The sequence below is a fragment of the Henckelia pumila genome, chromosome 2, assembly GCF_033568475.1.
Source record: "Henckelia pumila isolate YLH828 chromosome 2, ASM3356847v2, whole genome shotgun sequence".
Classification (NCBI taxonomy): domain Eukaryota; kingdom Viridiplantae; phylum Streptophyta; class Magnoliopsida; order Lamiales; family Gesneriaceae; genus Henckelia; species Henckelia pumila.
This window is the reverse complement of record NC_133121.1, coordinates 100,150,807-100,294,459: the sequence shown is the minus strand read 5'-3', so window position 1 is coordinate 100,294,459 and position 143,653 is coordinate 100,150,807. Positions and strand designations below refer to the sequence as shown.

Genomic DNA, 143,653 nt, shown 5'->3' with positions numbered 1-143,653 from the left:
TTTCTAGTGCTTTCTCCTCCCTTTTGTAAAGTAGAGTGCATCGATCATCATCATTTTCTTGATTGAGATTTACCAAGCGGCGGGTATCGCCTGCTGGGAAACTCCAACTTGATTTGATCTTCCTCATCTCCTCTCTGGTGTAATTCATGATGGTTAACATCATTTTACTCGCCTCTAGCATGCGTCTCATGGTGTTCAACATGATTTCCATCATCTTCAGTTCCTTAGGGCTGATGGAATCGAGATGAACTGAATAGATCCTCGCGCTTTCTGATCCATAATGTTCTGGTGGTTCCTCGGACTCTTCTTCTTGTGTAAAAAAACCATCACCACCTTCTTTAATGCTTTCTTTGGTCTTCGACGTCATTGGTCCCACTGGGCGTGCCAAAATTATGTTTGCACATAAAAATTGGCGAATTTTGTGTGTTGCGCAGGCGTGCCAGGCACGTGAGTGCCGAAATAAAATAAAAATGAAAAATAAAATCTAACTTCTAAAATCAAGCGAATGTGAGCCCCGGTTTCATCGTCGGTCTCAATTCCACCGGTTAAACGTCAAAGAACATAAGAAATTGTGAAGAAAAATTCTTAATAGCCATAGAAAGTCTAACTATGCTACTGAAAATTCAAAATGATAATGTTTTGCCATAAAAAAAACATAAAAACATGGTGCTGGAATGTTCGAGGAACTCGGCAATATGAACTAAAATGTACATTGGAAATTTTTGAAAACATGAAACAAAGATGAAAATATGAAAATCTGCAGAAAAAGTACTGTAAAATCGAGAGCAAATTTTGGAGTTGTTTTGGATTTGTGTGATTGATTGGTTGTGTCTCTAAAATGTTCAGCCGATTGCTTTTTGTCTCCAATTTTCCATAACTTCCCACTCCATCACCTTTCATAATGGGCCACGTTCACCACTTCCTATTCCCAAGATTGATTTTGACTTAGTCTTGATTTTGAATGTAACTCCCAATTTCAATTCTTGTCGCTGGAATTTTGGTTCTTGGGCTTCATTTCTGATGAGCCGAAATGGTTGGGCTGCATGATCTTCAGGAACTAGGCCAAAGAACTCATTATATTTTGGGCTGAAAAATAATTTTATTTTTTGGGCTAAACAAGTCCTTTAGTTCCTCCGAGTCAATCAACATAGGAAAAAAAGATGAGTTATGTTGTTTCAAATGTTTGAATCAGATTTACTCCATACCCCTTATTTGAATGAAGTTTATTTTATTAGAAATTTGACTGGCTTAATCTTATTATATTTTTTATCGTTTAAAATAAAATAAATTTAATATTCCACCTTTAGATTAAAATATTTGGAGGAAATGTTATATCGTTGCATGTATTGCTTGATTAACTCTGAAATTTGGATTAAGCTCGTGAATAAATTGGAACTCCCCTTTATTTCAATTCATTTAACAATTATAGGTGATAGAATACATGTTTTCAAAACTGAAACTGATCGACCGGTTCGATTGAAAACCAGTCACAGGTCTGATTTGGAACACCTCAAAAACGCTTTTTAATGGTTAACCGATCAAGAACCAGAAAACTGGTTCAACTAGTTTTTTGAATTTTTTGAATTTTTTTTTTTCGAAAAATTAATTTTGTTTATTTTTAAAACTTTAAATTTAATATATATTTTATATATATATACACGATTATTTAGAATTTGTACTTCATTAAAAATATTATTTTAGTAATACTAGATTTTTTAAATTAATTAATTTATTATTTAAAAAATATCTAACTATAATTAATATTTTGAATATATTTATATATTTATTTAGTTTCAAGCCACGATAAATATATTTTATTGTTTATTATGTGCATCTTTTGGGTTTTTAAAATTCAAAATATATTATTAATTATATTGCATTATATAAACTGTTTTTTTGTTCGATCGTTCGATTTAAATGAACCGATTAGTTGTACCGTTTTTATAAGGTAGACCGATTCGATCACCAATTCAATTATGAAAACATTGGATATAATTTACCATTCATTTTAAATAGTATATTTAGTGTTTGAACTATTGTTGTAGAGTCTAATTTTTTAAATGGGTTTACTTACAAAAACTATGAAACAATGTTTACTATTAATAAGAATTAAAACAAAATTATTTGATTATACTTGTCTACGAAATTGAGAAATATCCATAGTGCAACAAAGTTTGTTATCTACTAACAATACACGCGTTTTCTGCTAATTTCTTTAAAAATATAATATAAGGGCTTAGATAATGTACATTTTTTTACTACAATCTTAATGCACCCGAAACCTTATACATTTTAATAAAATTATTTAAAGATGAATTTTAAATTTGTGGGAGTGACTTTATGTGAAAATTAAATGGTAAATTGCCCTTAAATGTCCGAACCTAAATTTGGATTTGGGGTCAGCTGTGTCTAGAAAAAAAAAATGTTTTTTGTATTTTTTGATCCATAAAAATAGTTCACCGCACTCTCTGGTTTGTATGCCTTTTGTGAGATAGATAAATTAATATATCACTGTTTAATTAAAAATCTACTCCTTTACTAACTAATAGTTTCCAATTTAATTTGCTGAAACTTTAATTACTCTTTTTTTAAAAATATTTTCATTTTCTTTTTAAAATCCTCAATCTTATTTTTCTATATCTTAAAATTGTACAATATCTTTAATTATATTTTAAATTTTTTAGATAATTTATTTTTTTAAAAAAAAAATCATTAATTTACAAATAACAAAAAAATATCCTACAAGAAAATAAAATACCAGTGTATACTATAAAGAAGAATTTACCAAAATTGAACTTGGTCGGAGGATAATGTTTCACTTTACTGAAATCAGATGGGGTCCAATTCCTTCCCATTCCTCAATCCATTCCCTATTCCAGCTTCCACCAATTATCTCCGACCAATCTCGGTGAACAATCTCATTCTTTGGCGCTGTTTTTCCGGCGGCCGGAGCGGCGGTTCACGGTGGAATTTGGACGCAAATGTAAATCTCAACCAACGGTCCAGGCTTAGTGACGCATATTTGACAGATGACTGTGATGATGAGGGTGAGTTCGGGTTTCAGAACGCCGCGAAGAAGAGGGTTTGGTGGTCTGATGATTTTGATGATGATGAAGAGGAAGTAGTCGAAGAGGTAGATGTAGGGTTTGGGCTTCAAGAAGCTTCCATCAGCTTTAAATGGATTTGGAAGGTACTGTCTCTGCTTTTTCAATAGTTTTGGAATGAAAATTTGCGAGATAAGTTGTCAGATTCTTTCTAGGGTTCTTAATGGGAGTTCTTTACATTTCCGTTGATGTTTGATATTTTTTGTTCTTGATGACTTATAAGCCTACATTCACCATCGGAATTCGATTGGATTTTTTAATTTTCCAAAGAACACCACCTTCAATGTTTCCGCCTTAATTTGGTGCAAGTTGTACTTTACATTGGTGAATCCAAGACTTGTGGGAAACTTGTAAAGGTTTACAAAAGTTTGCTTGATAGAGGGCAGAACTTGGATATTTTGAAGAGCAACAATAAGATTACCATATCCTGAAATTAAACCAATTTGTTCAAATAACGAAATCAGGTGTTGCGATCTTTTGGGTGGATGATACCAGCAGTAATCACTTCCCTTGTGCTAGGAACCGAAACAGATTCAATCTTCGTGGCGTTGGCTCTACCGATTGCTCAGTCAGTGTTTTCTTTAATAACTGAGACATTGTGGAAAAAGTCCTCTGATGTCTCAAGAACCAAGTCCAAGAGCAAGAAAAGAACCCGTGCAAGAGCTACAAGTAATACAGGGCCAAGAAAGACAAAAGGAACGACTACTCGTGCCCGTCCTCAGAAGAGAGCAGCGGGGGATTACAGATCGTGGCTGGCTTCAAGTAATGTCTCGGCCAAAACCGGGAAGATAAATTCTCAAGATTTTGGCGGCTGGGACGAGTTGGATGATCAGGCCAAGGGTAGATAAAGTATCAAACACGATGCCATAAGGCTAGTTTAACATGGATACCGAGTTGGAACGACAATGGAGAAGAACCGCGGAAACCCCTCTATTGATGACCGAAGGTATTGATGATTGAAGGTTAAGTTCATACGATGCTCGGTCTGGAGTCCACAACAAAGCTGCTACTCATCTATGAACGAGATGGGATGTAATTATACACTTTATTAATGGTCAACACACATTCATTGTGTGAGCCAGGTTCTCATACTCTCGCGATTAGGGGGGAGGGGGGGGGGGGGGGAAATCTCATGTAACATTTCTTGTTACCTTCCCAATTGATTGTTAATGGTATGACAATTTTTTAAATATGTATAAATATAAAAACAATTGCAATTTGATACATGTAACATGGTTTTTTGCATGAATTGTTGATGAATTTTTCATGTGAATTTTTGCTCTCACCTGCCCTGTATTTAATGAATTTGAAACAAACGTCCCTTCTAATTTGTAATTAGGCACTTGCACCCCTTTGTCAAATAAAATGTTAAGTTTTCCATTAAAAAAGTACACGATTTACTTGAATACCCTTAGTAATAGCATATACACACACGTACATAGATAAAAGTTTTGTCATTTGTATATATACACGCATCGAAGTCATGTTCAAATTCTAAATTGTTTCATACAAATTATTTTTACATCTTTTTTAACAATAATTGAGATAAAATCAACAATTTTAATTTGTTCTACAAACGTTCAATTTATATAAAAAAAAATTATTTACATATTAATCATATTCAATAAATTATACATTAATATTTGAAGTAAAATATATCACCACTCAATTGACATTTACTGTACCAATAATGATTTTAAATCATGGTAACTAACATATAATGCTCTACAAAGTTGTTGATGGATATTTTTTCACAATCATATATAAATTTAGTATATTATATAGGGTATTTAAATAATTTGTGTTATATTGGATAAAAAACATAACTTTTTATTTGACGTAAGGAGTGTATGTTAAAAAGGAGGTTTCTCCCAATTTATTAAGTATAAGGGAGGTGAGTGCAAAAATCACTTTTTTCGTGTGATTAGGCAAGGTAATTTTTTTGTAAACATTATATATTAGAGTTGTCAAAATGCTGATATGGGACGGTTTCGGATCAACCCGTTCAATATAATTAAAAAATAGTTAGGTTTTTTTGGATTAATCATCTTATCTCGTTAAATGGTGAATTGTGCATCGGTTTGTTCCACCAGCTTGTTTCGTAGATCGACTTGTCCGACTAGTTCGTTTTGAAGACTATATTAATTTATTATAAACACATGGATGCATCTCTTGAAAATTAATCGTCGATTTGTGACAATAGTTTTGTCTTGAAAAACAAAAAAAAATGTTGACATATTATTATTTATTATAACCATTAACTAACCTACCATTTACAACTGAGCCACTACAGGCCCAACCATATATTTGGACACACTCTTTTGTTAAATCAGGGCCCAAATGTTCCGAGCCCAATCCAAAAAGGCAAATTCTCTATTTTTTACTTGATTTTTCCGCCAGGATGCAGGCGAAACAGATCTCCGGCATGAATCCTCCGCCGCCGCCAACGGCCCTTCCTCCGCCTCCGCCGCCGCCGCCGCCGCACGCCCCCTCTCATGGCCGCAACCCAAAACCCTCCCTGTCCGCAGCTCTCTCCACACTCACATCCCTCATCGACCTCTCCACAACTACCCTCCACTCTGTCCCCGCCACGCCCGCCTCCACCGGAACCCTCCTCCCTTGCCCATTCAATCCCACACACCGCGTCCCCTCTTCATCCCTCTTCTCCCACTACCTCCGCTGCCCTTCCTCAGTCTCTCTTCCGCGCGCCCTCCGCTACCCCGGCACTCTTAACGCACCGCCCTCCTCTGAGTTTCATTTCCCTAGCAATTCCTCCGAACTCTGCTTCTCACTTGAAAGCTATTTCGATCATAATAGCCCTGTCAACAATTTTTTTTACCAGAGCTGCCCTGGCCCCGTTGTCCTAGTTAACAATGACCATTCCATTCCGCCGCCTCCATCGCTTACTTTGCCTAGGGTTTTGTATATCGAGTGTGCTAACTTCAATGAAGATGGCAAGGATGCTCTAGCAGTTGGTTTTTCGGTAGATAACATTAGGTTTCTTCCGTCTGAGATATGTGCAATTCAGAATGAACTGCAAGGGTGGGGTGGTGGGCTTTTTCCGTCTACATACTCTTTTAGAGTTTTGCGTGCCATTCTGAGGTTGCAAGGTTGTATGTTGTTGCGTTTGCGTGAGTGGGTTGTTGTAAACTCTCCTAAATACGGCGTGATCATTGATATTTCCATGCGAGATCATATGATTTGGTTGGTTGAGTTTTGTTTGAAGGCGATCATGAGGGAAGCTTTTAGGTTGGCAGGGTTTCTGTTTAGCGATGTAGATATTATATCTGAGGATAAGTGGTTGGATAACCGGAGATTTGAGTGCCCGGTTTTGTTTAATGTGTTAATGTGGTTAGCTTCACAGTTTGGTATATTGTATGGTGAAGGAAGTGGGAAAATTTTCACCCTTGATGTGTTCAAAGAATGTATAATGGAGTCTGCCTCAAATGCTTCATTATTTCCTTTTGAGGGACAAGATGCTGACTCTGACGACTTGGACAGAGTTGAGGTTGAAATGGAAGAGCAAACTCGAAATAATGTGCCAATGGATAACGGGAAGAGAAGTGAGAGAGATTGCATCGGTCACACTGTTGGCAACAGTATGATTTTTATCTCACAGGTTGCAGCAGCTGTGGCTGCATTGCATGAGCGCTCCATGGTTGAGGGCAACATTAGGGCATTACGCTGTTCACAACCATTATCTATATACCAACGGTATACATCATGTTGTACTCATTTATGTGCCTTATTGAAAATTTAGATAGCCCTGCTGTTTTCTCATCTATAGAAAGAATTCATCATTATTAGATGCAGTGGATTTATGTACTATCTTGTAGTGTGCAGGAGATCCAATTTCTCCCTCATTCTCAATAGGAGTTTCAGTTTCTCCCACATTCCCAATTATAGGATTCAGATTCTTTGCGTTGAATTTGCTCGTCGAATTTTGCTTATTTTCTTTTAGGAGTTTATAGTGTTCAAATTACAAACATCTTAGTTACCTATTCCCTTTGCAGCAACATGGAACATGCATATGTCTCCAAGATAGCCGATGAAGAACGGCAAAAACGAGTGGACTACAGACCTATAATTGAGCACGACAGTTTTCTTTGGCAGCAGTCACGCAATCAGGTGCCTAATTGTTTTTATAGAAACAGTGATGAGCATTAAAGATGTTATTAATACAGTACTGATTTTGATGTTATGGTATGATTAAGAATGTTGATGTATGAAACGTAGTAGGAAGTCAAGAGAGGGCATATTGCCTAAAACAACAAGGATTTGAGTGGACATCTGTAGAAAAACCACTTATTATTCTCTTTGGGAAACTCTTGTTTTAATGTGAGATGACCAGATCTATGGTTAGTTACAAAAGTTTTCAGGGGTTCTTTGTTTTTGTGCGTGTATATTTTTATCCTATGTAATGGGGGTATGTTGGTTGATATCAGATTGATGATTGTAATATTTATGATACTGTTTGCAGGATTTGCAACTTGCAAGACATTTGTATTTTTGATAAATAGTGATAAGATTTATTTATTTATGTTCTCTTATATGTTCACTACATCCTATGATATTTTAGGATGCAAATAAGGTCAAGACAAGGGAGGAGTTATTAGCTGAGGAAAGAGATTACAAACGCAGAAGGATGTCTTATCGCGGCAAGAAACTAAAACGAAATACTACAGAGGTATGGAGTTTTATGTTTCGTTTTCTTTGTTATTCATGAAATCTTACTCCTCTCCTCTTGTTCATTGTGCTTTTTTAATGTGGCATGGACTTTTGCATGACAGTATGAGAGTTGGGATAGTGAATTTGGTATCCACGTTTTTGTCCTCAACATGGTGAAAAAAATCCATCTTGACAAATTGGCTTGGCTGAATGCTTTGGAACCGTGCAATGCCAGAACTACATCTACATGAGATACTAAAATCACACCATGTAGGCATGTACATTATTACCTTTTTCTGGGGAGTGGTGGGAGAGGGAAAGGCGACTGCTGTTTCTCCCTAATTTTTTTATGTCAGCGATTTATTTATTTTTACTATGATTGCACCTGGTATTTTAACTCGCTTGAGTTTATATTTCCTTTCCATTTGATTTTCTGATCAATAAATCACTGTATCTAGAACAGCTTGAACTAACATTTTATACTCCCTCCCTCGTGTTGGCCTAAAGGTCCTAAGGGATATTATAGAGGAATATATGGTGGAAATCAAGCAAGCTGGGGGGATTGGTAGCGTGTCAAAGACAGCTGAAGAGGCAGATGTATCTGCATCTGAATATTCATATAGGCATGAAAGTGCTACTGTTGTTTCTGGATCAAGAAATTATCAGGTGACAAAATATTATGAAGGTCAGTCACGTGATAACAGAAACGAGTTTAATTCTCACTATGATTCAGAGGACTTCACGGATGGTGTTCTGTCTCAAAGAAGACAAGATTCCAGTTGGCATAGCAGCTTACCAGATTTCAATGGAAATACTGAGAGGGTTGGACGTGTTAGAGATGATAACTCAAGAAGCCGGGAGGAAAGACATGCTAGGAGTCAGTCACGAGAACAGATGGATAGTGGAAGGAGTGATAATGTGGAAGTCTTTGAAGAAGGTTATTCCACAAGATCACGCCGAAGTAGAACGCCACATGAACGAAACAGTCGTAACAAAGAAAGAGGTGAGGGCGACCAAAACATTCGTAAGAGAGACAGATATGAAGAAAATAGGGATTACAGGGATAGAGGGAAAAGCACAACAAGCAGAGATCGTAGAGATAGAGAAGAAGACAGAGATGAGTATCGGGACAGAGGGAGAAGCAAAAGAAACCAAGACGTAGAGATAGTGAGGAAGACAACAGGAGGCATTGGGACAGAGGGAGAAGTAACGTAAACAGGTATCTCAGAGATGGAAATGAAGATCAATATGAGCATAGGAATAGATGGAGAAGCAGAACAGACAAGAATATCGAGTTAGAGGACAGATATGATCCTGTGCAGAGTTATGATGATGCATGATCTTCGCTGTATGTTATAAGTGAAACTGGTTGGTCGAGTCGGTGATGTCATCTCCATTTATGAAAATTTTCATTGATGTTCGCACTCTGACTGGTGCAGCCATATTAAGTGTATTTGTTTCCCAGGTAAAGTTTCTTGCGATGTTTTCCAAATTGCTCTACTTCTTTGTGATCAATATTAAGTAAGTTTCCCTTTTAATTTTGCCATCATCAAGTGAGCCAGCAAGCAGTCGCGAAGGTGTCACAATTTATCCACCACCTGTATCCTTCTCTGTATCCTTCTTGAATTATTCTCGAATTTTTGGCTTAACTTTCTCGTTTGAGTTGTTCACCTCTCTTTCAATGTGGTCTCTGCTGTTTCACCGGAAAAACAACCTTTATATAACTAACTATTTGCATGTACTTTTCTTCCTCATAGTTAGTGTGTTGAACAAGCTTGAATGCTGAGCATGAACTTTAGGAATACTAAATCACGTTGTGTGAAATAAAATTTTGATGGCATTTTGTTTCATGATTCCCAAGTGGGGAACTCAAGGCATCCTTAACAAGGACTATACATAATGTTGAACTGTGATTATTTATTTCATCATCGCATGTCATTATGCTGAGCATGGTAACTTTAATTCTATGTGGAGTCACCTGCTTGAAGGCCCTCCCTTTTAGCTGTTTAGATGCCCAATCTAAGGGTCTGGTTTTCTGTATGCTCTTATTTTTACTTTGGCCTTTTCAAAGGGAATTTGGCTGTTTCTCAGTTGCCGACTTGAGTTTTGAGGTTGATTATTGCTTCCCTTTGGATTGTCTGCGGAGTACTGAAGTTCGAATGAGACCACTTAATGTTCTGCAGTTAACAGAGTTTCAAGTTTGATCCTCTCAATATTTATTTATATTTTTCATTTCTGTTTTTGGTGTTTTGTTGTGTCCTTTTATCTCTCGTGTTCGCAAACATGAAAACAGAGCTAATATCTGTCGTCTATTTTTTGGTTTCATTTGAGAATTTTATTATGTTTGTTTTACAATTTTTGTAAAGGCATTGTTTTTACAATGTTTGTTTTACAATTTTATTATGGGTCTCACGGTATTTATGCTGGAAGTAATATCATGTCACATACATTTTAGTTATTATTATTATTATTATTATTTGGACAGCTTTAGTTATTTTAATTTTGTTAATAGTGTGTGAGATATTTTAAAAAGATCGTGGAGAATGAAAAATTATATTAGAAAATGGAACTTTTCTTTTTTCTTTGATTTTGTCTAAGAAAAACGGAAATAACCAACCTTGTCCGCTCGCAAAGTGGCGTGATTTTAGATTTAATCCGGGTTTATTTGATTTGTATCTATATTAAAAAGTAATATTTTTAAAATAAAAGTTAATATTTTTTTGAGAGTCAAGTCGAGAATCAGTTTAATAAAATTGATATGTGAGAAGTTTTATATTAATTTTTGTGTATGTTTTATGTTTGGGTGTTCAAAGGTGACACTGACAATGTAATGTATTGAGTTGTATTATTATAAAATTACACAGTTATGTTTTGGAGGGAGAAAATTTGATCTAATCTAAAATTGTAATTGCATAGAAAATCTAAAAGTGAAACAAAAAATTTAATTCCGGAAAAGAATTAAAAATAGAATAAAAATGTTATGTTCGGATATTTCTAATTTATTGGAGAATAAATTATTTTCTAGAAATATAAAGAGTCATGTTTGGTAAAAAAACTTAAGAGATATATAAAATATTTTCAAGAAATATAATCAGTCATGTTTGGTCAAAAACTTTATATATCTCTAAGGTAGTGTTTGAGAGAGCTTTTTAAAAGTACTTTTCAGCTTTTTATTAATAAAATTTCACAAAATTTTAAACTTTTGTTAACGAACAAGCTGATAAGCGCTTCTAAGAAGCTCTCCCAAACACTACCTAAATGTCGTAACTTTTAACTAGACACACACAGAGAAACCTTCATGGATGTAATTTAAGTTAATGTTCATATAGTTGTATAAAGTGGGTGTTCATGGTATCAAAACTCTTAAATTGTGTTAGGATTGATGAAATTCAAATTCATAGATTTCAAATGTATTTTTGTTGTTTCGAAAAATAAACAAAAAAACTTAAAAATTACCCCTTGATTTTTATATAGTATTTCATGTTAATATGATGAATTCAAATCCAACCAATAATGATGTCATTTGAAATACATTCTACTTAGGATCAGTGTTCTAAAAGACGGCGTCTAGGCGTTAGGCGGTTGCCCACCACCGCCTCGATTTTCAGACAGTTGAATTTTCTGGGAGTTATTACATTAATCGGCCGTCTAGACTGTCTAATCGCTGCCTAGACGTCTCAGAATCCGCCTAGGCGACCGCTTAGATTAACATATATTTTTATATTTTTTAATTTCAATTTTTTTTAAAAAAAGATTATTTGACATATTTGTCCATCAATTTGTTCGGATGAAAACGAGAGAAATGTCATATATTTCGAGTTGAATTCGATAACGATGAATTATTGGAGAAATAGGTAAATTAGATAAAGAAAAATTATTAGAGAAATACTAAGATGGATCGGACTAGAATAATTAGATATTTAGGCTAAAAAAAAAAACCGTCTAAGCCCCGCCTAGACGACTAGGCGCTAGGCGGTGGGTGACTTGGGCGCCTATCATTTTTTAGAACATTGCTTTGGATTACTAATGTGTAAATAAAAAAGATGTCATTTTAATATTTTATAAATCATTTCATTTTAAGAATAAAATTATAATCAAAATTCATAGATGCAAACGAAACTCCGTAGGTTATATATCTCTTGGATTGATTATATTATATCTGATGCAAAATAAGAACTTGACCACTGACTGGGTGCCTCAACAATCAACATAGACCAACCGTTTACGTCAAAAAAATAAAAAAAACATAGACCAACCGCAGCGTACGTTATATCTGTCCAAAACCATCTTTGGGAACATCATTCCATGAATTTTCTTGAACTAAACACACACTTATTTTCTCCATTCACTCATGTTCGCATTAATTAACAGAGGCTTTGCGCCAAGTTCGAGGGCATCCATGAACTTAGTCGGGTTTTCATTAATTAGTACATTCAAGCCCAAGAAAAGTTTGATTGTATCCGGGGTGACAATTACAAAGCAAGAAAATAATAGATAAGATTATCCAACTTCGATTCTAATGAGGAAAATGTATTGTATAAATGTGTATCCGTTGCATTTTGCTGCCAAAAAAAAAAAAAAAGATACTGGTTTCGAAAAGGCGGCAACAAACATTGAACTTCTGGCCTGTTAAATCAGATTAGTAACAAGGAAAATGAAAGAGAGATTTCTGAGATTTAATCTTCTTTTTGTTATGGTCACAACTCTCTGTTATGTTCAAAGTTTTTCATTGTCCAATCCAGGTTTATAATGTTTTCTCTTTTTTGTTATCTTTTTCACTTTCAATGATTTTTTTTTGGTGTCATTCATGTACTTCAAGCTGAAGGGCTTCCGCAATTTGCTCATTGTCACAAGAAATTTATAATAATCTAATGAAACAACCATTTTCAAGAATCAGAAGTACTTTCCTTCAATGTTCTTGATCATATGCACTTGTGTCATGCAGTTTGTGGGTTGAATTTCTCTGCATTCCCTTACCAACCAATCGGAGGATGCACTCGAGTTCAAGAACAACTCCAAGACTGGAATGGGCTCTTTCCCAAATCAACCTGCTGTCAAAACGCCCTTCTTGTTTTTCTGCACGCCTTAGCCCTTCAAGCCCTTAAAAGTCCAACAGGATATGTCTTCATCGCTGAAGATCGCTGGAACGACTGCTCTGGACCGTTTACTCTACAGCCAAACGTGTCGGCTCACACTTGTGGATTTGATCACTTCTACAGAGGAAGCGGCCAATGCTCTACACTTCAGTTGTCAAATATTAAAACAGATGTCACAGGAAAATGTTCCCTTTTCAGCTCTTCCTCATTTGATTATGCTTGTGGCAACTGCACCTCTGCAATATCGAAAGAAACCGATTCTCTGTTAGATTACTTGAAGGTTGATAAAAATGATCATGGAGAAAAGGCCACCTGTCTAGTTGCTGTTATTGCCTCAGTGATAGCTGAGAAAATGAATGGTTCCTCTGAGAATGGTGATTTCAGTAGATGCTTGCCGGATTTGGTCGAACCAGGTGAAACGAGCATCATGTTTCAGGACTCTTGAATCTTAACCAATAACTATTTGTTTTCTGATTTCATTATCAAGCATATGTGTATTTTCATCAAGGGATAGAACTAGAAATTCAGGGGCGACTTCTGTTTTGTAGTGTGGCAATCCCCTAGTTGCTGATCTGACATTTTCCTCATTTGTTTGTGTGCAGAACAAGTGAATTACATCAGACTCAACTGTAAGTCGAACTTCGTTTCATAGTCACCACTTGGCTCTTGCTGCAGTAAAAGATATGCACATTTAAGTTTATTTAAAACTAATCTTAACCCTTCCTTATAATGTCATCAGATAATCTGGCAGAAGCTCTCTTAGCAATAATATTAGCGACCGGGGGGCTAACAATCATCATCACATTGATAAAATACATGTTAAAAAATCGAAAAAAAGAAAACAAACATCTCAAGGACAATGGCCTCACTGCCTCTTGCTCAGCCCTCTACAGATTCTCAAAAATGGAGATTGATAATGCGATTAACTTTTTCCCCGAAAAGAAGTACCTAGGTAGAGGCAGTGCAGGGCAAGTTTACAAGGGCATGATACCAAGCGGACAACCAGTGGCAATCAAGCAGTTATATCAAACAAACACCTCGGATTCTTTCGTTAGAGAAATCGAAGGCCTTTCGAGAGTCAGGCATGCGAACCTTGTCTGTCTCTTCGGTTGCTGCTTTGAAGATGGGAAACAGTATCTTGTCTATGAATATTGCTCCAAAGGAAATCTTGCTGAACATCTCTTGAGTATGTATATTACTTTGAATATTTCTTACGAAGTTCTGTGGAAAATACAGATGCATGATCATTTCTATGTGATTAGCAGGCAAAGATGGTGTACTAACATGGGCATTAAGAGTCAAAATCTTGAGAGATTGTGCATTTGCTCTTAAATATCTGCATCACCATGTAGATGGTTGCATTGTTCACAGAGACATCAAGGTAATGAACAAGATGTTTCGAAATCTGAGCACAGGATTCCAAGTCTATCAAGAAAATGTGTCTCAGTTGTTCTGTGCTCCAGATGTCCTTGGTTTTTCTTTACCTAATTCTTCTCAATATTTTTAATTTTTTTCCGCCGTTCGCAGCTAACAAACATTCTTCTGACTCAAAAAATGGAATCAAAGCTTTCGGATTTTGGATTGGCAAGAATGCTTGGAATGGAAGAAAGTAAAGTATATACAGACGTTCGGGGAACCATAGGTTATATGGATCCTGAATACATGAGTAATGCCAAGCTGACTTGTGCTAGTGATATATATAGTTTTGGTATAGTCATGCTTCAACTTTTATCCGGGCAACGAGTAATAGAGCTAGACCTGAATGCAAGAGATCAACTGATTAGAAAGGTAGCTTTTATCAACACTCAGCTATTTGCACATCAGTGAACCTGCACACACAAGTTTTGACTTTTTGACGATTCATCAAATGCCTAGTGGCAAATGCCCAGGCCCAAGTCCCTTCCTCTAGCAAGAAAATTTAATTATGCCTCTGTTGTTTCCTATTATGTTCTCCATCTGTCCCATTAACACATTCCACAGCCCGATGTTGGGTGAGGTATTCTGCATACACAATAAAAAAGTTCGCTTATATACGGTTCATGCATCTTTCACAATGTGTGTACTAAGAAGCTTATAAAGGCAATGATTCTCAAAAACATTTTCCAGGCCAAGGACGTGAACATGACAAGGCGACCATTGACAGATTTTCAGGATCCATGCATGAATGGAGATATTATCACCATAGACTTCGAATCCATACTGCAGATAGCAGTGCTCTGTGTAGCCAGTTCTGCCTCTGGCCGTCCCACGATCGTTGTGGTTTGTGAAGAGTTGGACAAAGCTTACAAAAACACCATGGCTGAAATGGTTGGTGCAATCCTAACATATTGCATTTTCCAGTTTCGCGCACATACATGCATTTCAAATCTTAATAACTAGACTGTTATTATATGCCTGATTCACTTGCAGGCAGCCAGAAGGGAGAAGAACTTGCTAGAAGCCACACCCTCAAAATCTCCTAAAGTGATGGAAGTGTGATTGGTTGCAAATATAGGAATTTATTGGTTTTCTTTTAAACATAGTTCTTACAAATATGGTCTTGGAGTGGACATCTGATACACATCCAAGGAGTGCAAGGAAATAAAGAAAAGACTAGGGAATGTAAGTTGAATATTGATACAAGGGAGGAAGAGGCCAAAAGTAATCAGGGCCAAAGAAACAGAAGAATTAGAGGATTATATCATTACTTGTAAATAGACAATAATCAATAAATAAAAGATAGCCGGCATAAGATGTCGGTTGAGAGAAATTAGAAAGATTTCTCTTGTATTTTCATACTTTTTTCTTGAATAAAGTTATCAGATTTCTATTCATCTCCTGTTCTCTTTTTCATCTCCATTCAGTATTCTTAGGACTTGAATGCCAGTCTCGAATTGGCTCCCTAACATCATCTGCTGAAAGTCCTGTAAAATTTAGGGTTAAAGGACCTGATCATGATGTTATTAGCACTACCAATGGATTTAATCAGGATCCTAGCTTTAGTAAATATTTGGAGAATCCAAAATTTGTTGCAAATATTCTGTTCTAAGGATAAAATGCTTGAACCTTTACGCAGTGTTTGGTTCAATTGATAGGATTATTGAATGATTATTAAATGAATGATAAAAGGTATGATAAATAAGAATTGATAACTTGTGTTGAAAATACTATTATGTTTGGTTTGATTTTTAAGATTAAGATTAAGCGAGAGTTTAAAAGTTATATACCAAAAATATCCATTTATATTTTTTAATAATTAACTTAATACCTATTTTTTTAGTTCAAGAATTAAGTGGAAAGTTGTGTTGAAAATACCTATTTGTTTAAATTAGTACCTATATTTTTTAATAATTAAATTAATACCCTTTAATAATTAAATTAAAATTTATATTTTGAAAATACCTATTTGTTTAAAGTCACGTGAAGTTGTACTCGTAGCTTGGAAAATTGTTCAAAAATCCAATGGAAAAGTATTATTCCAAAAGCCCCTTTTATTTTATTTCCAATACATATACGTAGGAAAATATAAATTTTTCTTCTTCTTTTTGTGCATTTTGCAGTATTTGTGTGTATAATCAAATTGTTTTTCAATAGGTCTTGAACAAAACAGAACAGTGCATATGCAAGACCATATCTCATCTCCTGCAACCCAAATACGTCAAAATTTGTCACTTGTTAGTTGGCATTATATTATATACATATGCACATTTTCCAAAATCCCGATCTTGTTTGGTGGCTCTTGTGATCAATTATACAAACGAATAAAATCCATTGGATCTCAAAGTGGAATATTAATACGTACATTATCACGTCATTTCCAATATTGATCAGTTTAGAATTGTTTCATGTACATTGCACTCTATCCAAATTGAAATAATCAGTTTAATGGCAGCATAAATTCAGTTTGAACAAAATAACTGGATTGAAAACGTCTAATATCAAAGACGAAGTGTTGCATCAAAAGACATGGTAAGTTGCAAATGCAAATAAGAAGTTCAGTGCTTCAAAAAGCAATCGTGATCACAACTTTATATCATCCCAAAAATGCTGCATGAAAAGGTATTTCTTCAATTTTTTCTTAGCAATCGTCTTGCTAAGCTCAATCTTCCAGCATGGCCGTAACGTAAGAACAATGATAATTTGGCATGGATTTAAAGTTGTGTTTATGGATTTAAAGGGGAGATGTCTGTGCAAAATGAAAACAATTGGCATGCATATGTGTGGGAAAGGAATGTCATTATCATTCATGTAGAATACTCGAACACAATAATTTATTGATGTTATAACACTAAATTTTCATAATTAAATACAAACAAAAACATGACAGAAATTTAAAAATATATAGATTTTTCAAACACTATAGGACATGGTAAGAAATGTGATACAACTCAAATGAAACAAAAAGATAAAAACAAGGAGTAGAAAAAGCACTTTAATGCAAAGAATCAACACATGCAATTATGTATGATTAATATGTATTTTAGGGATACTAATGACCGTCATAGCACAGGAGGCAGAGTTGATGGTCAACATTAAAGAGCATTTCCTTGTTCATGAGCATCAACTTCTCATGCCTGAAGAAAATAAGACTCTGCTCGAAACATTGGGTTATCCAGAACCTAAGTTTCATCATGATTCCAACATCTTTATCTAGAATCTAAGTTTCATCGTGCTTCCAACGTCATTTACAACAATGAATTCCACTAATTTCATAAATTAATCAGAGATTTACATCCTCTATGACGGAATTAAAAAGTTTTTCAATCAGAAGCAAACCAAATACCAAATACCATCAAAAAATTCCATTCAATATGATGAAATACCAAATACCTAATACAAAATACATCATCTCTGACGAATTCCAACCAAAAGCAAACCAAATATCAGCAAAATTAAAAACCGAGGGCCAAACCAGCCCTCAATTTTCAATCTTCAACAAAATTATAAAATGAATGTCGTGAACAAAGATTTCAAGAGATTTACCACACAGCGAGTTTCCTCCGTCTTTTGGAATTTCTCAACCGAGATAATAAAATAAAGCGTCAGATTGGAGGGAAAAGGGTCTGCGTAGGCGGGAATGCAATCTCAATGGTGTTTAGGGTGGAGGAAAAAGGGTATCAGGGTAATTGATGGGTATGATAAAAGCAAGGATAATTTATACTAGGGTGGTGGAAGGGTTTATTTAACCCACTATAATATCACTTTATCCTTTCTACAAGAGATTAGGTAGTTTTAATTAAAATCCTACCAAACAAATGATTATAATAAAATTCACACACAAACCTACCTAATCCCTTGTAGATAGAAATATCATATGATATTCATACCTCAAAATTAGGTAGTTTCTCAATTTGTTTGTTTATGTACACGATTACATCATAGATAGAAATATCATATGATATTCATACCTCAAAATTATTTTGAAATAACTATTAATTAGTTCTTTAAAAATAAATAAATTTGGAATACAAACTTTTGCTTGTATTTATCTGCACCTGTTTGTGTAGAATCACAAAAAAAAATTAATTTCTCTAAAACACAAGATTTAATATTGAATCAATAAAAGAGCACAAACTAAATGAAATTAAAAATATATATATCAAATTAGAGATGGCTGACTAAATTCAGCAACATAAACAGATTTAAATACAGCTTTCCTATTCAATTCAGGAAACTAAAAAATGACAAATATAAGATATATACATGAATACGCATTGCATGTGTAGGAGCATATCAGTGCTTGTATCTAGCACGTTGAACATTGTACCAGCACGACTCCTTCGCGTCAGTATATCTTATTCACCTTTTTCTTCTTCTTTTTTCCCCCAAAAATATCTCAACTTTCTATCCTGTTCACGGGATTATCATCTTCGCCGGCTGAGCTTCCTCCTGAGATGATATTCAATATCGTTTTTGTGGCTTGGCTGACAGCACGAGACGTTTTCTTTGCAGCACCAGAAACCACCGGTTGCAGTGAGATGATTGGCAGGCTAGCCCTCTCCTGGATCATAGCTTTTCCAAAAAAAAAAAGAGAGCAGTCATTCGATCCATTTGGAGGAAAAAACTAAAAATATAAACTGAAAATGAATATAGCTTACACATTGTCTGTTGGTGGGCAATTGAACCTATTTTTCGAACTCCGGCTTCTGCTGCTTGAACAGCTTGAGTAGATTTTTTCACTCCATCTGCTATTTCTTCGCTGGAATAAGAAAGAACATAATACATTATCTTGGCATATCAAGCTTTTCTTTTTTTTGAAAATGATGCTACCGTTAATAAACTCAGACACTGAAAAGGAAATTTTCCAGTTGCAAGATCAATAAAAAATTTTGCAGTTGCAGGATTGATTTTGCCATTCTAATAAGCATGCCTTTTTTACATAAAGATCTGAAATCCACAATATCAAATAGAATTCCCTGAAAAATCCCAGGTAGTAAATCCAAATTTATGCTAGCTTTTAACTCTCCGTTTTTGGTATTAGTTCTTAAGAAAATTTTATAATAGCTACTTGATTGTCTACGAGAACCAGAGGCTTGGATGTAAAAGTAGAGGAAAAAGCTTATATACCTCATATCACTTAATTCTAGAATGAGATTACTAATTTCCATGCTGGCTTTTAACTCTTCGTTTTTGGTATTAGTTCTTAAGAAAACTTTATAATAGCTACTTGATTGTCTACGAGAACCAGAGGTTTGGATGTAAAAGTAGAGGAAAAAGCTTATATACCTCATATCACTTAATTCTAGAATGAGATCACTAATTTCCATGCCAGACAGTCTGATCGCAGCCATTGTACTGGGGAGCTCCTCACGAGCAGTATCGGCTAGTTTTGAAAGAGATATCGCTGCCCTTCGCATCGCCTACAAAAGTAAAGACGAACATTTATCCCTGATCCAATGTCTAAGATTCTTTAATGTGGGGACAACCATTATGAAACGAAAAATAAAAGAAGAAAGGAAAAATAAAAATGATAAATTCACATTGGTTCATTCAAGATAAGCTATTTTCATTTAGGATCTCTTAGGTTGCATCAAGATGGAAGGATTTGAAATTTAATCATTTGAAAATTTCAAATCCTTCCAAAACACGACTGAAAATGAATTGACAAAAGGAGGAATTTGAAATACCTACTTCAATTTTTTTAACCAAACATAAATGATGGATTTGAAATCACTTATTTCAAATACTTCAATCCAAACACGACCTTATGGTAGTTGTTTGATGGATTCACTATTTTTCTTATTAGATTTAAGCATCTCAAAGCCACAATGTCATCTATGGATTACCTTCAATGCTCAAGCACCTCGATGGCATTGGTACCCCATGAAAACCCAAAAAAGCACGTAACCTCCTCTATGAAATTAAAGATATTTCAAATACCTAATTTTTAAAGACATGGGGTTTTATGATAACTTTGATTATACGTAGGGGGTTTATGCTTTTTGATATTCCACAGTTGCATTTGCCCTCACAATGCAGTTAAATTATGGCTTATGACATGATTGTTTATTGCAACAGAGTCGCAAATTCTAATGAGAAAAGCTGCAGGACACAATCACGAGGTGGGTTAGTTGCGTGAAAGAGTCTTTCACCAAGAATGTTGGAGAGCAGAAACCAAAATTGAGGTGTCTATCTTCCATCTTATCCAGAGTTTCGTACTGGCATCCGGAGAAGGTATTACATAAGCCAGAGATTTTGACATTTAGGTTGCATTTGGATTTAACAACATGAGTTCACATGGATCTCAAATGACTCCAACTCATCATTGTGACTAAAACATAAGTATAACAAGTAGGAAGGATTTGAAATTAAACAAATCCAAAGATATCCAAACATATATAAAGGATGAATCTTGGATTTAAAATGTTTTGATTTGAGATCCATTCGTTCAAACACAACCTTAAAACTTAAAATGCCCCGAAAGAAAACATATTTTAATACTCAATAGATGCTAAAATTCGAAGGCAATGGTAAGGTAACACAGCCGTTTCCACTTAACATCAGCGGCCATTTTCAACGGATGAAAGTAACAAGTAATAGGCGTATATGTTGTGCCATAAGCTCCAGAAAATAGCTCGCACAAAAAGCCTAAGCGACCCTAACTAAAAAAATGCAATCCAAATCGTATTCCAAAAGAAAGGTTATGGTATTGTTGCATCACTTACAAATAAAGTTGGTACAGCTGCAACAACAAGGCTCGCGAAGGCAGCACAACTCTGCAAATAAAATGCTTTCAGGTTCGCATCACACCATGCAGAAATCATTGATTAAATTACAATACAGAAAATAGTAACTTAATTACCGTGGAAGCAATGAAGACGAGGAGAAAGAAAACTTGGTCACCGAAGCTCAATTTAGGTGGCGGAATCAGATTAGCTAAAAAACCGGGGTTTCTCACTTCAACCTTCAGCAAACCATCTCCAGGCTGAGAATCCGGCAATACTGTGAGGTCTTCGGTAGATTCATGCGACGCCGTCTTGGAATCGGTGTTCCCCAATGAGCACGAAACTCTGAGGCAGAACCGCCGTACTCCGGCTGGTTTGAACCTGAGCGTAAGGCTGAAAAGGCATCGCGAGCTTTTGGAATAAATTATCGTTTGAGCGTTGAAGCGGACAGCCGGCGGCGAACTGGCGGTGAGCAGCGCCGCCGGGGTTTTCATCTTCGACACTGAGTTACAGTAAACAAAGCTTTGAAAACTCAGACCAAATATAATTATTTATATGCAGATTGAGAACTATTTTTGTTGCACGATGTACAACATTGGTCTTCAATATCTAGTATGGTAAAATTTGACATACCACAAAGTTTTGTGGTATGAGTTTCATTAAAACATTTAGTGTTTTGTGGTATCTAGTGTATTGTATGAGTTTCATTAAAAAATTTAGGAGATACTCGGGATTAAACAAAAAAATCTTTGTATGTTCCTTATACTCGCAAACGTGAAACAATATAATTGGAACATAAGAAAATTTGAATTTTTTTTTGACACGAGAATCGCAACCGCTACCATTTGGTATGTATTGGATAAACATTGGGCTATCAAGGTAGTCTGCAAACTAGAGTAATTACGTAAATCCGCTATCATTTGATGCGCACTGGATAAACACTGAGCTAACGAAGTAGCCTGCAAACAATACTAACTAGATAAAGTGCAATGAACAAACTCTATACGAGAGACTCGTTCGATACAATATTGATAAGAAGAATCGAAGTTCCGACCCTATAAAAAAAATTGATATTTGGTTTTATTACATGTCATTAATTCGATACATTCTTCCATTTTTTTTAAAAAAAAATGTCATCATAAAATCAGCCAAGATACATTGTATTTTCCAACCACAAAAACTTATATGACCTCGTTTCAAAACTCAATTTTGAGATATATCTCTTGCTTAACTCGTTACATGAAAAAATATTATTTTTTAAGTTAAAAGAACAACTTTTTTAATTCAGGTATAGACCAGGTTGACTCATAGACATACTCTTTTATGTGAGTAAGTTTGTTTGTGAGATTGTTAGATCAATATTCATAAAATAGATCGACTCAATCTATTTTTATAGTAAAAATTAACGTCTTTGACATAAAGAATAATACTTTTATGGTCGAGTCAAATCGAAAACCATGAGAAATGTCACATGAATTTTTGTGTTTTATTTAGAGTAGGTTTCCTGTGAGACGGTCTCACAAATGAGACGGGTCAATCCTACTCATATTTGCAATAAAAAGTAATACTTTTAGCATAAAAAATAATACTTTTTCACGGGTTACCCAAAGAAGAGACCCGTCTTACAAAAATGACCAATAAGACCGTTTTATAGGAGTTTTTGCCTTTTATTATTTATTATCCCAATGTTTTAATTTATGAAATGTTTTCGCGCATCAATTATGTGTAGTGTGTACCCTTGTTTGTATATATTATCCTCGGTGGACAGATACCAAACAATGGTCGTGCTGGCACGTGGATGATATTTTATGCATTTTCCAAATCTTGCCGAGCAAAGAAATCATCTCTAAAAAAATAATATAATGAATAATAACAACTGGAGACAAGGAGCAACAATAGGAGGAAAGAACGATTCATATGATATAGGTAGATGAATGAGAACTCCGCCCACTCTTCTCTCACTAACCATTGACTCTGCACTTCACAATTTCGCCCATATATCCGATATCTCCTTCCTTCCTCAGCACATTCTTCTCGAGCTCTTCCTGGTATGGACCCTTCAAACTCCGTCTCGATTTTTCTTTTCTTGGTTGTATTTTGTGTGCAAGATTGTTTCTTGCTTCAACTTTTGCGTGTCACTGCCATTTGAACTGTTGTGAAATGGGTTTGTCTTGGTTTTTGTGATTGGCTTGTGTTTTGATGTGATCCGCCTGGTCTTCTGAGTTTTAGGGCTTTTATAGTGGTCGTTTTTTGTTGAATGATTTTGATCGGAGATTGGATCCTGGGGGATTATCGCACTGTGATCGGGCCTAGTTCTGTGAATTTACGGATCAGAACTTTACGTTTTATGACCGCCCTGTTGCTCTGGCCATATCTATTATGTTTGTCTTTGCTGAAGTGTTTGCCACAGTGATTGTTGATGTCAATTCTAACGAATAAAAAAAAGGGATAAAAAAAACTATTTCCTTTAGAGTCAGTGGCTTTATTCGAAAATTGAAATTCTAAGATTAATGGAGGATCGATGTTATTACTTTAGTTGATGCCATAAATGTCGAGTTTCTGGTAAAAGGCAATTTCACCCCACAGTGTTAGAATAAATCTTAGATTGCGCTTGGATTTGTTGATTTGATCCGTGGAAGAATTCTACCACAATTGCTATAACGTGTTGATATAAGTGGAATCCACTTGAATTTGTGCATCAAAACACAATGTTATTGAATTTGCCTTGTTTGTTGAATATTGGTTTTGTAACTTCTGTCACATTGTACATGTTGAAGTTTTCTCATTTTGTTTAGTTCTATTGATTGAATGATAAGCATATCTTGTGTAATAGATTCTCCTCAACTTCGTTTGAACTTCATTTTCGATCATCTTGTCACATATATATATGCAAACTTTTTAAGTGGTTGTCTTATAGCCTCAGAATAGAAGAAATTTGACTTCTAAAAAAGATAGAAGGAAGCAGATTTTTTGTCTGGTCCCTGTTTTATTGGTTCGATGACTGAAATAACTTATGCTCATTGTTGCTTATTTGCATTTATTTTCCATGCATATTCATGTGCAAACTTCTTTTATTGTTAGAGAACATTGAAAGCTGGGAAACTGAATGAGAAGATATTGAAGTTGTTTGTGGCAACTGGAAAAGAAGAAATTCTTTCTGTCATTGATGCTCTTAATATTCAACATATTCGTGTCCCTGTTCTTCCTACCCGTAAGTCATTTTGCGATTATTGTTTTTCCTGAGTTTTAACTTGATCTCCCTTTTGACTTTCAAATTCATGACAGGCTGCTCTGAGAAATTTTGATACTGTTGACATCGAGTCGTTGTGCAGCAATAAGTGCAAGCCAAACGCTAGCTCTTATTAGGAGAACAAATCTGCTCTCATTTGGATTTCTCTTGGTTAGAATTTGAAACAATGTCCCAAATTAGCATTACAGATGACGAGGTGGATATTGTGGTAGGCGCCCTTCAGCCAGATCTTACATCATTCATGGAAGAGTGGAGCCCAATTTTCTCCCGCTTCCACCTTATAATTGTCAAAGATCCTGAACTTAAAGAGGACCTTAAAATTCCAAATGGATTTAACATGGATCTCTATACAAAGTCCGACATAGATCGTGTCGTGGGATCTTCATCAAGTGCAATTTCTTTTTCTGGATACTCTTGTCGGTATTTTGGCTATCTTATCTCTCGTAAAAAGTATGTGATCTGTATTGATGATGACTGTATCCCTGTCAGAGATAGCAATGGGTATATAATTGATGCTGTCTCCCAGCATATTACTAACCTCGCTGCCCCTGCTACTCCATTTTTCTTCAACACTCTCTATGACCCTTTCCGTGAGGGAACTGATTTTGTTCGAGGCTACCCGTTTAGCTTAAGAAACGGGGTGGACTGCGGCCTTTCCTGTGGGTTGTGGCTCAATCTAGCAGACTATGATGCTCCTACCCAAGCGCTCAAGCCAGATCTGAGAAATGTGAGGTATGTTGACGCGGTTCTTACCATACCATCAAGAACCATGATGCCTGTTAGTGGAATCAACATTGGTGTCAATAGTGAATTGGTGGGACCGGCTATGCTTCCATCTTTTCGACTGGTGAAGGAAGGAAATGTGAGGTGGGAAACAGTGGAAGATATATGGAGTGGGATGTGTGTTAAGGTAGTTTGTGATCACTTGAGGCTCGGCGTGAAAAGTGGGCTTCCCTATGTGTGGAGAAAAGAAAGAGGTGATGCTATTGAAAGTTTGAGAAAAGAGTGGGATGGAGTTAAGCTGATGGAAGATGTGGTTCCATTCTTTCAATCGGTAAGATTGTCTCAAGAGGCTGTCACAGCAGAAGATTGTGTAGCTGAGATTGCTGCATCTGTAAAAGAAAAACTGGGTCCGGTTCATCCTGTATTCGCTCGTGCTGCTGATACCATGGTCGAGTGGATCAAGATTTGGAAACGAGTGCGCGGACCTGGTAGAGTGCAAACTCAATAGGCTCGCGACACCCAGTGGCTGGTGCCTGGTGTTGATGCATAGGTTATTCATGTGTCTTTCAAACTTCTGTTTCTTGCGAGGGTTTTACTAACTTTAAAACACTTGAAACTTGAAAGTTTTCCTTTCTATAATTGATTTCTCGACGAGGCATTTTGAAAGGGGGTGGGAAAATAATATACATGACATTTAGGTAGTGTTTGGGAGAGCTTCTTAGAAGCACTTATCAGCTTTTTAGTTAACAAAAATTTGAAATTTTGTAAAATTTTGTTAACGAAAAGCTGAGAAGTGCTTTCTAAAAGCACTCCCAAACACTATCTTAATCTCGTGGAGTTTCAAATGTTATTTTAGAGATTTTGAAGCGCATCGGCTTTTGTGTTATTCTCGTTTTTAACATTTGGATCTGCAAGCCTTCGTTGAGATGGAAGAATTCTGAAGGACCCCAAAAGTTCACTATTTATTTGGAAATAAAAAATTTGAAATTTTCGCCATTTCAATTGTGACATAAAATAGATAATCGAAAATCAGAAATATGAAGTACTTTATTATTACACATCAAACATGTGAAGTTGCACTTGTATATTTTGTTACTACTGCAGTTGTTTCTTTTCTCCCATACTAGCAACTATGACAAAACTTACGTGTAGATGATGGAAGCAACTTTAAGGCAAAAAACTCAAAATCTCGAACAACCAAAGCAGCGTTTTATGGAAAACATGCCAGAAGAAGGACGTGGCTTTTCTGGCTCTGATTTTCTGAGGCTACTCAATGGGAAATGCCTGTAGAAAGCTTGCACGGCCCCTGTAACCCCGTCCTCGTTTTCCATAGCCCTCCCCAAATTTACTGCTGTTTGTTTCACCTGCGTTATGAAGCATGCAGGGATCAGTGTTTTTTTTCAAGTAATGGACACCATTCGTTGTTTATATTACGATCTTGAGGTGTTACGCTAAGCATTACGCCAGAGTTTCTGACTCGAGAGAGTGAGCCTCCAATTGTTCTATATTTTCATGTGTAAGGCTAGAGGCTAGGGAGCAGAGTCCTGGAATTTAAATATCCAAGACTTGTAACAGGGAAACAGTGTTTAACCATATTTCATAATCCACAGCTTAAGCAGTGTTTGTGAAAGAAAAGCTCAAAAGTGCTCACAGAGCAATCCAAAACACTATCTTAGGCAAGAGTAGTTTAATCTTAGAATAAAAAAGTTGTGTTGCATACCTGAGGATTGAGCATGAACTGAATCGCATCAACCAATTTCTCGAGTGAAAATTCCTTGACCGGAATAGGCACCGGACCAACGCCCCGAGCATGCACCTGTGCTCCCCAAAAGGGTTGATCTCCAAAGAAAGGAACCACCGTCGTCGGACACTAAGAAACAGTAAATTGGGAAATAAATCAGCAATAAATTACTTGAAACCATAAATTTTGAAATAATTTATATGAGAAGTGGCTGCTTACTGCAGCTTTAAGACCAGCAGCAGTTGTTCCAGCACCCCCATGGTGTACCTAAATGCAGCAAATGACATGTCAAAACTTCATGATGAAAACATCAGATAAGAACAGCCAATATAATTAAAGTGCAACTTCAAATTGAGGTAACGAGAGTTGCAACATACGAAATCAACCTACTGGATGATTTCCCGATCATGGTGGACGAAAACATGAAAGCTATTTACTTCTTTGTCAATACATTTGAACATATAAAAAAGGAGGGGATTTACCACAGCAGCGCATCTTGTGAAAAGCCAATCATGGGGACAGTTGTCCAGAAGGTAGACAAAGTCCTTTGGCTCTGCCACTGCAAACAGAAAATATAGATTATTTTTTAATGTCCATCAGTCTATTCACATTGACAAAAGAAATCAACAACTGATAAATTAAAAAGGCGTTGATAGCAGAAACATGAAGAAGCATACGGTTTCCCAGGCCACCCCAGCCTTTGTTGATGATGCCCCGTTGTCCTGTAATTTCAAGAGCTCGAACAATTGTTTCAGTCATCTTTTCAGGCTCCTCAACTGGCTGGAAAGACGCAAAAACCAGAATGAAACACAACATATTAATTCTCCAATTATCCAAAACTTCTGTTTTGGTTGTTTCTCTCATCTTGACAAATCATTCTATCTGATCAGAATATAGTAGAAAATCACTTGATGATGATATTTAAATGCTCATTATTCTTCGTTGTGAAATATTTTCAGGTAAGTTACAAAGACACCAGGAACTTACAAGGCTTCCAAAACCAATGTAAATAGGCTTCTCTTTATCTTCAAGCCACTTCAAAAGTGATTCTGGAGGTTCATACTCAGAGGCAAGGTCCAAGAAACAAAATCCCACTACGTCGATATTAGGTCCCCAATCTGCAGGCAGATAAAAAAATTTGATGCATCATTAACATTATGTGAGAGTCCATTGGTCTTGGCAAAGAAATGCAATTGACCGTTCAATATTTACTCAAAACTTGCTTTCCCCATGTTCAAGGACTCGGTATCTCTTATGGCAGTACAAACATTTTATTATAAGACAGGAGACCGTATACCAAAAAATGCACAAGCAATAGCATCTCAGAGTCGAAACAATATTAATCCACGAGGATATTCATCCGTCAAAACAAAATCATGCATGAAACTTGGAATATGGTTGAAGCTATAATTGAACTCAATAAATTTAATCCATCAAATTCAAATGTCCAAAGAACTAACCTTTTGGTTTAGGAACAAGGTGGGGACTCCAAATATATCCATAAGGCACAGCTGAAGAAGAGTTATAGGAACCACTCAAATAGGTCATGGGCCTTAGTTTTAATGTTTTCTTTCTGAATTCATTTATCATGTCGCGTATTCCCAGCCAGATTAATGCATCAACAATTTGATATGATAACTGTGATAGATAGCCAACTTCTTAGAAATCAGATTCTAAAATGACATTTTCCAAAAATTTCAGTCAAGCCACAGTTATATAAGCTTTATTATATGCTCACTCGATAACCAACTGGTTGCCTGACACGAGAAAGAGGATGCGGAAACTCACTGGTTGGCCTGCAAGTTGGACATCAGAAGAAATTTTTTTAAAAAAAGATCTCAAGGTTTACAGGGATGTGGGAAATTCAGATTTTAATGCATTTTCACAAAATTGACACGCATCAACAAAGTTATTTGCAAAATCCTGAAAACTACATTATTATGGAAGAAATGGAATGGAATGAAGGGTAACACTAACGTCCAAGGCATCGTAAAAAATATGTGCAGTGGTACTTTGAGTGCCTCGGCAACATGCGTATGTCCTGAACAAGGGGTCCAACAATAAGATGATATCAATAGCAAAAGCTTCATAAAATTTTTTGTTCAAACGAAAATAGAAATGAAAACTAGAACAAAATAAATATCTTACCATACGCAGGTGGATTGGCAATTATGGCATCTGCCTTGAATGGGATATCTGTATCGCGATCGGGCTCAGTACATGCAGGAAGTAGGGTTAAGATGATCTCTTTAATTTGGATCCGTTGGAGATGTATTTCAGAAGGTTCAGAAGGTAAGAATCCTTTGTTCTTAACCATATCTACAACAAGCAAACACATGAAGGTCGCAGCCATTCCTCGAATAACATAACTAACTCTTATGATGTTGTATGCAAATGTGAACAATTAAAAATAGCATCAGTTTTAACAAATTTGACACTGCACTAAAGCGCAGATATCAAAGCTATTCAGTGGACTTGGGAATCATTTTTGTGACACCACACGTCAGAAACGACAGATCTCTTTAATTTTGTTACAGGGTAGATGTATTTCACAAGGTCCAGATGGTAAGTGGCCTTTATTCTTGACCATATATCCATATCCACAAAAAACACACCAATGAATGCCACAGCCATTCTTCGAATTTAAAAACTGACTCGTATGACCTTGAATGCAAAGTTGACAGGCAACAATATCAAATGCATTAACAAATAAGACAATGTGATAGATCACATATGGTGTAAGTTATTCTGCAGACTTGGGAGTGATTTTTGTAACACCCCATTTCAGAGATAATTTCTGAAACATGGGATGAATTGAAGTATGATTTAGGCCATTTGATTTAATAAAACTACATCACAACGTGATTAGCACAAAACTACTCCTCTAGTGTCAAGTGCATTACTTGATGGAAGCGTTCACCATAAGATAAGAAGCAGACATATTGATTCATTCTAAAACTAAAGACTAATGGGCGAAGACACAAAGTTGAAAATGTTCTGAGAGAAATGGGAAATTTTGATCCAGAACTCACATGCAGCGAGCACTTTTGGGTCTCCACCTAGAGGGTAAAATTCCAATCCAGCAGCCATAACAAATTCTTTAAAATTTGAGTGAGTGGCTAGTCTCACCCTGTGGCCGTCTTCCTGTCAAAAAGATTCCAGTATGAACTAGTCAAGAATCAAGCCCTAGCAGCAAATTCCCTTCACAAAAGTCAGAATCTCAAATATTAATCAAAGTAAAAATATTAACCAGACACAATTCACGTAAAATTCAAAACATCTACAATCACTCTAATCAATAGCGAAAATGGCCTAAGACCAAAGTAAAAATTGGGTAAAGGAATATTAGAAGGCAGAGGGATGAATATGTGGGAGCATGCGTAATAACACCAAAGTCTTCTTACTTGTAAGCGTTTTCCAATGGCTATAAATGGTTGTACATCTCCCCTTGTTCCAACAATTAACATCACAATTTGAAGTGGAGGCAATAATTCTGCATCTTCAGTGATCACAACATTACCATCATCTATTATTTCAGTACCAGAATTAGAACTCTGTGGTTCAATAGTTTCTCCAACGTCAAATTGTACAGTTCCATCATCTTGAATGGCGGCTAATCGCTTTACTAGTTTAAGCTGTCAAAAGCCGCCCAAATATATTAGCTTAGAGACAGTTTTGTGATTTAGAATTATTTTCCAAATAAACATTACACAGAAATACTAAAGAATACTAATTCAGCGATCAAACAGGCACGCAAGCACATTATCTCACAGCCGACCTTCTTCTTTGGGGGGAAATTTTCGTTTAAAAACTTTCTTGGCAACACATTGCGAGAGTGATTTATTTTTTTCCTCTCAACCACAGTAAGCTGACTTGAGGTAGGATCCGACAGGTCTTCTGGTGATTGCTCCATAAATTTGAAATTCTCTCCAGCACAGTTCCTGTCAACAGATTCTAAGCAGCACGGATCAGACTTATGCAGCATAAAACATAATCACATAACTGATATCCTGAAACTAAAATAGCATTTTCTCTAAAAGGAAGAAATGAAAAACGACATCTTATACAAAATTCAATATCTAGACTACTAAACCATCAGAGGCTGCCAGAAATTCAAAGACCCATGTTTTCTACAAATTTTATCAGACGATTGAGAATAAGGAAAAAATAGATTGACTGAAACTTTCCCTTTGTGTTTACAGTTTTAATCACTATTTAAAGTGACTAATCAGCTACTGAAAAAATCTAAGCATGTGTTAAATATAGGTTTTGAAAATCAGCAGCAACTTGGATAGCATGAAACTTTTTTATTCAAATTATATTATAAAAACTATGAAGTTTTTATCAGTCATCGGGATTCTTGATCACAACGGAGATTTTTAAACTTGTAAAGTCCAATTGCACGCATTGTCGATGTGGCATTATTCAGTTTAACTGCACAAGGACAAGATGCAGTCTATTCATTTTATGCGTACTCATCAAATTTACCGACATCAACATGAGTGTACTCGACAACTATCTTGCCCGTGAACATAAAAATGGCCAGTTAGCTCGTTCAATGGTTTTCTTGGAAATGAACTAAAATACATTCATTAGAAATGTACTCGGGGCCAGGCCACTAAACTAGCAATAGGTCGGTCATCGAATTATAAAAAAAAAAAAGAAGAAGAAAACTTTAAGGTGTCATTATTATAGAAATGTGTTTCTCCCCCTGCCCAAAACTGGAGTAAACCGGCCCTGGTTGTACCCTAGGCTTCAATAGTGTGTAGCAGCCATACAAAAGTCTGTTCCAAACTACATTCAGAAGACTACCACCCCTATACTTCTCAATGAAGAGAGAAAGCACAAGTACCGGTAGGGGCCTGTTCAATTGAAAATAATAAAAATTCCAAGTTTGTTACATTAAAGTCTAAACTCTGTCAAAACAAAAACAAAAGAGTCTCGTTTCTGTCCTAAAACAGACCAAACGCTAAAACGCGTGCTAGAAGATGATTACCTGCGGGGCCGGAACCGGGATCATCACGAGAAATCCCATTTACCCCCTCGCTAGTTCTTGATTCTTCTACACTACCCTTACCATCACCGCTTTCTCGTTCAACCTCGACCTCAAAATCTATAGGAACCTCTGCCATCACACCTATGGAATCAAATAAAGAAACCCGAGTGACAAGAATGATTTTTTTTTTCAACCGTTCCCCGTTGATGGATTCACTTTTTTTTTTCACCTTGATTAGAAGGTGAGAAATCCAGGCTAGAAGAATTAAAAATTACACTCATGCATGCAAGCCCGGCGCTTCATCTGAAAGCAAACAAAAACAAGAAGATGAAGAACAAGAATCCAGTGGTGTGTTGTCTATGGTGTCAAGAAAATCAAATTCTCGAGACACGGGGGCGAAGAATTTTAAGGTGTTTGATGGGAGCAAGTTTGATTTTGATTCTGTGAGTTAACTTTTAGCGAAAAAGTGGAAGACTGGAAGGTGAAAAGTGCGCACGTCGTTAGGGGAATCTGTGAAATGTGGGCATCTGCCAACTGCCTTCACCAGCCACCTGCTTCCATTCCAAATTTCTCGTAATTCTTTTTAAAATATAAAACCATATTTTATTTATTGTTATTAACTTATTATTAATTTTTTTTAGAAAAGTAAAAATTGGATGAACCATCGATTTCATCTAGATTAGGGGTTGGATTAGATCGGGATCCGTCCGTAACCCCTTTATCTGATTCTCATCCTAATAAAAATTTAGATTTTTTTTCTTCCACGATGTCGTATTCAAAAAGTGTCGGGATCCCGTCGGGTATGGAGAGGAAATTTCCGAAAAACATTTTTTTTAAAAAAAATTTATGAATTTTTTTTAAAAAAATTATTAAGAAACTCAAACAATTTCGTAGTGCATTACAAATAAAGTAAATTTTTTTTTGTATATAACCATTAAAAACTAAAACATCTGTTTAGTACATTATAAATAAAAACAACTACTTGATTAATACAATAAAAACATATATTTATTCAGAATAATAAAAAACAAAATGAAAATTATAACTCAACATTAATATTAAAACAAATAAATATAAATATTATAAATATTTTAGAGATAATTATAAAATATTAATATTAAACAGAATTATAAAAATATTTCTATTTTTTAATTAAAAATATTATTAATATTTTCGGGTCGGGTTGGAAATCTCGTCGGGTAGGGTTGTTGATCCCGATCTCAATCCCGAAATTGATCGGGTCGAAAAAAATTCGAGACGGGAATGAGTTGAGAATCGGGAAGATCGGAAATTTTGTCAATTTTGCTAACCCTAATCTAGACCTATCGAAACTACATCCCATCAAAACCTTGCCCCCATCCAGTCTTTGTGACTGAAAAATTATCAACTCAATTTATTTGTTTGATGTGATGAATAGTCTATCAATCAATTTTTATTTATATTTGAAAAGGTTGAGACTGGTTGACACACAATCCACCACAACTTACGATTTGATGTGGGTGAATCGGTTCTTCATTTTGATAGTCTAAAACTTATCAACTCATCTTATTTATTTGACAATAGACAGGTAAACCCAACACGATCAACCAATTTTGACATCTTTAGTTTGATCTCGTTGCAACTTTTCAGTTACACATATTGGCCCTCATTTACATTCAATTAATAAATAATCGATTTTATTTTAATTGTAAATCAAATTAATTTAATTAATTAGCAAGCCATTAACCAATTTGTTTCCCCATTTTATGCCCAAACTAATATCCCACTTTTATATTTGTAATCCAAAGTGTTTTTGGTATATAAAACTTAGCATCCCTTCAAAGGTTACCATAACTTTTGAAGTGGATGTGTGGTTTTCCTGTACCGTGTGTGTTGTTTATAAAAAAAAAAAAAAAAAAACCCAAAGTGTTTTTAAATATGCATAGAATATTATAAAATAAATATATAAAAAAAACAAAATTGTTAATTCACAATTTAAAAATTTTCTCCTTTAATTAATATATTTTTAGGTAGATAATAATTAGATATCTAAAAATATATTGCTTTTTTTTAGTAGGGACTCCTTTTTTATTTTGATATATAGTGTATAATAGCATTTTTTTTAACCATCTTAAATACTGAGTATGTTTGGTTTGGGGACTATACTTTTATTTTAATTTACTATATGATAATTGGTTATTTTTAATTAATTTAGATGGAGTTTGGCTAAACTTATTAAATATAGCTTATAAGCTTCTAGAGTTTAAAAGTTATTTTAAGAGTTTAGTGTAACCGACGCCTTCATGCGCATTCCGGATATTTCTAAAGTATGATCCATTGTAGAGGTTGTATAAATTCTAGAACATGTTTGAAGCATCTAGACTTTTGTAGATGCAAAAATCTTTCAGAGAGTTAATCTCCATCTTCGGATCAAAATGATCTTATTCATTCATTGTAGGAAACCACTATTATAAAAGAGTGAAGCCCTCATTTGCAAATGACCAACTTGAAGGCAATACAAAAACATTCTCAAAGCTCTCTTGTGTCCTCACTTAAACCCTTCCGCTACAAAGGCTGCTTTGCTAGTACTCACAAGGAATGAAGTTAAGGAGCAAAGGTCGGACATGATCTTAAAAGAGCTAAGTCCGTGACATTAGCCTAAGCTTATCAAAATAGATAAATTATAAGCTTATAGAGATTGAAAGTTGATTTAGGTGTTTATAAGTTGTCAATAGGGGTAGAACCCCGAACCCGACATATTGAAAGTCGGGCTGGTTTCGTGTATTTTTCTTGTACACAATTGAGTATTCAGTACCTGAAATTTTATATATATATATATACTATTCTATAAAGGTCGAGTGTCTTATAGTAACTACTTTTTGGTATGTCATGACATACCAAAAATCATATTTCAATTCTACCTTTTTTTGTCCACGTTTTTCTTAACTTCTTTTTCCCACTAACATCTTCTATATTTAATTTTTTCAACCAATTTGTATCATTTTTCCTTGAGTTATTATATAATTTCAAACGTATATATCTCAAATATCAATTTGATTATATTAGCATTTTAATTTTATATTATCTTCTCAATAATTAATTTTTAACTACTAAATAATACATTATTTCATAAATAAAAACTCATAAAATATTCATGTATTATATTGCACACATAACTGTGTGTGCTTCTATCGCTAGTATATATAATATTTGGTGAGTTTTTACTTTTGAGTCCACTGTCCAGATATTCCCACGAAATCCAGCCCAATATAAAAATAGACAACCCAACTCATTAATATTTGATGGGTTTTGAGTCTTTAGATCAAATATAAATAAATTTTTTTTTATAAAAAAAATACAAACTTCAATTTTGGGTACTTGATATTTTCGGATCATATTCGGGTGGCTAAATTTGCTACCCGACATATTGGGTACCCGACCCGACGTCCACCCCTAGTTTTCATGACTTATTTTTAAAATAAGATATTAAAACGTTTGTATAAATTTATTTTAAAAACTTAAAGATATTGAACTAAGTTGGTTTCTGATTCTTGGAGAAGAATAGATAGTCTAACATCATTGATCTCCGGGTGATTCAAGCAGATAGAGGACAGATACACACGAGACGAAAGAGGAGCAAGAGAAGGTGATACGAACAAAGTCTCAGCCACGATTATAAATTTACTTTTTGCTTGAGTAACATTCAATGTGATGAATCTAAAGAATTAATAAATGATTGTTGTTTCTCCGTGGATGTAAATTCCCAAAAGAGAATCGAAACACGTATTTTTTGGTGTCTTTCTTTTTATTTCTTGCCATTGAATGTGCATAGTTCCTATCGATTTATGCCATGTTGTTAAAAGAATCTATTTTGAACCAACAAATCTATATTAAAAAAATAAAACTATTTTATATTTTAATTTATAAAAAATTATGTTATTTTGAATTTTTTAAAAATTATATTAAATAAGTGGAGGATATGATGAAGATTTATGAAAATATGTAAGAATATTTTAGATAAATAAAATGTTAACATAATATATTTTTAAGAAAGTAAATCACATTTATTTTTTTTAAAAAAAAAATTATAAGCTATCAAACAACTTATTTTTACGATAAATAAATTTTAACAGCTTATAAGTCTAAAACATATTATCCATTATTTATTTTCTTTATTTCTAAATTTTGAACATATTATCCATTTATTTTCTTTCTTAATTTTGAAACAATTATTATGGCAAAAAATTATATAAACTAGCTACAGTGGCACACGTTATGCGTGTGTAACTAATAAAATATTATAGTATCAATTGTAGAAAAAAAATTAGATAGATGATAAGAAATCAAAGAAATTCACTATAATAAAGCATAAAAATTTGACTGAGATATGAAAGAGAAAAAAAAAAAACAGTAGCAACACACCCTTGCATTGGAGAAGAAACTTCCTATTTTTACTTGATATTTTGGCTATCAAAATTGGACAATTGAATTATTTTTTACTTAGTGGAAAAAAGCTGTTATGAAGACATGAGAAGGTGAGAAAGAGAATGAAATAGGAAGATGGAGGTAAAACGTGAGAAAAGAGTTAAAGTGAGGCTAAAATGGGAAAAAAAATATGGTGTCATCTTGTCATACCAAATACGGTTATTATATACCCATAAAGTATTATAATATAGTATAGATTAAGTACTTTTAAACATATAAAAACATTTTGGTGAATATGGGCCCGCTATTACATTAGGAGGAAGTGAAAATATTAATGTTGGGTGGCTTCTTTGAAATTTTGGGCTTATGACTTGGCAGCAGAGGATGCTAATAATAACGAAGCCGTAGAACAAGGCCCAATTTATTTCAAAAAACAAAAAACAAAACAAAACAAAGCCCAATTTGCTTGACCCACTACGGCCAAAATAATTACGGTTAAATTTTTTTTTTGACGGTATAATTACGGTTACTTTTAAAACAAACAAACCCGGAGGGTTGATCCAATGGCTATAATGTGGTCACACGCATCTTTTTCATGTGATACTCTTGAAAAACACGCGGTCCTTTTGCCCGGAATATTTCATGTTATGTACAAAGTCATTATCTCCATGATAGATTTTTATAAGAGTGAACATTTATTAATACATGTGGAGTCCACTAAAAATAGTGGACCCCACATATATTGATAAATGTCAATCTTTAAATGTATGTCAAGACAATGCCCTTACAGGTAGCATCTAACGAGCCTTACTTTTACCATCATTGGATGAATAATTTAATTATTTGAGCTTGAATAAATCATTGATCGTACGGTAGTGTTTGTAATTTCTGATAACTATATAACATATATATGATTATTCTCATCAGGCCCGAACCTGTAGTATGAATTTTGAGGCAAGTGCCTCGGGTTCCAAAATTTTGGGTGTGGCAAAATTTTAAAAAATTACTAGTATAGTATATAATTAATTCATGATCTCATCCCATGAATAATAATTAATGAGTAGTAGCCTGTGATGAAGACTTTACTTGAAGTCCCACTTTCCATTTATCTTTTTATCTCTCGTTTATAAACATTCAACAAGAATCAATAATCAATCCGAAATGTATATCTAGCAAGTTCCCGCTAAAAACCAAATCCCCACTATTCTATGATAATCAAGCTCGCTATCAATCGATCTCTATTTATCGATTCGTTTCAGGATATTTTTCAATACTTGACTGCATAATTTTTGTGATTCATTGTATTTACCCAAAGAGGGTTTTTCAATTTGAAGTTGTGCGAAACTCGTCTTCGATCAACCATGTTATATGAAAGATAAATAACTTGGCTATGCTCAATCAAGAAAAGAAGTGTTTGAAAACACTTATTATGCAAAATTAATCAATATTTTCGCTTCGAAAACTGAGAGACGATCAATATTCAAGTGAATATATATTGTTTCAAATTAAAACATGAATTTCACATTTCATTTGGATGATCTTTGCTTTATTAATATTTGTTTCCGGCACTAAAACTCATTTCTATGTAAACCATGGGCTCAGATCAAACGCTGTGAGCGATTTTTTTTAAAGAACAAACCGTAATTTATGTGCATAATTAATTATATAATATTGGGTATATTAAATTATAATGCGATATCTCAGAATTCTAACGTGGCAACTCTTAGATTTAATATGCCAATGTATTTGAACCAACAAGTAGTTCAGACACATGCACACAGTTTCAAGCATTGAATTTATTGCACACTAGCTATATACCTGAAGACATTAGCTCACAGCCAGAACCCTGCAATCAATGCCATAATAAGGCCATTTTGGTACTAGGGACAGATAACTCAATAAACACCACACACTAGTACGGGACTTGTTCTATAATACTTCCCGGTGGTGCAGTTTATACAATATATTTGTGTGAACATCTTAATTCAAAACAAGCAATATGAACCGCACATGAGTTTGAACTCAACTCAAAAGATTCGTCGAGCTTCATGAGTCCTGGTCAGGACGCAAAGTCGCAAACTATATAAAGGGAAACCTCGCATGCGTGGTCTCTTGTTGTTGCCAATTAATTCACACTTAAACATGCATGTTGATTTGAATGTAGGTTGAGATGAATGCGAGTTCGAGTTTTTTTGTCGAATAAATCTCGATCCTTTACATATTTATCATTTATCAATACTTGCTAGTTATTTACTCGAAATTAACAAATTCACTTCATGATCTCAAATTGCAACCTTTACATCAAATACATACAATAATAATTAAATTATGGATTTAACAAATTAATTCAAACCTAAATTAACACTTTATTTTTTAAAATGAAAAAAAAAAAAAAAAACTTTAAAAAACATACGAACTTTACTCTACTCCATACACCCAAACCAAGAAGGACATGCTGAGAATAGGGAAAATTTTATAAGAGGAAATATATGTCATGTCAAGACAATAGACAAATCAATCTCAGATCTCTGTCCTCTGAAAATGTTGTAAGATAGTCATAGTGATTATACCTTATTATACCCTACCCCCCAACCCCACCCAATACTGCACGTACGTACACCAATAATTATTTACTTTGTAATTTCACTTCTTCTTTATTCCAACCAAAAAAATATGAACCCAATCAAGAACAAGAAACAAACAAAACACACACAACTGCGTGAGTTTCAGTAGCTTTTCTTGGCTATAGCCCCCTACCCATGTCCCTTAAATTTTTCTCCCCGTTCCCATAGCCTCTGGTTTTGGGGAACATTCCTCTGTCTCTATCTCAACCTATATATATAATATAATATGCATGATTATATAATATATGAAATATATGTTGATGAAATATTAGGGTCTTCCTTTTCTTCCGCGGAGAATTCTTTACACCATCTTTACATATATATATATGCATATATTTGTGTTCACTTACTGTGAATATTATTATTATTAATTTATTATCTGTGAGCGAAAAGATTGCACCAATTCAAGAAGACCCTTTTGCATGACTCTTTGAAAAGGTCACGAAATATATTATTATTCGGAGGGTAAAAAGAGTCGACTAAATCATTGGACAGGATAAGTACAATGAAAAAAGTTGGCAGAATCATCGATGCTAATTCTTTCTGTCTTTTGGACAGGAAAAATTAAAGGGATATAAATAAATAAATCAAAGAGGGTTCATCAAAAGAGATAGCTGGGAAAAAGGCAAGATCCAAACTTGGTTTCATCTTTTGCTAGCTTTGTCAAACCAGAAATAAAAAAGATATTGTGATGTAAGACTTCAGAAATCGAGGTACCTTAAAATATCATTAAACTAAAGTATGTATTCTCACACAATTAATTTGTTCTTTTTGTTCTTGTTATTATTTATTTTAAATTTTTGGTCTGTGATTACTATTATTATTATTATTAATTCGAAAATAGAGAACAGCTGGCTCTCTCAAAAGTCTCGTTTTCACTGGTAAGTGAAGTAATCTTTCCTTCTTCTCTCCACAGATTTTCTGAAATATTTGTCACTCAGTAACATGAATGAAAGAAAGAATGAATTCTAAGCAAGGGGCAAATGAAAATCTCAATTACTTTCACGAGATCCAATTCAAATCCCTTTAATATTTAAATGGAAGAAATACTCTAAAAAAAATATTATAACAAAAAGGCACTGATTTTTTTACTTAATTTTCACTCCCACTCCAGATTTCTTGCTTAAAATACATCAAACAAATACAATGGAGGGTGAAATCAGTTCTCTCATATCACAACAGTCAATCTATCTCATATTATATAAAAATTTATATTACTGAAATATCAAAATTTTCTCTTTATATTATATATAAGAGAAACAATTAAGAAAAAACTAGTAGGGTTTGTTTCCATGATTATTTGAGGTGTCGAAAATCTTGAAATGTAATACGATTTGTCTGTGTGTTTAACAGCTCATGACTTCATTCTCATCCTCCTCATGACTGTTTCACAGCTAATCCCCAAAACTCGAAAATATTCTCATACAAATAAGCCATCTCCATTTTCTCACACAAGAATTTTCTCAAACAGATTTGACAGGTATATGTATATGACATCCATTTTCCTGATTTAGTCAGATTCGTTTCTTTTCCCTGTAATTTTGTTGATCTTCATTCATTGAATCATCTTTATGGCTGATTGTTTCTCTAAAGTTGCAAACTTTTCTATGATTTCTTCTGGGTAAAAATTGTTTTTAGTTACCTGATGTTTTCTTGGTTTTCACTGCAGATTCATACAGTTGAAATCTGATGAGCTTTGATTCGGAGATAATCTAGTCGATATCTCATGTTGATGGCTTCTTCTTCTTCTTCTTCATCGCACTCGCCATGTGCCGCATGCAAGTTCCTCCGCCGGAAATGCCTGCCGGAGTGCGTTTTCGCGCCATACTTTCCGCCGGACCAGCAGCAGAAATTCACCAGCGTCCACAAAGTCTTCGGCGCCAGCAACGTCACCAAGCTGCTGAACGAGCTCCACCCGCAGCAGAGGGAAGACGCCGTCAATTCGCTGGCGTACGAGGCGGACATGCGGCTGAGGGACCCCGTCTACGGCTGCGTCGGGGTGATCTCCGTCCTCCAGCACCAGCTCCGCCAGCTGCAAGTCGATCTCACCTTCGCCAAATCTGAGCTCTCCAAGTACCAGGACCCACTCAACAGCGCCTTCATCCATCACCACCACCAGCCCATCAGCCTCCTCGGCGGCGGAATGGCGGCGGCGAAGGATTTCCATCAACCGTTCTTTCCGCAGCAACAGGCCGCGGGGACTAGTACTGGGTATGATGCGAGCAGCAGCTATCTCGCCATGAACATGTCGGCCGGTGCCGGACAGTTGAGCGGGTTTCAGCAGGCGCGGGCTGCCGGGACGGCGGCGGACGGGCGGCGGACGCCTGCCGAGAAGTCCTAGGGTTTTTTTTTGTGTCTGCTATTTATATTATTATTATTATTATTATTATTATTATTATTATTTAGTTAATTAAAAGGTAAAAACTACATTAATTTACATGGGTGATGTATTTGTGATGAATACTTGCAACCTAAATTCTTATTATTATTGTCTCATTATTTCTTTTATCAAAGATATCCTTTTTTTTTCATCCACCTTTTTATTTGGGAAAAAAATCCGTTTTTCGTTGTTAATTAGATTAATAACTGTTTTTTGCTAGTGGATTAATTAGATCTGTATTTATATAAAGAGATCTAATTATGATTTATGATTGTCTTCGCTCTAGAAATTATAATTGACAGTAATCGTACGTGGATTTCAAATTCAACGTTAATTACAACTTTAGATCGAACATACGTAATATCGTTTCTTTTAATCTCCATAGTTTGAAAGCAATTAATTCATCACCTCTTATTTTTTAATTCGCCTCGTTTTGGAAAAAAAAAACCGTTTTTACGTTGTTAGTTAGAATAGTAGTTGTTTTCCAATGTCAGTTAGATTTATATAGATCTAATTATGCTTGATTATCCTCGCTCCAAAAATAATAATCGACAGTAATCATATACGGATTTCAAATTCAACGTAATTAAAATTTTAGATCGATCCTACGTAATAGCTTTTCTTTTCTCATAGATTAATCTCCATAGTTTGAAAGCAATTAATTAATCACCTCTTATTTTTTCATTCGCCTCGTTTTGGGGAAAAAAATCCGTTTTTACGTTGTTAGTTAGAATAATAGCCGTTTCCCAATGTTAGTTAGATTTATGTAGATATAATTATGATTGATTATACTCGCTCCAAAAATTATAATCGACAGTAATCATATACGGATTTTAAATTCAACGTAATTAAAATTTTAGATCGATCCTACGTAATAGCTTTTCTTTTCTCATAGATTAATCTCCATAGTTTGAAATCAATTAATTAATCACCTCTTATTTTTTCATTCGCCTCGTTTTGGGGAAAAATCCGTTTTTACGTTGTTAGTTAGAATAGTAGCCGTTTCCCAATGTAAGTTAGATTTATGTAGATCTACTTATGCATGATTGTCCTCGCTCCAAAAATTATAATCGACAGTAATCATATACGGATTTCAAATTCAACGTAATTAAAATTTTAGATCGATCCTACGTAATAGCTTTTCTTTTCTCATAGATTAATCTCCATAGTTTGAAATCAATTAATTAATCACCTCTTATTTTTTCATTCGCCTCGTTTTGGGGAAAAATCCGTTTTTACGTTGTTAGTTAGAATAGTAGCTGTTTCCCAATGTTAGTTAGATTTATGTAGATCTACTTATGCATGATTGTCCTCGCTCCAAAAATTATAATCGACAGTAATCATATACGGATTTCAAATTCAACGTAATTAAAATTTTAGATCGATCCTACGTAATAGCTTTTCTTTTCTCATAGATTAATCTCCATAGTTTGAAAGCAATTAATTAATCACCTCATATTTTTTCATTCGCCTTGTTTTGGGAAAAAAATCCATTTTTACGTTGTTAGTTAGAATAGTAGCCGTTTCCCAATGTTAGTTACATTTATGTAGATCTAATTATGCATGATTGTCCTCGCTCCAAAAATTATAATCGACAGTAATCATATACGAATTTCAAATTCAACGTAATTAAAATTTTAGATCGATCCTACGTAATAGATTTTCTTTTCTCATAGATTAATCTCCATAGTTTGAAAGCAATTAATTAATCACCTCTTATTTTTTCATTCGCCTCGTTTTGGGGAAAAAAAATCTGTTTTTACGTTGTTAGTTAGATTAGTAGCCGTTTCCCAATGTTAGTTAGATTTATGTAGATCTAATTACGCATAATTTTTCTCGCTCCAAAAATTATAATTGGCAGTAATCATATACGGATTTCAAATTCTACGTAATTAAAATATTAGATCGATCCTACGTAATATCTTTTCTTTTCTCACAGATTAATCTCCATATTTTGAAAGCATTAATTCATCACTGTTATTTTTTCATTCGCCTCGCTTTTAGAAAAATTTCGTTTTTACGTTGTTAATTAGATTAGTAGCATTTTCTCAATGTTAGTTAGATTTATGTAGATCTTAATTATGCATGATTGTCCTCGCTCCAAAAATTATAATTGACAGTAATCGTACGTGGATTTCAAATTCAACGTTAATTACAACTTTAGATCGATCCTACGTATTGTTTATTTTGTCACATTAACTTCCATATATAGTTTGAAAGCAATTAATTCATAACCTCTTATTTTTTCATTCGCCTCGTTTTGGGAAAAAATATCCGTTTTTACGCTGTTAGTTAGATTAGTAGTCGTTTTCCAATGTTAGTTAGATTTATGTAGATCTAATTATGCATGATTGTTCTCGCTCCAAAAATTATAATTGACGGTAATCATATACGGATTTCAAATTCAACGTAATTAAAATTTTAGATCGATCCTACGTAATATCTTTTCTTTTCTCAAAGATTAATCTCCATATTTTGAAAGAATTAATTCATATACGTAATATCTTTTCTTTTCTCACAGATTAATCTCCTTATTTTGAAAGCATTAATTCATCACTGTTATTTTTTCATTCGCCTCGCTTTGGAAAAAAATTTGTTTTTACGTTGTTAATTAGATTAGCAGCATTTTCTCAATGTTAGTTAGAATATTTATGTAGAACTTAATTATGCATGATTGTCCTCGCTCCAAAAATTATAATTGACAGTAATCGTACGTGGATTTCAAATTCAACGTTAATTACAACTTTAGATCGATCCTACGTATTGTTTATTTTGTCACATTAATCTCCATATATAGTTTGAAAGCAATTAATTCATCACCTCTTATTTTTTCATTCGCCTCATTTTGGGAAAAAATATCCATTTTTACGTTGTTAGTTAGATTAGTAGTCGATCGTTTCCTAATGTTAATTAAATTTATGTAGATATAATTATGCATGGTTGTCCTCGCTCCAAAAATTATAATTGACGGTAATCATATACGGATTTCAAATTCTACGTAATTAAAATTTTAGATCGATCCTACGTAATATCTTTTCTTTTCTCAAAGATTAATCTCCATATTTTGAAAGAATTAATTCATATACGTAATATCTTTTCTTTTCTCACAAATTAATCTCCATATTTTGAAAGCATTAATTCATCACTGTTATTTTTTCATTCGCCTCGTTTTGAAAAAAACTTCGTTTTTACGTTGTTAATTAGATTAGTAGCATTTTCTCAATGTTAGTTAGATTTATGTAGATCTTAATTATGAATGATTGTCCTCGCTCCAAAAACTATAATCGACAGTAATCGTACGTGGATTTCAAATTCAACGTTAATTACAACTTTAGATCGATCATACGTATTGTTTATTTTGTCACATTAATCTCCATATATATAGTTTGAAAGCAATTAATTCATCACCTCTTATTTTTTCATTCGCCATGTTTTGGGAAAAAATATCCGTTTTTACGTTGTTAGTTAGATTAGTAGTCGATCGTTTCCCAATGTTAGTTAGATTTATGTAGATATAATTATGCATGATTGTCCTCGCTCCAAAAATTATAATTGACGGTAATCAAATACGGATTTCAAATTCTACGTAATTAAAATTTTAGATCGATCCTACGTAATATCTTTTATTTTCTCAAAGATTAATCTTCATATTTTGAAAGCATTAATTCATATACATAATATCTTTTCTTTTCTCACAGATTAATCTCCATATTTTGAAAGCTTTAATTCATCACTGTTATTTTTTCATTCGCCTCGTTTTGGGAAAAAAAAAATTTTTACGTTGTTAATTAGATTAGTAGCCTTTTTCTCAATGTTAGTTAGATTTATGTAGATCTTAATTATGAATGATTGTCCTCGCTCCAAAAATTATAATTGAAAGTAATCGTATGTGGATTTCAAATTCAACGTTAATTACAACTTTAGATCGATCCTACGTATTGTTTATTTTGTCACATTAATCTCCATATATATTTTGAAAGCAATTAATTTATCACCTCTTATTTTTTCATTCGCCTCGTTTTGGGAAAAAATATTCGTTTTTACGTTGTTAGTTATATTAGTAATCGTTTTCCAATGTTAGTTAGATTTATGTAGATCTAATTATGCATGATTGTCCTCACTCCAAAAATTATAAATGACGGTAATCATATACGGATTTCAAATTCTACGTAATTAAAATTTTAGATCGATCCTACGTAATATCTTTTCTTTTCTCAAAGATTAATCTTCATATTTTGAAAGCATTAATTCATATACGTAATATATTTTATTTCCTCACAGATTACTCTCCATATTTTGAAAGCATTAATTCATCACTGTTATTTTTTTATTCGCCTCGTTTTGAAAAAAATTTCGTTTTTACGTTGTTAATTAGATTAGTAGTCTTTCTCAATTTTAGTTAGATTTATGTAGATCTTAATTATGCATGATTGTCCTCGCTCCAAAAATTATAATTGACAGTAATCGTACGTGGATTTCAAATTCAACGTTAATTACAACTTTAGATCGATCCTATGTATTGTTTATTTTGTCACATTAATCTCCACATATAGTTTGAAAGCAATTAATTCATCACCTCTTATTTTTTCATTCGCCTCGTTTTGGAAAAAAATATCCGTTTTTACGTTGTTAGTTAGATTAGTAGTCGTTTCCCAATGTTAGTTAGATTTATGTAGGTCTAATTGTGCATGATTGTCCTCTCTCCAAAAATTATAATTGACGGTAATCATATACGAATTTCAAATTCTACATAATTAAAATTTTAGATCGATCCTACGTAATATCTTTTCTTTTCTCAAAGATTAATCTTCATATTTTGAAAGCCTTAATTCATATACGTAATATCTTTTATTTTCTCACAGATTAATCTCCATATTTTGAAAGCATTAATTCATCGGTGTTATTTTTTCATTCGCCTCGTTTTGGGAAAAATTTCGTTTTTACGTTGTTAATTAGATTAGTAGTCTTTTCTCAATGTTAGTTAGATTTATATAGATCTTAATTATGCATGATTGTCCTCGCTCCAAAAATTATAATTGACAGTAATCATACGTGGATTTCAAATTCAACGTTAATTACAACTTTAGATCGATCCTACGTAATATTTATTTTGTCACATTAATCTCCATATATAGTTTGAAAGCAATTAATTCATCACCTCTTATTTTTTCATTCGCCTCGTTTTGAGAAAAAATATCCATTTTTACGTTGTTAGTTAGATTAGTAGTCGTTTTCCAATGTTAGTTAGATTTATGTAGATCTAATTATGCATGATTGTCCTCTCTCCAGAAATTATAATTGACGGTAATCATATACGGATTTCAAATTCTACGCGCGTAATTAAAATTTTAGATCGATCCTACGTAATATCTTTTCTTTTCTCAAAGATTAATCTCCATATTTTGAAAGCATTAATTCATCACCTCTTATTTTTTCATTCGCCTCGTTTTGGGAAAAATTCCGTTTTTACGTTGTTAATTAGATTAGTAGCCTTTTCCCAACTAGATTAGTAGTCTTTTCCCAACGTTAGTTAGATTTATGTAGATCTAATTATGCATGATTGTCTTCGGTCTAAAAATTACAACTGACAGTAATCATATACGGATTTCAAATTCAACGTTAATCCCAATTTTATATCGATTGTGTATAATATCATTTATTTTCTCACAAATTAATCTCCATATTTTGAAAGCAATTGATTCACCACATCTTATTTTTTTTCATTTGCCTCATTTGGGGAAAAAAATATGTTTTTCGTTGATTAGATTAGTAGCAATTTTATATTAATAATATTTATATAAATCTAATTATGCATGATTGTCCTCGTTCTATAAATTATAATTGTCACTTCAAAAAATATATAATTGATAGTAATCGTACGTATACGTGGATTTCAAATTCAACGTTAATTATAGCTTTACGTCGATCCTACATAATATCATTTCTTTTTAAAAACTGATCTCCATGTTTTGAAAGCAACTAATTCATCACCTTTTATTTTTTCATTCGCCACATTTTGGGAAAAAATCGTTTTTGGTTGTTAATTAGATTAGTACTCGTTTCCCAATGTTATTAGTTAGATTTATATAGATTTAATTATGCATAATTATCAGCGCTCCAAAAATTATCATTGACAATAATTATATATAGATTTAAAATTAAATGTTAATTATAACTTTATATTGAAGGTATATAATATATTTCCCTTCGTAAAAAATTAATCTCCATATTTTGATTTAATTAGATTTATATAGATTAATTATGCATGATTATCAGCGTACCAAAAATTATCATTGACAATAATTATATATAGATTTCAAATTAAACGTTAATTATAACTTTATATTGAAGGTATATTATATATTTTCCTTCGTAAAAAATTAATCTCCATATTTTGAAATCAACTAATTCATCACTTTTTTTTTTTCATTTGCCTCATTTCAGGGAAAAATAATAATTTTTCCGTTGTTAATTAAATTACTAAGCCATTTTTTGTTAATAATATTTATATAGATCTAATAATGCATGATTTTCATCGTTCTAGAAGTTATATATAATTGATAGTAATAATTAAATTACAAGACATTTTTTGTTAATAGTATTTATATAGATCTAATAATGCATGATTATCATCGTTCTAGAAGTTTTAATTGATAGTAATCGTATGTGGATTTCAAATTCAACATTAATTACAACTTTAAATCGATCGTACATAAAAATTATTTCTTATAAAATATTAATCGTAATACTTAGAAAGTAATTAGTTCATCACCACTTATTTTTCCATTCCCCTAATTTGCAGAAATATTAGTTTTCGGGAAAATATTTTTTTTTGTTCATTAACTTGTATATTTTTTGGTTTTGGTCCATTAACTTTTCAAAATTTTGTTTTGATACACTAACTTTTAGTTTTTGGTTATTTAATTTGGTTCAACTACTGATGTGACAACGAAAAATGCTAACTTGACATCGAAAAATGCTGACTTGACATCGAAAAATGCTGACGTGTCTAGTTTGGAGATTATATAATAATGTTTTGTGTTAGAGATGTTTAAAATTTCAAAATATAGAAAAAGATGAGTTATTAAAATATGCTTTTATAATATTATGTCTAGATATTATACATTAATTGTTTTTTGATATATGAATATTTAAATTTTAAAATATCGATAAAGATAAATTATAAAAGGATAATGTTATTTATTTACTTTTCAAAAAGTGTTAATAACACTCCACCTTATCAATATAATTTTTTTATGGACAAGATTATCCTCTAATTAATTATTTTCCAATAAAATAAAATTTATATTTACCTTAAAAAAACCCAAATCCAATCCTTGTATTTTTTACAACTAAAATTTTAATATCTCAAAAAAATGATAATTTTTTTATATGCAAATAAATTATAAAACTACAAAAAAAACTTTTCTTATTCTTAAAGGTTAATATTATTCACATTATATCTCAATATTTTGTACATTATACAAAATGTTATTAGATATTTTTTATATAATGCACAAACCTAACGGATTACAAAATTTAATTTTATTTATCTAAAAGTTAAAGTGTTTGAGATAATATTTAAATTTACATATATATTTTTTAAAATATACATTTTTATTGGTAGCCATATATCTTTCATTAGATATTTTGAATAAATTAAGTTTGATTTTTAAAGTTAAAATAAAAATTAACATAAATTATGAAAAAATAAGAATGAAATATTATATTTTTATTTTTTAAAAAAAATTTGAAATACATACAACATAATATAGTCAACTTGTAGTACAAAAATAATGAATGAAGTGTGCTTAACAAAAATTATAGTGTAAATAACACTCATCTTATTAAAATATGTTTTTTTTCATAATATTATATATAGAAATTATGCAGTATTTTTTTTTTTATGAATTGTCTTGTGATTCGGGTCTATACAATTCATATTTGCAATAAAAAGTAATATTTTTTATATAAAAATAATATTTTTTTCATGAATTGATTCAATTTAGAGATCATTTCATAAAATTAACTCGTAAGACGATCTTATGAAAATTTTCGTGTTTTAATATTATAAAGATGTTTAAAACTTTAAAAGTATAAATAAAGATAAATTACCAAAATATGTTTTTATAAATACTTTTTAATTAAATGAAAACATAAAAAATTGCATTGCGAAAATAGTATACCCTCATATTATAATGATTAGTGTGTGTGTGTCTATATATATATATATTAGCTCTTGTGTGCACATGTTGCGTGTATGTCTAATCTATTTATTTTTTAAATAAATATTATAATTATAGATAAAATTTTAAAATTTTAAATTTTAAAAAGTTATTTAGATTTCTACTTGCACAAGTTTAATTTTTAGGGGAAAAAAAAAAGGGGTCTTTAAAAAAAAGAAGAAGAGATATTTTATAGGTTTTAAAAATTCCATCAAAACACTATTATGTCTCTATCATGACTTAAAAATGATATATAACTGTTTGATAGGTATGATGATATAAATAATACATAAATAAGTAATATAATGTAATAAAAACTAAATAAAAAATGATAGTGAATCTCTACTATTATATAATACTTGAGCATGTTAGAAAAACTATTTTTTAAGAACACCATCTTTTCTGTCCTATTTTACGTTGTTAGTTAGAATATTAGTCGTTTCCCAATGTTAGTTAGATTTATGTAGATCTAATTATGCATGATTGTCCTCGCTCCAAAAATTATAATCGACAGTAATCATATACGGATTTCAAATTCAACGTAATTAAAATTTTAGATCGATCCTACGTAATAGATTTTCTTTTCTCATAGATTAATCTCCATAGTTTGAAAGCAATTAATTCATCACCTCTTATTTTTTCATTCGCCTCGTTTTGGGGAAAAAATTCGTTTTTACGTTGTTAGTTAGAATAGTAGCTGTTTCCCAATGTTAGTTAGATTTATGTAGATCTAATTATGCAAGATTGTCCTCGCTCCAAAAATTATAATCGACAGTAATCATATACGGATTTTAAATTCAACGTAATTAAAATTTTAGATAAATCCTACGTAATAGATTTTCTTTTCTCATAGATTAATCTCCATAGTTTGAAAGCAATTAATTCATCACCTCTTATTTTTTCATTCGCCTCATTTTGGGGGAAAAAAATTCCGTTTTTACGTTGTTAGTTAGATTAGTAGTCGTTTTCCAATGTTAGTTAGATTTATGTAGATCTAATTACACATAATTGTCATCGCTCCAAAAATTATAATTGAAGTAATCATATACGGATTTCAAATTCTACGTAATTAAAATTTTAGATCGATCATACGTAATATCTTTTCTTTTCTCACAGATTAATTTCCATATTTTGAAAGCATTAATTCATCACTGTTATTTTTTCATTCGCCTCGTTTTTGGAAAAATTTCGTTTTTACGTTGTTAATTAGATTAGTAGCATTTTCTCAATGTTAGTTAGATTTATGTAGATCTTAATTATGCATGATTTTCCTTGCTCCAAAAATTATAATTGACAGTAATCGTACGTGGATTTCAAATTCAACGTTAATTACAACTTTAGATCGATCCTACGTATTGTTTATTTTGTCACATTAACTTCCATATATAGTTTGAAAGAAATTAATTCATCACCTCTTATTTTTTTTCATTCGCTTCGTTTTGGGAAAAATATCCGTTTTTACGTTGTTAGTTAGATTAGTAGTCATTTTCCAATATTAGTTAGATTTATGTAGATCTAATTATGCATGATTGTCCTCGCTCCAAAAATTATAATTGACGGTAATCATATACGGATTTCAAATTCTACGTAATTAAAATTTTAGATCGATCCTACGTAATATCTTTTTTTTTCTCAAAGGTTAATCTCCATATTTTGAATGAATTAATTCATATACGTAATATATTTTCTTTTCTCACAGATTAATCTCCTTATTTTGAAAGCATTAATTCATCACTGTTATTTTTTCATTCGCCTCGTTTTGGGAAAAATTTTGTTTTTACGATGTTAATTAGATTAGTAGCCTTTTCTCAATGTTAGTTAGAATATTTATGTAGATCTTAATTATGCATGATTGTCCTCGCTCCAAAAATTATAATTGACAGTAATCGTACGTGGATTTCAAATTCAACGTTAATTACAACTTTAGATCGATCCTACGTATTGTTTGTTTTGTCACATTAATCTCCATATACAGTTTGAAAGCAATTAATTCATCACCTCTTATTTTTTCATTCGCTTCGTTTTGGAAAAAAATATCCGTTTTTATGTTGTTAGTTAGATTAGTAGTCGATCGTTTCCCAATGTTAGTTAGATTTATGTAGATCTAATTATGCATGATTGTCCTCGCTCCAAAAATTATAATTGACGGTAATCTTATACGGATTTCAAATTCTACGTAATTAAAATTTTAGATCGATCCTACGTAATATCTTTTCTTTTCTCAAAGATTAATCTCCATATTTTGAAAGAATTAATTCATATACGTAATATCTTTTCTTTTCTCACAGATTAATCTCCATATTTTGAAAGCATTAATTCATCACTGTTATTTTTTCATTCGCCTCGTTTTGGAAAAAAATTCGTTTTTACGTTGTTAATTAGATTAGTAGCATTTTCTCAATGTTAGTTAGATTTATGTAGATCTTAATTATGCATGATTGTCCTCGCTCCAAAAATTATAATCGACAGTGAACGCACGTGGATTTCAAATTCAACGTTAATTACAACTTTAGATCGATCATACGTATTGTTTATTTTGTCACATTAATCTCCATATATAGTTTGAAAGCAATTAATTCACCACCTCTTATTTTTTCATTCGCCCCGTTTTGGGAAAAAATATCCGTTTTTACATTGTTAGTTAGATTAGTAGTCGTTTCCCAATGCTAGTTAGATTTATGTAGATCTAATTATGCATGATTGTCCTCGCTCCAAAAATTATAATTGACGGTAATCATATACGGATTTCAAATTCTACGTAATTAAAATTTTAGATCGATCCTACGCAATATATTTTCTTTTCTCAAAGATTAATCTCCATATTTTGAAAGCATTAATTCATATACATAATATCTTTTCTTTTCTCATAGATTAATCTCCATATTTTGAAAGTATTAATTCATCACTGTTATTTTTTCATTCGTCTCGTTTTGGGAAAAATTTTGTTTTTACGTTGTTAATTAGATTAGTAGCCTTTTCTCAATGTTAGTTAGATTTATGTAGATCTTAATTATGCATGATTGTCCTAGCTCCAAAAATTATAATTGAAAGTAATCGTATGTGGATTTTAAATTCAACGTTAATTATAACTTTAGATCGATCCTACGTATTGTTTATTTTGTCACATTAATCTCCATATATAGTTTGAAAGCAATTAATTCATCACCTCTTATTTTTTCATTCGCCTCGTTTTGGGAAAAAATATTCGTTTTTACGTTGTTAGTTAGATTAGTAGTCGTTTTCCAATGTTAGTTAGATTTATGTAGATCTAATTATGCAGGATTGTACTCGCTCCAAAAATTATAATTGACAGTAATCATATACGGATTTCAAATTCTACGTAATTAAAATTTTAGATCGATCCTACGTAATATCTTTTCTTTTCTCAAGGATTAATCTTCATATTTTGAAAGCATTAATTCATATACGTAATATCTTTTATTTTCTCACGGATTAATCTCCATATTTTGAAAGCTAATATTCATCACTGTTATTTTTTCATTCGCCTCGTTTTGGGAAAAAAAAAATTTTTACGTTGTTAATTAGATTAGTAGCCTTTTTCTCAATGTTAGTTAGATTTATGTAGATCTTAATTATGAATGATTGTCCTCGCTCCAAAAATTATAATTGAAAGTAATCGTATGTGGATTTCAAATTCAACGTTAATTACAACTTTAGATCGATCCTACGTATTGTTTATTTTGTCACATTAATCTCCATATATATTTTGAAAGCAATTAATTTATCACCTCTTATTTTTTCATTCGCCTCGTTTTGGGAAAAAATATTCGTTTTTACGTTGTTAGTTATATTAGTAATCGTTTTCCAATGTTAGTTAGATTTATGTAGATCTAATTATGCATGATTGTCCTCACTCCAAAAATTATAAATGACGGTAATCATATACGGATTTCAAATTCTACGTAATTAAAATTTTAGATCGATCCTACGTAATATCTTTTCTTTTCTCAAAGATTAATCTTCATATTTTGAAAGCATTAATTCATATACGTAATATATTTTATTTCCTCACAGATTACTCTCCATATTTTGAAAGCATTAATTCATCACTGTTATTTTTTTATTCGCCTCGTTTTGAAAAAAATTTCGTTTTTACGTTGTTAATTAGATTAGTAGTCTTTCTCAATTTTAGTTAGATTTATGTAGATCTTAATTATGCATGATTGTCCTCGCTCCAAAAATTATAATTGACAGTAATCGTACGTGGATTTCAAATTCAGCGTTAATTACAACTTTAGATCGATCCTATGTATTGTTTATTTTGTCACATTAATCTCCACATATAGTTTGAAAGCAATTAATTCATCACCTCTTATTTTTTCATTCGCCTCGTTTTGGAAAAAAATATCCGTTTTTACGTTGTTAGTTAGATTAGTAGTCGTTTCCCAATGTTAGTTAGATTTATGTAGGTCTAATTGTGCATGATTGTCCTCTCTCCAAAAATTATAATTGACGGTAATCATATACGAATTTCAAATTCTACATAATTAAAATTTTAGATCGATCCTACGTAATATCTTTTCTTTTCTCAAAGATTAATCTTCATATTTTGAAAGCCTTAATTCATATACGTAATATCTTTTATTTTCTCACAGATTAATCTCCATATTTTGAAAGCATTAATTCATCGGTGTTATTTTTTCATTCGCCTCGTTTTGGGAAAAATTTTGTTTTTACGTTGTTAATTAGATTAGTAGTCTTTTCTCAATGTTAGTTAGATTTATATAGATCTTAATTATGCATGATTGTCCTCGCTCCAAAAATTATAATTGACAGTAATCATACGTGGATTTCAAATTCAACGTTAATTACAACTTTAGATCGATCCTACGTAATATTTATTTTGTCACATTAATCTCCATATATAGTTTGAAAGCAATTAATTCATCACCTCTTATTTTTTCATTCGCCTCGTTTTGAGAAAAAATATCCATTTTTACGTTGTTAGTTAGATTAGTAGTCGTTTTCCAATGTTAGTTAGATTTATGTAGATCTAATTATGCATGATTGTCCTCTCTCCAGAAATTATAATTGACGGTAATCATATACGGATTTCAAATTCTACGCGCGTAATTAAAATTTTAGATCGATCCTACGTAATATCTTTTCTTTTCTCAAAGATTAATCTCCATATTTTGAAAGCATTAATTCATCACCTCTTATTTTTTCATTCGCCTCGTTTTGGGAAAAATTCCGTTTTTACGTTGTTAATTAGATTAGTAGCCTTTTCCCAACTAGATTAGTAGTCTTTTCCCAACGTTAGTTAGATTTATGTAGATCTAATTATGCATGATTGTCTTCGGTCTAAAAATTACAACTGACAGTAATCATATACGGATTTCAAATTCAACGTTAATCCCAATTTTATATCGATTGTGTATAATATCATTTATTTTCTCACAAATTAATCTCCATATTTTGAAAGCAATTGATTCACCACATCTTATTTTTTTTCATTTGCCTCATTTGGGGAAAAAAATATGTTTTTCGTTGATTAGATTAGTAGCAATTTTATATTAATAATATTTATATAAATCTAATTATGCATGATTGTCCTCGTTCTATAAATTATAATTGTCACTTCAAAAAATATATAATTGATAGTAATCGTACGTATACGTGGATTTCAAATTCAACGTTAATTATAGCTTTACGTCGATCCTACATAATATCATTTCTTTTTAAAAACTGATCTCCATGTTTTGAAAGCAACTAATTCATCACCTTTTATTTTTTCATTCGCCACATTTTGGGAAAAAATCGTTTTTGGTTGTTAATTAGATTAGTACTCGTTTCCCAATGTTATTAGTTAGATTTATATAGATTTAATTATGCATAATTATCAGCGCTCCAAAAATTATCATTGACAATAATTATATATAGATTTAAAATTAAATGTTAATTATAACTTTATATTGAAGGTATATAATATATTTCCCTTCGTAAAAAATTAATCTCCATATTTTGATTTAATTAGATTTATGTAGATTAATTATGCATGATTATCAGCGTACCAAAAATTATCATTGACAATAATTATATATAGATTTCAAATTAAACGTTAATTATAACTTTATATTGAAGGTATATTATATATTTTCCTTCGTAAAAAATTAATCTCCATATTTTGAAATCAACTAATTCATCACTTTTTTTTTTCATTTGCCTCATTTTAGGGAAAAATAATAATTTTTCCGTTGTTAATTAAATTACTAAGCCATTTTTTGTTAATAATATTTATATAGATCTAATAATGCATGATTTTCATCGTTCTAGAAGTTATATATAATTGATAGTAATAATTAAATTACAAGACATTTTTTGTTAATAGTATTTATATAGATCTAATAATGCATGATTATCATCGTTCTAGAAGTTTTAATTGATAGTAATCGTATGTGGATTTCAAATTCAACATTAATTACAACTTTAAATCGATCGTACATAAAAATTATTTCTTATAAAATATTAATCGTAATACTTAGAAAGTAATTAGTTCATCACCACTTATTTTTCCATTCCCCTAATTTGCAGAAATATTAGTTTTCGGGAAAATATTTTTTTTTGTTCATTAACTTGTATATTTTTTGGTTTTGGTCCATTAACTTTTCAAAATTTTGTTTTGATACACTAACTTTTAGTTTTTGGTTATTTAATTTGGTTCAACTACTGATGTGACAACGAAAAATGCTAACTTGACATCGAAAAATGCTGACTTGACATCGAAAAATGCTGACGTGTCTAGTTTGGAGATTATATAATAATGTTTTGTGTTAGAGATGTTTAAAATTTCAAAATATAGAAAAAGATGAGTTATTAAAATATGCTTTTATAATATTATGTCTAGATATTATACACTAATTGTTTTTTGATATATGAATATTTAAATTTTAAAATATCGATAAAGATAAATTATAAAAGGATAATGTTATTTATTTACTTTTCAAAAAGTGTTAATAACACTCCACCTTATCAATATAATTTTTTTATGGACAAGATTATCCTCTAATTAATTATTTTCCAATAAAATAAAATTTATATTTACCTTAAAAAAACCCAAATCCAATCCTTGTATTTTTTACAACTAAAATTTTAATATCTCAAAAAAATGATAATTTTTTTATATGCAAATAAATTATAAAACTACAAAAAAAACTTTTCTTATTCTTAAAGGTTAATATTATTCACATTATATCTCAATATTTTGTACATTATACAAAATGTTATTAGATATTTTTTATATAATGCACAAACCTAACGGATTACAAAATTTAATTTTATTTATCTAAAAGTTAAAGTGTTTGAGATAATATTTAAATTTACATATATATTTTTTAAAATATACATTTTTATTGGTAGCCATATATCTTTCATTAGATATTTTGAATAAATTAAGTTTGATTTTTAAAGTTAAAATAAAAATTAACATAAATTATGAAAAAATAAGAATGAAATATTATATTTTTATTTTTTAAAAAAAATTTGAAATACATACAACATAATATAGTCAACTTGTAGTACAAAAATAATGAATGAAGTGTGCTTAACAAAAATTATAGTGTAAATAACACTCATCTTATTAAAATATGTTTTTTTTCATAATATTATATATAGAAATTATGCAGTATTTTTTTTTTTATGAATTGTCTTGTGATTCGGGTCTATACAATTCATATTTGCAATAAAAAGTAATATTTTTTATATAAAAATAATATTTTTTTCATGAATTGATTCAATTTAGAGATCATTTCATAAAATTAACTCGTAAGACGATCTTATGAAAATTTTCGTGTTTTAATATTATAAAGATGTTTAAAACTTTAAAAGTATAAATAAAGATAAATTACCAAAATATGTTTTTATAAATACTTTTTAATTAAATGAAAACATAAAAAATTGCATTGCGAAAATAGTATACCCTCATATTATAATGATTAGTGTGTGTGTGTCTATATATATATATATTAGCTCTTGTGTGCACATGTTGCGTGTATGTCTAATCTATTTATTTTTTAAATAAATATTATAATTATAGATAAAATTTTAAAATTTTAAATTTTAAAAAGTTATTTAGATTTCTACTTGCACAAGTTTAATTTTTAGGGGAAAAAAAAAAGGGGTCTTTAAAAAAAAGAAGAAGAGATATTTTATAGGTTTTAAAAATTCCATCAAAACACTATTATGTCTCTATCATGACTTAAAAATGATATATAACTGTTTGATAGGTATGATGATATAAATAATACATAAATAAGTAATATAATGTAATAAAAACTAAATAAAAAATGATAGTGAATCTCTACTATTATATAATACTTGAGCATGTTAGAAAAACTATTTTTTAAGAACACCATCTTTTCTGTCCTATTTTACGTTGTTAGTTAGAATATTAGTCGTTTCCCAATGTTAGTTAGATTTATGTAGATCTAATTATGCATGATTGTCCTCGCTCCAAAAATTATAATCGACAGTAATCATATACGGATTTCAAATTCAACGTAATTAAAATTTTAGATCGATCCTACGTAATAGATTTTCTTTTCTCATAGATTAATCTCCATAGTTTGAAAGCAATTAATTCATCACCTCTTATTTTTTCATTCGCCTCGTTTTGGGGAAAAAAATTCGTTTTTACGTTGTTAGTTAGAATAGTAGCTGTTTCCCAATGTTAGTTAGATTTATGTAGATCTAATTATGCAAGATTGTCCTCGCTCCAAAAATTATAATCGACAGTAATCATATACGGATTTTAAATTCAACGTAATTAAAATTTTAGATAAATCCTACGTAATAGATTTTCTTTTCTCATAGATTAATCTCCATAGTTTGAAAGCAATTAATTCATCACCTCTTATTTTTTCATTCGCCTCATTTTGGGGGAAAAAAATTCCGTTTTTACGTTGTTAGTTAGATTAGTAGTCGTTTTCCAATGTTAGTTAGATTTATGTAGATCTAATTACACATAATTGTCATCGCTCCAAAAATTATAATTGAAGTAATCATATACGGATTTCAAATTCTACGTAATTAAAATTTTAGATCGATCATACGTAATATCTTTTCTTTTCTCACAGATTAATTTCCATATTTTGAAAGCATTAATTCATCACTGTTATTTTTTCATTCGCCTCGTTTTTGGAAAAATTTCGTTTTTACGTTGTTAATTAGATTAGTAGCATTTTCTCAATGTTAGTTAGATTTATGTAGATCTTAATTATGCATGATTTTCCTTGCTCCAAAAATTATAATTGACAGTAATCGTACGTGGATTTCAAATTCAACGTTAATTACAACTTTAGATCGATCCTACGTATTGTTTATTTTGTCACATTAACTTCCATATATAGTTTGAAAGAAATTAATTCATCACCTCTTATTTTTTTTCATTCGCTTCGTTTTGGGAAAAATATCCGTTTTTACGTTGTTAGTTAGATTAGTAGTCGTTTTCCAATATTAGTTAGATTTATGTAGATCTAATTATGCATGATTGTCCTCGCTCCAAAAATTATAATTGACGGTAATCATATACGGATTTCAAATTCTACGTAATTAAAATTTTAGATCGATCCTACGTAATATCTTTTTTTTTCTCAAAGGTTAATCTCCATATTTTGAATGAATTAATTCATATACGTAATATATTTTCTTTTCTCACAGATTAATCTCCTTATTTTGAAAGCATTAATTCATCACTGTTATTTTTTCATTCGCCTCGTTTTGGGAAAAATTTTGTTTTTACGATGTTAATTAGATTAGTAGCCTTTTCTCAATGTTAGTTAGAATATTTATGTAGATCTTAATTATGCATGATTGTCCTCGCTCCAAAAATTATAATTGACAGTAATCGTACGTGGATTTCAAATTCAACGTTAATTACAACTTTAGATCGATCCTACGTATTGTTTGTTTTGTCACATTAATCTCCATATACAGTTTGAAAGCAATTAATTCATCACCTCTTATTTTTTCATTCGCTTCGTTTTGGAAAAAAATATCCGTTTTTATGTTGTTAGTTAGATTAGTAGTCGATCGTTTCCCAATGTTAGTTAGATTTATGTAGATCTAATTATGCATGATTGTCCTCGCTCCAAAAATTATAATTGACGGTAATCTTATACGGATTTCAAATTCTACGTAATTAAAATTTTAGATCGATCCTACGTAATATCTTTTCTTTTCTCAAAGATTAATCTCCATATTTTGAAAGAATTAATTCATATACGTAATATCTTTTCTTTTCTCACAGATTAATCTCCATATTTTGAAAGCATTAATTCATCACTGTTATTTTTTCATTCGCCTCGTTTTGGAAAAAAATTCGTTTTTACGTTGTTAATTAGATTAGTAGCATTTTCTCAATGTTAGTTAGATTTATGTAGATCTTAATTATGCATGATTGTCCTCGCTCCAAAAATTATAATCGACAGTGAACGCACGTGGATTTCAAATTCAACGTTAATTACAACTTTAGATCGATCATGCGTATTGTTTATTTTGTCACATTAATCTCCATATATAGTTTGAAAGCAATTAATTCACCACCTCTTATTTTTTCATTCGCCCCGTTTTGGGAAAAAATATCCGTTTTTACATTGTTAGTTAGATTAGTAGTCGTTTCCCAATGCTAGTTAGATTTATGTAGATCTAATTATGCATGATTGTCCTCGCTCCAAAAATTATAATTGACGGTAATCATATACGGATTTCAAATTCTACGTAATTAAAATTTTAGATCGATCCTACGCAATATATTTTCTTTTCTCAAAGATTAATCTCCATATTTTGAAAGCATTAATTCATATACATAATATCTTTTCTTTTCTCATAGATTAATCTCCATATTTTGAAAGTATTAATTCATCACTGTTATTTTTTCATTCGTCTCGTTTTGGGAAAAATTTTGTTTTTACGTTGTTAATTAGATTAGTAGCCTTTTCTCAATGTTAGTTAGATTTATGTAGATCTTAATTATGCATGATTGTCCTAGCTCCAAAAATTATAATTGAAAGTAATCGTATGTGGATTTTAAATTCAACGTTAATTATAACTTTAGATCGATCCTACGTATTGTTTATTTTGTCACATTAATCTCCATATATAGTTTGAAAGCAATTAATTCATCACCTCTTATTTTTTCATTCGCCTCGTTTTGGGAAAAAATATTCGTTTTTACGTTGTTAGTTAGATTAGTAGTCGTTTTCCAATGTTAGTTAGATTTATGTAGATCTAATTATGCAGGATTGTACTCGCTCCAAAAATTATAATTGACAGTAATCATATACGGATTTCAAATTCTACGTAATTAAAATTTTAGATCGATCCTACGTAATATCTTTTCTTTTCTCAAGGATTAATCTTCATATTTTGAAAGCATTAATTCATATACGTAATATCTTTTATTTTCTCACGGATTAATCTCCATATTTTGAAAGCTAATATTCATCACTGTTATTTTTTCATTCGCCTCGTTTTGGGAAAAATTTCGTTTTTACGTTGTTAATTAGATTAGTAGTCTTTTCTCAATGTTAGTTAGATTTATATAGATCTTAATTATGCATGATTGTCCTCGCTCCAAAAATTATAATTGACAGTAATCATACGTGGATTTCAAATTCAACGTTAATTACAACTTTAGATCGATCCTACGTAATATTTATTTTGTCACATTAATCTCCATATATAGTTTGAAAGCAATTAATTCATCACCTCTTATTTTTTCATTCGCCTCGTTTTGAGAAAAAATATCCATTTTTACGTTGTTAGTTAGATTAGTAGTCGTTTTCCAATGTTAGTTAGATTTATGTAGATCTAATTATGCATGATTGTCCTCTCTCCAGAAATTATAATTGACGGTAATCATATACGGATTTCAAATTCTACGCGCGTAATTAAAATTTTAGATCGATCCTACGTAATATCTTTTCTTTTCTCAAAGATTAATCTTCATATTTTGAAAGCATTAATTCATCACCTCTTATTTTTTCATTCGCCTCGTTTTGGAAAAATTTCCGTTTTTACGTTGTTAATTAGATTAGTAGCCTTTTTCAACTAGATTAGTAGCATTTTCCCAACGTTAGTTAGATTTATGTAGATCTAATTATGCATGATTGTCTTCGGTCTAAAAATTACAACTGATAGTAATCATATATGAATTTCAAATTCAACGTTAATCACAATTTTATATCGATTGTGTATAATATCATTTCTTTTCTCACAAAATTAATCTCCATATTTTGAAAGCAATTGATTCACCACTTCTTATTTTTATTCATTTGCCTCATTTGGGGAAAAAAAATATGTTTTTCGTTAATTAGATTAGTAGCAATTTTATATTAATAATATTTATATAAATCTAATTATGCCTGATTGTCCTCGTTCTATAAATTATAATTGTCACTTCAAAAAATATATAATTGATAGTAATCGTACGTATACGTAGATTTCAAATTCAATGTTAATTATAGCTTTACGTCGAACCTACATAATATCATTTCTTTTTAAAAACTGATCTCCATGTTTTGAAAGCAACTAATTCATCACCTTTTATTTTTTCATTCGCCACATTTTGGGAAAAATTCGTTTTCGGTTGTTAATTAGATTAGTACTCGTTTCCTAATGTTATTAATTAGATTTATATAGATTTTATTATGCATGACTATCAGCGCTCCAAAAATTATCATTGACAATAATTATGTAAGGCTCTGAAAATATGAATATTAATTACGAAATTAGAGATTTAAATTTCGTATTTGAAAAATATTCAATTTGGAAATTATGGATGAAACGACCCTAACTCTCTAATAAATAAATATGCGGAATTTTTTTTTTTTATACTACTAAACAAAATATGTACATATATGCCCATACATATATGCACTGAATAAAATACTTAAAATAAATACATGACTAAATAAATAAACAATTAAATACTTAAATAAAATGCATCCTTTAAAATAATTAAACATCTGAGTCAACCCTAGAATTAAAAATATACTGCATAAATAAAATAATTAAAATGTGTGCATGCACTAAAAATATTTAATAAAATATTCCAATAAACCTCAACCACTAAAAATATTAAAAATGTATCATAACATCATGCATGGTGACTCAGAGGCTGTCACGGTCACGGGGCTACTGCAGCGCTGCTCATACGTCCTCACCACCGGTAGGAGTAACCTGCTCCTCTACGTACTCACCTGCACCATATCAGTGTAGTGAGCCTAGAGGCCCAACATGCATACTAACAAGGGTTTAAAATAATTTAAATCAATTTAATACTAATACATACATATACATGAATGAGCATGCTTAAAAATTTACATAACATAACTTACATAAATAAACATACATAACATACATAATATCATACATACATAAGTTGTTGAGCATTTATTTTCTGAACATCGAATGGTCCTATCCGTAAGTGTGACCCATAGTGCGACTGATCAGTCTAAGAAACCATCGTACGAGGCTGGTGGCGAACCACCCATACATAAATGACAGAAAACTGCCCATACATAAATGGCAGAAATTGCCCATACATAAATGGCCACACTACTTCAATTTCCACCTAAAATATTTTATTTGCTCAACCATAGAATATTAAATCATATCATAAAAATTGATTTCATGAATGCATGTACTTAAATAAATTGTGTGTCCTTCATTTATATTTAATTTATTTTCTAATATCATATAAATATTCAAATAACTTTTCATGCATAAAAATAATTAAATATAAACTCAGGACACATGCAAATTTCTCATGGTTTGATACAGCTGCTGGCCCTAGACATACAAGCCCATTAACTTAAGACTTGGCCCATAAATCAACCAAAGCCCATTAAGACTAACTTAGGCCCAATAACACTGTCCCTGGCCCAATGGGCCCAAAAGCCCAATAACAGGCCCAATAACTTTCATGGGCTCCCAAGCCCATAAAAATTTCGAGCCAACTTAAAAATTTAAATAAAATTTATTAAAAGCCCAAAAATAATTAAATTAACCCAAATAAATTAAATGTTACTAATTAAATTTTTGGGAATTTAATTAGTCCATTTAAATTCCTAATTAACTCAAAAACTTAAAAATAAAAATACCCGAGCCCCAAATAAAATAACCCGGACCCGGACCCACTTAACTTAACCCATAATATTTTAGACCCGACCCGGACCACATGACCCAACCCGGACCCACCATAAACCCTAGAACCGAACCCTAGTCTATTCCTCTCTCTCGGCCGCACGGCTGCGTGAGCAGCAGGCCTTCCCGGCCTGCTGCAGCCCAGCTCCGGCCACCGTGGCCGGAGCCCCGCCGGCAGGACCTCCCCAGGGTCCTGCCGGTTCGAACCACCCCCTGGTCCGAACCCCATGCTGCCCCCTTAGCCTACCCCGAACCCTCTTCCACCATAACCTAAGCTGCGCAGAAAAATGACCAATCATGGTTCAGTTCGAACCAGCCTGGTCCTAGCCCATTCCAGCCCTTGTCCGACCCTACCATTCGACCTTAGGGACCCCAAAGAACCCTTCTAACCGTGGACCAGCAGTCCACCTAGCCATGGACAAGAAAACGTGTGCATGAATCATCAAAGTGCCAATCGAGTGCAATAGAGAAGGAAATTCGAAAAAACTTGCTGTCAAAATAATATATTTTGATGTTACACACCCACACGCATACATACACTGATATAGGTTTGAAAAGTGGAAAGAAACATGCCTTTCACCGTAGATATGGATTTAACACGTGTAGGAAGGACTTCGGAACGACGGGACGACTTTGGCTTGCTTGAAACCTTCAAAAGGATGGCTATGGTGTTCTTGGAGATGGTCTTGGCCGAAGGAGATGAGGATTTTGTGAGAGTGGAGGCGGCTAAGGGGGTGAAGTAATCGGCTAATAGGGTTTGGGTAGATTAGGTTTTATTTTGGTGTTAATTAAATATAGGTTAAATAATTAAATATAAAAGGTTTTAAATAAATAATATACAACTTAAACTCTTAAATAAACATTTAAAAATCTGATCACCTAAATAAAATCTCGAAATAATAATTTAGGGGAATTTTAAAAATACTAAAAAGTCAATATTTTGACTAATTTTGGATAAAAATGACCCCTAAAATTAAATAAAATTAAATACCTAAAATTTTGAGATAATAAAACTCAAAATAATAATTTAAGGCTCTAAAAAGGCTCATAAAATAATTTGGCTAGAAAGTTGTCATCTCGTCCGTCCACGGTCCCGTCTACGCGATTAAATAATAAAAATACTAAAAATCATAAAAATCACTAATTATGGGTTAAATGCTTAAAAATAAATTAAATCATGCATAAATAATTCACATAATTATTTAACCCATAAATCATAAATTTAAATAATTAAATATCCTAATTATGCAGGCGGATTTATGTAATTAAAAATACCGAGTGTTACAATTCTCCCCCCCTTAAATTGAATTTCGTCCTCGAAATTAAAGTACTTACCCGAACATCTCCGGGTAGCGAGTCCTCATATCCTCCTCGGTCTCCCAAGTAGCTTCCTCCTCCGAGTGATTCAGCCACTGGACTCTGACCATCGGTATGACCCGCGTCCTAAGCCTCCGCTCCTCTCTAGCCAAAATCCGCACTGGTCTCTCCTCGTAAACAAGATCTGGTGGCAACTTTAAGGGCTCGAAATCCAACACATGCGACGGGTTGGAGACATATCTCCGAAGCATGGATACATGGAAAACGTTGTGCACTGCCGCTAGCCCTGGAGGTAGAGCTAAACGATAGGCCAACGTGCCAACTCGCTCCAAGATCTCGAATGGCCCTATGTATCTCGGATTCAGCTTGCCTCTCCGTCCAAAACGCGCAACTCCCTTCATAGGTGACACCTTCAAGAATACGTGATCACCCACCGCGAACTCCAAATCGCGTCGTCTGGCATCTGCATAACTCTTCTGCCGACTCTGCGCTGTCCTCATCCTGTCTCGAATCTGCGTCACAATGTCAGCTGTCTGCTGCACAATCTCTGGACCCAACAAAATCCGCTCACCAACCTCATCCCAATGCACCGGAGATCTGCATCTCCTCCCATAAAGTGCTGCATATGGAGCCATACCTATAGACGACTGAAAGCTGTTGTTATAGGTAAACTCCACTAATGGCAGTCTAGTCTCCTAAGATCCTCGAAAATCGATAACAGAAGCTCTCAAAAGATCCTCGAGAACCTGGATCACTCTCTCGGACTGACCATCTGTCTGGGGATGAAAAGCTGTACTGAACAAAAGTCTAGTCCCCAAAGCTGTGTGCAGACTCTTCCAAAACGCTGAGGTGAACCTCGGATCTCTGTCTGACACGATAGACACTGGTATGCCATGCAGTCTAACAATCTCTCTGATGTAAAGCTCTGCATACTGTGTCAAGGTGTAATTAGTCCTTACCGGTAAGAAATGAGCTGACTTGGTGAGTCTATCCACAATCACCCAAATCGCTGTACACCCTCTGGCACTCCTCGGTAAGCCAACTACAAAGTCCATCGTAATATTCTCCCACTTCCATTCCGGAATAGGGAGAGGTCTAAGAAGTCCTGCTGGACGCTGATGCTCTGCTTTGACTTGCTGACAAGTCAAGCACTCTGACACCACTCTCCCGATGTCACTCTTCATCCCGGGCCACCAATACAATAACTGTAAGTCTCGGTACATCTTCGTACTTCCGGGGTGAATGGAGTACGGAGATGCATGAGCCTCTGCTAGAATCTCGGCTCTCAACTGATCAACATTCGGTACCCACATCCTCCCACGGTACTGAACGATGCCGTCCTCCACTGTATACAAGAGATTACCTCTGGCCTCATCTCTCTGTCTCCATCGCTGTAGCTCCTCATCAGTGGACTGTCCCTCTCTAATCCGATCTCGCAGAACTGGCTGCACCGTCAACACTGACAAGCTCGGTGCATGGCCGCTCGGATAGCACTCCAAACCAAATATCTGAATCTCGGTCAGTAGTGGTAACTGTGCAGTCAAACATGATACCACTGACGACTTTCGACTCAAAGCATCTGCTACTACATTAGCCTTACCCGGATGGTAGCTAATGTCACAGTCGTAGTCCTTAACAAGCTCAAGCCATCTGCGCTGCCTCATGTTCAACTCCTTCTGGGTGAAGAAGTACTTGAGGCTCTTGTGGTCGGTGAAAATCTTGCACTTCTCGCCGTAAAGATAGTGCCTCCAGATTTTCAACGCAAAAACCACTGCTGCAAGCTCCAAATCATGCGTCGGATAGTTCTGCTCATGAATCTTCAACTGTCGCGATGCATATGCGATAACTCTGCCACTCTGCATAAGTACTGCGCCCAACCCAAGTTTGGACGCGTCGGTGTACACCACTAACTCCTCATGTGGCACTGTCATAGCTAATACAGGTGCTGAAGTAAGCGCATCCTTCAGCTGATCAAAGCTCCTCTGACAATCTGGACTCCAACTATACTTCGCGTTCTTCTTAGTTAAGGAAGTCAAGGGTACTGCAATAGAGGAAAAACCCTTGATGAACTTCCTATAGTATCCTGCTAAACCCAAGAAGCTACGAATCTCCGAAGCATTCTTTGGAATCCCCCAATCCCTCACTGCCTGCACCTTGGACTGATCCACTGCAATCCCATCTCTAGAAATAATGTGGCCTAGAAACGCCACCTGCTCCAACCAAAACTCACACTTACTGAACTTTGCAAACAGTCGATGCTCTCTCAAAGTCTGCAAGGCTGTATGCAAATGCTGTGTGTGCTCCTCAATGCTCCTCGAGTAGATCAATATGTCATCAATGAATACAATGACAAACTGATCTAGGTACGGCTGGAAAACACGATGCATGAGATCCATAAAAACTGCTGGAGCATTGGTCAACCCAAAGGGCATCACCAAAAACTCATAGTGTCCATACCGTGTCCTAAAGGCAGTCTTAGACACGTCTGAATCTCTGACCCTCAGCTGATGGTAACCAGATCGCAGATCGATCTTGGAGAATACCGAAGCTCCCTGCAACTGATCGAATAAATCCTCTATCCTCGGTAGTGGATACTTATTCTTCACTGTGACTCTGTTGAGCTCTCGGTAGTCAATGCACAATCTCATGCTGCCGTCCTTCTTCTTCACAAACAACACTGGAGCTCCCCATGGAGAAAAACTAGGGCGAACAAAGCCCTTCTCCAACAGCTCCTGAATCTGCTCCTTCAACTCTCTCATCTCTGTAGGAGCAAGTCGATACGGTGCCTTAGAGATAGGCACAGTATCCGGCAACAACTCAATACTGAACTCCACCTCCCTCACTGGTGGAATTCCTGCAACATCGTCAGGAAAAACATCTGGATAGTCACGTACCACCTCTATATCTGATAACGATCTGCTAGAAACATCTGAGGTAGTGACCACACTAGCAAGAAAACCCTGACATCCATGGCGCAACAGTTTCCTCGCACGAACAAGTGATATCATCTGAGGAATACTGCTAGACTGAGATGCAAAGAAAGTAAACATCTCACCTCCTGCTGGCTTCACTGACACTGTCCTACGTCGGAAATCAATCGAAGCTCCATTAACTGATAGCCAGTCCATACCCAAAATCAAGTCAAACCCAGTCAATGGAAGAACCACTAGATCTGCTCGAATGGAGTGTCCCTGCAACTCCAATTCCAGATCCCTGATGACACTAGTGGTAGTGATAATCTGTCCGGATGGCATGGTAACATCGTAACCACAGTCGACAACCTCCGGTGTAATGCCTATCCGTCTGATAAAATCTAGGGAGATAAACGAATGCGTGGCTCCTGAATCTAGCAACGCAAACGTGGAGTTGCCTCCAACTAAAATTCTCCCTGCACGCAGAAGATTCCCAACAATTCATACCACTATGCTCCCAAGGTTAAAACACTACAATCCTTAATTCTAATCACAAAGAAACAAAATTCTTATTCTAGCATGCTGATAGTTAAACTCAAGTAACAGGCATTCAGATATAATCGCAATAAACAAATGCAAAGAATTGAAAATATTCTAGGGGTTAGGTATACCGGTGATCAAGGAGGTATCTGGGTCTGCCTCCTCTGCCTGCATCACATATACTCGCCCACTGACGTTTTGCCTCTGCGGGCAGTTGGCAATCTGATGCCCTGGCTCCTTGCAACGATAGCAGACTCCTGCTCCCAATAGACACTGCCCGGAATGCATCTTCTGGCACTTCGGACACACTGGATATCTCCCTGGAGTAGGGGTCCCGCCCCTAGTCTGCTGCTGTGGCTTCCCCTGAGGCCTCTGCTGATTCGGGCCCTTAGATGGCCCTGTAGACTGTTTCTTCGCAGGTGGCTGCGAAGATGGTCGCTGATACCCTGTCTGCATAAACTGCCTCTTACCCTGCTGCTCTCTCTGTATCGCTCTCCGTCCCTCCTCGGAACGCAACGCCCTGCTGACTGCAGACTCATAGGTAAAGACGTCTGCCATACGCACGTCATGCCTGATCTCAGCCTTCAGGCCCTCAACAAACTGTCGCAGCTTCTCCTGCGGACTATCAGCAATCATGGGCACAAAATGACAGTCCCTCTCATACTGGCTCACGTACTCCACAACAGACCTGTCCCCCTGCCGGAGACTCATAAACTCCCGGATCATGTGACTGCGCACGTCCTCAGTGAAATACTTGGCGTAGAAGATACGCCTGAACTCAGCCCACGTCAGTGTAGGTAGATGGACTCCTCTAACTGCACCCTCCCACCAAAGGGCTGCATCGCCTCGCATCATGTACGTAGCACAGCTCACCCTGTCGGTGTCTGTGATCCCCATATATTCGAAAATGGACTCAAGAGAGCGAATCCATCCCTCAGCCACCAAAGGATCGGTGGTCCCCAAAAACTCCTTAGGCCCCTTCTTCTGGAACCTCTCTGCGACGTCCTCCTCGTGGGACAGTCTGGGACGGGCAGCCTGCTGCTCCAACAGAGCAGTAATACCCGCCATCATCGTGGCACTGGCCTGCTCCAGTGCTGTCATGGGGTGCTGCTGAGGTGGCGGTGGAGGTGGAGGCGGATGTGGAGGTCTCCCACGTCGATTCACCTGTCTGGGAGGCATTCTGCACCACCACATATTTATTTACGTAAATCGCCTTGCATAACTAAGTGTTTAAAATTAAGGCTAACTTAAGTTCTAGAAATTTAAATCATACTATAAACATTTAAAACTTACAGACCGGTAGCGTGGATTTCTGAGCTCGCGAAGCAGTAGTGACCCCTCCAAGGACCGTGCTTTGATACCAACTGAAACGACCCTAACTCTCTAATAAATAAATATGCGGAAATTTTTTTTTTTTTATACTACTAAACAAAATATGTACATATATGCCCATACATATATGCACTGAATAAAATACTTAAAATAAATACATGACTAAATAAATAAACAATTAAATACTTAAATAAAATGCATCCTTTAAAATAATTAAACATCTGAGTCAACCCTAGAATTAAAAATATACTGCATAAATAAAATAATTAAAATGTGTGCATGCACTAAAAATATTTAATAAAATATTCCAATAAACCTCAACCACTAAAAATATTAAAAATGTATCATAACATCATGCATGGTGACTCAGAGGCTGTCACGGTCACGGGGCTACTGCAGCGCTGCTCATACGTCCTCACCACCGGTAGGAGTAACCTGCTCCTCTACGTACTCACCTGCACCATATCAGTGTAGTGAGCCTAGAGGCCCAACATGCATACTAACAAGGGTTTAAAATAATTTAAATCAATTTAATACTAATACATACATATACATGAATGAGCATGCTTAAAAATTTACATAACATAACTTACATAAATAAACATACATAACATACATAATATCATACATACATAAGTTGTTGAGCATTTATTTTCTGAACATCGAATGGTCATATCCGTAAGTGTGACCCATAGTGCGACTGATCAGTCTAAACCATCGTACGAGGCTGGTGGCGAACCACCCATACATAAATGGCAGAAAACTGCCCATACATAAATGGCAGAAACTGCCCATACATAAATGGCCACACTACTTCAATTTCGACCTAAAATATTTTATTTGCTCAACCATAGAATATTAAATCATATCATAAAAATTGATTTCATGAATGCATGTACTTAAATAAATTGTGTGTCCTTCATTTATATTTAATTTATTTTCTAATATCATATAAATATTCAAATAACTTTTCATGCATAAAAATAATTAAATATAAACTCAGGACACATGCAAATTTCTCATGGTTTGATACAGCTGCTGGCCCTAGACATACAAGCCCATTAACTTAAGACTTGGCCCATAAATCAACCAAAGCCCATTAAGACTAACTTAGGCCCAATAACACTGTCCCTGGCCCAATGGGCCCAAAAGCCCAATAACAGGCCCAATAACTTTCATGGGCTCCCAAGCCCATAAAAATTTCTGGCCAACTTAAAAATTTAAATAAAATTTATTAAAAGCCCAAAAATAATTAAATTAACCCAAATAAATTAAATGTTACTAATTAAATTTTTGGGAATTTAATTAGTCCATTTAAATTCCTAATTAACTCAAAAACTTAAAAATAAAAATACCCGAGCCCCAAATTAAATAACCCGGACCCGGACCCACTTAACTTAACCCATAATATTTTAGACCCGACCCGGACAACATGACCCGACCCGGACCCACCATAAACCCTAGAACCGAACCCTAGTCTATTCCTCTCTCTCGGCCGCACGGCTGCGTGAGCAGCAGGCCTTCCCGGCCTGCTGCAGCCCAGCTCCGGCCACCGTGGCCGGAGCCCCGCCGGCAGGACCTCCCCAGGGTCCTGCCGGTTTGAACCACCCCCTGGTCCGAACCCCATGCTGTCCCCTTAGCCTACCCCGAACCCTCTTCCACCATAACCTAAGCTGCGCAGAAAAATTACCGATCATGGTTCAGTTCGAACCAGCCTGGTCCTAGCCCATTCCAGCCCTTGTCCGACCCTACCATTCGACCTTAGGGACCCCAAAGAACCCTTCTAACCGTGGACCAGCAGTCCACCTAGCCATGGACAAGATAACGTGTGCATGAATCATCAAAGTGCCAATCGAGTGCAATAGAGAAGGAAATTCGAAAAAACTTGCTGTCAAAATAATATATTTTGATGTTACACACCCACACGCATACATACACTGATATAGGTTTGAAAAGTGGAAAGAAACATGCCTTTCACCGTAGATATGGATTTAACACGTGTAGGAAGGACTTCGGGACGACGGGACGACTTTGGCTTGCTTGAAACCTTCAAAAGGATGGCTATGGTGTTCTTGGAGATGGTCTTGGCCGAAGGAGATGAGGATTTTGTGAGAGTGGAGGCGGCTAAGGGGGTGAAGTAATCGGCTAATAGGGTTTGGGTAGATTAGGTTTTATTTTGGTGTTAATTAAATATAGGTTAAATAATTAAATATAAAAGGTTTTAAATAAATAATATACAACTTAAACTCTTAAATAAACATTTAAAAATCTGATCACCTAAATAAAATCTCGAAATAATAATTTAGGGGAATTTTAAAAATACTAAAAAGTCAATATTTTGACTAATTTTGGATAAAAATGACCCCTAAAATTAAATAAAATTAAATACCTAAAATTTTGAGATAATAAAACTCAAAATAATAATTTAAGGCTCTAAAAAGGCTCATAAAATAATTTGGCTAGAAAGTTGTCATCTCGTCCGTCCACGGTCCCGTCTACGCGATTAAATAATAAAAATACTAAAAATCATAAAAATCACTAATTATGGGTTAAATGCTTAAAAATAAATTAAATCATGCATAAATAATTCACATAATTATTTAACCCATAAATCATAAATTTAAATAATTAAATATCCTAATTATGCAGGCGGATTTATGTAATTAAAAATACCGGGTGTTACAATGGAAGTTTGAGATGTAATTTTCGAGCCGAAAATATTTAATTTGAGAATTTACGGATATTTGGGAATTAAATTCCGGGATTCTTAAATTAAGAGAATAAATATTCTAATTGAGTATTTATGAGATTAAGATTTAAATTCCGAGTTTTGGAATTAAAGAGGATTTAATTTGAAGAAGAAACTCGAGCAGGGACCAATTTGCAAATATTGAGAAGTTCAAGGACTAAAATACGATTTTAATGAGAAAATATTTAATTTGAGAATATTTGGAGTTTAGAGTTAAATTCTATTATTCTTAAATTATTTAGGATTGAAATTGAATTAAATCACTTGTCCGGGGATTGATTTGCAATTGTCCAAAAGTTTATGGGTCAAAGTGCAAATAGCACTTGCAAGTGGGGATTACACGTGTAGATCCCTATGTAATTGCATGTATTTCATCAGAATTTACAGCCAAGACCGAGAGAGAGGAGAAAAGAAGAACCATGGTCGATTTTTGTCTTCCAAAATTAATAGAATTTGATCCGGCCGGTAGAATTTCAAATTGATCGTATATTTGCGATCACGGCTTCGAGTGCTACACTTTGACGTAAGTTTGGCTAAATTCTACCATGTTTTAATTTTGAGATGTTGTTAGAATTACGATTTGATTGTATAAACGTGTTCTAGTATATACGACGATAGCGTATCTAAGTCGGATTTAGAAAAGATCATCGTTTGGACATGTTTTTGAATTATGGACTATTTTATGAAATTTATGGAATTTTGGGTTACTGATTTCGTGTGATATGGATTGAATTGAGTATGGAAATGAGTTTGAAGTATAGTATTGATGGTGTTTATGCTTTTGGAATTACCAAATTCGAGCCGTTACGCCGTCGATTTAATTTGATGAATTTCTGAAAAATTTAGATGTTGATTTTGAAATTTTAGTGATGAAATGATATTGATATGAATTAGATATCAATTTTTGAAGGTTGTGTAAGTTGTTAGAATTAATAGATAGGTCTTCTCGGTGCCGGTTTGTAACCGATACGATACTGGTTGGAATGTCGGTTATCTTGGCAAGTTTTGAAGTGTTTAAGCAATTGTGAGATTAGATGAAATTAAATGCTAATATATGACTTGTAAACACTTCAATTCAGATTTAATTTCAAAGGTATCGAAGTCGATTCGACGAGTCCGGAATTGAATTGACATGAGCTACAAGTTGGACACAACTAGAGTTGAAATAGCAAGAAGGTTTGAGCAGATTTTGTAGAAGCTTGTGTGATCAGAAGATGCAAGAGTTTGAGAAGTTTAGAACAAGAGAAGAAAGGTATGATTCGACATTAACCTCGACAGATAGAATAACTCAAGAACGTGGTGGTTTTTGAGTTTATTATATCACATACATGCATGATTAGTTGTTTTACTTAATCTTTTATGATTTAAATGAATTACTTGACTTAGTTGATTTGTTTGATATATGAGTTGTTTGATTCAAACATAATATGCTTGTTGAGTTGTGGTAGATTGATTTTAGAATTGATAGTAAACCTCTTGAGCCACAATTCTTTCGAAATCTTGAAAACAGAATCGAAAAGAAAATATTGGACGTGGTGAACTTGTATATGAGAGGCTAGAGATCTGACTTGATTTCTTTTTGCCACGGTTCTCAGTATAGTGTTCACAGTCCAGGGAATATGAGATTGTTACCACCTCGAGCGGGAGTGTAGGTGGGAGGCTTGATTTGTGGCCTTATTATATTCCCGGGATCCCAACGAAATGATTTTTGAAAATATCGATTCTGTGAGACTTGAATCCTTGAACCCTCGACTTGTCTTTGAGTCTTTATGTTCTGAATGAATTTTCTTTGAAATATATTCGACAAGTAAGGGTATAAGGAAATGATGATTGTGATAGTAGATTTACTTGTTGAGTTATATTTACTTGATTTATATAGATGTCTTTTATACTGAGATTTATTATCACCGGAGTTATCCGGCTGTTGTTTTGCTTGTATATGTACATTGCATCAGGTTGAAGAGTAAGTGAGTCGGACTTGACAGGGAAGCGAGAGATTGAGAGATTAGAGTGGAGACTCGGGTGTTAGAAGAAGTTTATGTTTTGTCAAATATGTTAGATTTGGATTCCAATGTTGAGTTGTTGAAACATTGGTTGAGACTTTAATATCTTTTCATGTTTTGATGTTTGTATTAAAGCTTGAGACTAGCTTTTAATCTAGATGTATATGATGTTGCTACCTTGAAATCTAGTTGAGTTACTTTTTGTAGGTTCTACATGTAAAATTGAGATTGTTTATGTGAAGAGTTGAAACTCTACTTGTTGTAGCATCTTATGATATGGTGAACTTAGATAAGATGACATCTCTTTTGTATTTATGAGTTGTTGTAAACAATTGAGATTTAGATCTATATATCAGCAATGTTTCGTGTAAGTCTTCATTATATATCATATTTGGTATTTGTAGATGGATAGACTTGAATAAACCAACCTAGAACAGCTCAAGAGCAGATTTTCAGCAGGCCGGGCAGAGCACAGCTCGCTCGAGCGAAGCCTGGGCTCGCTCGAGCGAGCCATGGGTGTGACATCCCGAGTGGCTCTCGCTCGAGCGAGAGGTGAGGCTCGCTCGAGCGAGCCACCATGGGTTTAAAAAAAAAAAATTAGTCTTTGCTTGCTTCATTGCTTGGTGTTAATTCATGATCTTGGATTAATCATTATGATTTGAGGGATTAGTACCCGAGTCCTCACAAATTATATATAGATTTAAAATTAAATGTTAATTATAACTTTATATTGAAGGTATATAATATATTTCCCTTCGTAAAAAATTAATCTCCATATTTTGATTTAATTAGATTTATATAGATTAATTATGCATGATTATCAGCGTTCCAAAAATTACCATTGACAATAATTATATATAGATTTCAAATTAAACGTTAATTATAACTTTATATTGAAGGTATATTATATATTTTCCTTCGTAAAAAATTAATCTCCATATTTTGAAATCAACTAATTCATCACTTTTTTTTTTCATTTGCCTCATTTCAGGGAAAAATAATAATTTTTCCGTTGTTAATTAATTACTAAGCCATTTTTTGTTAATAATATTTATATAGATCTAATAATACATGATTATCATCGTTCTAGAAGTTATATATAATTGATAGTAATAATTAAATTACAAGACATTTTTTGTTAATAGTATTTATATAGATCTAATAATGCATGATTATCATCGTTCTAGAAGTTTTAATTGATAGTAATCGTATGTGGATTTCAAATTCAACATTAATTACAACTTTAAATCGATCGTACATAAAAATTATTTCTTATAAAATATTTATCGTAATACTTAGAAAGTAATTAGTTCATCACCACTTATTTTTCCATTCCCCTAATTTGCAGAAATATTAGTTTTCGGGAAAATATTTTTTTTTGTTCATTAACTTGTATATTTTTTGGTTTTGGTCCATTAACATTTCAAATTTTTGTTTTGATACACTAACTTTTAGTTTTTGGTTATTTAATTTGGTTCAACTACTGATGTGGCACCGAAAAATGCTGACTTGACATCGAAAAATGTTGACGTGTCTAGCTGCCACGTCAGCAATTGAACCAAAATCACTGAAATTAAAAGTTAGTGTACCAAACCCAAATTTTGAAAAGTTAATGGATCAAAACCAAAAAATGTACAATTTAGACAAAAAAAACATTTTCCCTTAGTTTTACGTTGTTAATTAGATTAGTATTCGTCTTCAGTTAATTAGATATATATAAATATAATTATGATCTCGTTCTAGAAACTAATTATATATATATGATCACAACGTTAGATCGATTGTACATAACAACATGATTGAATTGCATGAATGATTAATGCTCACTATGCTTCTATGGGTTGATGAAATGCTAGCATAAGGTAGTACTCTTACATTTTATATCCAAATGTACAATTTTAATTTGCTATGTAATCAATATATTTTCATGGACCTCCATGTTCAAATCAACGTTGGACAATTGGATTTTGAATTAGGGTACTATTCTTATGCTAGCACAAACTCAACCGCTCGTACCTCGACATTAATATTAATTATGTGAATACTGGATATTTATCACTGTACTAAAAATTAATTATCGACATTAATAATAAGCTCATACCTTCTTTTTAGACCAGAGAAGATAGAGAAGCATATTGTTTGTTCACAAAAATTCAATAATTTATAAAGGAAATTATGTGTTTTGTTTTTGTTTTTGTTTTTGTTTTTGTTTTGTTTTTTTAAGCGTTATCTTTGTGTTTTTTTCAACATCAAACAGTAATGAAAAATTTGCAAAAAATTTGGAGAAAAAAATATAGAATAGCTTGTTTGCACATATTATAATGTAAAGATCCACAAAAGAAAATTGATTTTGGCCAATATAATTAAATTTATGATTTATGTGCTATAAAAATATATGTAACGGAAGCAATTCTGGTAAATAGGCAAAAATTCCGTCACCCTTTCTCTATTATAACAAGTACCAGTTGGCCCATCTGTTTGTGTTTGGAATATAATATAATATAATATAATATAATATAATATAATATAATATAATATATATTGAAATTTTGATTTTGTTACAAGAAAATAAGATTATGATTTTTGATGATTTAATGTGTAATTCGTGTAAATATGTGCAAAAAATAATTTTAAATGGAACTATAGTTAGTGACTTGGTGCTGACGTGATTGAGCAGAAATTTAGAAGATAAATTGTAATTTTCTGGTGTAAAATGGATAAGTTTGAGCAACGTGTACACTAAAATAATTATCATAATATATACAAGAGAAGTAATAATATATATTTTTAAATTTTATTAAAAGCTTAATTTTTTTTCTCTCTACTAAAAATTAGTGCAGATAATTTAATAAAAATTGATAATCGTTGAAATTTGAGAAAGAATATAGAGATCAGAAAAGTGGACAGAATGTTAGATTAAAAAAAATATAGGATAACTTAGTTAATATTTGAGATCTAACTTAAAGGGATAATTTTTTTTAAAGTGTTTGTCTAAACAAAATCTTCACATATCAAATTGGTCATTATGATGAGATGTACAACTATTATATAATATCAAGATATCTATCCCAAAAATTTAGAAATTTTAATAGTAAGCTAAAAATCTCCATTTTATTTTTAATTATAAGGTTTAGAACTTAGTACAATAAAATACTACTGTCGATACATGGTAAATTTGATCTTCGATAACATGTAGGCATTAAAACCAAGGTTCAAGTATGAGACGAGTCCAATTATAACAATTTATTCTCCGATTTTTTTTTTAAAAAAAAATTGTGTCTTTAACTTCTTTACATTTCGCTTTCGATTTCAATATTTATCACACATATGTCATAGTACTTATGTATGAAATTTTATACACGCACAATGTGTATGCTCCACCACCAATCCAATACATAATATAATACGGATAACCCCTATTTTATTTGGGTTATTGAAAGGTGCAATAAGTACGTAGCTGATCAACAAGAGAGAACATTCTTTTTCAAACTAAGTATCTTTGATTTTTAAATTTTTTTTATTTGACCATCGATAACGCCGTTACATATTACCAGTGTTCTAAGAGGCGCCACTTAGAATCGCCTAGGCGTTAGGCAGTTGTCCACCGCCTCGCTTTTTTGCTAGACTATGTCTCTAGGCGTTGCCCGCCTAGGCGGCGCCCAAACCGTCTAGGCTGGATGAAATCCGTCTAGACGGACAGAAATTTGCCTAGGTGGTTACTATTTTTTATTAAATAAAAATAAAAATGAAAAACTAAAAGAAAGACGAGAAGCAAGAAACAAACACAGAAAGAAAGAAGAAGCGCAGAAAAAAAAGTCAAGCAAAAAATTAAATCTCATATTACATATGAAGACTTGATATCTATTAATATTTATGTTGTTATTATTATTATTATTAAAATTTTATAAACGTTTCGTACAAAAATTGAAAAACATAAGACATAAAAATTATATTTATAGTAAAACTAATGAATATTCTAAGTTATTTATTATTTAGGTTTTAAAAAAAATCGCCTAGGTGGCTAGACGGTGGGTTGCCGCCCGCCTACCGACTAACGCTTTTTAGATCATGGCATATTACGCACATGAATTTATTGACTTTCAATTCATTTTGCCTCGCTAATTAATTTGAATTTTTTTTATTATTAATACCTATTTTTTGAATACAGGTAAGTGAACCTTATTAAATGCGGATTTTTTTTTAAAATGCGGATCTTCATTATATTTAAATATCGATACACATACATTAAAAAAAAGTTCATTTCAAATAAGGTAACCGTGTAGCAAATTTTGATACATCTCGTCCCAATTTTTGTTCATATGCATCTCTTTTATTATTTACTATTATGAATTTATTGCAATCGATCTTTTCCCCTTTGAAGTTTTAACAAGCACATAGCTGGAATTGAATGGAAAATCGTTAAGCCTAATAAATACTAGTGTTTTTTGGTTAAGTGAAGAAAAATAAATTAAGACGTATTATTAATTATTTACACACACTAAATTAAAATTAAAATTAAAATTAAAATGAAATAATAATTGAAGGACAAAGATGAGGTAGACGTGTGATGATAGTATAAATGCATTTTGCAGTGGGACTGTCCCGCATGGTCCTTTCTCTATCAATATATTAATTAATATCTAGAATTCACCAGTTTATTCTTAAGAATTTTAAGGTTCCCTTAAAATTAATTAGTCATATGGTCAATTAATTAATAATGTATTTTGAGTTGACAAATCCTATATTTTGAGTTTCCCAAAATGCACTTGTTGCACAGGCAGATTGACCATTCATTTAGTTGCATGCACATTTTCAGCAAAGAAAACAACATATCATGAGAGAACACACACACACACACATGAAATATACAACTTTTTGTCTCCTTCTCTTTCAAACTCTCCCCCTCAATTTCATGACTATTTCTGCCTACCAATTCAATTCTCTTGCTTTAGAGTCAGTTTGGGTCCCATTTCACTGTTTCACCTACTTGTTTTTCTTCTTGTTTTTTTTTCACTATAAAATAATTTTTGGTGAGTTAACTAGTTCATTTTTTATTATTTCGGTTTATTAATTTTTCAAAGTTTGTTTTTGATACACCAATTTTTAATTTTGACTATTTTGATCCAATTACAGACGTGACAGTTTGATACGTAAGTATTTTCTCGTGTCACGTCAAAAATTGGACCAAAATAACTGAAAACTAAAAATTATTATACCAAAACTATATTTTGAAAAGTTAATGGAACAAACAAAAAAAATAGATAAATTAATGAGGGAAAAAAAACTATTTTCCCTAATATATTTAATCACACCATAAATAGAATATATATTTTGAATATATGTATAAATCAATGGACTATGTTCAATTGATTTACACTAAACACACTATGGTCATTGCTTATAACAGGAACCAGGCTCTTGTGGTGCCACCCTACCAGGACCAGCCAACGGAGCCGCGGCTACTCCCCTCTGGTTCAGTAGGCACCTGAAATGCGCCAACCGACGCACCACTTGTCCCGGATCCTTCGATATCTTGTTGTAAGGTGTCCATAGCCTCTCTGCAATTATACCAGTATATCCACAGCATAAGCTTAAAAGTTAATACACTACTTCAAGTTAGTGTTTGGAATTGTCTAAAAAAAAAGTGTTTATGAGTTTTTCTTTACAAAATTTTCGCTACGAAGGGCCGACGACCATAAAAGTACCTGCTGCAGCAGCCGCGCGAGGCCATATGGTTTGCTCGATGTCGGATCCATCAACATGTTCACCCCACATGCACACCTCCCCTCCAAGAACCAAAGCTTGTTGCTTGGGGTCTGTGATATTCGTTAGCGGCTCGTTCATGTAGAAACCTGGCCATAGGGCATCCAAGTGATCCAGATACCACTTGTCTTGGTTACTAACAATACATCGCAATCCGGCTTCGACCACCCTTTGAGCAACACCACTCCCTAGCCTGCATTCAGCATTTCAAGGACAGAACAATCAATCACATGCTAGTTGGTCGCGTTGCTACGTAACATGGCCGTTGAGTGTAATGATACATCTAAGGGTGTTTACCAGTTATGAACCACTGTTTTCCGGCTTAGTTTACTACCGAAGTTGTTAAACGTCTCCTCCCTAAGACATGTTAAAGAGTCATTTCCAAGAGGGACATTTATATATCAGTTTAAAGTACTTATTCTATATAGTGAGGGGTTCTCACCAGTTTATGATTTCATATCCATGGGACAAAGCTATCTTCTGTGCTCTCAGCACGAAATACTGATACGCCTCCGAACCATTCAGATTGTTTTTCTTTAACCTGTGAAGCATTGAGGTGTAAATCTTTAGAACCTTCAAAGAAATTTGAATTCGTTTTATATATGAGACTACTATGACAACAATCAAAGTACAGTTTTTAAAGCAAATTTTAGTATTCATACCAATTTCTCACATGAGGAGTTAACAGCCAGCAACCTACAATTGAAAGCTACCTTTAGATAAACATTATAGAACAGTAAGCAAGAAAATGAATGTTCTTTGAAGTAAAAATCTTACTAGTATCCACTTCGTCGCCTCCCAGATGAATAAATCTGTACTTGAAGATCTTACTGAAATCTGGAAATAAAAAAGAATTGATGTATCCTGCTTTTAAGGTTCCGAATGTTCGTAAAATAGTACAGTCATACCCGAAAGAATCCCATCTATCAACTTGAAGGTAAACTCATTGCTCACATCAAGGGGCTCCTTACAAGTCGGCGATGGCCATAGAACCGGATAGCCAACCCCCCTATACTTATCGTTTTAACACAAATACATTGATTAGCAAACGACAGTTAAAACATTCAAAGTTTGGTATTTGGCAAGCATTAATAGTACCAGGAGAGAGCGTGTCCTGGAACGTCGATTTCAGCCAATACATTAATACCTCGTCTTTGAGCATAACTGCAATGTAAGGACTTGGGACCGCCAAATTAGAAAACACGAACCATAGGCTTTTGTGATCTTGTGTAAAATTGTTTATGTAAGATAAAGCATGTATCTATCACTTGCCTTACAACCTCTGCTGCATCATCAAATGTATACCGTTCTGAGATGGAATATGCGCCCTCCCACAGCTTCGGATAGGAAGGTATTTCGAGAGGGAAAGATTGTGAATCTACAATGTGCCAATGCAGCACATTCTGAATGAAGCGAAAGCGAGTTGATTTCAGTATAAAATTGAATATGTTATCTTCAAAACCTTGAAAAAATAAAGAAACTAACTCTACTTGTCCTTGCAAAGTTGCTGTAATTAATGTTCTGTCTTAATTATCAGATTGCTGTCCAAGATATGATTTTTTAAAAGGTTTATATAACCGTCGCGACGAATAATCACATGCAGGAAAAAGAACATAACAGACAACTAGCTAGGCACTTGGTAAGATGTCAAATGTGAATTTTTACATACCAACTTGGCGTAAGCCATGGAATCAATAACCTTCTTTATAGTCGGTAGCGTCTGGTAATGCCTGGATGTATCTGCATTAACAGAAAGTTGAATCTTTCATGTATGTGTGTTTTAAATTCTACCTCAGCAGCTGGATTTGAAGAAAATCTCACCGATCAAAAGTCCGCGGTACGAGAACCTTGGCTCATCAATGATGATCCATGGAACTTGATGGACTACGATTCCTCTAGACGTCAAGTTGAAATAGCAAACTTGGCTAAATGTCTGTCAAAAATTTTAATACAAAACAAGCATTTACATTGTTTCCACATTCCTTTTCTTCTATTTCAGAAAATAAAAAATAGACACACTCAGAGCTTATCAGAGAAAACTTTAGACCTGAAGACCATGCAATGCCCCATACACTGTTTGTGCCTGCATGAAACCAAATCGTTTTAAATTTAGCTTAGAAAACGCCAATCACAATCACATTTCTCAGTCGAATGGAATACTGATAGGCGACGTATTTTAGCAATGGGAATACCTCAATTCTTGCATAAATTGAGTTTCCATTTGCAGGGATGTTTAGCTTGTATGACTCATCAATACCATGTTGCAGCTACACAGAACAGAAAACACAAGTTTCTGAAGCTAAAACGAGCAACGAATCTAAGAATCTAAACGCATAAAAGATATGTTAATTTCTCCACAAGTATACCGCATCAGAAGGCGAGAAGATAACCACATGAATCCCTTTCAGCACCAAAGAGGGATGATAGTGGGAAACATTGGCCTCAATGACATGATCTAACTTTATAGTGTCAACTGTCCTTGTGAATGCATCCTTGAGAATCCCCGAAGCATCAGCGTACTTTGACCCTTCTGTCTTCAGCTCGAAATCGTTGCTGAAATAGAGATGCTGGTGTCCATAGCTCACGGATTTCGGCATTGGCCATATGTTCAAGCGGTTGATGTCATCAGCAGCAATCAGAGACGATTTTACGAGAAAACATACCGAAAACCAAACGAACACAATTTGTAGCCAAGTTTTCTCCATCACAAGATCCTGTTGAATCAGTTTGAAACAAGTAAATATAAGAAATTTATCCCACATATGAACATCTAAATAGCCATTTCAAAACAATTCCAAACATCATTCTTGTACCTTTTGTCATAAATATTTGCAGTTCAAACAATCCAAGAAATCCGTACAAAATAAAGATCTGAACCCAAAATGGACAAGAATCTTAAAAGAAACGAACACTCATTCTTCTACTCTGTTTCTTCCATTTAATGCACATGTTTCCTCGTAATTGTGGATAATTTCAATCATATTCTCCAGATTCCCATCAAAATGTTCATTTATCCAAACAACAAAAAAACGAATAAAAGAAAAGAGCAATAAAAAGCAAGCAAAGAATTATTACTTCAGAGCATAAAAGTGCAGGAAACAAAAAGAACATTGAATTCCAGAGAATAGATACCACAAGTTCCCAAGAAATGCAAGAAAGTGGAGAGCTTTAAATTTAATGGAGCCTCTGGATCAAGAATCTGGAGCTTCCCAGTAATCCCAAGCGGAAAAAGACTCGTGGGTTCGAAATCAAGAACAAAGCAACCAATGTATCATCCGAATAATAGTACAAAAACGAGAGGCATAATAATTGCAACAAATTACGGTTCAACTACTGTATGGATTATGTAGTTTTCATGTGGTGGTTACGTTCATCCACAGAGAATATCACACTGAGAAAAATCCAATAATTGGATTTTAATAAAGAATCTTGAAAACAAATACTATAATCTTTATGTTATTATTAAGGGAAAAAGTAACGTAAAATTAGCGGAGAGAGACTTCTCTAAACACATTCATGTGTGTGTATGGGCCGCATGAGTTGGCGTTTGTCGGTAAAGGGCTGGTATTTGAAAAGGAACTAAATTAATTAACATATTACTTTTTATTTTCATAGAAAATTCGGAGTGATTATTATAAATAAATGTAATTATGTAAAAGCATAAGGTTTCGCTTTGATCTTTGGACAAGGGATAATAAATAAATTACTAACAGTTTGGAGATTATATAATAATGTTTTGTGTTAGAGATGTTTAAAATTTCAAAATATAGAAAAAGACGAGTTATTAAAATATGCTTTTATAATATTATGTCTAGATATTATACATTAATTGTTTTTTGATATATGAATATTTAAATTTTAAAATATCGATAAAGATAAATTATAAAAGGATAATGTTATTTATTTATACTTGTGTTAATAACACTCCACCTTATCAATATAATTTTTTTATTGACAAGATTATCCTCTAATTAATTATTTTCCTATACAATAAAATTTATATTTACCTTAAAAAAAACCCAAATCCAATCCTTGTATTTTTTACAACTAAAATTTTAATATCTCAAAAAAATGGTAATTTTTTTTATATGAAAATAAATTATAAAACTACAAAAAACTTTTCTTATTCTTAAAGGTTAATATTATTCACATTATATCTCAATATTTTGTACATTATACAAAATGTTATTAGATATTTTTTATATAATGCACAAACCTAACGGATTACAAAATTTAATTTTATTTATCTAAAAGTTAAAGTGTTTGAGATAATATTTAAATTTACATATATATTTTTAAAATATACATTTTTAAAGGTAGCCATATATCTTTCATTAGAAATTGTGATTAAATTAAAAGTTTGATTTTTAAAGTTAAAATAAAAATTAACATAAATTATGAAAAAATAAGAATGAAATATTATATTTTAATTTTTTTAAAAAATTTGAAATACATACAACATAATATAGTCAACTTGTAGTACAAAAATAATGAATGAAGTGTGCTTAACAAAAATTATAGTGTAAATAACACTCTTCTTATTAAAATATGTTTTTTTTTCATAATATTATATCTAGAAATTATGCAGTAATTTTTTTTATGAATTGTCTTGTGATTCGGGTCTATACAATTCATATTTGCAATAAAAAGTAATATTTTTTATATAAAAATAATATTTTTTTTTTCATGAATTGATTCAATTTAGAGATCATCTCATAAAATTAACTCGTAAAACGGTCTTATGAAAATTTTCGTGTTTTAATATTATAAAGATGTTTAAAACTTTAAAATTATAAATAAAAATAAATTACCAAAATATGTTTTTATAAATACTTTTTAATTAAATAAAAACATAAAAAATTGCATTGCGAAAATAGTATACCCTCATATTATAGTGATTAGTGTGTGTGTGTGTGTCTATATATATATATATATATATATATATATTAGCTCTTGTGTGCACATATTGCGTGTATGTCTAATCTATTTATTTTTTAAATAAATATTATAATTATAGATAAAATTTTAAAATTTTAAATTTTAAAAAGTTATTTAGATTTCTACTTGCACAAGTTTAATTTTTAGGGAAAAAAAACAAGGGGTCTTTAAAAAAAAAGATATTTTATAGGTTTTAAAAATTCCATCAAAACACTATTATGTCTCTATCATGACTTAAATATGATATATAACTGTTTGATAGGTATGATGAGATAAATAATACATAAATAAGTAATATAATGTAATAAAAACTAAATAAAAAATGATAGTGAATCTCTACTGTTATATAATACTTGAGCATGTTAGAAAAATTGTTTTTTAAGGACACCATCTTTTCTGTCCTATTTTACTCCTCTTTTTCCATTTCTTCTTTCACATGTAGGCTAACTCCCCACTTCCCACTCTGCACTCTCCATTATAACTTCTCTTTTCTAAAATATAATTTCTCTCATAAAATCATGTTGACTGTTATTGTACATACGCAACACGTGTGCATCATTTTACTAGTATAATATTATATTTTTTTTAAGGAAGTATAATATTATATTTGATTGATGAATTATAGTTTATTTGATTTGATTGATTAAATTTTATATACAAATGATAAATTATCATTTTGTCTTTTTAAAAATAAATAAAATATGAATAATATTATTAATAACTTATAAAGGTTAATATAGTAATTTAAATTCAATGATTTGATTGATTTAAGATAAATAATTAATGATTTGATTGATGCAAAATAAATAATTAATAAATGGATAATATAGACTATCAAACGGAGATTATATATATATATATATATATATATATATATATATATATATATAAAGAAAAAAAATACACAAATATAATGTCTATATCGGTCGTTTTCTAAGCTTTCTTCGACAGGAATACCCTAAACCCCTTTGACTTCTCGTTGAATTGCCCCTTTTTGACCTCAATACCTTTTGCAGACAAGTTGTGAATTTGACGGTGAATAGTCTCATTAATCATAATTGACTCACATGCAACCCGAGTTTTTCTTTCTTCTTTTTTTTTCAATGATTTACAAAATTAAAATTATCACCCATAAAGATTATCTCTAAAACTTTAAATTTTTTGGCACATACTCTTTCTATTATGGTTTCGCAAATCAAACGGGTTTCTAATATGTTTTTGTGATTTGGTTATTTATGTTGTTAAATTTCAATTTTAATTCATGTCACTCGTAGGGTAGTGTCCTGCGGGCGGCATATACTAAACTGTAATACTGATATGTCTGATATCATATCAACACTCTTAATTTAAAAGAGACTATAATTTTAAAAACAAAAATAAAATAAATTTAAAGGACTAAATTTGAAATTTGATAATATATAAAACCCAAATCGCGGATTGACAAAATTATATGACCAAAAATATATTTTTTCTCAAAAAATAGATAAATAGCTTAATTATTATTAATCATACTATTATTTTTTATTTCAACTAAAACTGATAAAAAAAAATTAATTTTCTAATTTTATTGTCGTTTTTTTGTTCTCAAAATATTTTATAATAATTAAAAATAAATCATAAAGTATCAAATAATGAAAAAAAATATTGACGAATAATAAGCCAATAGTTTTTTTAAGGAATAATAAGTCAATAGTTAACAACTATTTTTTTTATTTTTTATAATTATTCCCTCCGTCCCAATTATATAATCCACGTTTTTTTGTTAGTCCTAAATATATAATCATATATCATATTTAGTAATATTTTTTACATTTTCTTACTAATATACCTATATTAATTACACCTTGAAAATTGTGCAATCATTTTTAAATACATTAAATAGGAATAAAATAGAAAGTTTGTATAAAATTTGTTTTTCCAAATATTTTTCTTAATATGTGTGGAAAAAAAAAAGTAAGACTATATAATCGGGACGAAGAGAGTACTAAAGAGGGAACTCAATAAATTTTTTTTCAATGGCCGATTATTTGTAGTTTGTTAGGCTACTGGTTTCTTGGCCACAAAAATTAGATAAAAACACCTAGAATTAATATTAGAAGAACAAACTTGAACAACCAAGAGATAAATCTCTGTACGTAAACCCTAGCCAAAGCTAGTATTTCCCTAGCAAAAAATGCTAGTTTCAACCTTCAAAGAAAACAACCGAATGATGCTCCTAAATCTAGCCAACTCCCTTCTTTATATGATTTTTTCTTCCCCCTTCCTCAAGTCACTATTTCTAGAACCATCGATGGGTTAAACACTCACTTAGGCCCAAATTATCTTATCTAGGCCCATTATGCTTGGGCTCCTAACAATACCACCTTCTCAAAACCAGCCTTGTCCTCAAGGCTGGAGTTGAAGCTAAGAGGTCGATTTGGCTTTAGGTTGAACATCCTTCTTGCCAGAAGTGAAACCAATAGGGCTGCCATTCCTTCCACCCGACATCGAAGACAACTATCTCCAAACCAAGTTCAAAAAACTCATTACCAACATAGAGAAAATAAAGAGGATACTCTTCATCCCACTCTGTAGTTATCTCAGATTTGTCGACCTTTTTTGTAAAATCCCTCCACTACAGTTACTTCATGTGCCGTAACATCATAGTCTCGACCCCAATAATCCATCGCAGTTCTTATACCAGCAACAAGATTTTCTCTTCCATCTTTAGAAACTCCCACTATGGTCATATGTTGATCTAGGAACTTGAAGTTGAATTCTGTTGTGTTGTTAGCTCTTAATTCTTTCACCACAACCTCTGTCCACCCGTGTATAGGTAGCTTCTTCTCTCCATTCTGCCAGGCAGCTAAATGTTCACCAATTAGTATCTTGTTCTTTCTTTCCAATGATTGCAAAAGTAGCCCTTCATTTTTCTTTACATCGAACAGCTTTTGCCTAGCGTTCACTTGTTTCTCCTCCCCTCCAAGACTCATTTTCTGAACCTTAACAACTGCAATTGGAATCAGTCTATGGGTTCTCATTCCAATCCAAATTCCATTCTTGAACTCGCTGAAACAACATAAATTCTGCCTTTCCATACGATCTCTTACCTGAGTCAACACAATCGCACCGTATAGTACATTTATCCCATCCATTGTAAGCCCTGACATATGGGAATCACAGTCCCCTGTCCTTCTATCACCGACGTCTTCAACAACGGCCTCTATGCGCTGGTATTCGAGCAATACTTCACCATCTTCTTCGTCTACCACCACGTAGGGCTGACGCTCGGTTAAACCATGTTCCACGCGGCGGGATAGAATACCAGTGCTAAGTAGTTGGGCCCAAGTAATTGTAATTGGGTCATGGGTTAATTGGGCTTCCCAATTGTCCATGGGTCTATCAACCCAATAGCCCATGTATTCTAAGTCTGCCAGAGCCCATTTCTGGGTAGTCCAAACTTTAGGTCTCACAATTTGCAAGCCCATGATCGACTCCCCTTTCTTCAACGCTACGAAAAATTTCCATGGCAGTTTTTTCCTTTTCTGGATCTTTCTTTTTAATCCATGGGAATCCTTGGATCATCGGTTTGCCTTCCACTCTCGGATCGGTTTCCGAAGAAAGTTCCACTATGGTATCTGAAGCCCAATTGCCGTGTAAACCAGTGACATGGTTGTAGAAGAGTTCTGGGCATCCACTCCTAGATCCAAACTCATTCTTGATGATCGTCGTGTAATCTACCTCTCCTTCTGAGACTTGTGGCCTCTCTTCCTTCACTATAACATGTATTCTAGATTTTATTATGATATGGCCAGTGAACTCCTCGTTCTCCATCTCCTTCTCGCTCGTAAATTCACCCAGACCCCATATTTTCAGAGACAACTCCTTATTCGATGATTCACGTTGGGCAGAGGCTGCATGGTACTCATGAGATCCAGGTTGGTGGCTGGAATCCTTGAATCTATCGGGCAGCAACTTCTCCACAAGAGAAGTTACGTAGTCTAGCTTTCTGTGGACGGAATCCATTTCCTCCTGAAGCATCGAGACTGAGTTTTCAAGAATCTCAATCCTTTCATCCGAACGAGTGGTGGCCATGGCAGGTCGGACCAATTGTTAGGCTACTGGTTTCTTGGCCACAAGAATTAGATAAAAACACCTAGAATTAATATTGGAAGAACAAACTTGAACAACCAAGAGATAAATCTCTGTACATATTCCCTAGCAAAAAATTCTAGTTACAACCTTAAAAAAAAACAACCGAATGATGCTCCTAAATCTAGCCAACTCATTTCTTTATATGATTTTTCCTTCCCCCTTCCTCAAGTCACTATTTCTAGAACCATCGATGGGTTAAGCACTCACTTAGGCCCAAATTATCTTATCTAGGCCCATTATGCTTCGGCTCCTAACATAGTTCATCTGGCACAAATATTCTAAGATTGAGATGAGATTTTGGGTTCAAGGTCAATTATAATAATCTTTTCCCTCGACTAAAAGGAAAAAAATTCAATATATATATATATATATATATTTATTTATTAATGTAGCATAAAAAGAGCATAAATCATCTACGTTTTGTTAGACATTCATTCGCATTGGAATGTGAGTTTGTTATATTATTATTGTTTTTTTTTACTGAGTTATATTATTATTGTTGTTGTTACTATTGTTATTAAAGTGAGGAAAGTTTTCAATTTAATTTTTATGATAATATTATTTTTTCGTATCTTTTGAAAATGATTTTTTTTTCGTATCTTTTTAAAAAATATTATCATTTTTGAAAGAGGAGATGACCAATGTTTTTTAAAAAATAACGGTTTACATATATGATGCATGCTTATCTTTTTCTATTATATTAAACTTGAGAGGGTGATAATGAGAGGGTGATAATAAGAGATAACTATATTTGGTATGTTGGTGTGTCACATTTCAAATAATATAAGTCTGTCGTAATTAACAACATAATTCCATTATCTGTCGTTATGCGAGTCCGTGACACCCAATTCTTTGATGATCAGTTTTCCGTCGTATTTCCATCGTTAAAGTCGTTTACCGACGAAATAGCGGCGGAAAAAAACGTCATATTTTCTTTTTTCTTGTAGTGTATCATGAATTTTACTGTTATGTTTATAAGCATAACAAAATCATATCATTTATTTTATGTACACGCATCGTGTGTGCCACCGCAAATAGTATAGATTAATGCATAAGCAAAAGAGAGGAAAAATTATTATTATTATTATTATTATTATTATTATTATTATTATTATTATTATATATGCATGTCTATTGGCGATTTTGGTATTTTATATTATCAAATTTTTTTTTAGTCTAGCATTTTTAAATTTTTAGCAATTTTAGTCTTTTTCAGTTGGAGAGTTAATTTGACATTACAATCATCAGTGTCACATCAGGAAAAAAAATTAAAATTATATTTAAAAAAGGTAAAAAAAAAAACTAAAACTAAAATTTGACATGGTGGGCTAAAATTGCAAAAAGAAACAAACATATGTATAGGACAATAAACAATTTTCACAAAAATCTATGTAAGAGAAGTTCAAAATTAATTAAAATTAGTAATCGAAGCACACTCGTCGGTCTTCGTGTGTGCGTAATCAGTGTTATTTATATAAATTTAATTATATTTTTCATTATATAATTTTATATAATATTTATTTTATAATTATCAAAATGAAATCATGATTTTAAATTTTAATAGCTCTTAATAGCAATATTAAAACATTGTTGTTATAAATTTTAATATTTTTTTCTTGAATAATGAATGTTAAATAAAATCAGGATAAATTTAATATTAAATAAAATGACGACCAAGGCACTAAAAACTCGGTGATGTGGAAGTTAATCAATTGCTAGGGGGGAAGATATGGGTAGTTTAGAAAAATGTAGCAATTAACAATATAATTAAATTAATTAATTTCATGTTTCTTATTGTGGGTCATATTCGAAATTAAAGTCTTTTTGCTTTATCAACAAATAATAATAACAATATACGTACATATACATATAAATAAAGTTAGTATGTAAATCATGAGAATTTGGCTTCCACATACAAATTAAAACATACTAAAAACAAAATATATTTTGTTATTGTTGAAAAATATATTATTATTATTATTATGTTGAATATTTAATATTGAATGTTGAATGTTGAATATTGAGTTGTAAAATGTGGAAAATTAGTGTGTGATGATGTAGATGATGATGTTTTAATTTTTGGACTAATCTCAAATGTGGATCTATAAATAGGTCTTCATTTGTGATGAAAAATACAATTGAGTTGAGAGAAAAATATTATAAAGTGTAGAGTTTGATATATTTTGAGTTTTGGAGTTTTTACTTTTTACCGTAAATTTTTACTTTTATACAACACGTTATCAGCACGAAGCTCTAAAAGTCCTCCATATTTTTCCAAGCTCCAAAACATAAGAAAAAGGTAACAAAAGTAAGAATATTTATTTTATTGTTTATTTATTTATTGTGTATATATTTAATATATAATATCATGTTATTATCAGAAATGATCAAAAAAAAATTAGTTTTTAAAAACTTGTTATAAATCCTGGGAGGATGTTAAGACGACATCCCACACTCCCAGTAAGGGATACGACAAGTATAAAAGCCTCTAAAATTTTTAAACAATAACGTGATATGATATATATTTATTATGTATATATACTAACTATATTAATATATAATTTCATGTTATTATATAAATGATTGTCTATGACACTGACCTTATAATAACGTGATATGATATATATTATTGTGTATTTATATACTAATCATATTCGTATAATCTCATAATATTATATAAAAGGTTGTCTCAGACACCGACCTTATAATAATGTGATATGATATACATAATTATTTAATTATGATTATCATTATATGCATCACATGATTATCACGAATTTTTATTCAACACATACTCGATTTTTTTCCTTACCCCCAACGGTCACAAACGGTAACAAACGACTAGTTTTTGCTCTATAAATATGTTCACTCAAACTCATTTTCAATCACACCAAATTCACTCTTTCTCTCAAAATAATTTCTCCTCGATTTTTCAAAGATGAAGATGATGGCATTTTTAAGGCTATTTTTCATAACGATTATGATCATCATGCTCACAAGTCTTGTACTCACCAGCGATTTTCCACCACATACTTTTTCTCTATTTGTATACGCACTTGTAATCTTCGTTCTTCCATTATTTTGTATTGTCATATTAATGAAAATTAACTTATAAAATGCATTGTTATTTTTCTAGTACCACCATGTCAAATTTGACAAAGCTTAAATTTGTTGCTCTCGATATCACTAGAAAAGAGCAAAGAAATGTTAATGAGAAATCATCAATCCCGACTCAATGTATCTACGGCATTTTCAGAAGCAAATATCGTAAGTAAAAATGAAAATCAAAATCAAAGGCATAAACTAGATTTTGGTCGAGGTCGAGGATGTGGTCATGAACGTGGACGTAGAAATGATCACGTTCGTGGTTATGGCCGTGAATATGAAAATAATCGAGATAGTTACTTCAATAACTAATCTCAAAAGAACGTCACGAACCACCCAAAAAGGCAGCATGAAAATATGAGTGAAAATAAAAATCACTCAAAAAGATATGAGAGTGTTTGTTATAAATGTGATACTCCAAGACATTGGTCACATACCCCTGAGCACTTATGTAAGCTCTTTAAAGTATCGATAAAGGGGAAAAAAAAAAGAGATCAATTTTGTTGAAAAACAGTAACCATTTAAGTGGTTCAACTTATTTCAATGCTGTCGATTTTTTCAAATGATTTCGAGAACATTGATTAATATATTGGTGTGACTGAAATGTAACATGCTATATTCTTCATGCATTCTTATGAAACATGCTATACTTTGCAGATATATATTATCCTTGATTTTCTTTATTGCATTTTTTTGAAGTATGGAAAATGCTATGAGCAAATATAAACCCATGGAAGTTTGCATACCCGATAGTGGTACAACGCACACCATTCTCCAAGATAAAATATATTTCTTGGAATTAAACCAACAAAAACAATGGTGAATACAATATCAGGTCCTATAGACTTGATTGAAGGTTGTGGAAAAACACATTTTTTGTTATCTAATGGTACAAATTTTTTTATAAATGATGCTTTATATTCACCAGGATCAAAAAGAAATTTGTTGAGTTTTAATGACATATATTCTCATGGGTATGATACTGAGACGATAACTGACGGAAATCAGAAATATATGTGTCTTACCACATATAAATCAGGAAAGAAATATGTGGTTGAAAAATTATCAATGCTCCCTACTGGATTGCATTATACACATATAAGGTCAATCGAATCAAATATGTTGGTTAATAATTCTTTAATATTAACCAATTGGCATAATCGATTGAGACATCCTGGTTCAATAATGATGCGAAGAATTATTGAAAATACGCATGGTCATCCATTGAAAGACCAGAAGATCTTTCAGAATAATAAGTTTCAATTTAAAACATGTTCTCTTGGAAAACTTATTATAAGACCATCGCCAGCTAAAATCCAAACAGAATCATCCATATTTCTTGAACGTATTCAGGGTGATATTTATGGGCCAATTCATCCACCATGTGGACCATTTCAATATTTTATGGTATTGATCGATGCCTCTAGCAGATGGTCACATGTATGCTTATTGTCAACTCGGAATGTGGCATTTGAAAGATTAATGGAATAATTAATAAAATTGCGGAATCAATTTCTCGATTATACAATCAAGAAAATAAGACTTGATAATGCTGGAGAATTTACTTCCCAAACTTTCAATGACTATTGTATGTCAATGGGAATTACTATTGAACATCTTGTTGCTCATGTTCATACACAGAATGGATTAGCTGAATCATTGATTAAACGTCTACAACTGATTGCTAGACCAATGATTATGAGAACAAAACTTCCTATTTCTATATGGGGACATGCAATTTTACATGCTGCGGCATTAATTCGCATCAGACCAAGTGCATATCATAAATTCTTCCCATTACAGCTTGCATTTGGTAAAGAACCAAATATTTCTCATATGAGAATTTTTGGATGTATGGTGTATGTGCCTATTGCACCACCTCAACGATCAAAAATGGGTCCTCAAAGAAAAATCGATATTTATATCGGTTATGATAGTCCATCAATCATTCGATATCTTGAGCCTCAGAGAGGCGATGTGTTTACAACACGTTTTGCTGATTGTCATTTTAATGAAGAAATCTTCCCAATGTTAGGGGGAGAAAAGAAACACATCGAAAAAGAAATCACATGGTATGTACCATCATTGTTACATTTGGATCCAAGGACCAAACAATGTGAGAAAGATGTACAGCAAATTGTGCACTTGCAAAGAATTGCAAATCAAATGCCAGATGCATTTGCAGACACAAAAGGGGTAACAAAATCATATTTACATGTTGTAAATGTCCCTGCTCGAATTAAAATTCCAAAGAAACAAATTGAAGACACTCATGATGTCATAAAATGCTTGAAGCGTGGAAGGTCAGTCGGTTCCAAGGATAAAAATCCTCGGAAAAGAAAAGGCATAGAGAAACACGATGATCATAAAATAGAAAATGGTGTTCCAGAAGAAACACCTGATGATGAAAATGTTCTGTCAGAACCACAAACTGACGAGAATCGTGAAATCTCTATCAATTATATTAATACTGGAAAAATATGGAACCGAAAAGATATAGAAGATATTGATGAGATATTTTCTTATAATGTGGCATGTGACATCATAAATGAAAACGAGGATCATGAACCAAAAACTTTTGGTGAATGTAAAAATCGTCATGATTAGGCAAAATGGAAAGATGTCATCCAGGTTGAATTGGATTCGCTGAATAAACGTAATGTTTTTGGACCTATAGTCCTCACACCTGAAAGTGTAAAACCTGTTGGATATAAATGGGTTTTTATTCGAAAGCGAAATAAGAAAAATGAAATAGTCAGATATAAAAGTTCAAAACCCAGAGAATTTTATTCTGTAAAATTGCAAAGATCATTATATGGGTTAAAGCAATCCGGCTGAATGTGGTATAATAGGCTAAGTGAGCACTTGATGAAAAAGAGATATGTAAATGATCCAATATGCCCTTGTGTTTTCATCAAAAAAAACAACATTCGGATGTGTAATTATTGCTGTATATGTTGATGATTTAAACATCATTGAAACGAATAAAGAAATTCAAGAAGTTATGATGTACTTGAAGGAAGAATTCGAAATGAAGGATCTTGGAAAAACTAAGTATTGTCTGGGTTTGCAAATCGAACAAAAAGAATGTGAAATTTTTGTTCACCAGGCAAATTATACAAAAAAGATCCTTAAACGTTTTAATATGGATAAATCAAATCCATTAAGTACTCCAATGATTGTAAGATCATTAAACATAGAAAAGGATCCATTCCGTCCATGTGAAGATGATGAAGTTATTCTTGGTCGAGAAGTACCATATCTAAGTGTCATTGGTGCCCTTATGTATCTTGCAAATTGCACTAGACCTGATATATCTTTTGCTGTAAATTTATTGACAAGATTCAGTTCATATCCAACAAAGAGGCACTGGAACGAAATTAAATATATATTTCGTTATCTACGAGGAACGACAGATTTGGGACTTTTGTACTCAAAAGACACCAATCAAATTATCATTGGTTATGCTGATGCTGGATATTTATCTGATCCACATAAGGCACGTTCCCAAACCGGATATATATTTACTCGTGGAGGCACCGCAATTTCTTGGCATTCACATAAACAAACACTCGTAACAACTTCATCAAATCACGCCGAGATTATTGCATTACATGAAGCAAGTCGTGAATGTGTATGGTTAAAGTCAATGACCAAACATATTCAAATATCGTGTGGATTGACAGTAGACAAGAAGCCTGTGACACTATATGAAGATAATGCTGCATGTATTGCTCAAATGAAAGAATGATACATCAAAAGTGACAGAACCAAACATATTCCCCCAAAATTCTTTGCCTACACTCAAGAGCTTGAGAAGAATAAAGATATTGATATCTGTTACATTCAATCAAGTGAGAACTCATCAGATCTCTTCACAAAGGCACTTCCCACGACGATATTCAGAAAACATATATACAACGTTGGGATGCGCAATCTACGAAATATGTAAAGAATCACTCATGTTAACATGAGGGGGAGTTTACGTGGCTGCACTCTTTTTTCCTTACTATGGTTTTTATCCCACTGAGTTTTTCCTAGTAAGGTTTTTAACGAGGCAGCATAAAACACGTAATGAAGACAGTTATCATATCACGATCATCATCACAAGGGGGAGTGTTGAAAAATATATTATTATTATTATTATGTTGAATATTGAATATTGAATGTTGAATGTTGAATATTGAGTTGTAAAATGTGGAAAATTAGTGTGTGATGATGTAGATGATGATGTTTTAATTTTTGGACTAATCTCAAATATAGATCTATAAATAGGTCTTCATTTGTGATGAAAAATACAATTGAGTTGAGAGAAAAATATTATAAAGTGTAGAGTTTGATATATTTTGAGTTTTGAAGTTTTTACTTTTTACCGTAAATTTTTACTTTTTCACAACAATTATTTCATTTTTTTCCCGAGTGTCTTTAATAAACAAAAGCCGTTTTTCAGCAATTTTCTCGAATAAATACACGTTTTTATTTTTTTTCCTATTATTATTATTATTATTATTGTATGCTCCACCCCCTTATTGCCTCAGGCTTGATATTGATGCGGCAATAAATTATCCATCAAACTCTTTTGCGATTGGCGGGGTGATACGGGAACCATCACGGGCAAGTGATCTTTGCTTTTGGACGGAGATTGAGAAGCCTCCCTCTGTTGTTTTTGCCGAATTAGAAGCGATAAAAGAGGGCTTGAGATTAGCTCATTTCGAGGTATTCGGATGTATCAAGTTTCTTCAGATTCTGTCTTAACGGTGTAAGCGGTTACAAGCTTAGAGATGGACTTCAGTTATAATGATGCTAAGGCCGGAGAAGTTAGTGGCACATTCCATTGCTTCTTTTGCTATTTTTTTTCCAGTTCGATTGTTTGGAAACTAGAAAATTTTTCTACTTGATTGGTAGAGCTTGTTTCGAATGATGTGATTTCAAATTAATAAATTTTTTGCTTTGCTTAAAAAAAAAAAAAAAAAGAAAACGTGAAATTTGTCAAAGACATTAAATAAATTTCTCAAAATCTTGCTTGCCTAGCTCTCACCAAAGGTGAGCAGCTAATTTAATTCCATGCAAGTAAAACAAGTAGTTCAACATAATTAAAACTATATAACGACCTATAAATATGTCTCACCTTGTTTGTTTACCAACTCCCACCAATCAGATTCAAGGCCCTTATAATCTTCCTCTCGCATTAATTAGCATGCCAATTGTTAATTAAGCGTTAAATTTTATACAAGTTATTAATTTTAAGACATATAAAGTGCATCTATATATATACATACATTACATCCCTTACCTATATATAGTTTTAGCATAGCACAGGCCTGAAAAATGATCAAGAAGTGTACTTTGCTAATAATTTGTGCAATTTTGTTATGTTTTTGTTACCTTGTGCCACAATATCACGCACAAGTGCAGAGAAGAGAATGCATAAAGCAGCTTCAACCTTGTTCAGATTACCTCAACAACAACAAAAACCCACCTGAAAGTTGCTGTACATCGCTCGATTACGTCGTAAAATCGATCCCGGAATGCTTGTGCAGTCTCATGAGCATCCAGGGAGCCAATCAAGCCGAGCAAGCAGGCATCAATGTCACACAAGCGCAAACCTTGCCAGGGAGATGTGGCCAACATATCAATCCGCTCGGCTGCATCACCGGTATATACATATGTCGTATATGCTGATCATAACGTCTATCGATGAGTCGATATGAATCCGGACTTGAAAATTTAATGAGAAATTGTTTTGGTGTTGCAGGGACACCCGATGCACGATCCAAAAAATCTGTTCCGAATGCCGACGCGACTTCCTTCAAATCGACATCCATAGCTAATTATGTTACTGTTGTAGTTGCTACATTTCTAATTCTGAGGGCATTTTAGTAAATTGGAGAGGAACAGTACTACTTCATGCTGTCCTAAAACAATATTTGCTTTGATATTGTGCGTAGCATGCATGTAATATTTGAATACGCACCAAATAGTATATATTCATATTGGAACATTGTTTTACATTGCTTTTAGTATGCATGTTACATATAGTTTTATCACTGGGGACTGAGTTCTTATAGAACACAGAAAGTCGCATTGAAGAATAAACATGGTGCTACATGTATGTAACGAGTCGAATACTACTTGGGTTCGACTTTGATAGGAAGCATGTATCCACCGCTATATTCGAAAGCACCACCCTTTCTAGCCAAAGATTCGTTGTAGGGATGTTTGCCGGATCCGAACTCTGTGGCAGATGATGATGCAGAGGTTGAATTTGTGTTTAGGCCGTCGTTGTGTAGAATGGATTCGAGTGTTTTCACTACTTCGTTCATCGTTGGGCGATCTGAACCCGATTCCTCCACGCACTGCATTGCCAAGTCTACAAATATTGAAAATCCTATGAGATTTGGTGTGTTTCTGATGGTGGGATCCATCATCTCCCTCAATCCGTAGTGCGATTCGTCGTGCTTATCCATAGCCGTTCTTATCTCGCGAACAATGTACTTCCCCTTTTCAATTGGCTGCTTTGCAGATATCAGTTCGAGCATCACTACACCGAAGCTGTAAACGTCGCTTTTCTCTGTTAATTGTTGTGTCATGTAGTATTCGGGATCTAGATATCCCTGCAAACAAGTGAAAAGAAGCAAATTCTGTCAATACTCTGTTAGCCATGTAGCAAGTTATTAGACTAGATGGAGACATGAGTTAAATTTTCATTTCATATATAATTCTGAAGTAAATTGAGAAAACAACTAATTAGTTTGGTAATGATTGATCAGGGGGAGGATTCTTCAGAAACTTAGTTGGAGAATGCTCACCAATGTGCCTTTAACTTGAGTGGAAACATGGCCTTTCGAAGTCTCGGAGACCAATTTAGAGAGTCCAAAATCTGCAACTTTTGCTGTTAGATTTTCATCCAGCAAAATATTGGTAGACTTGACATCCCTATGAATTATTGGAGGATGTGCAAGCTCGTGTAAATAAGCTAATCCTCTAGCCGAACCAAGTGCGACTCGTATCCTCCTCTTCCAATCTAGATGAGCTCCATTCCTTCCTGTATATTCGACGAAAGAAGAAAGTTGTGCTGAGCTCTTCATTTTCTGATCTCATAAATCAATCATATGGAACTTGAAAATGTTCACCTCATTGGCCCCACCTGTAAGGTTTTCTCGTAGTGTTCCATTCGCCATGAATTCATACACTAATACTTGTTCACCTTGTTCGAAACAGAATCCCACTAAGCCAACCAGGTTTTTGTGATGAACTCTTGAAAGCAACTCAATTTCGGTCTTGAATTCAAGTCCACCTTGCATGGAAGCTTGCTGAGCCTTTTTTATTGCAACCATTTTTCCACTGGAGAGCATTCCTCTATATACCTGAAACCGTAAATAAACAAGTAAATATGCGAATTAGGCTACAGTGTACTGGCAACAATTTATCAAGGAACCTACCTTTCCATAACCTCCTGAGCCAATCTCATTGCTTTCGAAGAAGTTATTGGTGCATTTCTTGAGCTCGTCATAAGAGAACCATCTGGCTCCTTTTAGCTGCGGTGCGCCTCCACTGTCTTTTCCTCTTGGAATCCAACTTGCTGGATTCATAAAAACAACAAATTCTACTCAAGAAAATGGAAGTTGATGGAGTTGAAATTGCAATGCTAGTAAACAGTGAGAATTACCAAATGGTTTACTAACTGAAATGGCTTGTTCAGCTCGTCTTTTCTGTCGAAGGGCGTATATCCCTAACCCAGCCAGCAGCAGCACCAGAAATGCTCCGGCAGTTGATATCCCAGCAATCGTAGTCAAGCTAAAGTGAGGTCTCCTATGATCATCTGAAGTATCCATATTGTTTATGTGATTAAGCCATACGTTCTAGAATTCGTGAACTAGAATCATGATCTAATCAAATTTACCTCCAAAAATGTATGGAGATGCTATGAAAAAATAGGGTCCAAACTCTGCAGAAGGCTTAAATGTTTGGTTACTCAGAGCAAATCCAAGTCTCTGAACCTCTGACCTATTGAAGTACTTAGAGTTGGATGGAAAGAGTCCTAGCTGCACCTGGAGATAGTCATCGACATTGAAAAATGGATTCTGCACAGAAACCGATCCCGGGGAAAGACCTAGTTTTAGCCAAAGGCTCATTTCCAGGGAATGAAACAAACTGGCATTAGACAATTCCCTGAATAGTGGTGCTCTAAAGTATAATGTTCCTTCGTAGGGATATGCGCATTCGCAGCTCTGTGGGTTGAGTTTTTTATCAGCTTCACACAATTGACTTCCACAGTTTGCTAAGCTAGTGGTGTAAGGTCTTGCCGATTGCTGAATCTGACAATAAACCGTGTTTTCGAGAGAAGCTGAGCATACAGGGTTTCCAATCAATCTGTAGCATGGAAGAAAATTTCGTCGTTAGTCTGATAGTAAATGTTTATTTTCGATGTTATGATGAACACAAAGTATGAACAGTCCTTACTCTAAAGCACTTTTGTATTCAGATCCAAGTGTTACTGATGATATGTCGTTGTTTTTCAAGTCAACGAGTTCCAGCTGCTCACTAACTTTGCCACTCATGTCTAATTTGTCAGCAAAAGCATTGTTCCTCAGTTTCCTGTTGCACATTTTTGTTATAACTTCATGGAAAAGATACTATCTTTCTCAATCGGCATAGATATCGCAGGTTTTTCGACTCACACTTGCTCAATCTGAGGTAAGTTGAAAATTTCTGGGGGCACAGATCCTTGTAGAGGTCCATATTCGATTACCCTAACAAGCAGACCATACAGGTAAAAAGAGACCTGATACTATGGTTCTTGATTTAAGGTTATAGGAATCGGTTTTCATGTTTTTGCCAGTAAATAAATACTTGATACTCACAGAGTGTTTAGTGAACTTAAGGTTGAGAACCAATCTGGAGCTTCAGATCTCTTGAAAGTGTTGTTGCTTAAGTCCCTGTCAAAATAGAGTTCTAAGGTATGTTTCTGAAAAAAAAATAAAAAGAAAATGTCTTAATAATGATGGCAATCAGTGGTAGTTCTTACACATAATTCAGGGAGTTCATTCCTGTTAAGTTGGGAAGTATACCAGACAATATATTGTGAGCCAAATTTCTGCAACGAAATTTCGTGTGTCCGGCGTTACTCTCTAGGAATATACTTGACAATGGAAAGAACAAGAACTTCATTCTATCGAAAAGAAATACTCACAATTCTGTGATCTTAGTGAGGTTGTTCAGATTTGAGGGGACACTTCCTTTCAGGGAATTGCGGTCAAGCCGACTGGGACACATTAGTATCAAAGCCAGAAAAGTAAGAAAATGGTTCTGATTTAAAGATGCCGTTATTCAATCACAAGGAAATCTAGGTAAGATTAGAGTTTACTCACAGAACCTCAAGTGACTGAACCAATCCTAGGGTGGATGGAATGTTCCCTTCGAATTTGTTTCCATCAAACAATCTGTCAATTTTTTTAAAACTATAAAAGAATCCAAAACAAAGGAGAAGACGAGAACGAGAGTACTTTGTTTGGTGACTTACAAGTGTATTAATGACATATCTGAGCTAAAAAGTTGTTCTGGGATTTGGCCTGAAAGCTGGTTCTTATTAAAATGGCTGCAAAGCTATGTTGAATCAGAAATTTCGAAAGGATAACAAAGAAAATATATTATTTAAACAGATGAGAACGACTTTCAAGACTTTAGCTTCACTTACAAGTGTTTCGCCTTTTTAAGGAGGTCAAGTCCAAGAGTTTCATTTGATGAGACGGGCAATGGTCCTTTCAACTGATTTTCGGCAAGATCCAGCCAATATAGCTTGGAGAGTTTACCCAAGGATGGCGGTATCTCTCCGGTTAAATTATTCGTATTAAGTGCCCTGAAAATGCAAGTGTTACTTGTTCCATCAGAAAAAAAAAAACAAAGATAATGCCTTAATGAATTCATGCATAAAGATGATTAATCAGACGTTCTTACAGAAAAGTAAGCTCGGAAAGATTTCCCAATTCACTCGGTATGGCGTTTGTAAAGCTACATCCAGCAAGAATTCTGAAGAAAATATGTGCAAAGAATGAAACCAATGTTGACTGCAATATTACATAAGATTGGAGAACTATTGTGGATCTTCAATGATTTAGAGCTATTTGATCTTACAGTATGGTCAATTTTTGCAGATCTCCTAGCTGTGGAGAGAGAGGACCTGTGAGGCCAGTGTTGAATGACAAATCCCTGAAATCAATTACTTCGATTCTAAGTTTAAAGGTTTAGACCGAATAGTGTGCCACTAATATCTTGGTTATTAGGCTGTCTAATGAAAAATTTTGGAGCTTTATGTGACAGGTGCAGAACTTACAAGGAAATTAGTTCGGTGAGGCCTCCGATGTCTCCGCTCATTTTACCGATAAGTCCCATGGTTGATAAACCCCTGAAAATTTTATTCTCTTCATACTTAATGAACTTATAAAGATCATTTGATTGAAGGACACACGAACAGGAAAAAAGTTTTGAGAAAACAGTGAATTCTATGACATTATTATACTTACAGAGAAGTTACTCTTGCGTTGTTGCATGAAACTCCCTCCCAAGATACACAGGGATCATCTGACTTATCCCAGCTCGGCGGTGTATTTCCCCACTGATCTTTTAGCGATCGAAGCACAGCAGCTGCACACATCCATTTTAAAATTACTAGGCACGAACATGGACCAGAAAGTGTTTTACTGCAAACATTTTCATCTTGTCTCTTTATGGATCTAACATTAGCAAACAGAAAAGAGCAATTCCTAACACAAAACCTATATGTTTCTTGGTAAACTCCTGCATGGTTACTATCTAATGTAATTCTCTTTTTGTTATCTATATGTACTCTTCGCTTGCACAGTTTTACAAAACAAACATTCCATTCCTAATAGGAGGATCAATTCTGGCTCTGAACTCTTCTGCAAGCGACGAATTACACGGCCATGAAGCCATAGGTCCAAAGTATTTAACAAAATGCTGTATTGTGTCTGGTTTCAGGTTCGTGAGTTGAATCGATACATGTTCATTGATAGAACATAGAAGATCATGAAGCAACGAGGAAGTCACACAACTACAAGGAACACTAAATTTGGCCATGTAAGTGTCCAAGCCCGAGACACGTCTCTAACAAGAAAGATGCACGTACGCACACGAAGAACAAGCTAAAAAAGCAACAGAAAAGAATTGAATACTACCATCTTGAGGATTTGTTGCGGAATAAATGCTATGAAGAAATGTTGAGAAAATCAGCAGATGATAGCGAAAAAGCCGCAGCTTGGCCGCCATTATAGTTGTAATGAAACTTCCCCTCGATCTATATACCAATGATATATTATGCTACCTTGAATTCCTGCAACAGCATGCTCCTTTGAAAGATCAATGCAGAAAATTTATCTAAAAGAACATGACAATAAATGTTCTTGATAATTTGGCTTAGAAATTGTTTGTGTTGTTGAATAGAATGCAGAAATCTTGAAACTGAAGAGAAATAAAAACGGAAAGAAAGAATGTGCTAGGTGGGTAGGAGGAGAAAAAAGTTGGAACTAATTCATTTGGTGTTTCAAATGATTGTTCATTGTCTTAGAAGCCAAGCCAATTCAACTAACTAATAGTCCACTTATAGTGCTGCCATTCATGATGGGGTTTCTATAAGCAGAAGAAATTTGAGATAGTATATTATATATTGGCATGATTTATGCATTTTATAAATTTCTAAATAATTTGATTTTATTTTTTTTATTTTTTTGTGTGTAATCTATTGCATGTGTTGGATTCCTTCGTGTCTCTCGAGCATCGAAAGTCTTCAAAATTTATCGCTTAATCATTTCCTTAAATGATTAAGTTATCAAAATAAAAATATATGAGATTAATTATCATATGATCGATTAAACATATTATATTAAAACATAAAAAATTTTAGATATCGCGTATCGTTTGACCATGTCAAGTGGTCATGACATGCAATTTTAATTACTTGAGCCCATCAATTTATTGTCGATGATATTTGGACTCTAGTTGCATGCATTTTGTCGACCTAAGATTCCCGCCGGCCGTCCCAGCCCATGCAACACTTATTTGTGAATGTTATTTTTTTTTAATTGCCCAAAATTATGTTTTTATTTATTTGGCTTCATTATATTACCTTTTTCCAGATTCTATCTATTAAAAATAAATGGGACATGCATGGAAAAGGATACCATATGTTGTTTTTCATTTTAGAAAAATCAGCATTTGACTATCTGAATATTTTTGTTTCAGATCCGTAACTTATATGAAAAGTTCATTAGTCCTTCAAAGTTCAATGCATTTAATACCAACAAATAATACTGATAAAAATAAAGAAACAAGCAGATTGAAGTACTGATAATATTGCATTCACCCAATCCAGCCAGCTCCCACAAAAAAAAAACACTCTGATACGGTGAAACATACTAGTTACTGTTACCTCATTGCAGAAATCAAGAATACAGAACATGATGTATCTACAAAAACACATGCTAAGGGGAACAAGAAGATATTATTCGACCTGAGTTTTTAACAGAGACTGGATGGGCTATAGGAGTTTCTTACGGTCGACTAAATTCATCAGCATGTCTGTGTTCAAAGGTTGACTTCTCGACCAAATATCCAGCTAAATGGAGCAGATGACACCTGCTTTGCCCTTGCTGCTGCTCTTTCCTCCAACTTTCGGATTCTAGGTGGCAACCTACAAACGTAGTCCTGTGCTTTACGCCCCTCGCCAGAAAGACCGGTCAATTTCTCCACCTCCCATCTAGCTACCAAAAATTCCAAGATATCAGCATAATCCTTGGCTGTGTATACGCCGAGTTTCTGTGCCACAGAAGAGTAGTTCTCGAATAAATTGTCGTCGGTCCCATCATACATTAAATGAGCAGGCATCGAGACCTTTTTCCTCATCATGTCAGCAAGACTCAATACTGTGCTGTCAGGATCAATCTCAAAGAGCTTTTCGACAATTTTGGTATAGGCAGTTTCGTGGCGTTTCTCATCTGCAGCAATGGTGCCACATATCTGAGCAAGTTTCACATCTCCGTGTTCTTTGGCGAGCCTTGCTGTGTTCCCATGAGAAATAAAAGTAGCCCTTTCTTGAAATGAAGTGTAGATGAATCCAAGATATGGGTTGTTCTCCGTTTGAGGATCCTGTTATATAGTCAGACAATCTGATACTTAAAGTTTCATAATAGAATAACACAACAAAGACAACCTAAGATATGCACAAACGAATCCATCGACTCTTTTTAAATTGCAAGCTATCAATTGATCATCCTCTTACCATTCCCGAGCCAATCAGGTATTGTATGGTTTTCTCTATTTGCCTCATGTCTACACGTCCCGAAAGGTAAAGATACTTGTTCAGAAGATCACCATGCCTATTCTCTTCAGCAGTCCATGCCCTTGTCCAAATAGCCCAAGGACTGGGGCTAGCACCAGTTTCATCTCGAACGGCATCTAGCGTGTTGATCATGGTTTGATAAGTTGGAAGTGCCTCCTCCGTAATCATATCTCCGACCAACACAACAAGATAGTCGTCGGGAATCTCCTTACATCGTTCTCTCAGTTCTGTAACTTGCTCGTGGAATCCTTCTGAAGCAGGGTCTGGCAGGAAGTCAGTAGGTTGCCAAGACTTCTCGACATGCTTTAGGAGCACCAGCAGGTTATTTTCAGCCCAAGAGTGCAGAGAATTAAAAATCTCGCGTTTTTCCGGTGGCATGGAATGAGTCACCTGAACATGTGCTTCTCGTGGTGGGGTAAAAGGCTTCTTGGCATTTCCAACATTCCTGCATTTAATCAATCAGAGATTCTAAGCTACAGAAGTGAAAAACTGATTCACGAAAAGATGACAAAATTAGAAGTAAAAAAAGCTTCAGCAAACTCTGTTAAATTAGACATCACATTCTGCAAGCACTAACACACTGTCTAATGTCTTGACGCGTTACACTTTTTTGGGGAGGGGCGGTAAATGTTTTCTAACACCAAACAAAATCAAGACCTTAGCTTCCAAGATAAATAGGCCTCCAGCTGATAATTTTTTTCGTTTAATTTCATTCATTTTCCAGAGAAGTAGATTGATTCCTTCCTTAAAACCAACCACACATTCCATTCATAGTTTCTTGCAGTACCCCTTCCGACTTGCGGCTCTATCATACATTTTATGTCAACCGCAACTACCCTTCTATGTTAATTTAGGATCACTAAGCAGTGATTTCATTGCAGATTCTTGATAACGTACAAGCTGGAGGATCATTTTGGCGAATACAATTCCATCAGATGAAATATAAAAAAAAAGTAGGTGAATTCATCATGTTATGCAGCATGCGGTGTTTATTTCAATGACATGCTTTCATCTACCACTTCATGACAGCACCAACAACAAGAAAACTTGGGGGGGAAAACACACACACACATTGAAGAAGCTGGATTTCAAGAAACTCATTTGTACCAGCTTACTGCATATGGAAAGATGTTTATAAAACAAAATAAAAATAAAAGGATAAAATAGCACCAACAGCCAAGCAGCAAGTAAACCATATCTATGGCATAGAGGAGAGGGGCCTATAGAAACCCCAGAAATGATAGAACAACCTAGGTCCTAGAAGACTAAGATCTACTAGGAACATCTTTTGCTGAGAAATAAAAAGATAGGATCAAAACTTTCTTAAAATAAAAAAATAAAAAAACCATGATCAAAACACAACATAAAAAAAGATTTTTGAAAAAATAGACAACGAAAAGCTGCGCATGCATCACTTCAATTGAAAAAAACTGCAAGAATTGCAAATTTACAGGAGAGGAGCACGCTTGCCTGGGATGATTCAATGAATGCGATACAAAAAAGCATGTCCATACAGGAAATAATGTCGGTGGGAGAACAAAGGAAAAGTGCCTTTTACCCCGTAAATGCTCACACACAAGATTTCGACCAAGCGATTCATTTACAAAGAAGAAACTTAAAAAATTTTAAGATCAATCACAAAATACCCAAGAAACAAGAAATCCAAGCTTGACATGCTCATTTCAATCTCTGACCAAATTAAACATTAAACAAATAAATTCAACAGAAACCCCAAAATAAAGAAAAAAACAATGAAAATGAAAACGACCTTTATCAGGAAATCAAAACAGAAAAACCCAACTTGTGATCTTTCGTACCGATCAAAGTAATCATCATTCAGAAAGCTCAAGAAAAAAAAAAAAGAACGCAAGAACTCATGAGAAAAATATAAGGGATAAAAAAAAACTCACGCAGAGGGCGAATGAACGGTCGAAGCCATGACAATTTTGTGAGATCTGGGCTGCGGACCGCCTAGAGAAGGCATCTTGTATTGAGGTGCGAAGCTAAGTTTGAGTGCCATTTTCTTGAATTCAACAGACAATGCTTGGATCCTTGAAAAGATCACAACTTTTAACTTGATTCGATTATTAAATTCGATAAAACCAAGAAGAAAACAGAGATTGTAGCTTTGCTTTTTGAGTAAATGAAAATGGAAGCAGCGAGAGAGCAACGGAGAAGGGAAAAGTGAAGGGTTCAGAGCCACAGCCGCACTAATATAAGGCGAAACCAGCCTACAGTAACAGAACACTGTTTCAACTATCAAATTAATTTCTCCAAAAAAAATTAAATTAAATTACTTAGATTAATATAATTATATAATTATGTAGGTAATTAACTATATATTTATATTTTTACTACTAAATTAATTAGTTGATAGGTATCGATTCAAATTGAGTCAAGATGATGATACCCAAAAAACCAATTAATTAATATTTTCTTAAAACTATGATTGATGAATAAATAATTAGTGACCAAATTAATTTCGTTTTCTTTTTTAAAAAAACTATATACTAAATAATGGAGAAATAGGACAAAGACACAATATCTAGCACGTGGGCTAAATGGATTCTTGGTTTAATTTATAATCAATCAATATCTATATATAAACCAATAAATCATTTGCATTGTATGATAATTTAGTGATTTATCAATAATTATGTGCTCGTATCAAAACATTGCAAGTAAATGATATATGTATATAAGACTTTAGTTTCCTTATATGTAGACTATTAAGTGTATATTTCAAGTAAATGATATATGTTTATATATAGACTTTTTTCTTTGTTTCTTTGAATATATTATAATTTATATTGTTTAAGAAAATTTCTGAACCTACATTTTAGGTAATATTCAAATTTATACTTTGCATGATAAGTTAATGACTTGAAATTATGACATGAAAATAAATTTTGAGTTAAATTAATAAGTAATCCAACACTAATTAATTTTGGGTTCAAATTAATTAATCCATGAAATAAACCAAAAGAATCATGTTAATTTCTATATATTTTCATTATTATTAATCAACAGTGGGAAACATAATAAAAAAAATTAAACAATGGGCATTATAATTACATTATATTATATTATAATTAATAAATGCCCACAGATTTGTGTGGTTGAAATGGTTGGCTTGTTGAAGGGGAGGGCGATGATTCCTATGATGAACCGAAAAAAGTACACCACCGGATCTCACGTGTCTTTCTCCGGCACCTGCCAATTGCCCGACTCATGCTTTACATTTAATTCTTGAAAAAAATAAAAAAGAATTTAAAAAAACACTCAATCTAGTTAACCACCTTATAGAATCGATCCAATAAATATTGAGTTACATTGAGGGTTTTGAGTTTGGGTCAAATCAGATTTGATCCGAAATTTGACGGAAAAAAAAGTCGGTTGGATCGGGTACGAGTTAGCCCGAGATTTCTCGTTTTTATATAAAATTGAAAAAAATTGTCTACATTTATATAATATATATATATATGCTTGATAAAAAAAATTTATTGGACATTGATATAATAAATTTTCATCATGTAATATTCATTTTGTAAAAGTGGATTTTTTTTAAAAAAATTGTTTATTTAGTATGGAAAATAGACTCTAAAATTTTACATACGGACTTTAAAAATTAAATCACCTATCAGGGATATTTTGTTTATATTAAAATATTATTATGTTTTTTAAATTTTCATTTAATAATGTTTACAAAATAAAAGGCAAAAATTAAATCGGATTGATTAGTTGTGTTCGAGTTGAGCATTTTCGGGTTGATTTGAGTTCGATTTGAGACTTTGTATTTCCTACATGTTTGAATGTCAATTGCAAACTTTTATTTAATAAATGTCATAAATCAAAAAATTGTTTCATCAAGGTTTTTTTTTTGGTTTTTTTGTTTAGAATGGTAAAATTTCATTGCTCATGAAAACAGAACTACATCATTAAATAACATAGCCTGTAAACACGCGAATGACTCATATATACCGAGTAGATGGACTATGGTATAAACAAGATTCTCTAACGAACTTATGAGCTAATTCATTTGCTTGTCTCCTAAGTGAGGTAATAGAGTAGCGAGTCTCCTGAAAGTGCTCTCAATTTACTCTTTTGTTGACACTGTTTTATTTTTTCGTGCAATTATTTTCCAAAATTTTTGGTTGACACGATCAACAAAATCATTCAAAGTAGATAAATTCCATCAAAAATACAATCGGTTTATAGCTTTACTTTATTATTTTTTTAAATATTTTGTGGACACGTATGTCACAGTCAATTAAATATTACGATCTTTTCTTAATTAAATATAGTATAGATTTTTTATATATTGTTCATATTAACTTAGGAGTATGTCTCTTGTGAGATGGTCTTGCAGATATTTATCATGAATAATCCAAATAAAATATATGTATCACAGATATGTCTCACTCAATTGTATTTCAAGGACGTTCGTATGGATGTTTGCTCACGTTGTGGTTTCAAGGACGACTATATTTTTTTGTTATTCTAGCCAGACTTGTCACGCCCTGGATCCAGGCACGCGCTTGTGTGACTGTACAATGGACTTCTATATCAACTATTTTGTATTCGTTTCGCTTTACGAAAATGATTAACTCAGGTTGTTATAGAAGTTCATTGTAGCCCAATTTAAAGCTTTTATTTTTCTTATATGGGACAGGGGTCTCACAATCACCCCTCTTTCAGAACGCGACGTCTTCGTCGCGACCTTACCTTCGATCCACCAGCATCGGGAATCTAGAGGTGGCTCCTACAACTTCAAAAAGTGGCTTCCGTCATGTAGCACTTTGTCCCGCAGGTTCAAGAGGTGGCTCCCACGCACGTAGGACTTTGTCCCGCATAGCACTTATTTTCCGGGGTTCCTGTCGGTGACCATCTCTGATATCATTATATCACGCCCCAGGCCCAAGCCCGTGCTTGCGCGATTGCACAATGAACTGTTATAACAACTAATTCGTATTCGTCATCGCTTTACAAAAAATGATTAACTCAAGTTGTTATAGAAGTTCATTGTAGTCCATTTTAAACTCATTTTAAAACTTTCATTTTTTTTTATATGAGACAGGGGTCTCACAAGATTATCCAAACTATATTTGCTCCGGATGAGTATTTGGGTCCGAAAGGTATAGTAGCAATAGAAATACGAGCTTTCTTGGACTCTGATAGCTAGCTTCATCTCGCTTCAACATATGCAAAAGATCGGCTCATCTATTAGCTTGCAGAGCTACTATGTTTTCATCAAATTTAGAATGGTTGTCTGATAACGTTCCTAGTTGGCTTATTAATGTCGTAACATAAGACATTCGGAATTAATGCGTTGATTGGTTTCTTCTTTTAGAAAAATAAATAAATCAATACTTAATTGTATAAACAGTTGAGACGAGATTGAGCATGGGATGAAACTATAACTCAAAAAATTAAAGGACATAATTCTTCACATATGTGTGATACTACGTATTGAGGTACACATAACACACAGAAATTTTTTAAAGTAATATATCTAGATCAAATATTTGTCATTCATGATATACAAATACTTCTTAAAGGGGTTGAGATTGACATTTGGTAGTTTTATAAAAATTTTAGCACTATAAAAAAGTTGTTTTTTAAAATTTTTTATTTAATTTTTATTTTTACTCTCGAAGTTGCTTTATTTCTAATAATTTGTATTCCAATAAATTTTTTGCATCAAATTGTAAATTAACCGAAAGTAAAAATTATATCTACAATTTTAGAGTGACATGAAATAGCAAATCTCTAATAGGAAAATGACCGCGAGAAAATTAAAGTTTTTTTTAGGAGATTTTTTTCTGACAGACATTAGTATAAAATGTACGCGTTTGCATGTTTGTATATTTTTTTTGATTTTTTCTAAAATTTTTGTGGAGTTTAATCTTTTTATCATTAATTTAATCATATTAATAATTAATTAAATTTATATTAAAATAATAGTAACATCGTAATTATTATTATAAAATGGATGAAAAATTAAACTACAATTTAAAATCAAATTATAATCTGATAAAAAAAAAAGGGCATACCAATTACCAACTACCTTTACTCTCGTGAGATAATTTGGTGAGGGTTGGTTTAAGAATCAGGGTAATAGCGAAAAAGCCCAGAAAATCTTGACATTTACAGTAGAAGCCATTTCCAGCACACATTCTTGCTGAACGCAATCGCGATCCGTCCTTCTTCTCATTCCATTTTATGAGGTAATAATCATGTTTATTTCTGTACCAAGAAGCTTTATTTGACTGAAGGTACCAAAGATTATTCGGTAGTTTTTTTGGAAATCCTTATGGATTGTTGATGCAAGATTCGTACTTTTTATGAGTAGTAATAATAATTATTATAGTATAGTAATAAAATAATGTAAAAAATTTTATGGGTTTTTTCTTGGTATTAATTAATGAAGGGTGAGATTTGTTTTCTAATGAATGTGGATTTATGTCTTGCGAGTGCCTGACGAAATGCCGCTGTGAATTGTATAAGTTTTTTTGTTTTTGTTCTTTTTCAAAATTTCGGTAGAATAACTAGAAATGGTGTGTGCAACTCAAATTAGATCCCAATATTGTACATGGTATTGAGGGGAGTGAAACCTTGATCACAAATATACTGGCAGAAACACCAATCTATGGTGGACTCTGTCTTATTAGCTATTGATTCTGATACATCGTCGGTTGCTTTTTTTTCTTTTTCTTTTTTTATCAGAAAAAATCTTGTGAGCCTTTAGGTTGCAGCAGAAGTCTCACCTATCAGTATTACAAGGACAGAGATACTATCAAATTTGACGATAAGAGCTAGAGAGGAGCAAAAAATGGAGTATAGAAGAATAAAGGATCAGGTTTTATTCTTCTTTCCATGTTCTTTTTTTCCAAAACTTACCAATGCTATGTATGTCCTCAGGAGTATCAAATAGTTAAGAGGTTTCAGTTTTCGCCCTAACCTTTCATTTCGTGAAAATTTATGGATAGCTAGTTTAACTGCATGTCTGTCGCCTTTGTCTCCTGGCACAGTGTCTGTACTGGTTTCCCGTTTTCCAGTATGAATTACATCTATTGCAAAAAATTGCATCATTCAGTGTACAGGGGTGGGTGGGTATGTTCTTTCTTTATTTATTTTTAATTTGTCACTGATTTGTTCGGATGCTCTAAATCGAGTTGCTGATAATGAATTGTTGCTTATTTACCCAGTCCAACTCTATCCTGTTTCCTTCACACTTGTCATTGCTTGATTTCAATTAATTTAGGATAAGGATGGGGTTATAGTTGAAGAAGATGTAGAGAGTCTACGGGGAAGATCCCATTCAGGTGCCATGCTTCTATCACTTATGTTTCGTGCTTAGCTTTACACTTTACCTCCCTCTTTTTCTTGTATTCTCTCATTTTTTCCTCAGACATGCAGTTTATTTGATCCTGATGTTTCTATTGAATTACAGGATCTCCCAGTAATGTGGCTGGTTTTGGAGGCAACTCTAGTGATCCGTCTAAGTGGAAGCGCAAGTATAAACGCCTTTTGATTCCTCTGTGTTGTATTAACTAGATGCTGACAAATAAATTTCTCATTTGTTACTTCTGGTTGCTAAAAAATAGGTCGGTCGTAACACTTGCATTGACTGTACTTACGAGTTCACAAGCAATTCTCATTGTCTGGTCAAAGAGAGAAGGAAAGTACGAGTACAGTGTCACAACTGCGAACTTTTTGGTGAGTTTATGCATTCTGTATTAGACTGTTTACACCAGTATCCTACCACAGTTGTTTTGCTGTCAGTCATATCCCTCAATAGATACAAAGTTCCTGGCTTCTTGCAAGAGTGTTCTGAAATTTATCTTCAGTTCCTTTTTTCTTGCTAGGTAGAAGCTTTGAAATGTGCACTATCACTTGCTGCCTTGGTAAGAATATGGGGGAGCAATGGTGTTACTGAGGATAACAGGTTTTTCTACCCTTCATTGTTCTAAGTCATTTGATAATGAAGTGATAAACAACAGAGATCTTGGATTTTGGACATATTTTAATCATTTTAACCTGATAAAAGGTTCTAAAACCAAAATTCTGTAAAAGGTTACACGACAATACAATATATCTGAACTCGTTCAGCTTGAGTTTTGACAATAACTTTTATAATTTTACCAAATTTCTTTGGGAGTTAAACTTACAAGTTTGTGTTCATTCATTGGCCTGCAACACGACTAATATTTCTAAAAAATGATCTCCTGCAGAATGACATCTTTATACTGACGAATATTGCCTTTTAACTCATTAGATCTGTATAATTGAACTAACATTCTGTTTTGCGACCTTTTGAAATCCCTTTTTAGCTGACCACAATTTTTTTTCCCCACTTCAATAATTTCTGCTCTCCGTAGGTTGAGTACCACATTTGATGAAGTTAGTGTATACCCCATTCCTGCGGCTCTTTATCTTATCAAGAATTTACTTCAAGTAGGTTTTCATTATTATCTAGCAAAGTTTTCCAGAGAATTTTACTTTCTGTTGCTGCATTGCTGATTTGTAGTATATATCGGTTTTTGGCAGTATTACATCTTTGCATATGTAGATGCTCCAGGATATCAAATATTAAAGAATCTGAACATCATAAGCACTGGTGTGCTATACCGTATCATACTTAAGAGAAAGTAAGTCATTTCTCTTTTTAAAGAATCTCGTGTCAGCATTTCTTTAGTTAGAAAAGGCCCTGTAAGTTTTCTCCGCACATAGAGAGGATTGGTGCATTTGTCATGTTAAGTAAGTTTTTCCTCCACGATGAATGAGAATGTGATAAGGACAATCTTCTAATTAAAAACTATTAACCAATTAAGAAAATGTATTTTTTTGCCAGGTTGAGTGAAATTCAATGGGCAGCTTTCATTTTATTGTGTGCAGGGTGCACCACAGCACAACTCAACTCTAAGTAAGGACGCTTTGTGTTCGCTTTAAGCGTATATTCAGAGTGTTAGCCATTTTCTCTATGATTTGTGCACTAGTTATACTTTTATTTTGTAACCATTCCTAGATAAATATAAGAAGATTTGCTTTATGCAAAATTTTTTTTTTACTCCACGCTATACTGAAAGAGTTGTTTGTGCAGTTCAGATCAAGTGATGCAAACTCCTTTTCAAGGATGGCTGATGGCAGTTGTAAGTTGCTTAACTGAAAGTATGGTAGTGTTATGTCATCGCTTGATTGTGTGTTGGATAGAGAAAAGGGAATTATCCTTTACTTGATTCTTGTAAATTGTTACTTTTAGTAACATTTTGAGTGTTTGTTCCAGATCATGGCCCTTCTCAGTGGTTTTGCTGGAGTCTACACTGAGGTAAATATGTATTTTTTCCTAAGAAGCAATCAATTTATGTAATTGCAGCTTTTGATGGGTCAGAATTAGCCGCTATACATTATTGGTAACTAAATTCCACCAAGATCCTATTGACTTTATTCCATTTCTTTTCTTTTGAAAAAGCTGTGAAGAAATATCCTTTTTCACGTATTTAACCTTACAATTTGCTTTTGTTTTCTGTAGTCTATAATTAAAAAACGACCTTCGAGGAACATTAATGTCCAGAACTTTTGGTTGTATGTATTTGGGATGGTTTTCAATGCTGTTGCCATCCTCGTCCAAGATTTTGATGCTGTTGTCAACAAGTATGTTGCAATTGCTTTTCACTTCTACTTATTCTTTCATTTTATGACAATGATGCGGGTTGCCCTTGCCACATTATGTATTTACTGTGTTATTCCTCGTAACCATTGTTGAGATCCAAATTAACGAAATGATGTTCGGATGATAGTTAAATCCTTCAATGATCTAATGTACCAAATTATCTACTATGGGTGTTTTCATATGAATTATATTAGAAGTCACATCCATTGGCAATCTTCTTGCCCTAGAATACTGGGCAAGATGGAAGATTTGCTATAGGATGGTGCACGTATGTTTTCAAGGAAAAGACAAACAAAACTATATATATATATATATATTCTGCATTGACTTGTATGTTATTGTTCTGTACAGGGGATTCTTTCATGGGTATTCGTTAATAACAGTTCTCATGATACTAAACCATGCTCTCAGGTATTAGTTGCTTTTGTGGCGTATCTTCAGAATTTGTCACTCCAAAACAGTTACCAATTTTTTGATATGATCCAAATCCCTACCTTTATAAATCAGATTCTCCTATGATTGAGATGCGCATTGATTATTTATTATTTCTAAAAAAACATATTTTATGTCATCTATCCCAGTCGGTTGTGAATATTTTTGTCTGATGCTACATTTATTTTCTTCAACACGTTAGTTAGTATCTTTTATTCCGAAGAATCTCAGCTTACTAGGGGTATTACCTAATATAGTTGATGTCATTGCAGTGGAATTGCTGTATCAATGGTCATGAAGTATGCAGATAACATAGTGAAGGTAAGGGCTGATTCCTTTTTGCTAGACAGCGCATAAGTCAATTGTAAAATCACGATTTGGTCATTTCTTGAGTAGGCAATTGCATAGCTGTAGGAAGAAATTTCCAAAACAGACTTTATATGGATAAACTATCAAGAACAGTCAATAGATGTTATTATTTTTAAATGAGTGGGTTAATGTTTATGTTATAGGCAACTGGCAACCTCCCAAATTACTTGCCATAAGCTTGATAATGGAGAAGACATGACTTTGATTGCTTTATGAGATATGACGTTTTCCAGTCAATTCGATGTTACTTAATTCATGAACTTAGATTGTTTCATCTGACAGCCAATCGAGTAATGGGTTTCTTTCACGTAGATAAATTTCGGGAAGATGAGAGAATAGAAACATTCATGGTACTTAACTAAGATATGCTTACATGAATCCTCTTTCTCTACTCCAATGGCTGGTAAGTTATGGAAATAAGTGCCTATGGCTGATATGGAACTTAGATTGACTTGTCATTGCTAAAGGGAACTTACTGACCGTCTTGTTTGGTTGGACCTGGCTTCAAGTGCAAGGTGGTAAAAATAGTACGAAAACAAATAAATGGTGTGGTTTTTGTCTGCCAATTGTTTATGGAGTTGAGATCTACTGATAAGCCTTAAATTTTATAGCCAGTATATATTTGTTGCTGAAATGTCCTATAGAAAGGAGTGACTGATTCCACAGCTGCATTCACTGGATAAAATACAGATGCTTACCACAGCTGAAATGTCCTATATAAAATTGGGTGCCCAATTTTCACCTTCTAGAAGATAAAGAGTGCTTGCTCCCATGAAAAAAGAAACAACAGATGCTTACCTAGCTCAATTATTTTTGCAGGTCTATTCTACATCTGTTGCAATGCTTTTGACGGCTGTTGTGTCTGTTTTTCTGTTTGGATTTCATCTTTCTCTTGCTTTTTTCCTTGGTTCCACGTGAGTGCTTTCCCAATTTCACCATTCAGATACTAGCAAGTAAAATATGATCTGTACTTAAAATTCATATATGAAAACGTGGATTGCATTTGCAGTGTTGTTTCTGTCTCTGTTTACCTACATTCAATTGGAAAGCTCCAGAGATAGCAACAAATGGTATTTTTCAGCCAGCTCAAAGGGTTAGCTCAAGGTTTAAACTATTTTCTTCTACTCTCTCCTTTTCTCTTAAAAATTTTTTCAACTAGGGAATTTGAATGTAAAAGTGCATGCTAACTCGTAGTTTTGAATTGGGCCATCAAGAAGGAAAATTTTCACTATATATAAGATGATTGGCAGTAAGAACTAAGAAGTCATATATGACTGGTCTGCAATACTGGTTTTACCATTTTAGCATTGTCATTGTGTATTCCCACATATGCGCTAATGTTGTTGAGAGTTGTGAGTTCAGCTTGGCTTCCCATTCTAGTTCAGTAGTTCTTGATAAATGCCTAGTTCTGCAGGCTCCATAAAACTGTCATGGGGTGTTCTATGAAGATGTTGCTATTGAGTTCACAATCAGCGTATCTTGCGCTATTCAGGTGGCTGTATCTGGCGTCCAAGTGAAAAGTAATAGGCCGCTTGTGATGTTTACGAGATTGAGCTGATGCTGTTTAGTCATCTTCACGTGGGAAGAAGATATGTGATGTATTATTTTTGTGGTCATTGGATTTTTTTTCACCTCTTTGTAATCATCCATCAAGTTTCGTTAAATCAACGTTAACAGTTCGAAGAAGAACATCGACGAGCTCCTTCAGTTGGATGAAAGAAAACCCTGTGCCTCTCACATTTATCGTATCATTCCAATTTGATATTTATAGCGTTTGATTACACTACAACCATGAATTTAATTATGATCTACCTTTTTAAACAGTTCTAAATGTCACTTGTTAATATTACAGTGTTTGATAATCATAGATTCCAAAATGGAAGAGGCTGATGAAACTCAATTCTTTGATTGTTGGCGTATAACTAATTATTATTTAAGATTGTCAAAATCAAATTGAACTCAGGTATATTTGATTACATCTTTTGACCTGATTATGTATTTGTTAGGCCATGAGTTAATTAGTCCACCTGAAGCTCCCATTAATAATGTTTCACTCTCCTGATAATGGCAGTACTGAATTTGGTGATTTAAAATTCCCACTTTCACGAGCAACTTTCACACAACCAATCAAGAATACATTTTTTCAAAACATTGAACTTGTCGAACCTACATTTTTTGTTACAAAACACTAGATACAGGGACTTTGTGCGTGCTTTTGTTGCTTGCCAGCTCTTCGGATCGTTTGGTCCCCGAGCTGATTGATGGGGCGTCCTTAAGATTAAGATTTGACAAAGCATTGCCCAATAAATCAATTGTTGATGACTTATCTGGCTCTTCGACAGAGTTATTATCCCCATTTTTGTTATAAAACTGGGTGGTCGTTTCACCACTAATTTCCAGCTGAAGCTTGTTGAATTCATCTTCTATATCTTCTTCAACTAAATCTGTATATACTGGAGATGATTCTGACATCCACATAAATGCTTGTTAGATATCTCTGTTATGTTTCAGTTTTCATTAAAAATTTGTTTTGAGCTCTAATCTAATAAATAAAGACTTACCTAAAACAATGTCAACTTGTTTCATAGAATGAATATTCTCGTCGATTTCTTGTAGACAGAGCTCAACTTCTTCAACTGTAATCTGATTTTCATGTATCGCCCGGCTGCTGATTTGTATGGCCTCGGAAACCTAAATCAGGATATCATAAGTGTCACAATCTACAATTCAAAAGAGCTAAATTCTCAGAGAAAATAAATTATAGGCCACGGTTGATATGAGATGAAGGCCTAGTTTTATCAACAGTAGATTACAACTTCCTATGAAAAAAATCCCAACTTTCTGGTGTCACATAAAGCAAGAAAACACTGAGGCGAGATTACTATAATTGACCCACCATTTTAGATGATTCGGCATCTGCAATGACCTGGATAACTTTCTCCACCCGCTCCAAAAGTGCGGTGCATTTTTCTCTGCTCAGAGATACCTGCTTCATTTCTCTTGCATATTTCAGGGCGACTCTCTTGTTTCCGGTTTTAAGAAAAGCTAGAGCTGAGTTCCTGGTTCTTATATAGCAAAAATAAAAACAAAATCTCAAGAAAAAGAAAGTGTAAATTATCACGTAGCTAGAATTTCATTTAATATTGAATTGATTTTTCTACACAAGTACTTTTTTATTTTTGCAAATATCCCCAATAGAATTATCCACGCTGTCGAATATTGATGTTACAAACTAGAACATTTTATGACGCTTCCGCTCTGTTGGCATTTACAGCATTTGAGCTGGTCACTTCATATGGTATAAATGGAAGGAAACACCGAGTATTTAGTAGTTCTAACTTCTAGGACAATCGGTCTTCATTGACTATACATGTTTTTTGACAAGCTACCTATGAGATCACTATAACTGGTGAAAATTATTCAAAAAATTAAATAAAATAATATTCAATTTGACATGATAGGGTTGTACTTAATGTCAATATTAGATGAAATCTTCAATGTTAAACAGTAGATGAGAAATTATAATTTATCAAACGTGGTATTTCCACATAAAATAACTAGTACTCTTACTTATGATATCGCTGGTCAATCACATTAAGCTGTTGTTCTAGCTTTTCTGTGGTCCAGATTAAGTGCAAAACACTGTAGTCGATACTCGAGGCACTAGCAACTGCTCCCTCAGTAAGACAAACTTTTACTCCCTATGTTAGTAGAGAAAAATTGCCGCAATCAAGATGACAGACATAGCAGGATGAGAGAAGCCGCTCTTTAATTGATGGAACAATTGGTACAATATGAACATATAAATCGGGAAGAATACGATGGAATCCAAGTTTTGATATGAATGACACATATATCATCATTGTAAGTAACCAGTAACACTATTACCTTTGAAGACCTCATTTCAGTGGAAATATAGGAGGTAACTCTCAAAACACAAAATCCAAGAACTAGAAGCCTGAAATGAAAATTACGCTGTGTGCTAACAAAAACAAAAAAGGAGATTCCCCAAGTTTAACAGTAATCTTTTACATTACCTCTATCCGTTCAGCTGTGTTCGTGACGAGGTGTTTTGCTTTGCCATGTGTTGACAAATAATTTAGAATCACAAGTGCTTCCTGTGATCCTATACAAATATCTTGAAACTTTCTCATGGTAATGACACAAGAAGTTGTCCAGTGGTTTTCAGACAAAGCCTTTACCACTTCCAAAGCTCTTTCCTACAAATACAAAATCAATTGCAGTCACTTGATTTAATATATGTTCTGGCAAAAAGAAGACAACTAGTAGCTGGCAAAGCCAAAGTTGAGAAAAATAGTGGCAGCTAACCTCCAAGAGTGCGGCAAGAATGTAACTGTCTCCAGAAAGAGTGAGACTATCATCATTAGAAATTGAAGGACCAGACACCAAAAAATGTATTGATTTGCGAAGAAAGTGAGAGAGATGAGAAGTTACAGTAGGTGGATGGGCGGAGGGGAGTGGCAACAAGTCACCCTCTCGGCACATCTCCGAAAGTATGCCGTGGAGGCACAGAGGGGACAAGCCATTCCGGCGGAACCAGAGGGATTGAACACGGGAAGGGCGGATGACAAAGATTCGGAGGTGGCGTGCAACCTTAACAATCAAATCCCTCCAGAAAATGTAAAGCGGTTCCCAATCAGATCGCTGTCCGCTTAGGGCTTTGAATCTTGCCCGTTCCTTAACCTCATCATCCCAATCACTAACCTCTCTTCGCACAAAATCAGCCACTGCCTCTGCTTCATCCTCCTCATCTTTTCCTTTGTTCTCCATACTTCAACCGACTTTTTAATAGTTATAATCGCTTAAAATGCCAAGACTCCTAATTAGGCTTTTAATCAGAGCTTCAGCAAATTTTTCCCTTTCCTCCAACCCTTTCTATAATTTTTTAAATACAACAATCTCAAGTACCTAGCGAAGAGAAATTCCTTCATTCTTCATTCATTCATTCATTCATCCATTCATTTTACAAGGGAATTTCACGAGAAAAACTTACTACCTCAACTCATTCAAATTCAATATTTCTCCATAATTCATCACAAGAAATCCCATGAGAATTATTACATAACTCGCCACGAAATTCCAAACGACAATTCAGTAAAACCTAATACCTTTACTGAAATAGAATTCAACAGAGGAACATAATTCATTACCTTCGAAAATGGAATGAGAAGAAGAAGCGAACCGAGTGCCTCTCCTTCACCCCCAGGTAAGTTGCAGAATCCGGGATCCATTTAACTTCATTGGTCCAAATCGGGTAAAACTTGCTGTGGACTGGCCCATTTAGGGATTCGATAAGGATTGAAGCTGTTTGGATTTGGTTGAGATCAGGCCCAATTTTCATTTTGACCCATTGAGCCCAAATTATATGAGCTCGTTTTGTTTCAGTTTGATGAGGCCCAATGGAGAACATAATAGCTAAACAATCAACACACCCGTAAGTAAGTAGGGTGGGAAAAATACCGAATTTTCGCTAAACCGAGGTTATAGTACCGAAAAAATATCGAATTTATCGAATTTTTGGTATATCGATTTTTTCGGTACGGTGCGGCAACGATACTGAATTTTTGGATACGATAACGGTATGAAATTTTAAAATTTCGGTATATACCGTTATACCAATATACTAAAATATTATATAAAAATTTAAAAATATATAATATTTTTAAACAATAAATTTATAAATTATAAAAAATATAAGGTTTTTTTTCGGGTATAAAACGGTATATACCGATCAGGGGCGAATCCAGGATGTTATGCTAGGAGGGGCCGTGTCAATATACACAATGATAAAAATAATTATTATATGTTTATGTATAACTTTACATAATAAGAATACAATAAATAAAAAATAAATATTGTGATGTCTCGTATATTTTATTGATGCTTATGAAAATATGAAATGCGAAATAATTTTTTGATTTCTAAATCATGCGTTGTGTTCGTAGGTATAAAATATCACACATAAAATTAAGTTCATTCAACGAGTCAAAAATAATATGACTCGAAACTTATTTAAAATCTCGTTGAACAAAATGATACTAATGTATATACAAGAACGTCTGAACTTCTTCTTACATGCAACTCAAAATTATAAAATATACAATCTCAAAATAATAATGTATTTAAAGCATGATACGATCTTAAAAATAACATGCTAAAACATTATAATAAGCATGCATAAAGTATTATAATGCATAAATTTTATAATATATATATGATTTGTGGAGTATATATATTATACTACTAAATAATATGCTAAAACAATAATTCAAATAAGCATGCATTCCAAACCTCTTGATTAAAAAGAAATAAATTATAAGAGTATGACTTTTCACTTTTCAAAATAAACAACCCTTTTTTTATTTTATTTTTATTAGTTTGAATTTTTTTTATTATATATATATATAGATGAAAGCATATGTATTTTCACTTTTCACGATGAATTTCCATTTTATTTTTATTTTTGTTAGTTTGAAATTTTTTATTTTACATATTTTTAGAGGAAATTTAGAAGAACAAAATTAGAAGAATATGGGTTTTCACTTTCTATTTTATTAGTTTGAATGAATAGACCATTTATTTTTATTTGTATTAATTGGAAAATTTTTATTTTATATATATTGAAAACAATAATTTATATATTTTAATAAAAAAATAAAGGAAAAAAAAGAAAAAAAATGGGCACCACAGAGATTCGAATCTAAGTACTTCATGAGCAAAAACAAGGTAGGCTACCATTATGCCACATCGTACATTCATCCAATTGTGTGACCAAATTTTTATATAATATCATTTAACAAAAAAATATATAAATACTAAAAAAATTTCAAAATTTTTGGGGGAGCCGTGGCCCACCTTCACCCTATGGTGGGTCCGCCCTTGATACCGATACCGCACCAAAATCTCGGTATACACCAAAAATTTTGATATAATCGGTATGCTAGTTATATCTACCGAAATTTTTGGTATACCGATTTTCGGTACAGTATCGATATAAAAAATTTTATATCGTAATTTTCGGTACGGAATACGGTATGCATTTTTCGGTACGGTATGTCACCCCTACCCGTAAGTTTACAAATTGTGTTCTATATCACGTCATAATATTAGACATACGCTCTTTTTATCCCAATATATAAATATATTTTACAAACAAGTTTTATATTCCATCCTTGTTATAAATGATTGCATATATTTCCTACACTTGGTTCGGTTATGGGGGTTTATTGATTAAAAAATAAAAAGAAAATATAATACTAAATGAGAAAGTATAATTTTGATCCTCTAATTCGACCATTTTTCAAGTTGCAATTTTAGTTCTATAAATTAGTCCTTATTATCACTTTTAGTCTTTTTTTTTCATTATATTACTGATTTCATATAATGTTAAACACATCAGCAATATCTTATATCATGCTGCAAATTATGATGAAATCTCATCAACTTTTGGCATTACGTTAACATTCCGATGAAAAATTAATGATTAAAAGTAAAAATATACACTAACTTATAAAAATAAAAACCGCAGCTTGAAAATTTACATGGCCAAATTGGAAACATGCAATCAAGTTATATAGGACCAATTGCAAATATTATTTTTGCCCCACACAAATTTGACTATATATTTGCATCAAACCAAGATAAAAGATATAACACACATATATATGAGAGGGATGAAAGTATATGATTGCTATAATTTTCATTACCTCAAAATTAACTGTAATAATAATATAATCATATATATATATGCTAGATCCCAAACTTAGACATATAACTTGAAGAAACTTAAATATATGAAATACTTTTCATATCTCATGCATGCATACATTAAATATGATATATTCCTGATCAGATCATTTCAAGAACTTGTGAAATAGAAACTGGAATTTCTGGAGCTCCTTCGGCGGCAATGCGACCAAAACATTGACCCCACCATTGTTGCCTCCAATCTCAGGAAACAGCAAAATGATGTCCTTTCTATGGTACACCACGGGGCAACTGTACCTTGATTTCCCCCAGGGGTACGCCACCTGGTCGAACCCTAGTCTCCACCACGAAGATATCAAGAACTCCCCGTCCGGGAACCCCCGGTGAATCTCCCCCCAGTCTATGGAAGACCTGGCGTATTCGTCGTCCATCCGGGCCGCCCCCTCCGATACCATGCCCACTAACTCCGAGAACGGCCCGTGTTCCAGCTCCGAGCATCTTGCGGTCGCGTAAGACGGGAGCACGGCGTTGCCGGAGTACGACAGCGGCAGCGGCGGCCTCAGCCGGGAGCGTATGTCCACGGAGAAGAGTATCGTGGAGAGGCGGTCCCCCTCCGTCCCGTTGTCGCGGGACAGGGCCTTGCACCGCCATATGTGGGTGGCGACCACGTTGAAGCTTGTGATTTTGGGGGTTATGGAACGGGTCCCGACCAGGGCGCTGGCTTTGGCTTTTTCCTTGAGGAAGCTGACGTCATGGGAGGTGAGGTTCATGATCTTGAAGTGGAGGTGGTCTTGTTGGGACTGGAAGTCGTCGAGGTTGGCGGCTAGCTCTTCGCCGATGGGGAGTTTGAGGTTGAGTAGTTCGGGGTGGGGGAAGGCGACTCGCGGCGGTGATCTGGCGGCGAGGAGGCGACGGTCGTTGCATGGCACGGTGGCTAAGGGCTTGTCGTCGAATGCTTGTGAAGCTAGGTTTTCCAAGAAATGCTTGAAGCTCATTCCATCGAATAACACGTGATTGGTGGAAGTTCCCAATGCAAAACCACCACACTTGAAAGAAGTCACCTGCCAATTTTAGGGCAACAAAAATAATAAAATAAAATTTGATGATTAATTGACGAGGGTTTGAGTTTAATTATTTGACATTGAATATCTCATTTTGATGCAAATAAAGCCCATATATATTGCATACATTAAACTCAATGGAGGCAAAAAAAAAAAAAAAAAAGCAAAGGAAAGGAAAAATGTAGAGCAGAACAACACCAAATATTTCAAAATTGGAGGAAAAAAAACTTTTCATTTTTCGATTTTATAAGTAATATAATAAGTTTTATTATAGTCACGTTGCACCTATAACTACTGTCAAATAAGTAAATATTATTTAGATTTATTGATTTCGGGAGAAAAGGAAAAAAAGGTCAAACCCAAAACAAAGTCCAGAGTTTTTGTATAAAAATCAAAAGTTATCAACTTGCACGACTAAAATTCAAAAAAAAAAAAAAAAAAAAAAACTTAACATACTAAAATCCAATTTTCCCAAAATACAGTAATTTGAAATCAGACATTAAAGTTCAACCACTCGTTTTCTCTCAAATTTGAGAATTTGGTACCATTAATATTTCAACTACGCGCCAGCCAAAATTAGAACCAATTGGTAGAAATTTAATGATTCTGGCCAAGACCACTTTGTTAATTGTTAAGCCATAATTAATTACGTAATTGCCGGAAAAATTAATATTACGAAAAAAATTCGTTTCTTAATTTTGCCAAAAAAAAATGTCAATTTGTTTGTTTTGTAATCGGTTTCCGACTCAAGATTTATGGAGAGGAGACTTGATGAAATTGGGGAAAGCGTACGTAACTCAAAAGATTATAAATAAAATTCAAAATTTTATGTTTGATGTTAATTAGCACTATCTATAATAATTATTACGCGAACATTTCGAAAAGAAGATTGTTTGATAAATAAGTGATTCTAATACTAATTAATTTTTTACAAAATAAATTTTGTAAAAACACTATAGACATCCAACTAACTTTTAGATTTCAATTATATCAAACAAAAGCTAAATGCATAATCTAGGTTTTAAAAAAAACACAAAAACTTATTTTTTTTTAGAAGAAAAAGCGAAGAATAACCCTTTTTTAGCGATAACAAACATTCTAATTAATATATTCTACTAATTGTCTGGCTAAATTAAACATATACACCCAATTCTTTCACATCGCATTATTGCAAGGAATATAATGGCGGCCTGACATTAATAATTATAAAGTTTGAGTAGTTGAGGTGGCGACCACATTCAATTAATTACTCCTTATTTACGTAGTAGCAACGGATATCAGACTAGACAAAATTACATTTTTACCTATCTTAATTAATGGATAATAAATATAAATATCTATAACTTATATATATATTTATTAAAATAAAGCATATTAATAATTTCCCCTAACTTTAAATATCACCATTATTCTAAAATTGATATATTGAATCCATTTATTCTCAACCAAATTACGTAATTAAACATGAGAATGTATAGGCTAATTAATTAAGGTGATCCCACAAATTGTTAATTCATAAATGAAACGCTTCATTTATACTGCTTCGTTTTAATTCTTCGGATGCTTTTTCGTAAATTTTATGTTCATCTAGCTAGATACCTATCCCTTTCACAAACTATATATTATAATGGATTTCGAAGACACCACTAATATTCTGAGTACTTTATATATTTTGGTCCAATGATTGACATAATGTATAGTACATCAGCAATTTTAAGGTCATGCCTATATTTTTTTTGGCACCACTTTAGTATGGAAAAACTTCACTAGAGTACTCAGAATTAAATGCCAAAAAAAATATAAATTTTGATAAAATTCTTGAAGATGAATATTGTTCAGTCCATTTTTTTTTTCTTAAAATTTTTTTGAAATTTTTTGGCATCATGCATGCATATATATATATATATATATATATATACCTGAAAAATGCAAAGCGGCTGTTCAACATTAATATCATCCAACCTCTGGATAATAAGCTCCCTATACGCCGGATTAGGATACACCAAATCCCCGATATCCTCCATCGTAATCTCCGTCGAAGCCACCACGAATCCCACGCCGGGGCCGTCACACTCGATCTCCGGCCGCTCGGACCGGTGGTTCAGCACCAACTTTCCGGCCAAAAAGTAATAAGGAACCATGACTTTCTCTATAGCCCTTTTAAGCCTAGCGGCCACCGCTTCCACGGGGAACTCCGGGTTCGGAGGGAAGAAATGCACTGTCTGGACATTGAAGTTGAGGACTTTGTCTATGTTGGACAAGAAAATCGATTTCGGGTAGTCTTGAGTGTTAATCGCCGGCGATATCAGAGTCGATTCGTGGATGGTGACCTTCATGTCTTGGATGGCGGCGGCGAGGTGGTTCGGGTCGAGGGTTCCCATGGATATATATTCTAATGAAATACGTTTCTTGTTTTGACTTATAATGCACGCATTTATATATATACTAGCGATCGAGGCAAAAAAGGGATGGATCCAGGGGACCACATGGGGTTGAAAGTAGGTGGCTAGACGTAATTAAGTTGATCTTTAGGAATTTGATTTTGTCAAAAGCTGATGAACTTGATGACTAAGACGGTGTTTGTAACCTTTTAAAATAAGTAATTATAGAGATTTTCTTCACAAATTTATGAATAGAATCTCTATAATCACTTATTTTTAGAGGTTGCAAACACTACCTATTAAATACGAGTTGAGATTCGACTCCAGCTCTGTCAAAATTAGGTTGATTGAACCGTAAACGTACGGTTTGGGAGCTAGTCACGAATATATAGCTAGCTAGCTACTTTAGTTTTAGGGAAAATTGCTTTTTTGATCCTGTATGTTTATCACTTTGCGATTCTGGTCCTTTATATTTTCAGATTGCAGTTTTAGTCCGCTATCTTTATTTTTTTGGCAATTTTAGTCCTTTTTCCAATGTGGCGCTGACGTGGCACAAATTCAATGCTGATGTGGAGCTGACGTGTACAGTGCCACGTCAGCATTTTCGAAGAAAAAGGACCGAAATTGCCAAAAATCGAAACATACAGGACTAAAACTGAAATGTAAAAACATAAAGGACCAAAATCGCAAAGTGACAAACATACAGGACTAAATTTGCAATTTTCCCTTAGTTTTAATTTGTTGAACCATATATGGCATCTCCTATAATGTGTAAGTAACGCATCTATGCATGCTTAATTGTATATATGTATGATATGTATAGTACTACACAATAATTTTTTGTGCTATTTTTCGTGTTTTTCAAGTTTTATGAATATACACATGAGCGTGTGTTGTTTGTGAGGATTAATATCCTGGTCTTTATGAGGAAAAAAAAGAATTCAAAAGAAGATACAGATTGTGGGAGATGGTATATATATATAGGATAATGCAAATTATATAAAACTTGAGTTAGTGCAGTATTGTACGTAAATGGTGGATATGGTTGCAGGAGATTTAACCAAATCGATTAATAATTAAGAACTTTCAACTTTAATATTGAATGCCAGCACATGTATATGTTTGGATTTGGCATATTTTAATTTTTATCCAATGCTGATCATTTAGGCTCGGTTTGGTTCTGGTCTACTGAATTTTTCAATTTCAGTTTTAGTTCACTAAGTTTTTAAATTTTAGTTTTGGTACACTAACTTTTAATTTTTGGTTATTTTTTGTCCAATTGCTGAAACAGTGACATGACTTTGGAAAATACTGCCTTTTCACGCTGCTAAGTAAGAAATTGTGCCAAAATAAGGAAAATGAAAAGCTAGTATATTAAAACCGAACTTAATTTGAAACTTTAATAGATCAAAACCAAAAAATGAACAAGTTAATTGATCAAAAAAATTCATTTTTCATGTGTGTACAAGTACTTTAAAACACTTTTAGTATTTTATAGGTGAAAAACTTAAAATGTGTGTTAATATAATATTTTTGTAAAACATTTTTGAAAAATATTTTTAAAATTTTTTCTCCAAGTACACTTTTAAACAACAATTAATTAATTAGAGTTGTTTAGTTTTTTTAATGTTTTCAGAAATATAACAAAACATCTCACCAAATCTAAATTTTTTTTAATAAAATAACTGTCCAAATACATATTTATTTTTAAAATAATCTTTAAAATAATTTATAAATATTTTGTAAATTTTTTTTTTATAAATACTGACATAGAAAACCTTAATATCTTAAAAAAAAAACTAAATCTCATGAGACACTATTTGATAAAATTACACGGAGTACTGTCCATGTAATGACCCAAATATATGTTGGAATATAGAAGGTATCATATCTCCCGCGAAATTAATTATAATTAATGTTTCCAACGAACACCAACTTTGTTAATTAATTTTGAATGGATGTATACTGTGAAAAAAAATTAAGTTGGTGGTGAGTATTTAATTCTTGATATCATTGAATTGATGCTACGTACTGTACATATACGTATGGGGTCCCAAAGAGAAACAGGATCCATGCATTAAATTATCACACCCACGGAAAAATTAGTTGAACATTTTGGAGATTTTTACATTCATAGTCATCATGAGTCATGACATAAATTAATTAAGATTTTTTGCAATATTTACCTCTCAATGCGGTTTACATGATCAGTCTCATTTGTTTGGTATTACATTAGTTCGAAAGTTTATCAAGTGTACGTCAAAGGATAACGGTGTTATCACATTATTAAAAAAATTCAAATAAGTATAAATGAAATTCATACAAAAAAAATATTGGGTAATTAATTTGTCAAAAAAAATGTTATCGACATTTAATTAGAACGATAAAACGTGGAATATCGATGGATATGCATGTATTGAAAATGTTGTATATACATTATGATATTGTATTTACTTTCAAAATGTTGATATTGTAAAGTGTATCGAATCTAGTGTATAACAAGAGCAATGGTTTGTAACTCGATATTTTAAAGCGTATTAAATTTATTTAGTGTATAAAAAGAGCAAGAGATTGTTGTTTCACTAATGATTTGTAACTCATATGATATTAAAATTTCAAATTTTGAAAAAAAAAATTTATTTCAAAATCTAATAATAACGATCTCCTCGTCCAATCTAAAAAAACGCGTGTTAGTGAGCCTGACGATGATATTGGTAGCCCCTACAGGCTACAAGATATGGTATGCTTCATAATGTTAGTCCCTTTGGGCCACGCAGACCCACCAGCCCGACAACGGTTTGACTTTAAGGACCGTGATGTATTATTATTGATTTTTATAGCAATGCATTTATTGAATTATTATTACTTCAATCTAGCTCGTTTTTTTTTTTTTCGTTGTTTTTTATATTGATATTGGTACTCACGTATACGCGTTACGTGCTTCTAAAGTATGGTGTTTTTTTTAAGAAAAATAAAAAAAATACTAAATTAAAAAATTAAAAAATACAAAAAAATATAGTGTTTTCATAAATAAATAGTCACTAAAACCCAACAAATACATTAATTTTACATGTTTGTGATATTTTCGTAAATAAAAAGACACCAAAAACCAAAAATTTAATGTCATTTTGATAAATAAGAAACATATGTAATTTCTAGTATTATGCCAATAATATCTAGTATCATCTCAACATTCTGGTGAAACATGTCTCATAAAAAAACAGCGAACTTTAAATGCATTAAGATGAAAAAAATAAAATAAACCAATTTATAAGACGAGTTCTGACTATTTTTATATTTAAAAATTCAGCTTAAATGTATTCTTAGATTTTTATTGAAATTATTATTTAACAATTCGATCTACCATTCACATTGCATGCTACTATATATATGTAGCATTGAACATATATAATTGAAAAGTGGAGAGATCGGACAGCTACATCTTTCTAAAATTTTAAAATAAGTATACTATTTTGTCCCAATTATATACATATATCTTATTCTTTTTCATACAATTTAAGAAATTCATCAATGATAGAAACAATTTTTCAACTTCGTACTTATTAATTAATTGATGTTTACATAAATGGTTTTATTATCATTCCAATAGGTAGTTGATTACAATATCCTAAATTAAATATGAGTATACTAGGAAAAGAATAGTAGAAACATTGATAAATATGGATATACACATAGATGTGTGTGTATTTGAGACAAATGATAAAAGAGGTCCTCTATGATTAAGGGGATTTAAATGCTACGTCTAGAGTATTTGGTGAAATTTTAGCTCTTGAATCATCAACACGTTATGTCAACCTTAATTAAAATACGAATGATCCATAATATTTAAAGATATTGAAATATGATGAAAATTAATTATTTCCCGTAAAAGACGACTTATAACCTTAAAAGTGCTAAACATTCTTAAAGTCTATCTAAGTAATGCTTCTGTTCTCAGCTAATTGAGATTCATCATCCATGATCCAAATTTGTAGGGAACAACTCATTTATTCTTAACCCCACTCACCAACAAACTGACCAAATTTATGCTAACTGCTTCCTATTGATATTATTGCCACCTTAAATTAGTAAACATCCATTTCGGTTTCCCAACAAACGGATCTAATCTAGCTAGTTATTGCTGTTAATACAATCGATGGGATTATGAAAAATTAATAATGGTATTTGATGGGTTATTCAAAGTCGTTTCAAGTCGACAAAACTTAATCCGTACACACACATTTGTTTTGGATCATGTGATCGCTTGATCTCCTGCTTCTAGCTCTTTCTAATAATAGATTAAAAAAAGAATACATAAAACATGTCTCATTAGATATACTAATACAAACTTAATTAGCCCCATGTATTATCCAGAGTACTCGATGAGATATCAACATCGACATGAATGCATAATTCAATTAATATTGGTGGGTGGATGAGGCAGAGGCTGCAGGGTTTCCTACATGTTGACCGAGTTTATGTTCAGTGCATTTCACTTTATATAGTCTTGACTTCAGTGCATTTTATTCAAGATCGAGGCCCAGCACGAAACTATTTATTATTTGCCAGAGATTCTTGTCATATATATCTAATGCCTGAAATTTAGATATTTGATCCTGTAATTTGCATGTGTTCATTTTTTGTGGTACTGTCAGTCAATTCACGATGTTCATTAGCGTTATTTCTTTTTCACCGGATTGGGAGATATCACCACAAGAAAAACTGTGATTAACGGCAGAAATTGAAATGGTACGATTGATGTCTCGGCAAATGTCACGACAAGCACTGGAATAAGGCATGATTAGAATTTTAAGTCGAACTTATCGCACACACGGTATTTATGGAATACGGTAATCATCTCCCAAGATACGGCTTATGTAGGGCTCAGGTCCGCGCGACTGCAGACAATGAGTTTCTATAGCAACTACTTCAATGGGTCCCTATAACAACTACTTCGTATTCGTTTTCGTTTTACGAAAATGAACTCAATTTGTTATAGAAGTTCATTGTAGCTCATTATAAACTCATTTTAAATCTTCATTTTTTCCATGTGGAACAGGGGTATCACAATCACCCCTCCTTCAGAAGGCGACGTCCTCGTCGCAACCTGAACTCTCGATCCACCAGCACCGGGAATCTAGAGTTAACTCCTACGGGTTCAAGATGTGGCTCCCGTCATGTAGCACTTTGTCCCACAGGTTCAAGAGGTGACTTCCCATGCACGTAGCACTTTGTCCCGTATATCACTTTTTTCCCGTGGTCTGTCAACTGGTGATCGTCTCTGATATCATTCTGTCACGTCTCGTGCCCAAGCCCGCACCTGCGCGACTGCACACAATGGGTCCCTATAGCAAGTACTTCGTATTCGTCCTCGCTTTACGAAAATGATTAACTCAAGTTGTTATAGAAGCCCATTGTAACCCATTATAAACTCATTTTAAATCCTTCATTTTTTCATGTGAGACAGGGGCATCACAACTTAGATTCTGTAATAGAAGTACTCCAAATTATAAAACATGGTAAACATGGAGATTTTTTTTGGACTTTCTGGAATGAGGGACGACAAATGTATGCTGATGCAGTTATATGATCAATTTGGACGAAAAACTATGTATTTTCAAAAATCCAAACGGTATAAAGTAGTTCGTCATATTTGATCATATATATAAGATGGGTTACAATGATTGGCACTTGGCAAGATTAAATCATGTACGCCCATCTCCAAATCAACGATCAAGATCGCACCCTTTCTGAAAGATTACATCTCTTGGATGCAATCTTTGATGTACCATATCTCAATTACCCAATCTAGTGGTCCAGAGTCTCCAGACTGGTAATCTGATCTTCATCCAACTGTCAAGATCGCGCATGTCAACCCGTCATCTTGGCCTTATGATACAACACATCGGATTACTCTCTCAACCGACTCCATGTCATGCATCCTAGTGGCGGTTTTGTTCAACCCTGCGGGCGACGTGTAACACCATGATTGGTTAAAATCAGTGAGTCCCATGTGAGGTCCACTGATTTCAACCAATCAAAATCCGCCACGCCACCCACAGGGCACTTGTGGGTGGCATCGACTTAACCCCTAGTGGCATACAGTCAAACGCCACATCCAAGTTAAGTTGGACTACATGGCACATCACCATCGCCACATCATATTCACGATTTTGCATAAAGAAAAGCTCATCGCAGCATCCGGGTTAAGTTAGACCACATGACACATCACTATCGCCACGTCATATTCACAATTTCCGAGTCTCATAAAGAAAATCTAATCGCTATGATGCGGCGAAGTGATGCGACCTTTGCGGTCGTGCGCTTACAGGCTCGAGCCCGGTCAGTGCATCTCACCTCGCTCGCCTTCGGTTGATCTTGACTTGTTATCAATTAATTAACATAATCAATAGTATATACGTAGGAATAAAAAAAATTAAAATTTTCATGTGGTATAAGTTCCATTTCCCCACTATACATCTAATTTTTAAACAACAATCCTAATAAAATAATTTCTCATTTATCCGAAATCGATTTATCCAAGCTTAAGGCACCTCAAAATTTATTTCCAACGTTGCTTACATGATATTTAATACATCAACAATGTATGTCGTCACGTTAACAAAATTCGGTGACACGTCATCATTTTTTGACATCGTATTAGCATTTTGATGAGAAAAGACTAAAAATGGGGAAAAAAAAAATTGTAAATTAGTGAATTGCTTAGACTATAGATTGATCGATATCGTATGACAAATTTAGAAACCGTGCATGTTACATGACAAAAAATATAAGTTCACATATCAATCCGTCATTAAAATTCCTGATCATCCTTTTGGGGAAAAAATCCTCAATCCTTAATCCATCTTTCACTCACATTCTTCTGGGATCTTTCATTCATGTTATGAAGAGTTTTCTAATTCACACTCAAATGTGCAATTACCTTGCGATTATAGAATCATCAAGTATGACAAAACAACAAAAGTTAAAAACAAAAAAGAAGAAATATAAAAGAGAAAATATGCACAAGATTCTATGTGCCACACGTTTTATGTACCAAATTAAACTTGAATTAGCTCATATGCACCTAATAAGTTCTTTATTCGTTTTACAACTACTGGGTTCGCCAACTAACTCAAGGGTTAAAAGTATACACATGATCCGCAAATATTTTTTCCAGGGACTGGAGCTTCAAGAATGGTTCTCCTTCTTGACTTCAGCATTTCCCAGCTTTGCTTTCCGTGAAGCTCTTCTCTTGTGTTTGATTTGTCGGACATACTCAGCAATGATGATATGGAGCTTAGGAGCAAGCTTGCTTGCAGAAGAAACACTGAGTCCCGCCCTCTTTAGAGCACGTGCCATGTGCTTTTCAGCCTTTTGAAAATGGATAGGGCAATAAGAAGGAACTGTTGATCTTAGTATCGGTTTCCCACAAAGTATCGGTCCGGTGGTTGAACTGGCATAAATAATCACAAGGAGAGGAACGTCATCTTCAAGTAAATATTAAATAAAAGTATTCATTGTAGTGAAAATGGGCATCCGTGAAGGTGATATATTAGCTGAGATACCACTCTGACGTTATGCACGAAAAATCCATAGCAATAATTACTATATTCATCATCAAGACATCAGAATTCTTGGTATTTTCATATATGTGAACATAGTTCAAGGCTCCACAACAGGAACGAATTATATTTCTCAGATCATGGAGAAACGGTAATTTAGTAATAGATCAAATATATATAGCGCAATCAATCTGGGGAGAAAATAATAACCACTTTGCTCATCATCCCCTCTAATCACCGGCGATATCTGATATATAAGCTAATTTAAATATGGAACATGCAGATGGACGGCTGTTTAGACATAACAGTAAAACGCACATAAAGCACAACACCTCCCAGCCCCACCCATCCAAAGCAAGCAGAAAGAGCAGCCAATTGTTACTCACAACAAAATGACACGGAGGCAGAATGTTATTTGCCCCGACTCCAACCCCATGCTGAGTTACTGCTTCGTATAAAGCTTAAGTTATTGCCTTATTGGTGAGAATTAGTTTCATGAGAGAGAAAACATTAAAGGTATGAACAGTGATTAGGGCTCCAAAATGAAATTGTCGTAGAAAAAACACATTCTCCTATAACATACACAAATTTTGAGGATGTAATGATAAACCCGTGAATGTTCCGAGGGAAGAAAACAAAATGATGTTGCAGAGCCCATGTACAAATGGATACATTATCAACTCAAATTTTTGTGTGGTACACATTAACACCAAACTACAGAACCGCCAAAATTACAAGGCCCAGTTAGAGGTAAAACCGTCATACCCAATTAGAGAAGTAATGAGATCCAGTTGCGGCACACATAAATCTGGCTCAAGTCAAACAACAAACAATTCAAGCTCGTTTAAAACTTTTTGAAGAGCTCTAAATTATGTGACGGGTCAATCTCACACCCAGTTTCAAATGGCCTTTGAATAAACAGAGTTCAACTACAAGTAGCTTATTGCGACTTCTGGACCCATAGTTATCAGGCTGAGCCAAAGAAATTTAAGAAGGGGAAGTCTATTTAAGCAATTAGTAAAAGAATAACAATCAAATACATTCAAATCAAATTTCAAGTTGCGGTTGATATTTCTTCCCCAGGTAAAAAGCTAAGTCATTAATTAGCTCACATCACAGCAGCAATTTTCAAGATGAGATAGTGTTATGCCTCACTTGAGCAAAGTATACAACATTGGTCAACAATAGATCATGACAAGGTGCTTGCATCAATTTGATCCTTGAATGAATACATCCAGCTGAGCCAGAAAAATAGAGGTGCTCTTTGTTTGGGAAAAAATGCTCACATATGCATTATCTTCAAGCTGTGTGATAAAACTTGTCAATAACAAAACTCTTAAAGAGTTTTTATCTAGAAGGATCAGAGAACATGTTTTCCAAAGACAGCAGCTAAACATCTTCTTTTTCAATTCTCGGATGTTCTTTATGACAACAATTTATTTTTTTCATCTTAGAAACTTCCTATGCTATTTACGAGATAGTAAAATAAATGTGGGCTTCCATTTCATAATTTAATAAGCTGATTTGGAAGTAAATACTATTTAATTCACCTTCAAATGTTTCGGGTAAGGGACATTTGGTGAGATAGCATGTGGCGGAATCAGTTTACAAACTCATAAGAAACTCTGAATCAGATCGTCTATCTGAACAGTCAGATTAACAAACAGGCCCATCATATAAAGCAATTTCCCAGCATAGTCTAGTTGGGATCAGCCATCAGGCTGTTTGAAAGGAAGTGGCAAGCACGAATCCAAAAAGGAAACACTCAAATATATGCTAAAATATCTTGACCCCGATTTTATTCATTGATTTACCTCACCACCATTCTGGTGCAAGAGATAAATCAGTCAATGCAATTTTGCAAAATCAATGGAATCATTCCATGTCACGGGCTCACAGTAACAGGATCTAACCCAAACAAGGATAGACAACAACGGGTTTAAATTCTACTTAAAAATAATTTTATATGTTTCAGCATGCATGGAAATTACAAAACGATTAGAACCCCAAATAGCCTGAAATGCTCTTAATTCGCAATTCACAAGTGAATCATGCGTGTCATTGGCTCATACTTTCACGCCAACCAGCATTTCACTAGACAGGTAATGCGGACTAGTTCGATTCCTCCTCTTTAATTTTTATTAGGATCAGTAAAAATGTTCCTAACTAATCATGCCCCAGCTTCGTTGATTTTAAATATCGTTCCACCATATTTCATCACCAGTCCTGAAAAATCACCTAATACTTTCATTTTCCATGACTATATTAGATATGAAAAATTTGTCTCCTCACCACAATCACGCATTTCCAAAACCAACCAAGGAGATGTTCACATATATCCTATTGAACATGAAAACCTAGCCTCCTATGTCCTATCCAATTAACATCATCCAAAAAAACAAATTTTGAATACACAATCCTCTCCCTCTGCGGATACATACCACAGTATTGCTGTAAATTTGCTACAATTAGCAGCCTAGAATTAGTTTATACTGTAAAAATAAATCAAAACCTCTTGATGGAGAAATTGCAAGCCTTGTAGAGCTTCTGCTTGCCATCGGACAGTATATGCATATGGCAAAACCTTGTCATCGCCATAGCCTTAGCCTTGCACCCGTGAACCCCACACCTACTATTGGTCTTATTCGCAACCCCCGGGTTCCCATTATTGCCATTTCCATGTGCGTTCTCTGCGATCACAGTGGCACAGTCCCCCCGGTTCCCATTAACTCTATCCCCGTCTTCGTCTTCTTGAAAGGGACTTTTTCCGAACTCCCAATAGTATTCTCTATACTTGAGTTTGAGCTCCTCCATCAACGCCCAGTAGTGGTCCCTGTAAATTCGGGCCAACTGCTTGACCCTGCGTGAACGGCGCTTTATAAGCTCGGGTCGGCTCAGGAGCTGCGATTTGGACAAAATTAGGTCTTCTTCGAATCCATCGATCCGCACGGGAACCGCCGAAGATGACGATGACGGGAGGTCGAGCTGAGAAAATAGTTTCGGCTCGGTTTTGAAAGTCGGGTGGGGCGTAGAATTTTGGTTCTGCGTAACTGCGGCGGCAGCCGCCGGGGCGGCGGAGGGCATGGCGCGTGTAGAGAGAATATCTTGCGCCGCCGATTCCAATTTGGCCTTTGATAACAAAAGAAACTCCGATAATTTATCTTCCCCGATCTTCCCCTGTTATAAAAAATATTTATTAAAACGATTTATAAATGTTTGGAATCTTTGAATAATATTTTAAAAAACTTAAATACGTTCGAAAAATCGCTTACGTAAATTCGCATGCATAATTAAAATATTTAATTATTTAAAAATAAGTTTAAAAAAAGTTAAATAATTTTATAAGCTATCATGTGAATTATTTGATTTTAAATATTATTTTTAGCATTTAACCCACATTTATGTTATTTACGGAATTTTTAGAAATATTGTTTTTCGATCACGTGGACGGGACCGTGGATGAACAAGATATAGGAATTTTATTCCAAATATTTTTATGAACTTTAAAATATTATTTTAAGGTATTATTTTCAGAAAATAATAGTTTTTATATATATAAATATATATGGAACCAATTTTCACTAAAATAAGCTATTTTAAAGACTTTTAAGGAACTTTTAAAATTATATAAATATATATTACGAAAATTTATCAGAAATATATAATTTTTTTTAAGAGTTAAATTTTGTAGTAAACATATGATATAATATCTTACCAAAATTCTAACACAATATTTTTTTAAACAAATAATATATCTAGCCTATTATCTTCAATCCTTCTTCATGTAAAAAATACCCTATCCGCCATCTTTTCATCTCCATCACGATCATCAGTAGACTTCATACACTTGCACACAAGATTTTGAAGATTTAAGCAAAGGATTTGTAGCCGTTTGTCTCGATGTTTGTCGTACGCGTCGTGATCATGTTTTTGGCTTCGAAAATCAACCAAGGCACTCTTGAATTCTCTCTTTGGCCACCATTTAAGTTATTGTTGAATCCTGATTTTTGGTGATAACAAAACAATATATCGTTGTTTTAGAACGACCGCCATTTACTTGTATGCACAGGTAATCTACCGACGTCAAGACATCAGCTGACTGAGAGATATCAACTGGAATAAGCAGTATCAGCTGATCAAAACATATCAACCGTTACTTGTCAACCGAGCGAGACATATCTACCGGCTAAGATATCTATTGAACTTCGAAGGTGGTCAGCTACATTCAAAAGTCACAGATTCCCAGTTCTCGGAAAGTTGACAAGACAACTTTAAATGCAAAGGACGAAGCATTTAAGGAGCCGTCTGATAAAGTGAGAAAGCCATAAGTAGCATTTAATGTGAGCGGCATATTGAATATACAATTTAAGGCGCCTCTTGTAGGATCGGTTCTCTTGTGCCCGGAAGCGCAACAGAAGTTTAAAATTTTATGTAAAAATCGAGCACATGTGTAGCATTCAAAAATATTAAACATCCATAGGGTGTTTAAGATTTTTTTACCTATCAATCTCAAAAGATTGATTTATGGCTCCAACCAAGTTGTGAAGAACTTAGATCTTGAAATGGTAGACAATATCTACAAGCTTCCAAGAGCACTCCTTGCTCAAAAGGATTCAACCTCCAAGAACGCACCTCGTTCGAAATTGACTCTTTTTTTTCCAATTAGGTCCACGACTAATGAAACTAGATCCACTCTAAATATGCACTAGAATATTTAGAGCATTTTTCATTGACAATTTTCTTGACTTTTCTTCCAATTTGAAAGACAAAAATATGGAGAATATTATTGAGTAGTGTTCGGCCATATGCATAGAATTGGAGAGTGAATATTGAGTGTATTGGTACTTAAAAGTGTGTTATGACAAAAGACAAAGCATGCATGGAAAAAAGTAAAAACATGCATAGAAAAGTATGCACTTTGTCTTTAACCCTTCATATCCACTCTCTCTCATATATTGTATATATATATTATATGTCAAACTTATAAATATATATATACATGACCCATGAACTTAATATTTAATTAATTATCAAACTCAAACACATTTAAGTTTAATCAATTAATTAAATCCAACTTGAACTCATTCAAGCTGACTAGTATAATAATTATTTAACACTATTTCTATTTGGGCTCTACAAGACTCAATAGTGTTTAATTAATTCAATTATTTGGACTCTACAAGGCCCACTAGTGTTTTATTAATTCAACACTTGAATTAATTTAATTAAGTTCATAATAATAATTTCAAAAATCACCATTTTCAAAATTAATTATTTTATTCAAGTCAACTTTTAATCTTGGAACACATTCACAAATTAAAAGTTACTTTCCCATTTATTCTCCTTTAGAAGTCATACTTCTAATTTATTTTACTTATAAACTCCTTTATAAGTTGTTCAACACATTGAACTAATTTTATTCTCAACGGGATCTAGTAAGCTAGTACTTGTGTGACCCTCAATGGTTCATTGATACAAATAGCAGTGGGTTCACATCTCCATGTGATTCGGGATCAACTAGTCCCTTATATGAGCATACCCTATATAGCTCCATTCTTATTTATCAACTCCTTGATAATAAGAACGTTAGAAAACTCAAGTCTAATAGTACCCAACCAATCATGGTAAACGTCTAGCAGCATCGCTTACATGACTCCCTAGGTATCAAATGATAGTGCCTGCAAGAACCAATCAATTATGGTTAGCGTACAGTACGGTCCCTTCAACTCATATATCCCGATCGATTCGACAACCATTGGTTTATCGAGAGTTGTCATTGAATCGATAACTATGTATCATGTCGTAGTTGCATCAAAGGTGTAATTCAAGAAACCCTTTCTTAATTACAACCTACTCTAATCAGATATTTCAATCTACATATGCATGAGATCACATAGGATATCCATACACGTAGGTAAGCGGTGAATCCCCGACTACAATGCATTGACTCCTATATGTTTCGACACAACACCCAACATTGCCACCTGATGACCAACAAGTAACGGTTGATATGCTTTGATCAGTTGATACTACTTATTCTAGTTGATATCTCTCGGTCAACTGATGTCTTGACGTCGGTAGATTACCTGTGCATACAAGTAAATGGCGGTCGTTCTAAAACAACGATGTATTGTTTTGTTATCACCATGTGGAGCGAGCCAAAGGACTATTGGATTTGATCCATACAGATGTGTGCGGTCCACTTAACATCACCACTAAGCATGGACATTCTTACTTCATCACCTTTACCGATGATTTCTCAAGGTATGGGAATGTGTATTTGATGAAATACAAATCTGAAGCTTTTGAAAGGTTCAAAGATTTCAGAAATGAAGTAGAGAAACAATTGGGATTAAACATCAAGACACTTCGATCGGATCTAGGTGGTGAGTACTTGAGTGCTGAATTCCAAGAGTATCTTAGGGAGAATGAGATTCTCTCTCAATGGACTCCTCCTGCTACATCTCAGTTGAATGGTGTTTTAGAACATCGTAACCGGACTTTGATGGACATGGTTCGGTCTATGATGGGGTTCACGGAGTTGCCGCCATCTTTGGGGATATGCGCTTGAAACAGCGGCACTATTGTTGAACAATGTCCATTCAAAGGCAGTTGATAAGATACCATATGAGATATGGATGGGAAAGCCTCCTAAGTATTCTTATCTTAGAATATGGGGGTGCCCTGCTTATGTGAAGCAGACAGTTGGAGATAATTTGGATGATCGATCCATTTTATGCTACTTCGTGGGATATCCAAAGAATTCGATTGGATATTATTTCTATCATCCCAAAGAAACAAAGGTGTTTGTTTCTAGGAATGCAACCTTCTTGAAGAATGTATTTCTATTGGATAGAAAATGAGAGATGATAGAACTCGAAGAGGTTCTAGAAACACCCATGGTTGTAGAGCCCATACCCGAACAACCAAGAGAGGAGATACAAGCTCCTAGGAGATCTGATAGGGTCTCGAGACCACCTATGAGGTATGGTCTGCTTCTTGAAGTAGTCCTTGATGAGCCTGACCATGGATGTGATCCAAGGACCTTCAAGGAAGCATTATCTGATGCTGATTCATCCAAGTGGCTTGAAGCTATGGAATCTGAGATGAATTTCATGCATTCAAACCAAGTGTGGAATCTTGTAGATCCACCTGAGGGAATTGTTCCTATAGGGTACAAATGGATTTACAAAAGGAAACTTGGGGAGGATGGGAAGGTGGTGACCTTCAAGGCGCGATTGGTAGCAAAAGGTTATACTCAAAGGCAAGGAGTTGATTTTGAGAAAACTTTTTCTCCAGTCGCAATGTTCAAGTCTATAAGGATACTGCTAGCCATAGCAGCATGGTATGAATATGAAATATGGCAGATGGATGTGAAGACGGCCTTTCTTAATGGAGATATTAAGGAAGAGATTTACATGTCTCAGCCTGAAGGGTTTACATCTATCGGAAGTGAGCATAAGGTATGCAAACTTCAGAGATCTATCTATGGTATCAAACAGGCATCTAGGAGCTGGAACCTCAGATTTGATGGTACAATAAAAGAGTTTGGTTATACTAAAAAACCTGAGGAACCCTGTGTGTATAAGAAGGTCAGTGGGAGTTCTATGACATTCCTGGTACTTTATGTTGATGACATTCTACTCATTGGGAATGATGTAGGAATGTTGCAATCAACTAAAGTATGGTTAGCGAGTAAGTTCTCGATGCAAGACTTGGGTGAAGCATCTTTTGTATTGGGAATACAAATCTATCGGGATAGATCGAAAAGATTGTTTGGTCTCACCCAGTCTACATACATTGATACCATCGTGAAGAGGTTCTCGATGGAAGAGTCCAGGAGAGGACATCTACCAATGTGTCATGGCGTGTCACTATCCAAGTCCACGTCTCCCAAGACTGATGCAGAGATAGTGATGATGACACGCATCTGCTATTGGTAGTATCATGTATGCGATTATATCTACACATCTTGACGTGGCAATTGCACTGAGTATTGCAAGTAGATATCAATCAAACCCACGAAGGACTAAGAATGTGTTCTTGGTCTATGGGGTGGAGAACTAAAAAAAATTAGAAGGCTATACCGACTCTAGCTTCCAAAGAGATATCAATGAATTGAAGTCAACCTCTAGGTTTGTATTCATGCTCAATGGTGTTGCTGTCTGTTGGAAGAGTTCCAAGCAAGACAACAATGCAGATTCCACCACTGAGACCGAATACATTGCTGCATCAGATGCAGCAAAAGGAGAGTGTTTGGATGAGGAATTTTGTCCAAGAGTTGGAAGTTATTCCTAATGGAGTTGCTCCAGGTTTCATCAGAAATCCAAACATGTACTGAGAAGATACCACATCATCCGGGAGATTGTGGAAAGAGGAGAGGTGTCGTTAGACAGAGTCGCATCCGCAGATAATGTTATTGATCCACTAGCTAAGCCTTTACCTGGACCATTATTCGAATATCATCACGAATCAATGGGTTTAATGCATATGGGTAGTTGGCTCTAGTGCAAGTGGAAGATTGTTAGATTAGGTGCCCGTCGAGCCAAGTGTTGGGTGATGGTCCTTGAGAGAACTCTTGTATGACAATATTTATTTTAATAATATTTGACATTATTTAATTTGGCACACCTTTATCTGTATACCCATGCTAGCTGAATAGATAAAACCCTTGAATATACAAATAGTATAAATAATATGAGATGGTCATGTGATGACTATCATGAAACTCATATTTGGAATATTGTATATTCTAAATTGTTCCTAGTCGATCCAG

At 33.5% G+C, this 143,653-nt stretch overlaps 13 protein-coding genes across 23 annotated transcripts; 5 read left to right on the top strand and 8 right to left on the bottom strand.

Annotated features, from left to right (window-relative positions):
- The first annotated feature begins 2,782 nt into the window (after positions 1-2,782).
- On the top strand, positions 2,783-4,353 carry LOC140880880 (uncharacterized). Its single transcript, XM_073285730.1, has 2 exons — positions 2,783-3,190; positions 3,569-4,353. Exons 1-2 carry the CDS (start codon positions 2,834-2,836, stop codon positions 3,950-3,952), a joined length of 741 nt encoding a protein of 246 aa, XP_073141831.1. The 5' UTR covers positions 2,783-2,833; the 3' UTR covers positions 3,953-4,353.
- Positions 4,354-5,512: 1,159 nt separating this feature from the next.
- LOC140880879 (U11/U12 small nuclear ribonucleoprotein 48 kDa protein) lies at positions 5,513-10,154 on the top strand. 3 transcript variants are annotated; one of them, XR_012149729.1, is made up of 5 exons: positions 5,513-6,818; positions 7,118-7,232; positions 7,684-7,791; positions 8,280-9,237; positions 9,844-10,154. XR_012149729.1 is itself a non-coding variant. In XM_073285729.1 (4 exons), exons 1-4 carry the CDS (start codon positions 5,530-5,532, stop codon positions 8,985-8,987), a joined length of 2,220 nt encoding a protein of 739 aa, XP_073141830.1. In that variant the 5' UTR covers positions 5,513-5,529; the 3' UTR covers positions 8,988-9,320. The 3 variants fall into 3 exon arrangements, 1 of the variants encoding a protein (XP_073141830.1); XR_012149728.1 differs by having other exon boundaries at positions 9,327-10,153; XM_073285729.1 differs by lacking the exon at positions 9,844-10,154 and having other exon boundaries at positions 8,280-9,320.
- A 2,265-nt stretch (positions 10,155-12,419) lies between these two features.
- Positions 12,420-13,533, top strand: LOC140880588 (uncharacterized). The gene has a single exon (XM_073285159.1). The coding sequence runs from the start codon at positions 12,699-12,701 to the stop codon at positions 13,311-13,313; it is 615 nt and encodes a 204-aa protein (XP_073141260.1). The 5' UTR covers positions 12,420-12,698; the 3' UTR covers positions 13,314-13,533.
- Positions 13,534-18,426: 4,893 nt separating this feature from the next.
- On the bottom strand, positions 18,427-21,574 carry LOC140884454 (uncharacterized). Its single transcript, XM_073291226.1, has 5 exons — positions 21,150-21,574; positions 21,013-21,063; positions 19,574-19,707; positions 18,946-19,046; positions 18,427-18,859 (listed from the first exon to the last, which is right to left on the bottom strand). The coding sequence occupies exons 1-5, from the start codon at positions 21,504-21,506 to the stop codon at positions 18,684-18,686; spliced, it is 819 nt and encodes a 272-aa protein (XP_073147327.1). The 5' UTR covers positions 21,507-21,574; the 3' UTR covers positions 18,427-18,683.
- A 1,293-nt stretch (positions 21,575-22,867) lies between these two features.
- On the top strand, positions 22,868-117,996 carry LOC140881194 (CMP-sialic acid transporter 4). 5 transcript variants are annotated; one of them, XM_073286309.1, is made up of 17 exons: positions 22,868-23,060; positions 112,417-112,527; positions 112,933-112,993; positions 113,122-113,185; positions 113,276-113,387; positions 113,537-113,616; positions 114,050-114,125; positions 114,219-114,319; positions 114,523-114,594; positions 114,772-114,820; positions 114,955-114,996; positions 115,201-115,322; positions 115,693-115,752; positions 116,046-116,094; positions 116,962-117,056; positions 117,152-117,246; positions 117,557-117,996. In XM_073286309.1, exons 1-16 carry the CDS (start codon positions 22,947-22,949, stop codon positions 117,201-117,203), a joined length of 1,260 nt encoding a protein of 419 aa, XP_073142410.1. In that variant the 5' UTR covers positions 22,868-22,946; the 3' UTR covers positions 117,204-117,246; positions 117,557-117,996. The 5 variants fall into 5 exon arrangements, with proteins under 5 accessions (XP_073142410.1, XP_073142414.1, XP_073142411.1 ...); XM_073286312.1 differs by lacking the exon at positions 22,868-23,060 and adding an exon at positions 111,732-111,895 and having other exon boundaries at positions 117,557-117,995; XM_073286311.1 differs by lacking the exon at positions 22,868-23,060 and adding an exon at positions 111,732-111,895 and having other exon boundaries at positions 112,395-112,527; positions 117,557-117,994.
- LOC140881193 (sterol 3-beta-glucosyltransferase UGT80A2-like) lies at positions 25,728-32,137 on the bottom strand. Of its 2 annotated transcripts, XM_073286306.1 has the most exons (15): positions 31,952-32,137; positions 31,723-31,863; positions 30,505-30,680; positions 30,131-30,361; positions 29,759-29,870; positions 28,875-29,045; positions 28,704-28,767; positions 28,465-28,522; positions 28,187-28,364; positions 27,714-27,844; positions 27,404-27,506; positions 27,209-27,285; positions 26,946-26,993; positions 26,706-26,855; positions 25,728-26,349 (listed from the first exon to the last, which is right to left on the bottom strand). In XM_073286306.1, exons 1-15 carry the CDS (start codon positions 32,001-32,003, stop codon positions 26,167-26,169), a joined length of 1,875 nt encoding a protein of 624 aa, XP_073142407.1. In that variant the 5' UTR covers positions 32,004-32,137; the 3' UTR covers positions 25,728-26,166. The 2 variants fall into 2 exon arrangements, with proteins under 2 accessions (XP_073142407.1, XP_073142408.1); XM_073286307.1 differs by lacking the exon at positions 31,952-32,137 and having other exon boundaries at positions 30,505-30,667; positions 31,723-31,850.
- Positions 39,607-41,153, top strand: LOC140881468 (protein ASYMMETRIC LEAVES 2-like). Its single transcript, XM_073286807.1, has 2 exons — positions 39,607-40,230; positions 40,420-41,153. Exon 2 carries the CDS (start codon positions 40,477-40,479, stop codon positions 41,089-41,091), a length of 615 nt encoding a protein of 204 aa, XP_073142908.1. The 5' UTR covers positions 39,607-40,230; positions 40,420-40,476; the 3' UTR covers positions 41,092-41,153.
- Positions 79,681-83,656, bottom strand: LOC140882133 (beta-hexosaminidase 3). Of its 2 annotated transcripts, none has more exons than XM_073287912.1 (15): positions 83,270-83,656; positions 82,504-82,851; positions 82,330-82,404; positions 82,185-82,220; positions 81,959-82,070; positions 81,807-81,877; positions 81,410-81,540; positions 81,236-81,301; positions 81,046-81,146; positions 80,915-80,974; positions 80,800-80,833; positions 80,580-80,678; positions 80,435-80,494; positions 80,080-80,330; positions 79,681-79,932 (listed from the first exon to the last, which is right to left on the bottom strand). In XM_073287912.1, exons 2-15 carry the CDS (start codon positions 82,840-82,842, stop codon positions 79,766-79,768), a joined length of 1,602 nt encoding a protein of 533 aa, XP_073144013.1. In that variant the 5' UTR covers positions 82,843-82,851; positions 83,270-83,656; the 3' UTR covers positions 79,681-79,765. The 2 variants fall into 2 exon arrangements, with proteins under 2 accessions (XP_073144013.1, XP_073144014.1); XM_073287913.1 differs by lacking the exon at positions 83,270-83,656 and adding an exon at positions 82,951-83,025.
- Positions 98,324-103,788, bottom strand: LOC140881100 (leucine-rich repeat receptor protein kinase HPCA1). 2 transcript variants are annotated; one of them, XM_073286128.1, is made up of 19 exons: positions 103,510-103,788; positions 102,838-102,958; positions 102,648-102,719; positions 102,449-102,523; positions 102,272-102,343; positions 102,012-102,173; positions 101,838-101,912; positions 101,686-101,757; positions 101,508-101,579; positions 101,343-101,411; positions 101,179-101,253; positions 100,996-101,067; positions 100,778-100,912; positions 100,218-100,687; positions 99,984-100,136; positions 99,757-99,896; positions 99,462-99,681; positions 99,124-99,359; positions 98,324-98,928 (listed from the first exon to the last, which is right to left on the bottom strand). In XM_073286128.1, exons 1-19 carry the CDS (start codon positions 103,598-103,600, stop codon positions 98,443-98,445), a joined length of 2,868 nt encoding a protein of 955 aa, XP_073142229.1. In that variant the 5' UTR covers positions 103,601-103,788; the 3' UTR covers positions 98,324-98,442. The 2 variants fall into 2 exon arrangements, with proteins under 2 accessions (XP_073142229.1, XP_073142230.1); XM_073286129.1 differs by lacking the exon at positions 103,510-103,788 and adding an exon at positions 103,090-103,143.
- On the bottom strand, positions 104,665-107,881 carry LOC140880302 (stearoyl-[acyl-carrier-protein] 9-desaturase, chloroplastic). Its single transcript, XM_073284630.1, has 3 exons — positions 107,579-107,881; positions 105,609-106,113; positions 104,665-105,475 (listed from the first exon to the last, which is right to left on the bottom strand). Exons 1-3 carry the CDS (start codon positions 107,686-107,688, stop codon positions 104,915-104,917), a joined length of 1,176 nt encoding a protein of 391 aa, XP_073140731.1. The 5' UTR covers positions 107,689-107,881; the 3' UTR covers positions 104,665-104,914.
- Positions 117,997-118,164: 168 nt separating the features above from the next.
- On the bottom strand, positions 118,165-121,367 carry LOC140881628 (uncharacterized). Of its 2 annotated transcripts, XM_073287092.1 has the most exons (7): positions 120,598-120,839; positions 120,472-120,496; positions 120,180-120,362; positions 119,713-119,843; positions 119,039-119,207; positions 118,704-118,833; positions 118,165-118,607 (listed from the first exon to the last, which is right to left on the bottom strand). In XM_073287092.1, exons 1-7 carry the CDS (start codon positions 120,687-120,689, stop codon positions 118,321-118,323), a joined length of 1,017 nt encoding a protein of 338 aa, XP_073143193.1. In that variant the 5' UTR covers positions 120,690-120,839; the 3' UTR covers positions 118,165-118,320. The 2 variants fall into 2 exon arrangements, with proteins under 2 accessions (XP_073143193.1, XP_073143192.1); XM_073287091.1 differs by having other exon boundaries at positions 118,168-118,607; positions 120,472-121,367.
- A 2,480-nt stretch (positions 121,368-123,847) lies between these two features.
- On the bottom strand, positions 123,848-127,318 carry LOC140883297 (acyltransferase GLAUCE-like). The gene is made up of 2 exons (XM_073289717.1): positions 126,851-127,318; positions 123,848-124,931 (listed from the first exon to the last, which is right to left on the bottom strand). The coding sequence occupies exons 1-2, from the start codon at positions 127,310-127,312 to the stop codon at positions 124,017-124,019; spliced, it is 1,377 nt and encodes a 458-aa protein (XP_073145818.1). The 5' UTR covers positions 127,313-127,318; the 3' UTR covers positions 123,848-124,016.
- Positions 127,319-134,318: 7,000 nt separating this feature from the next.
- On the bottom strand, positions 134,319-138,051 carry LOC140881987 (uncharacterized). Its single transcript, XM_073287691.1, has 2 exons — positions 137,390-138,051; positions 134,319-134,768 (listed from the first exon to the last, which is right to left on the bottom strand). Exons 1-2 carry the CDS (start codon positions 137,959-137,961, stop codon positions 134,504-134,506), a joined length of 837 nt encoding a protein of 278 aa, XP_073143792.1. The 5' UTR covers positions 137,962-138,051; the 3' UTR covers positions 134,319-134,503.
- Between the last annotated feature and the right edge of the window lie 5,602 nt (positions 138,052-143,653).

Coding starts and splice junctions, on each gene's coding strand:
- LOC140880880 (XM_073285730.1), top strand. CDS start 2,834: ATGGGGTCCAATTCCTTCCCATTCCTCAATCCATTCCCTATTCCAGCT. Junction 3,191..3,568: donor GCTTTAAATGGATTTGGAAG/GTACTGTCTCTG, acceptor TAACGAAATCAG/GTGTTGCGATCTTTTGGGTG.
- LOC140880879 (XM_073285729.1), top strand. CDS start 5,530: ATGAATCCTCCGCCGCCGCCAACGGCCCTTCCTCCGCCTCCGCCGCCG. Junction 7,233..7,683: donor GGCAGCAGTCACGCAATCAG/GTGCCTAATTGT, acceptor ATGATATTTTAG/GATGCAAATAAGGTCAAGAC. Junction 7,792..8,279: donor TAAAACGAAATACTACAGAG/GTATGGAGTTTT, acceptor GTTGGCCTAAAG/GTCCTAAGGGATATTATAGA.
- LOC140880588 (XM_073285159.1), top strand. CDS start 12,699: ATGCACTTGTGTCATGCAGTTTGTGGGTTGAATTTCTCTGCATTCCCT.
- LOC140884454 (XM_073291226.1), bottom strand. CDS start 21,506: ATGAAAACCCCGGCGGCGCTGCTCACCGCCAGTTCGCCGCCGGCTGTC. Junction 21,064..21,149: donor TCGTCTTCATTGCTTCCACG/GTAATTAAGTTA, acceptor TTTTATTTGCAG/AGTTGTGCTGCCTTCGCGAG. Junction 19,047..19,573: donor CTAGAATTAAGTGATATGAG/GTATATAAGCTT, acceptor TTCTTATTCCAG/CGAAGAAATAGCAGATGGAG.
- LOC140881194 (XM_073286313.1), top strand. CDS start 22,947: ATGAGAACTCCGCCCACTCTTCTCTCACTAACCATTGACTCTGCACTT. Junction 23,061..24,093: donor TTCTTCTCGAGCTCTTCCTG/GTATGGACCCTT, acceptor TTTTATTGTTAG/AGAACATTGAAAGCTGGGAA. Junction 24,228..24,442: donor CCTGTTCTTCCTACCCGTAA/GTCATTTTGCGA, acceptor GTCCCAAATTAG/CATTACAGATGACGAGGTGG.
- LOC140881193 (XM_073286306.1), bottom strand. CDS start 32,003: ATGAGTGTAATTTTTAATTCTTCTAGCCTGGATTTCTCACCTTCTAAT. Junction 31,864..31,951: donor TTTCTCACCTTCTAATCAAG/GTGAAAAAAAAA, acceptor TTGATTCCATAG/GTGTGATGGCAGAGGTTCCT. Junction 29,046..29,758: donor CCCAAAAGTGCTCGCTGCAT/GTGAGTTCTGGA, acceptor TGCTTGTTGTAG/ATATGGTTAAGAACAAAGGA.
- LOC140881468 (XM_073286807.1), top strand. CDS start 40,477: ATGTTGATGGCTTCTTCTTCTTCTTCTTCATCGCACTCGCCATGTGCC.
- LOC140882133 (XM_073287912.1), bottom strand. CDS start 82,842: ATGGAGAAAACTTGGCTACAAATTGTGTTCGTTTGGTTTTCGGTATGT. Junction 81,147..81,235: donor CCAGGACACGCTCTCTCCTG/GTACTATTAATG, acceptor CGATAAGTATAG/GGGGGTTGGCTATCCGGTTC. Junction 79,933..80,079: donor TCGCGCGGCTGCTGCAGCAG/GTACTTTTATGG, acceptor GTATAATTGCAG/AGAGGCTATGGACACCTTAC.
- LOC140881100 (XM_073286128.1), bottom strand. CDS start 103,600: ATGGCGGCCAAGCTGCGGCTTTTTCGCTATCATCTGCTGATTTTCTCA. Junction 102,720..102,837: donor AACGCAAGAGTAACTTCTCT/GTAAGTATAATA, acceptor TAAAATTTTCAG/GGGTTTATCAACCATGGGAC. Junction 101,913..102,011: donor CTTAAAAAGGCGAAACACTT/GTAAGTGAAGCT, acceptor ATAGCTTTGCAG/CCATTTTAATAAGAACCAGC.
- LOC140880302 (XM_073284630.1), bottom strand. CDS start 107,688: ATGGCACTCAAACTTAGCTTCGCACCTCAATACAAGATGCCTTCTCTA. Junction 106,114..107,578: donor ACCGTTCATTCGCCCTCTGC/GTGAGTTTTTTT, acceptor GATTAAATGCAG/GAATGTTGGAAATGCCAAGA. Junction 105,476..105,608: donor ACCTGATTGGCTCGGGAATG/GTAAGAGGATGA, acceptor ACTATATAACAG/GATCCTCAAACGGAGAACAA.
- LOC140881628 (XM_073287091.1), bottom strand. CDS start 120,933: ATGGAGAACAAAGGAAAAGATGAGGAGGATGAAGCAGAGGCAGTGGCT. Junction 119,844..120,179: donor ACACAGCTGAACGGATAGAG/GTAATGTAAAAG, acceptor CTACTAACATAG/GGAGTAAAAGTTTGTCTTAC. Junction 119,208..119,712: donor ATTGACCAGCGATATCATAA/GTAAGAGTACTA, acceptor TTGCTATATAAG/AACCAGGAACTCAGCTCTAG.
- LOC140883297 (XM_073289717.1), bottom strand. CDS start 127,312: ATGGGAACCCTCGACCCGAACCACCTCGCCGCCGCCATCCAAGACATG. Junction 124,932..126,850: donor AGCCGCTTTGCATTTTTCAG/GTATATATATAT, acceptor TAAAATTGGCAG/GTGACTTCTTTCAAGTGTGG.
- LOC140881987 (XM_073287691.1), bottom strand. CDS start 137,961: ATGCCCTCCGCCGCCCCGGCGGCTGCCGCCGCAGTTACGCAGAACCAA. Junction 134,769..137,389: donor TGCAATTTCTCCATCAAGAG/GTTTTGATTTAT, acceptor TATTTATGCCAG/TTCAACCACCGGACCGATAC.